Here is a 144179-nt window from a genome sequence, read left to right as displayed (position 1 = left end):
AGAATTCCACTTCTGCATACTTAACCTTGACATGCCCAGGATCCCAAGAGTGCTTTACAAACTTCATCTCATGTAGATAACATAGCAGACTAGATACTAGAATACTCATTGGTGTCACACTAAAAATACCCGGTACAACTTCCAGAGTATTACCTTTAGCAAAATTTAGACTTCTGGAAATACAAAGGAGGACACCCATGTTGTCTTGTCTTGGCATTTTTGAAAAAGTCTGTGGAAAATATCAGCAGGTTCTCTAGTGTTTCCCATTCAGTTTGGTCTGTGAAGCTGACCTGAATGCCAGAGAGAATAGAGAGTTGTCAGAAATGTGGCTGTGGTATGAAGTGGTCTGGACAGGCAGTTTATTTTCAGTGGAGATAAGAGGTCTTTCTCCTTCTGAGCATCTGTGGTCAAAGGAGTTAGGTGCCTACATACCTCGAGAGATCTAGCTATGTTTAACTAGAGAACTGTACTAGTATTTGGAAGCTGGAATGAGCTGTTGGCTTGTACAGAAGATTGTCACATATTAGGAAGGATCTGAAGAAGGTCTGTGGGCTTGATGTTGAGTACAGGACAAGTACAATGTCAGGCAGCCTAGTATTTCTAAGACTGAAGAGAGCTTCTATCCAGTAGAGTTCCAGCAATTATATGTAGGTGCTATGAATGTATTGAGGGTTTTTTATTAGGACTAAGCAAAAATTTCTGTAGTCTAATTAGATCTATAGTTTGATTTTTTCCCTGAATGTGATCGTCTCAAATATTAGTAGTCTGCTATTCTAAGGGAAAACTTGTCTATGGAGAAGGGGAGCTGGTAACCAAGTCCCAAGGTCCTTATTCAGTGACTACAGACTAACTTCCTAGTCTAGGGGGCACACTAAATGTCAGCGTGTTCTAGGCAAGCCCAGGAGTTTCACAGCACACCAGAAAGGAAAGATCAGGGAGGACAACTCTGACCCTTACAGTTCCAGCAATCCAGCCTGAAATAAATGGAAAGATAAACACAGTCATTTGAAGTCAAAGTTTAATAAAACACAGCCCTTTTTCTGGTTTTTTTTCTGTTTCTTGAGAGTGTCCTTAATCCAGTTTATAGCCTCCATCTGTCTCTGTTATCCACAGTTTGAATCTGCATTTTTTTCATGCCAAAAACCTGTTTACAACACCTCTCTTTGTAGATGGTTGTTTTGCTTGCGACTTAATTGGTTCATTTATGACTTTTGTATTCTCTTCAAATTTATTTTCATCATGTGTTTTCATTCATTCATATAAAATCATGTAATAAAATTCTATACATTAAAATTACTCTGATATAGGTAATTAGTTTCAAACAGCCTCATGAAGTAGCTATTCTTTTGTCATCCAAAAGCTGCAGTATCATCCTAGTAAAATGAACCAGCCCTTGCAGAACCACGTAGAGATATTTTTTATGGATAAAATCAACATGAAGATATGTCAAAGTATCACTCCTCTCATAAGTGAAAACGGTTATGAAAACCCAGCATAGCTGGTATTGGGAGTGGCAGTTTCCAATGCAAGCAAGATGTTTGTCATGAATAAAGAGCAGGAAAAGGATACCAACTGTTGAGAGCAGAGTTACAGTACATACCCAGTGCTTTTCCACATTGTGGTAATACAGATGTTTCTGATCTGTTCTGCTTTGGTCAGTGAGGAGGTTTTTGCCTTTCTGAGAGGACAAGCTGCAACTGAAGCTGTCCAACCATGCTGCCATGCTACAGTCTGCAGCACTGCATTTAAACATCCAGCTTAGTTCAACTCGCCAGGTTCTGACCTTGATAACATTCTATCCATGATGATCCAAATAGGCTAACACATTCTATTTGCAGACAGATTTTGCAGCATGTGTGATGTCCCTTGCTCTGAGCTGCACGTGGCTGAACTGCCTAAGAAAAACCCCAGCTATTTCCACTCATGTTGTATTTCTCAGAGTGTCTCACTCAAAGTCTAAGAGAAATAGAGGGTTAGAATCCTTTGATGAATGCCAAACATACGTGTGAAGCATGTTTTTCAATTTCATGTTTTCCAAGAAAAACTTGATTAAACAGCCATAAATCCTCTGACCTGGAAGTAGAAAGAATAAAGCTAACATGCAGGTGAAAATCAAGCATTTTTAGGGTTGAGTCTTTTGCTTGTTTTAGGGAGTTGTTTGTCCTTGTTCAATAGCATAGTGGTCAAGGGACCAAAATCTGTTTAGGAGTAAAAGTAAAGGGCCAAACCACAACCTTAAGTTTGATTTTGAATTTTTAAAAGTATTTTTTCCACCTCATTTTTTATTTAATCCGAAAAATTTTTAGATTCAAAAATCCCCCAAATATTTTGTGGTCTTAGATTCAATTTCCGTTGTTTCCCAAGATTTGTTTTTGTGGAAGAAAGAATACGATTTTCACAGAATGTATGACACTTTAATTGCAAAGTCTCATATGCAGCAATTTTCTACTAGTTCCCATTCTCATGACTTTTCTAAATCTACAGAGAGAAAAGGTGTTCATGAAGCACTTTGCTTGCTGCAAACTTGTTACCAGCTTGGGCTATCACTCACATCTACACCAAGGATGCTGCATCATCTTGTAGATGAACTGCATTGCATAAAACAGGACATAAAACAGGATGGCTGCACTGACACAGCTGACTACAGCTGGGAACTGATACAGTCTCACAGTAGCAGACACGGCCCTCTACAGTATCTGTACAACAACAGAAGTGACTAAAACAGTCAGCATAGAAGAGATGTAAATTATTCTATTTAAAAAGGTTCAAATACTTACTGTTGCCCTGTCTTTGTAGTAGATGCCACATTGTAGCAAAACAGCCCCCCTATTCAATATCTCAAATATATTTTTGTCCTGTCTTGTAAACAGGTACTTTCACATGTGGTAGGAGTGGCCAAACATGGACCTTAAAAATGGATTTACTTGTATTTCAACAAAAACCAGCTTGTATAGTTAGTTTTCTGACAAGGGGTTTGGGGATTAGTGAGAAGTAGTCTGTTGGAACTGTAAGCACATTAACACTGATAGGTTTTTTTAATTTTTTTTTTCTGTGACGCTCTTTGTTCATTCAACTTTAAATTATTGGCAACCTCACATCTGCAAGACACACTTGAGAAACAGTGCGCTTGCTTGTGTGCTTGTGAAGCAACGAAGCCCAGCAGGTGGCAATATAAGCACTTCAGCTAATTTGAAATCGTTGAACACTTGTAATCCAATAGCATTATGATTTAGTCTTTCATAGGTCTGACTTGCATGGAAAACAAGCTTCAACACTGAAGGTGATTCTATTCACTGAAATAATGCAAATTCCACGTGTGAGCGTCTGGCATTCTTTCCATTTCTGGATCCTTCTTGTGTCTTTGGAATTTACCAAGTACTGTTCCATTCGTCTCAGATTGAACAGTGTCATGTAACTGTGACCAGATTACATCTAGAAACACACCTCGGATATTTTATTTCTGTATGTTGAAAGAATGAGCTCTGACCAGAAATTTCTCCTAAAGTGCTGTTCTAAGCAGGTTTTACATATGAGTCAACATGAAGTATGTATTCTCATATGGTTAAGGTTTCAAAAGGTTTGCTCTATCTGCAATTAATCAGCTTCCTTCAAAACCATGACCTCCTTCTGCAGTATGACTTCAAGATCATGTCTCCTGGTGGCTAACACTGATTTCCAGCTCTTCTTGTACATAAATGTACTGTTTAAAGAGGAGTGAAATTACTTGAGATTGGACTAGAATGTTTTACTTCTAAAAAGACTCAAACACAGACTTTATGTGCAAAGGCATGTGAAGGGCACAAATGATATATTGAAAGATGTTTATAGCCATAAACTACTCTCTTGAAGTGTGCTGATTATCTGTGTAAGCATAGAGAAATATATTGAGAAAATGAGTTTTAGTGGACATCCAGTTCTCTTCCAGGCTTCTGGGGACTGATGTAACTGGAGAGTTCCCCAGGGTGAAGCTAAGAACCAAGAGTGCTGGAGAGCCACTAGGAACTCCACACAGATTGCTAAGGCATCTGACAGCCTTTAAGAAAAGTAATACTTTGCACTAGCACTGCACCTTCTCTTCAGGCCTCTCTAAGTGCCTTAAAACCAGCCATTAGTTCAGGCTTAGAGCCTTTGCCGGGCAAGGCTCATTACCACCACTCTACAGCTGATGAAACTGCTGGAGTGCAACATTACAGCTCAGCCCTGTTTTCCTCTGCCCACTCTAACCTCCAAGAAATGGTTCACTCTTAAGCTGACTCAATAGTTTGCTAGGAACTTGAAGCTTGCTGGAAGCCTGATCTTCTGAACTGTAGCAGACAATGTAGAAGCTAAAATTAATATTTAATATTGCAAACCAGTTCTAGAAGAAGTCAGATGCAGATAGACCAATATGACTATCTAAAATCTTTGTCATTTTCTGTAATGCTGATGAGAAACAAGTCTTTGCAAATGCATTCCCAAGCAGGGATTATGGAGAACAGAACTGGTTGCTTTTGCTCATAGCAGTACTGTTGCTTGAGAAATCTGTTGAGCAACCTGCTCAATCTCAGGTCTTTTATTCTTCATTAATATTGATCTAATAACTGCTACTCACACTTCTGTTACATGTCTGGAGTGAAAGATGCACACACTAGAGACCAGCAATGTGTGAAGGACAGTTCACTCCCAGCATTCCTCCTGACTCCCAGAGGCACTGCTCAAGAAGGAATCCTTCAGTAACTTCTCAAAGCACCCTGTGCCAGGATCCTTATGCTGTATGAGAGCAATTCAGAGGATGCTATAAACACACTCATCTGACATGCTGCACAGTATTTTCTTAATATTTAGGAACTTAGCTTTCTGGTATATTATTTGCACTTTGGGCTCTAATTATGTTTTTGGTTTTTTTGCTCTTTTGTTTTCAAAAAATAATAAAATAAGTAAATTTTTAAAAGGAAAAAATAAGGACATAAACCCTTCAAAATATGCTCTCTCAGGCCCTGTCACAGTCCTGGTCACACACACTTGGGGCTCAGGGGAGATCACTGTCTGCCTTCTAACCAGGCTGTACCTCAAGAGGACTCATGATTTTCAAGTTAAGATTTTTTCCCAGAGGCAACAACAGGAACCTCAGCAGGTTGCTTCTGCTGGCTGTGACAGGAGCTGAAGCACTGTCAGTGAGAGAGATGAAGACCATTTCCTCTCCAAGTCAGACTGTCTGACAGACTCCCATAAGAAGAGACCACAGTCTGACAAGCAAGTCTCAGCACTGTGTCACAGTGCTGCTTATGGTCTGTGACTCCCTAGCCTTGGGGCACAGCCTTCAGACACAGACCCATGTGGGAAAAAAGCACCAGGACTGTGGCACACCATCACCATCTGGGCTTGATGAAAACAACTCAGAGGCAAGGCGACCTGTTAAGCACTGGGCACTGGCACCCCCTCTCCCCAGATATTGAACATTACATGGCGCCCCGTGCCTGGGAGGAGGCATCTTGCCTGACATGCTTCGACCTGGGGAAAGAGATGTGGGAGGTGGCTGGGAGAAGGAGCACATTTGGGAGTTGCTGGGTGGAACATGGGAACTGTCAGCAGCTTCCAGCCCTTTCCCACATCACTCCTCCCTGCTGTGTACCACCCACAGGCTGCATAGAGGAGCTCATTGGCTTAGTGGCAGCTTCCCATGCCCAGAATTGCCACCACCGTGTCACCCCCCTCACTGAGTAATGCACATGGTGACAGAAGTGATTTCCATTGCCTGCTGGTCTCCCTGACAGCCCTGCCAGGTGTGCACAGTCTGCTGCAGACCTGGCACACGTGGGAGAGTCACAGTGACCAGTCACAAAGGACTGGATGAACATCTCTAAGAGATTTGGATTGCCAAGTTTTGAAATATATTGAAGGATTATAATGGTCCTTAGGTTACTTTTCCTACCAAGGGGAAGTACACATCATGCTCATCAGTGGAGCGTCAAGAGGGCTCAAGTCTCTTGCTGCCCAAGCTACATTCGTTTAAAAACCTGGGTGTCAAAAATAAAAGACATACTAGTCATGAAGGTGAAAAGGCGAGCCTTTTGGATTCTAGCATTTTATTTTCTTGAAGCCCTTCTGTTTCATCTCTTTTTTTCCCCTCTCTCCTATTTAATTTATTGTCTATATATCAGATTATGTCTATATTATCCTGCTTTAAGTTTCAGCAGATATACTTTACATGTTGCCAAATCTGGTGGGTAGAATTTCATTGTGTATGTCTGCATATGCCACAGACTCAAAATTTCTGTGGATCAGAAACTTGATGGAATATCATATTTTGGAGAGAAAAAAAAAAAAAAGAAAGAAACTGAAGCCTGAACTTTGGTCTTGTTTATATCAGAGAATGTAGTGAAATTGTTTTTGATTTCTATGCATGTAATTGAGATCAGACTTTGGCTGAAGCCATGTATTTTGTCAAAGGCAGAAGACCACGGTCACCTTTGGGATATTGATTAATTATAACCACCAGGCTGTCTTTCCGGTGCAGGTGGTGCATTGTTATATCATGTGTTTTTTCTCCCTGAGTATCTAACTTACTAGATCTGCAGACTTTCCAGCCTTTATGAAGTGTTTTGTAACAAGGAAGAAATTGATGGTCAAAATCAGCAATGAGCCACAGAAGTCAAATCTAGACTGGATCATTGTAAAAGCTGTGGCTGGGCTGGAAGGTATGGTTATAAGGTTTCATCTAATTACTGTGGAGAAGTGATGGATTGGGGGAAGGTGTTAGGCATCTGCCAATGCCTGCAGGTGCTCAGCACCCACCTAGGTAGGGTCCAGTGTGAGTGCACACAAGTGTAAAAAGAAATGGGACTATTCCCCACACGTGCATGTAGGATTACAGAGAACAGCAGGAATACCATTTACAGAATCCTCCTGACCTTGAATTCACCTCATCCTTTTTCAGTACATAAACTACTGTAAATATCTGATGTGACATACTGCAGCTTGATGCAAGTCAGTACAAAATTGCATTTAAAGAAGTACCTCCTCCTTTAGCAACTGGGTAGAATCAAAGATGACCCAATTTCAGCTGTTTCTTACATGCACCAGATATTTGCTTCTACAAGGTCTCAGTTGCTACTAGAAACACAGCACATTTTCTGCAGCAATGACAAAGAGAAAAGGCTTGCGTTGTACAGAAGAGTACAGATTTTTATCCTGGTAATATAATACACCTAAATACCTACAGGAAATCCCAAGCTGAGTATTATTTTAAAGAGTGGCAAAAGCTGCATTTAAAAGACAGCCTTTCTAATTTCTGCCCCATTTCCTTACTGATGAGAGGAGTGGAAGATGGGGTTCCTGTGGTGTATTAGAACAGGGTAGGGCCAGTGAAGGTCCCCACAGATGCTGCTTCCAAGAATATAGACTCAGATTTCTTAAAATGCTGAGCATGTACAAAGAGAACCCCTGAACCTGGTTGTGGAGAAGACCATTCTAGATCCTGGATGATTATCTACATTGAAGAAATAACTGCTAGCTGGTATGTTAGCAGTGATTCCCAACAATCCCTCTGTATTCCCTTCCTCTGCAGTATCTCAGGATGCCAGGAGGAGCAGCTGCAGCTCCTGGAGGTGGATGTGTTAACCAACTCTACTTCTGAGATCCATTCCAGTTTTCAACGGCAAGAATGGCCGGCCTCTGTCTCCGTGCCAGGGTCTCCCATAGGGAGATGATGTTTCCCCTGCTCACCAGGTGTCTGAAGAACTAACACGCTCCTTGATCTGCTGCATCAACCAGTACCTCAGTTTCAGCTGGGTTTCTTTCCTCACCAGGCTCTGTCAGGAACAATCTCCAGCAGTGACCCTCCATGTGTTCTTGGGATGGCCCAGCATGGGAATAGAGATTTTAGGTCAGGCTGAGGGGTGGAGACAAAAGAAAGGGCTATAAAATCTGAAAGTGATTTCATAAAATGCATCCTTTTCCTCCAGAAGAATTAACTATATGTGACTTAATCAGTACAAAAAACATTTGAAAACAAAACCTATCATCTAATGTGGAGAGGAATACTTCTAACTCAACTCATCAGAAGAATTCCTGAAGAAAATCACAGCTACAAATGTAAGGGGCAATGTCAGGGTTTTACAAGTGATAACCAGTTAAATATTTTACAAAGGATCAGCTGAGAGGAAGACCGGATATTAAGAAACTGAATGATGGGTTAGCTTTTGCCAAACACTTGTCTTTTATCTTTGTTTATATCACAAGCTCTGAATTCCAATCTCTGTATCTATAAATTGTTCTAGGAACAATAATAAAAAAGTGCAAGTACTGTGCATCACTAATGTAATTAATGCCTGACAGGTATATGGAAAAATTAACACTAAATACTTTGAAATTCATGCAAGTATTATTTTCTGTTCTCTAACGCAGGCCTGAAAAATATTTAAATTTTTTAGTTGTATAATTTTTAAAAAAATATTTATTTTTATTAGTTACTAAATATTTAAAGAGAAGAACAACCAACTTCCAGAATTTATAGTTATATCTCCACAAACAAGCCAATATAGAATGGTAGTGTGCCTCTGCGTGTCTGTGGAAAAAAATTAGGCAAAGAACAGGAAGAACAAAAGACTACTTCAGAAGTGATCTAAGGAGACGAAATACATATGGAAGACTTTTTGTTTCAGCATATCCAAGGCTGTTTGTTCTATAGCTAATTTACTGGATTTTCACAAAGTGTGAAATTAGTTCACAATTCTGGGTGCAATGCAAATGTGTCATTGTTTAAAAGTTGATTTGGAGTACCAGGAAACACCATAGGGATGGATTTTATCAAAAAAAGGGCTGGGCAAACCTGGCAAGTTGAAAGGCATCAGTAGCCAAAAGATTATCATTCCCTGGTGGTTTCATTTTTACAATACCAGCTCCATTTTATTTTTACTCTGTTGGAACACGAGCCAAATGCTGTTGCTGGAAGAGGATACTCTGCTTTAAAAACGAGGACAAAATCTTGTGACAAGCAGCAAAAGACTATTTGCTGATGTCTGGAGCACTGCAGAGGGTCTGATCTCAGCTCTATCACTAGTATGCCATGCACAGCCATGGAGTGCTTCAGTTTCCAAGTGGGATACTGCTACTTAGCTTTCCCAGGGCTGTTGTTTCTCTGTCTCAGGCATGCCCTTCAATGAGGGGATTGCAGAAGTTCAGTTTACAGTGCTGCTGTTGTTAGTCACAAAGCATAACAAACTAAAGACTAACTGCTTTCTTGTGCCACTGAAATGACCTTTTCCTTTCTTTAGGGCCTTGGATTTTATCTGTCTGCTGTGCCTTTGTGTAAATTTGGGCAAAGTCTTTGTAGCAAGAAGGTCCTAAAGCTAAAATCCTGACCCTGAAGCCAAAGCCAAAAAATTGCAATTGATTTTGGTGCAGGCAAAAGATTCTGGGACATTTACCTGACATAGTTCTTTAAATTAAATATTAATTGATTATCCTCTGAATGGTAGAATTTTCTGTCTTTTTATCAGAGAAGTAGCCATTATTTTCTTCTGTGGCACAGAGTTGCAAAACAGTTTTGGCTCATTAAACACACACAAAAAAAAATTATGATGTGTTAGCAATAAGTGCTTAAGTGAAGCAACTCTAGATTTTCAAAACAATACCCACAATCTGGGTGGTTTTGAAAATTCTGCTTTTTCCTGTAGATCCAAATTTCTTACCATATCTTTTCAACCTTTTTAAAAATTGCTGTAGTTATCTGACCTCTAAAAGACAATTTATTTAGATTGATGGATGGCTTGCTGTAATTTTTTTTAATCTAAGTGGATGGTAATAATAAGTTAATAATTCATTCCTTTGAGCCATGATTTCAAATCTTAGCAGCATAAATTCACCTATATTTTTCACATCAAATCAAATCAAATCAAATCAAAACAAATTTCATGCTTTTTTCTTTATTAGAAAATGATGAGTTCCATTAATTATTCTCTGGCCTTTTGTGCAAGAGGTTTTTCAGTGCCTTTGATCATTCTTCATTTCTTCTCTTTATTGCCTAATGTATTTAATGTACATCAGTTTTCTCTCCTTCATGACAAAGGAATAAAACTGGTGATGCTGCGCAGTTATAATCCCTTAAGTGCTTTGTAGGAAAACACAAAAAAAGGAGTCACTGATGTGTGAAGTAAATGTAAAGTACTGGTCTGTATAAAAATTGTTTTGTGGCACAATAAGATGCTTCAAAAAGAACATTCTTAAAAGGCAAAACAAGAAAAGAGGTGGTGAAAGATTATCTCATCATTCTCCTAATGCACAAGTGCTCCACATAACTCATGCCAGCCTTTAAAATGGAGCTCTGATTTTATCCTTTTTATTGGGTTTTTTTATATTCCTAATTTGCCAGTGCATATAGGAACTGCTTTCATCAAAGGTTTGGAAAAGAAAAGATGCTTTTTCTTTTCTTTTTGTGCTTATACAGTGTTTACACTGTCTTGGAATGTTTCTCCAAAGCATACTTGTTCCAAAGGATAATGGCATTAGGCCCTTCCCTCGGTGAAGTAGGCAAACTAATCAACATCATTTTTCTAGAAAGCAGCATCAACAAAAATAAAAATACAAACATCATGTGGAAAGTATCAGATTTCACTGTTCAGTCCTCCCGACCAAATGTTCCTTCTGATTTGAATTTATGCCCACTGAGACCTCAGTTCTGCAGTCCTCTGCATGTGTTCCCATACCAACCCACCAGCAAACATTTCCACAGCAGAACTCACAACATCCTTTTTCTCTATATGTGGTATTGTTTACCTACACTAAAGTGTCACATTTTAAACACCTAATTTACAGTGTATGAATAAAAGGTTTTGTAATTGCAACTAATGTCTGCATGTTGAAAACTTTCAATAAGAATGATATCAAAAATAATTCACAGAAATAAATTAAGGGTTTTTTCACCTCAACTTTGAAAGCAGTTCCAATACTGCTAGATGAGAATTTACATTATTGCTATGACCTTCATTAAGCTACAAAACATAGGCAGCTACCTTTATCCCAGCTACTGGCTTCTCCTTGAGAAGCAATGCCATTTTCTGTGAACAGAATCTGCTTACTGCATAAGACAGTAAAACCTGTCCTGCAGCTTCTGTGTATAAAAGTACTGACACAAAATACCTCTAAAGCTGCTATAGCTTATTAAAAAATTCTTGTCCAAAATAATAGTCAAGACTTGATCATCACAGCCTGTATACGCCTAAAATAAATAAAACTAAAAAGAGGACAAATATATATTGAGTTTTCTTGCAGTAAAACCAGCAAACAAAAACACCTTCATACTGGGCATTTAATATTTCAGAGCCTGTTTCATGCTTAAAACCAAATCAGGGCACGCGAAAACTCACACTTGTCAGAAACAATGTACTTTCATTTTGGAGTACTTTTAAAAACCAATAAAACAGGAAAAGATATGACAGGCTGAGCAAGCTGACAGCAACCCTTTTTCATGGCAATTCAGTTATGAGAAGATACACCAAGACTTGCCAATTCCAGATTCAGTCACATTGCCTTCCTTTGGGGACGTTAACAGTTCCTTTAGTGTATTCCAGTCACCATGCAATCCAATACCTGGGAAGTCTAGAAATGGGCTTGTGAACTGTTTTGTTTTAAAGTCTTCCACTTTGTATAATGAACAAAATAGTTCTTGTAAGACACAAGTTTTTCCTCCCAAGAGAATGTCAAAGGCATTCATCGATGCAAAGAGCATCTGCATCCTCCTCCACAAAAAATAAAAAGCACTTCATGCAACATGAATTATCTCTCTTAGAAGTAGAGGAACTTTGTTTGTCTAAACCTTTCTGAAGTGACCCGAAATTCAAATCTATTTGCAGCCTGAATTGTGTCAAGCTGAGCTTGTCAATCATTTCAGGATGAGCTCTATCATATTTGATGGAAAAGGATAGTACTGCTCACTTAATGCCACACCATTTATACTGTGACACTGCAACCACTGATGAAATCTTCAAAATTTGGCCTACTAGTCATTAACATCAGCAGGATGCTGGATGTTCGTCAGCAGGACAGCAAACGTTGGAAATGGGGAGTGAACAAAGGGTAGAAAAATGCTTAGCTTTTTTTTGCCTTCTGATTTTGCATGAACTCAGATACAGTTGAAAATGTCTGGTTTTTTCTTTTTAATTTTTATTATCAAATATACACTTACCAGATAAAGTGGATGTTTAAAATATTAAGGTCTGACTTGTCTTTCATTTCCTGAGGCTAGTGCTTCAGTAGGTCTGACATAAGAGCCAGAACATCAGCTTAGCGCTTCTTTCTCTCAACACAAAGGAAAATATTTAGGGTCTTGATTAAGGCCTGCCTGCCAGCCAGGCCCATCTGGGACGCTGAATCACACCACGATTAGTGGGACAGCTGAAAGCCTTGGTGACAGACACAGAGCACGGCACAGAGCTTCTGTGGACAAGGCAGGAGCCAGAGCATCAGAAAGAGCTGCGCTGTGGATCCTGAGCCCTGATTAAGATGGTAGGCCCAAGGAGCAGCTCCCACCCTTCCCTCCCTGCCAGTAACAACAGCATCTGACAGAGCCAGAGAAGCCAGAACAAGTAATCCTTGTGGCCTCCTGTACCTCGTTTTGGGAAGTAAGGGTTCTCAGGGCAAAGGAATGTCTCGGTGTACTGGCAGGAATTTGTTGCTGTTGCATGCTTCCCATACATCTGATACAGAGGGTAATTGATGTAGTTTTTCCTTAATTTTGAACACTGCACATACAATAGAAAAAGACAACTCTTACTGTCCTTGTACACCTTCCAAAATCCAAAAAGATCAATTAAATCCATAGGAAGCAAACCCTCTGCCATTGACACTTGCCTGCAGTTTCTTTGAACCTGATACATTTGGATCTGACACATCTGTGGAGCCATTAGCAGTGAGTGCCTTTTATGAGACACTGCCTCTGATATTTTTATCATACTCCCCAGACATTATATCATGAGAGCGCTCTCAGTGTGGGCTCTGATACAGTATAACATGAAGTTTTTCCATAATGTAGCTGAAACTGTCACAAGAAATAGCTTAGCATGGGTGGTACGTGAGGGCATGCAGCTTGTGTGCTGGGAGTTGTTTAAAGTAGTGAAAAACATAATTTTGTAGTAAGAACCAAGGGACTTAGACTGCATTTCTTTTATTGTTGCCAATGGCTGCTTCTTTTATCCAAAGAGATTAAAATATGCTCTTAAGTGCCTGCAAAGCCCTGGAATGTGTGGTTTACAGCAGTATTAAGAACTGACCTATAATTACAAATAGACATGGCACTAGTAATTTATTTGGTAAGCTTCTGAAAAGCTGACTGTTTCATTCCTTCTTATAGATTGAATTTAGGTTCTACAAAAGCAGGCAAAGCAGTAGGTCATGGTTTTCCCCCACGTTCCCTTTCTCCAGGAACTCAAACAAAGCATGTTATTTCTGGATGTAGTCTGGGTCTGAATGTTTTTTTTTCCTTCAGAATCCATGGCACCAAAGCATCCATGGCTTTGAGTAACCCAAGCTGAAGCTGGTCAGTTGTTTCTTATATGATTCTCTTGGTGGCAGGGGCTGTCTACTCTATAACGATGGTCTCTGCAGATAAAGCAAGAGGTCAAAAAGGAGACTTTACAGTGATTGGGAATAGCTTATGGACACCACCTGGCTATATAAACTCTATTATAGAAAGCTTTGCCACCTTTGCAAGCATCAAAGTCCAGGCACTCATTGCTTTCTCTGTGCCAAGTGAAAAGACTTTGGCAGAGACTAGTCAGCAGAAAATGGAGGCCTTTGTCTTTACAGTTCACTTGATATACTTGTTGTGTCACTCATGTAAGACTGAAATGCACCAGTCACCTATGACCAGAGGAGTAGCCCTAAAAATATGGCTTAAAGAGTGAAACTGTGAATTCTGTCTTACACAGATGAACTAGCAACTGATTTTGTGGCTATTGTCCTAAGTCAGCTCTTCAATTTTTCAAAAGAAATCAGATTTTTATTTTTGGTACTATACTGGACATTAGGAAATGAAATACACTGTTATATTCATATTGTGCATTGACCTACTTACTTAAGCAATGACATATTCTGAACTGGAATACCTGAAATTAAGTATTACAGAAATAGAAGAAAACTAAGCTAAGAGTGCAACCCTGTGTCAAGAAAGAATAATTTGAGAATTCCATGTTTAAGTGTTAAATAAGAATTCTTAACATCACTCCTAAATAATGAAATTATTTCAGGATCAACATTTTGGAAAGAGTTAGCAATAGCTAGATCAGTTGCTTGCTCTTAGGCTTTTCTGCCACTTCCTTCTTCATGGTCCTCATAATTAATGAAATTATATTAGCTGAAACTCTGACTCCTTTAAAATAATTTTGCTTTTAACATAATATCTTTAATGAATATTATGAGAGGAAACACAGTAGTCAAACTGCATGATATGTTTTAAATATTGTTCGCTGTAAAGTAAGTGTTGTGATACTGTACGCTAAAGAAGAATCTTCTAATGGTAGATGTCCCTAAAGCTTGCTGGAAGAGTGTCTTCCTTCACTGGTGCAAGTCCCACTGCCTGTTCCCACCTGGAAGTGACCTCAGTTGTGACAGTCAAATGCTGTAATTCAGTAGGACCTGCTGAGAGTTTTGCTGAAGGGCAAACGTGCTACACCAGGCCCACTGCAACGCCAAGGCATTGTAGCTTCAGCCAGCCAATAGCAGCCTCTCACACAGGCATGCTCTCAGAGTCACACTCAGAAACTGACCTCTTATTTTGCATTTCTTTTGATATATTTAAGAAATTCCAACTTATTCCACCACAGATTTTTCCCATGTATGTTTTTATAATAGGAAACTAACAGCAACAAAAAAGAGTTCAATTTGATGGTTATTTGTTATAAATAAATAATGGAGAGTATCCAGCAGCAGCAGAAGACAAACTGCATCATCTTTTCTTCATGGATATAAAGGAGGTAGCATGACAATCTTTACAGGAAAAAATCACATTAAATTTAGAGTTGTAAATGGGGAAGTAACACAAGAGATTTAACTTAAAAAGAAAACTTGTTGTCAAAGACTCCTAGAAGACAAAATATTTTGGTTCTGATATATGGAAGAGCTTTACTCATTCCAGTTACAGGCATTAAGCAGAGCGGTGGCAGAAAAAGAGAATAAATCTCCATGCCTCAGTCAAGACTTATTCCCCATGCCAAAGGGTAGCACAGAAACAGCAATGTGGATATTTTTATCTCCATACTGTCCAACCTTGATTTGAGTTCTTCTATAACACATTTCTAATTTGGTATATTTTCCTTCATTTTGCTGCCCATTTTGCCTGTGGCCTGCTTACTTTGGCTAGTTACCCCTTCAGTCTTCTCCACCATCGTGTGCACAGAGTCCTTCTTCTCTAGTCCAAAATAATATACTTGTTACTGCTTTCTCCATGGATTTCTCACTTTGAATCAAATTTCACCAAGAATATAGTGAAAGATATGAGTGACTTTTTGGAAAATGTTGCTGGATATTTATAATTTCAGAAAAGATGAATGCAAAGGACAGGTGAACTTTCCATGGTATTTTCATGGTGGTTTTGTTTTCCTGAGGTAGACCAGTTTGCTGTGATTGTTACAGCTGACCAGAAAGTATGAAAATTCTGTGCTTGCAATCCCTTAATGCACTGAGGCGTATCAATGTTTCAGGAGGGAAGCTGGAAGAGCAAGTAAGTATCTTCCTTTTGCTGTTTGTAGTCACCCCCAGTAACAACATGTGCAATGCACACCAACCATTAGGGCATTTAGGGTCTCCAAATTTTCAGCTCATCATAGAGTACAGGTGCTTGCATTTGCTCTTCTAATGTAAAAGCAAAAATCATTGCAGTAAAGAGAAGATTGGTCTGATGTATTGTCCTTTATATACCACAAAGATTCCTTTTTAAAGCAAATGAATGTACTTGCATGTTCAAACATGAGCTGGTAGGTCTAACTCCTGCCCTACTTTTTAGACTGCTAATCTCCTTGACTGAAAATCTTACGTGATAAACTTTTCATGAATTAGACTTCAAGGATTATGACTGAGAAAAACACTGACTTATAAAGGTGTTCTTTCATGCATAAGGAGAAAGGTTTATCCAGCTTAATCCTCTCTTTGCACAGCTTATACTATTACCATGGCATGGGTCCCTAATACTTCTGTAGCTAAAAATCAGTCAGCATTTCTCCAACACTCACCTCATTGAACAGCACCCACCTATTCCTTTATGCCCTCTTAAATTTCATAATGATCTGTGTTTTAAATAATTTGCCTTGGCTAAACATGGCCCACCCATAGGTATTTATAGCTCTAGTTGTCTGGGATTGTATGCTGCTTTATGTAGATTGAAAATACGCCCTAATGTCACAAACATGAAAAAAAATAAAACCAAAACCAAACCAACCGCAAAACCAAAACCAAAGCCACCACCAAAAACAAAAAAAAAACAACAGTGGTGATGAACTTATTTCTTGGTTTTTAATAATGACACATTGGTAGAATAAGTAAGTCTGCATTCCCATCAACTATCTGCATTTTTTTGTCATTAACTATCTGCATTTTTATGTCTTCCACATAATTTCCTCCATAAATTTAAAGGAAAATAAACAAGCCTAGGCTTATTCCACTCTGAAATAAAGCACTGTTTTTAAGACTATCTGGATAGCAGAATTGAGAGACCTGATACTACCAGAGTAACCTGAAATCTAACCCCATTACTGCAAACCTGAATGTATCTTATTGTAAACAGTGGAAAAAGCTTAATTTCAGAAGTATAGAACTTTATCAAATAAAACACTTTTTTTTAGCAGGTTTTGCACACAATGAATCCCTCAAAAAAAAAAAACTTTATGGGTCTGTTTCACAGGATATGCAAAAAGCAAGCACAGATTAAAGGCCAAATGAGTTGACTTTTGCAATATGGAAACATGATATCTTTCAAAATCCTGACCCCAGTGAAGCCAGTGGAAATTTTGGGTTTTTTTTTTTTCTTTTTACTAGAGCCAGAATTACATACTGTGTTGCATCCTTCAACACTTCAACAAATTACTTTGAATCCTGTATGTCTTCTTAAAATATATTATATGAGAGAGAGAAGCATGCTAAAAAGGATTATTTTAACTTAGTTAAGCCACTCCTCTTAATCATGGATTTACTGACAGTGTGCTGTTTACTCTGAAGAGCTATGTCAAAACAACAAAACAAAACAAGAACTAGCAACATAATATTACTAGTGAGAATTATTTGAGACATTGAATTGCTACTTTACATTGCAGAAGTTGGAGCTGTTACTGTATGTTTTACCCATCAAAAAAAAAAAAAAAAAAGAAATCATTATTCCATTATCTTAAAGCACAAAAAATATTCCAACAGGGCAAAGTAAAATTCTCCAACTGGCAGATGGCAGATGAAGAGAACTCAAAGAGGATATCTCTTATTTCTGTATAACATTTTTCCTTAAAAAATAGTGAGGTCTCTGTAGCCAATAACTTTGAATACAAACCTTCATCCACTCAGCTAGTGGGAGAGTTTTTCAGTGTACCATGATGTTCACAATATATGTAATACCTTCTTATTTCTGACTCCTTATTTTGGAAATCTAGTTGGACTCTAACTCTGATATACAGTGCTTTCTAATGAATGTGAATATCTAAGCATATAATGAATTTGTCTTGGCTCTCATTGATGGAGTAGTTGATGGAATAATTTTGGAATTATATCAATTGGAATAATTGAAGTTGGTTAGAAGTTAAATTAATTCTTCTGCAGGATGCCCACCAAACGCACTATGCTTCCCTAGCACATTTAGTCACAGCCATTCTGCAATCAGAATGAAGTAGAAACTCAGCTCTAAGTGGCTTGTCTACGTTGTCATTTCTTGCCAGAGTGTTTGTGATTCTGATCGTGATGGGAAATGCATGATAAATATGGAGTGAAAGTATGGAAAGGCAGGATTCCATAAATTATACATCAAAATGAAAGGAGCTAAAGTAGGAGAAGGAGATACAAGATGAGTGATAAATAGATCATGTCTATTAGGAAAATTATCAGGGAAATCAAGTGTGGCAAATAAATTTTTGTTTCATTTCAACAGCAACTATCTGCATAGTTATGTTGGGTCAGATGAGGTTATTCTGCTCATTATCTTTTTCCTGATAATAGTCTTATTGAGGTAGGGTTTTTTTAAGTTATTTATTCCATACAGGAGAATGACATAAACTAGAAAAAAAGAAGAAAATAATGCAAACAGAAGGGATATGTCAAGCCAAGGATACTAAATCTAAAATAGCAGCTGGCTGAGACAATGTTTGGCAAGGAGAAAATCAATGCCAGAGATAGGCATCTCACTGCTGGGTCAGGATTATTTCATACTCAACTGCATGAAATATTTTACCATTTCCTTTAAGTCAATAAGGCATTGAAAAATCATCCATCAATGCAGTAACATCTGCTATTTCTATGCAATGTCACAGCAGAAAATTGAGAAAAATCTGACACTGGCAACAGTTTTGGATTTTTGTGTAAAGAAGCATGTGGAAGAATTCTTCTACTCGAGGTGAGGGGCAGCCTCACCTCGAGTGCTGGGGGCAGTTCTGGGTGCCACAACACAAAAAAGACATTGAGCTGGTAGAGAGGGTCCAAAGGAGGCCATGAGGATGGTGAAGGGCCTTGGGGTGAAGCCGTGTGATGAGTGGCTGAGGTCACTTGGTCTGCTCAGGCTGGAGAAAAGGAGACTGAGGGGAGACCTCAATCCAGTTCTGCAGTACCCCCATGAGGGGAAGCAGAGAGGCAGGCACTGATCTTCTTCTTTGCGGTAACAGTGACAGGATTCAGGAGAATGGCATGAAACTCGGTCAGGGGAGGTTTAGGTTTGATATCAGGGAAAGGTTCTTCACCCAGAGGGTGGCTAGGCACTGGAACAGGCTCCTGAGAGAAGTGGTCATAGCACTAACCTGACAGAGTTTAAGAGGGTTTGGACAATGCTCTTAGGCATATGGTGTGGTTTTGGGGGTTATCCAGTGCAGGCCTAGCAGCTGGACTTGACTATCCTTATGGACTCCTTTCAACTCATGGTACTCTATAATTCTGTGAATACATTTTATAATTACTCCATATGGCCTGAAATTCCTTAAACGAATTTCTGTTGCAGTTAACACGGCTCTGACCTATTTTCTCTCTGATCTGCTGACTGTGTTCCCAAACCCTCTTACATGCCGTAATCAAATTCTTACCCAGTCACACTGGACCCAGTAAAATCTTTTCTTAAATGTTTTGTATATTTCTAATTGTGCCTTCCTTTTTCTGCTTTCAGAAATCCTTCCATTTCTTGTTTTAACCTGTGTTTGGAAAAAAATGATGAAGTCAGCCTGTAATCTTGACAGGTGCTGAGAGTGAAAATTCTACAGCTTTTCTTAAATTGTGTGGCTTCAAATGTAGATGAGGGGTTTTGGCACACATCAGTGTCAGATCACAATTGCTCTCTTTTTGTCTATTTTATCCTTGAAGTTCACAAATCCTTTTTAGCTAAGTCACAGTTACCTCCATGATCTCCAGTGCTCAAACTTCTACTTACATTTTATTTTTGCTGATATCATCCTTATGTGAAGAACTAACTTCACACCCTGAGGACCGGCTCTAAACTTTGCCTTTTCATGTTTCACTATTTAAAACAGACATCCAAAAGCAGCAGCTGGCAAAAAAAAACACCTTGGGATTTTTGCCTGGCCAGGAGACAGCCTGTTTTGACTAATGGAGGATGACCCATGACCCTGTGATCCTTCAGGCTTCATTCATAACTGCAATGTACCATCCCTGGCCCGGGATAATCTCCCAAAGACTGAGGGATGTGTTAGCCTATTGCTGTACAAATTCTGATAGTGTGATAGACACTAGTGATAGTGATAGATAGAGCATCTGACTGAGTATGATTCTGGGTTAAACTCTAATTTTTGGTGCAGATTGTCTGAGATGTTCAATTTGGTCTTGTCAATCACACAAAAGTGTGTGGGGGAAGGAGGGCTGAATAGCTTGGTCCTCATGTTGATCCAAGGCCAGCTCCCACACCATTCTAAGTGACCAAAAGGCATTTCTAAACTATGCCAGCTGATAGTAGCTCTGGAGGAAACATCTGCCAGGTTGGCATATCTCAGTGCCAACCAAACATGCCACCTTCCAGTTCTTGGACTGGGAGGACAAATTGTAAGGATCCACTTAGATGCTAATATAAGGCTTCCTTGGAAATTAGGAAATTCTGTTCTAGCTGATTATAAGTTTCAAACCCCTTGGTAATCCTCTCATATTGCTAAGAGTGTAGAAGAAAGAGATGATATGATTTCACATCTTCATTTTCCAAGCTCTCAAGAGGCTAAGTATTTTGGATTTTTTTCTCATTATGCAGGCACACCACAATAACAACCAGTATCCAGAACAATGGAGTTGTCACAAAGTGCAGAGGCTGGTACTTGCATGGTGGCCCATGAGCGGGGAACATGCTGCCAACAGAGATTCAAATAAGTCTGTTTTCTTCTGGAGAAAAAAAAATTGGAACCTGTTTCTTTGCCATTTCAAATAACAATAATATATCAAGGGAAAAGACACAAAAGAAAGAGGAGGAGAAACAGAAACAGCTGGAGAAAGAGAAGAATAACACTAGTGTAGTACACAATACTAGTAGGACAAATACAAAGAGAATAAGAATACCATGCAAGATGTGTTATCATTGGCTACTACTATCCTCCTTATGACATATTGGAAGGAAGAAAAGATCAGAGTTGGAATCTTCACGGGTGTAAATCAACATCATTCTTCTTTGCTTAGAAAAGTTATGACAATTTAGAACAGCTGTTATTTGGCCCATATTGTTTTTAGACTTTTTTTCTGGTCTTTTTTTTTGTAAATCACAGCAGTGATCACGGGACAGAGGATGGATTGACAATACGAACTGTGAATCCCATGGGGCATGACTGCTTTTTTGAGTTTTCAAAGTCTTTTGAATGCTTAATACAATGCTACTTGAATAACTAACAAAGTTTTCTTTGGCAAAAACCCTATTTGGTATAGAGCAACTAAACGATGCCTTCAAATGATAATTACCAAATTGTGGTATTGCTGATTCATAATTGCATGTGTGAGTGTTGGGAGAGGGAAAAGTTGATTCTCTGTTGAGAAGTTTTCTCCATGTGGGGAGAACTTGTATTCCAGGTTTAGAGAGTATCCTGAGTTTGGAGGGATTTAGTTTAGACTTCAGTTCTGCTTGTGCTTTGAAAATATGCCCTCTTCCTCATGAAGAACAATATGTTGTTTCTTTATTAGGTTTTGGTCTATTTTACCCAAAGTCTTTATCTTCTTGTCAAAGGTATTTACAAAGAGTACCATGGTGCAATATGCTTTTATAATTGTGATTCTTTTATGAATTATTTATTGCAGACAAATAATACTTACTAGCAATGGCAGAGTAGTACAGAAAAAAGAACATAAATAGTTTTCTCTTTAGTTCCCAATACTTGAAATAGGTATCTGTTAGATATCAAAGATGGCAAAGAGATAGGTAATTACAACAGTGGAAGAAAACAACAGTGGGACAGAACACAGAAGAGCCAAAGGAAAATTCTGTCTGAAATAAGCTTGTTTGTAACTGCCTCTATACAAGGTAAGACAAGCAGGTTTTCCCGTGGTTCTGCCCTCTGCTCTGCTCTGCTCTGCTCTGCTCTGCTCTGGTGAGACTCCCTGGCATGCTGCATCCAGCTCTGGGGTCCCCAGCACATCAGCCTGTTGGAGTGAGTCCAGTGCAGGGGCCACCAGGTTGATCAGAGGGATGCAGCACCTCTCCCACGTGGGAAGGCTGAGAGAATTGTGTTTGCTCAGCCTGAAGGGGAGAAGGCTTCAGGGTGACTGAATTGCAGAGCCTTCCCATACCTGAAGAGAGCCTAATGGAGAGGAATGTTTTCCAAGAACATGTATTGACAGGAGAAGGGATAATGGTTTCAGATTGAAAGAGAGCAGGTTTATTTTAGGTATGAAGAAAAAAATCTTTGCTGTGAGGGTGATGAGGCACTGGAACGGGTTGCTCAAAGCAGTTGTCGATGCCCTGTCCCTGGAAATGCTCAAGACTGGGCTGGATGGTCCTGAGCAACATGGTCTAGTGGGAGGTGTCACTGCCCATGGAAGAAACTAGAGGATCTTAGAGGTCCCTTCAAACCCAGTCCATTCTATGATTCTGTGATTGTACAGAAATCAGCCTGAAACCTGATTTCTAAACCTTAAAGCAGTCAGGTTAAGTCAGCTTGAAGATTAACAAGACACCTCCCCTTTTCCAGTAGGAATGTATAGTAATATATAAAAATCTTTAATTCTAAATGTTAATTATGGTAAAGGAAAGCAGAATTCTCCCATGTTTTTCTTTGTTCACAGAACTATTTCCAATCTTACAGATGGAAGCTCAGGCAGACAGGTGGTTTTAGTAAGCTCTAGTAAACACAGATTTGCCAAATAAGAAGTCATGTGAATGGGAATTTTTATTCCTTATGTGAACATTAATGTTCTGAAGCATCTTGTCACCTGAGAAGGTGGAAACTCTCAACATCTGATCACAGCAATGATCAGATGCTACAGGTGACATGGTCTTCTTCCAGGACAAAGCAACACCTTTACTAAAGGTAGCTGTATCCTTGTATTGATGCTCGCACACAAAATCCCTGTACTCAACCATCTCTGTAAATGCCACATTTTTTTGCTGTCATCTCTCTCCATATGTTGAAACTCTGTTACTATTTTTGCCCAAAATAGTGCCTTTGTTAATGAAAAACTTCTTCTTAGAGGTTAAGAAGGCATCACAATGAGAGTGGTCCATAATGGGAGTAGTGTGGCCACTGTTTGCACCTTTACTTTTTTAAGATCCAAAGCAGACCACTGTGTATTCTCATTTGTTGAGCTAACCCAGCAAAAGAACCCTCTCTTCTAAGTGAACTCAGAAGGATAAAGAACTGATATTTACTTTCCAAGGAATAATTTCAGGGCTAGTTTTAGCTGTCATTGTGTCAATGACAGTTTTAGCTGTCATTCTTTTCATGTAGGTAGACATGCAGATAGATGTGTGCGTCTGCGTGCAACTGCATGTCTGCACGTGTTGCCTGAGATTCAGAAAGACAAGAGAACAGGAAGCAGCCACCTCTCTAACTGCTTGGAAACACTTTGTTTTCCTCTGTGTCCCCCAGTTCCCTCCACAGAGAGTTATTGTAGAACTCTTCAACTCAGCAGAGAAGTAACAGGCCCCAATACACTGGTCAACCCCCAAAGTTGAAGCTTTTCTGCCCTAAGTTTATAATGGGAATTTGCCTTCCTTTTAGGCCTTTATTACAGTCAGCTGGTTTACAGATTGTTTTCTCTAGAGTGTTTTTTAATCATTATTTTAGCAATTACTTAAAGACTGTTTGAAATGTCTTGCTTTGATCTAATTCAGGAAATAGAATCTTCTGCCAAGGGATTGACAGTAAGCACAGATTTAAACTTTCTCAAAATAATGTTATTAATTGGGGCATCTTCAAAACAGTCAAATCAGTAGTGGTGTACTGGTTAAAGCTATAAAGTTTTTTATTAGTTCACAGGGTTGCTGTGACCGGAATTTGCTTCTGGCTCTTACAATAAGTTTATGGCGGTACAGATTTTGCTTGAGGCTCATGTGAAACATAATATTTGGTCTTAATCCAAGTTAATGTGTTCCCCAGTCAGGATTTCCTCTAATGACTCATTCATACCCCTAATGAATTGAAAAGGATATGTGTAAATTGACATTGAACCTAAACTCCAAGGCTTTTGACTTTTTCTCTTATCTCTGGATTGGCACCATACAACATCTTTATATTCTAGTCACATTAAAAAAAAAAACCAAACAAAAAAAACAACTCTTTTTCCTTGTTTTTCTTGCCTAATGAGGTCACATCACAGAATGTGTGTCATATATAGAGGATGGGAGAAAACTGGAGTGTAATTCTGGACAGCCAACCCTATGTATTCCCAGTACAAAACAGTAGCCAAGTAATCCCACAAAGCTCTAATGCTGTAAGATAATGCAAAAACCGGTCGGGTTCAGCTGCTTTGTGGGATCTGCTTCTGTGCGTGCTCTCATCCTCTGAAGACTGCAAATTCACCCACCCCTTAAACAGGAGCATTCCCCTAGCAAGTGATCTGACTTCAGCATGGGAGGGAGAAGGAGCTACACCAGGGCAGTTAAGAAGCAGACATGTAATCCCTTGCTACAAATTCTGTCTTGCCTTGTGGCAACTTGCTAAGGTGGCCATATTCAAAGGTGGTCTTGGTACATAAAGCAGAGGAATAATGAAAGAAAAAAAAAGAGAAAGATTTATTATTATCTGTAATTTGTTGTGAGGTTCACACTTAGAAGCTTTCCAATTTGCCAAAATTAATTTTCAGAATGAAAATCTGTGACGTTAAATATTCACAAATTCAAAGCTGTGGGCTTGTATTACTGTCAAAATATCAGGGAAGTTTTAAGAAATCCTTTATAATCTGTCCAAAAAATTTTTGGAAGGGGGCTTGAAAACATACTGTAAATACACAGATGTTGTGGTAAGAAAACCTATAAGAATGGACAGCTTCCTATTTATATTGGGCAAAGTCAGAATCTCAAAACTCAAACAAGCTGAATGAGAAGATGAACAAAACATACATAATTTAACAGTGAAGCTAATGATATATTACAACAACATTGTTAGAAGTAAAGTAATCAAGATTAGATCACTTTCTGAAAAACATTCTCTAGTTCAACCAGGAATTGTGGGGCTTTATGCCAGAAATCATAGTAGCTGATTATGGTAATTGTCCCTGACCCTTTGATACAGTAATGCCATGTACTAGCTTTCCAACCATACAATGTTCAGTTCTTCTGCACAGCTGTGCCAAATGTGTGAGCAGGACCTTGGATGTCACATTGTGAAATTCTCTGTGTGATTTATCCAGCAGAATAGATCAAATAAATAAGCATTTAATAAAGTCCAGGCTTGAGTCTCCTCTCCGCCCACGATGCTGCCAACTAAATGGCCTCTTAAGATTGCAGAAAATACTTTCTGCCCAATCCCAGAAATAAAGCTATATGCACTGAAAGACCGTTTTGAACTAATTATTTCTGGTTTTGTAAGCCTCTCTCTTCTTATGGATGAGGAACCAATCTGCATTCTTTTCAAGGCAAACTCTTGCTTTCTGAATTCTGCTGATGTGAGATTGGCCCACTGTGGGCTAACAGATCAGGTTCAGGCATTACAAGCACTGAAAACAATGCAAAAACACAGCAGAAAAACAATTATTTTATTGCAGTCCTAGCTATGTAGTCTCAATTTTCCTTCAGATGTAGCAGTTCCATGAATCTCAGATGGTCAACTTACTCATCAGCATATGTGTGTATGTGTTTGTCATAATCAAGGTGAAGCAGTAAGTCATTACTTCTAGCAGTCTATGAAATATTGTCATCATTTTCTCTGCCTAAGAGAATTGTGCCTATACCATTATTTGCTATATTCCTATATGCTTCTAAGAATTAAAATGGTTTTTCCAAATTGAGCAAAATATTTTATATATTTATGGCAGGGTAGACTGAAGGTGGGAAAAATTAAGAATGATGCTTTTAGAGAGTTAGATGCAAGGGTGACTTGATCCATGTCCTGTTTACATCCAATCAGAATCTGAAAGGTGAAGCTAGGAGCAATTCACCTGGTTTGGACTCCTTTGAAATCAGTTGATAAATTTTGTCATGCTCCAAAAACGCTCTTATTGATTCTCAAAGTTAAATGTGTTTTTAATATTTTTAATTTTTTTTTTAGAGAACTTCTAAGTGCCCTGATGACTGCCTTGAATGACTGTGAGTCATTGTGGTTCATAATTTGACTGAACTAAAGCTTGTTCTTTGTTATTTCAGGAGATACTGAATTACTCTTACACTGTAATTGCTAGGTTTTGCTAATATGATACTGTTGGTGATGTTCCTTGGTGGAGATACTATACATCAGCAGTCCTAGGTCACCATGTGCCTGTATGTATTCGTTACATAAAGTCCCTAAGGTTACCCACTGTTAAGAGTTACCTGTACAACACTGTACAATACTGATTAGCCTTTTCCAGCCTTAATGCTCGGGAAAAAATGGCAATATACTGTATGTTCCTGGGCTCATCTCTTCTAGGCTTCTGCTGCCTCCTTTCTGTTCCTGCCTACCTTTTGCTTCACAAGACTGCTGCACATACCCAGGAACAAATACAGAGACACTACCATTGGTCCTGCATAGGAATAGAAAAATCTCCTGCTGGAAATGTCTCCATGGGCTTTGTGCCTTAAGTATTATGTGGTTGTGTCTTCATGAGCAGTGTCACCAAGAACCAACTTTTAAGTCTCAAACTCATTTATTAGAAGAATTTCAAAAGTAATGGAAGGTTTTGTCTTGTGTTTATTAAAGTCAATGTATGTGATCACTGATGGATGCTGTGATTGCTGCTAACTGCCATGGGCCCTTGATGTGGGTCACAGATCAGTCTGTTCTCACGTGCATCCAGCCATACTCTGCAGCTGACACAAATACTGTCCCTGGCTTCACCGCGCCACTAAATGATCCTGCAGAGACATACTAGAAAAACAACAGGCAACATATTTTTTAATCACTTTACTCCATTTGGAATAGGATTATCAATGACAAGCATTTTACTGTTTCAGAAAATGTTTGTATCTGCACACACAGCAAGAAGAGAGCTAACATTCTGTGATTTTATTTTAGACAAAAAATAATGATGGGGCCATATAGCTGGCAGTAAAAATCCATCCTGAAGTTCTTACAAGAACTGAAGCTTACAAGAACTGAAGTGTATCATTATTTAAGGATTTTAACAGTCATACAGTCTAATCAGCACTTCTTATTGAAATACTATTTTCAGCAATGATTTCAGAAGTACATACACAAACAGGGTTATCAGTACTAATTGAGACACTGATATATATATACATATACTATATATGTATAATATATATACATATTCAAAGACACTTGGCAAGCTTTTATCTTAAAAATTGTATTTGCATATGAATGGTCTTTATAGATTCTAAATTAAAATAAGATTTTTTTTTTTGTTTTGTTTTTTCATCAACACTGTCAGGCAGGTCATACTCCTATATAACATTGTATTCTGGAGCTGACATGCATTCCTTTCAAACCATTTAATTATACACAGCTGACCAACATTCCTGGATAAAACCACCTAATCAAGTGCATTACAAATACCCCAAATGGTTACTAATCTCCATATATGTACAAGTGTGAAATGTGCAGTATCCAAATATCCTTTTCCTAAAAGTGAATTACATAAAAGCAGAAGACCTGTCCAAAGAACTCCCTTCTCCATGTTCAATATGCCCAGGTGGTTAAGATACTATTGCACCACATAGTTGTCTTTGCACATAAGCACTAGAATCCATCACTGTAATTCATATTCAATTTGTTTTCTACATATCTTAAAATGTAGTTTAAAAGAAAGAAATATAACAGCTTTCCACTTCTGGGCAAGTATGTTAAATAAGCTGAAAATGCATAATGCTGCAGCTCAAGTAATGTATAATGGAGGGCTGTATTTCCTTTCATGTCCATGTTGCTGGGTTCAGATGACAAGCTTCTCAAGGTTGTTAGTCTAATGACTTTGTCTCAGGACTAAGCAGAACTAAAAGGAGGGGAGGAGGGGAGTTTAGGCACTTTCACTAGAAATCCCTACAGGAAGAGCAGAGACCTACTTAGCTGGAGACTAGAGCATTTTCCCCGTTTCCAGAGACGGTCGTCCAGAGCAGCGCTACGTGCTGACTGATGTGGGCATGCTTGTGGCAGTGCTGAGCGTGCTCCGTGGGCAGTAGTTTTCCACAATGCCAAAAGACCATAAATTCACTTAAATTTCCTGTATGCATCTTTCGGGCTTTTGCACTCCTCAGTCGTTCGAGCAAATGAAATTTAAGATGCTCTGTGTTTGAAAGGTAAAAGCACACAAAAGCAGTGGAAGGTGGAAAGGTATATAAAGGGATACACTTTAAGACACAGGATGGAAAATGTGCCTATGAAAAGTAAGGGGGAAACAAACCAGGCTAAATTGCAAAGAGAAAAACCCAGCCAAAGGGTTCACTTTTCTGCTCTCCTCGTGCTGCCACCGGATGCCCGGGTGGCAGGGCGCTACCCGGGCTAACCTGCTTCGTGCACCCACCACCCCTGCAGTGCCTGAGGGACAGCCGGCGGGTTTCTGCCCGGCTCATCAAGCACCTGCAGCGGCGGGGTGCAGAGGCACCTTTAGCAGCCCTGTCTGAGAAAACGCTGGTTTCTTGCCGGGGCAGGAGGGACCAGCTCGATGGGAAGGCGTGCAAGGATGCCACCGCCTCTGACCTCGTGAACCTGTGAACAAGAGTGAAGCAGCGAGGCTTTCCAGGTTTTAAAGCAGATTAAAAAAAAAAATCCACCCCAACCCCACGGAGTTTTATTTTAAACAGATGCGAGCGGACTGAACTCGGCATTTTCAGGCTCGAGCTCTGCATTTCCATTATTTTTAGCGCAGCGGCGTACCACGCGCTTCGCACTGGTCACGCCGGAGCAGCGTTTTCAGACGCCGCGGGAACCCCGGGGCGGCGGAGCGGCAGCTCCGGGGCAGCTCCGGGGCAGCTCCGCGGCCGTGGGCCGGGCCCGCCGCTCCCGCCGCCTCAGCGCGGGGTCCCGCGCAGCCCCCGCCCCGCGCCGCCGGTCACGTGGCAGCGCCCCCCGCATTGTGACGCAGCAGGGCCGGGCGGAGCCGCCCCCTCCCCTCGCTGCCTCCGTCCCTCGCTCCCTCCTTCCCTCTCCCTCTCCTCCTCCTCCTCCCGCTTCTGCTGGCCGCTGCCCGGTGGCAGGGCAGGGGCGGAGGGCGGGGCGGCGGGAGCCGGGCCGCTGCCGGAGCGCTGCCTGCACCGGCGGGGAGTGGCGGGGGGCGGCAGCCGAGAGGCGGCACCTAGGTCCTGCCCCCGTCTCCATCACCCCGGCCGCCGTGGAACGGCCGCGGCCGAGCGGAGCGCAGGGGTGAGGTGAGCAGAGCGGAGCGGAGAGGAGCGAACGAGGGCTTTGTTGCCGCCGACAGCGCTGCCCCCGGAGCGGTGGGAGAGGGGGTGCGGAGCCGAACCCGGGGTGCCCCGCGGGTGGCGCTGGAGGCGCTTCCCCCGCCGAGGCGTCCCCGGGGGCGCGGAGCGGGGCTGCCGGGCGGCGGGCGGGAGCGGGGGGCGAGCCCCGGCCCCGGCCCCCGCCAGCCCGCCCCGGAGAAGTGCTTTCCGCGTGAAATCAGGGCTGAACGCGGGGGGTTTCGCTGGGGCTGAGCACGTACGTGATGTCAGCCGCGCGAAGTGCCGCCGCGAAGCCCTGGTCGCGCAGTGACACTCGCCCCCGCCGCGGATCTGCCGCTGCTCTGCTCGGAGCCGGGCGTCCGGGCGGGCACCTCGCCGTCAGCACCCTCCTGTCCCGCCGGGCACGCCGAAATCTGGAAGAAAATCAAGTAGGAGTTGCATGTTTGTAACTGTGGGGAAACAAATGCCAAGTTGTCTGGTAGAAACATGCTCCAAGGCTTATACTTGCTTGGGTCAGTCCAAAATCGTGTTTGTGCAGCAGCGGGGATCAAACCTTTTTCCTACCCGCATCAATGAGTGTTTTATGTGAGCAGATGTAGTTTATATAAAGAAGAGCTCGAGGATCAGGTTCCGATGGTACTGGATATATAAAGAAGATGGTTGGCTTAAAGCCACATCTCTTACAGCGATATTAATCAGTCACAACTGGTCCTCGGAAAGTCCCCTCACCCGAAAACCCAGGAAAAAACTGCTGGTGCCTGTGTTTTCCATGGAAAATCTTAGCATCTTAGCCTCCTTTTATACCTCAGCATTCCACCAGCAAAAGGAAGCTGAAAAAAATGTTAAAAAAATTCTGAAGCAAATCACTTGACTGTTGGACCCTTTTCTAGTATTTAATGGCTGAAGAAAGATATACAGTCATACCACTGGGAAATCAAAATAATTTTATATTTTGTGCAAGCAGCACTGATCCTGCAGCCAGAAATTACATTGAATGGTGTGCATGCATTTAGCCTTGTGTAACATGCTGTAGCAGACTTTTAATGGTGTCCTGCCCTTACTGAATTTAGGAGTTATGTGCACTGCATGTGCTTCCAGCAAGCCATAAAAAGCATGACCTGTTGCCTTACTACCACCCATAAACATGAGATTCTTCACCCTAAAATCCTCTGCAGCTCACTCATGTGTGAGCTCATGGTTGGTGAACTTGGTAAACCACTTCAGTCTCCAGACTGCTAAGCCTGCAAATATGCCGTGTGGAATACTGGAGCCATATTTTGAAGATTTGGCAGGTAAGCTGAAAAACTGGTTCCGGGAGCAGGCTTGGGGGATTGCTCAAGAGGTAGTTCAGACACAATGAGAAGCACTTTTCATCTGAATGAAACAATTAGAATTTGACCTGTTCAGTAGTCAGAGACACTTGCCTCATCACTATAGGCAATCTGTGAAAAGGCCTGTAATGAAAAGGCTCCCTTTGTAAGGGGTATGTGGTATAAAGCTTGACTTGTGCAGACTGGCCATTTTGCTCAATACAGTCACTTACACTGTCTTAAACTGGCAGTTCACTTACTTTTCAGGTGTTCGTGATTTCTGGTCTGTGTCATTGATTCAGTGGGCTGCAGAAAGCACGTGTGTGACTTGCAGCTTGTAGAAAAAGTGAGTAAAAGAAAACTACATCAGAGTATTGGCCCAGTGTAGAGTTACCTCCAAATTCAAGGAGACTGGTTAAAAAAATCTCCTTCTTTTTTGAGCAAGCAGTCCAGTGCAGGCTACTCAAAATGCTTTTAAGTGTCATTTTGGAACAAGGAGCTGGATAGTCTTTTGGGTGAGGAAGTTCTGTAGAAGATAGTAGATTACATTAGCTAGAAGCTGCTTGTCTTAGTATCTCATTCTGGAATGACAGCAACATGGAAAGTAAGTATGTCATGAGTTCTTTGGGGCCAGCTTCCAAGTTTACAAAGAGCTGCATGTAAAATTAGACTGCTTGGACAAGGTGACTGAAGGTACCCTTGAAGATTCAGTCCCTTCACGGAGTACTGTGAATCAGTGATAAGTCACTTTTTTCATAATCACAAAACCATGATCCCAAATATTAGGTATTTTGTAACTGTTTCTTGACTGGGCATCAACAGAGCTTGAAAAACGATGAAGTGTTCCTCTGCTTCCCAATTGTCTATTTTTTCTGGCAGCTGAAATCTGTTCCCATGTGGACTCCATAGGTGTATGAAGTGTTCATCCCACGCACACCTGAGCTGGAATACCACCTGCATTGGCACAGCTCTCTTTCTCACAGTGTTCTTCCAGGATGTCTCAGACCTGTACCTAATTCCTCAGGCAGCTCTGTCCTTGGACACTTGTCTGATTAGAAGCAGGAAGGGGAAAGCATGACAGCCCCACTGCAGCTGCTCTAGCTTCTCTCCTCTGAGATGGAGACACACAAGTAGTGCTGCCTCCACGTGCCGGATATGCCAGCAAGAAAGGGGGAGCAGCCAGCCACAGGCAGCCCCTTGGGGTGGCTCATCTGTCACAGACAGCAGCACAAAAGTCGTGTTGGCAGTGGTGCAGGGATGATGGTCCTTGTGACATAGTTTGGTGTCCTGAAGTGGTGATGCTGCACGCCTCATGAGCACAAAGACAGTAGTTCAGCAAGTTATGTGGGATGCAGCAAGTTATCTCCCTCATCTGGTGTTTAAATGCTTCAGCTGACTAGATAAGGTGTGTAGCAGAGCTTTATCTGCACCCTTGTCTGTCTCTGATTGTGTGCGAGAAGCTCCAGAGGCAATCCATGAATCATGCCTAAGGAGGCAGGGAACAATTATTTTTTATTTCAATTTTAGAATAAACCTGCATCTCTTTTCAGGTAGATGTCACGAGGAGAATATTCTCATCCTTCCTTATGCAGCCATGATAATTAAAATTAATGCCAAGTAGAATAAAGAAAAGTTTATATTTTTGTGCTAGTCTGTAAGTAATCTATTTGCCAGTGCTTTACTCTGTGTTGCTTAGCAAATACAGTTTTTTTTTACAGTTGAAATCTATATGATCACTGTCAAAATGAAAAATATGTTAGAAAAAGTTGAGAAACATTGGATTGTGGAAGGGCAAATAGTAATTCTTTTCAGCTCTTGTCTGAATAGTACCATAACTAAACTAAACTGAAGGAAATGGTGCTTAGATTATTGGCAAGAGGACTTGGAGTAGTGTTGTGTCTGAGCCCCCTATTTTTCTGGCAGATCTGTTGTTTCTCAAGGGAGGTGGAAAAGATAGGCTTACATGAAGCAGGTGCATAGTAAACACAAGGGAATTTCTCTTTAAATGCAAATGTGGTTCTACAATAGATTTATATGCACAGTGGAACCATTGGAAACAAGAAGATAGAACATATGCATCAGATACTTTATTGATTTAAGTCCCTAAGAGAGTTCTAAACTGAGGGGGAGAAATAATTAATTAATTTTTGTGGTAGAAATATTGTCTACTATTTACCTGTCTAAAGTGGAACTGTGATTTCATCTTCTACAATAAAGCAGCAAGTGATTCAGAGGTCTGAGGGTCTTAGAGTTATCAAAGAAAAGTACAGTTCAGCCGCCACAATTTGGCAATTGGGGAAATCCTTCATTAGGTGTGTTCTCTTGTGTGTTAAGGAGTGTTTACAAAAGCTTATTTTGAATACGAATATGGCTGATTTGCACTTCATGAAGAATTACGAAGCAGCACTTGAAAGTGTATTTTTTCTGGTTAAAACATAGCATTGGGTTTGTGAGATTTGTTGTAATCATTTCCTTTTTGGTTTAATTTCCTCCTCAGTTCTTGTTTGCAGTCAGACTGCTGGCATTATTTTTGTTTATACCAGATAAAAAAGCATTGTCTAACTTATCTTTTAAACTCAATACAGTGTACTACATGACCACTTTTATATATAAATCCTCCCCCTTCTTCCCCCTTCTGTTTTATTGTTACTGAATCAATCTGGAGCTTTCCTTTTAAAATGAAATTCTAATCAGGAACTTAGCACTTCCCTTCAACCCCCCCCTATTTTAACCAACTTGTTTACATCTGTGACTAAAAATCAGGCTGTGCTGCATTAGCTTTCTTGGAGCAGGCTGCCCAGAGAGGTTGGGAAGTCTCCTTCCTGGACCAGCCTGGACATGATCCTGTGCAGCCTGCTGTGCGTGAGCCTGCTTTATCAGGGGATTGGATTCAATGATCTCCAGAGTTCTCTTCCAACCCCTGCCATTCCGTGAATCTGTGATGTGCATGACAGGGGCATGCATGAGATTGTGATTTGGAGCTGTGGATCTCTGTGGGTTATTCATCCATGTAGTTCTTTTGCAGGATCTTGCCATACTGACTGGCCTCTTTTTCTTATAGAATTAGGAAATACCTTTAACTGCTTATATGTGCATGTACATTCCTCGTGTTCTCTTTAACTAAAATTCAGATGCAAATATTCTGCCTTTTGTATGCTATGCTGTCAGTTCCAGTTGAGTCACAGTAGTAAATTTATGAAGATCCCATGAGCTGCTTTTGTATGGGCTCAAGGTTTTGAATATTGAAGTTGTCAGCCTGTTGAGACACTTATTTGAATATATGTAAAAGCTGTCTCCAAGATGCTTTTAAAAGCAAACAAAAAAAAAAAAAGGGCCAAACAAAATGGAGCAAAATATATCTTGGAAATATACTGCACACAGAAGCAGAAGAGTGCTGGTAAGGTAAATGAGCTGTGTCATTTTCCCTGACCCACATTCTACTGTGCTAAGTATAAGTGTACTCATTTCTCCTCTTGTTACATGGAAAGAGTCTTCAGTTATGTGTCCAAATTATGTTAATGTCTAGGATATTACCATTTTGCAAACTCATATGCTGAGGTCTGGATAAAGCACAATATTTGTGGTTGTTGCTAGGACATGGCCAAAAATTTACCTTGAGTTACAGAATGGAATCACCAGGAAAGTGAGTTACACTTACATCATTAATTATTTGCTTCTCATTAACATTGAAACTCTGACAGGTTTGGTGCTGTGACCACTTCCCTAGGTAAAGAACCTTCACCCTCTGTGTGAAGAACTTTTTGCTAATATCCAGTCTAAACTTCCCCTAACACAACTTCAAGCCATTTCCTTGGGCCCTGTCAGTGAGTAGAGATCAGTGCCTGCCCCTCCTCTTCCCCTCACAAGGAAGCTGTAACTGCAGTGAGCTCTCCCCTCAGTCTCCTCTTCTCCAGCCTGAACAGACCGAGGGACCTCAGCCACTCCTCACACAGCTTCACCCCAAGGCCCTTCACCATCCTCATGGCCCTCCTTTGGACACTCTCTAACAGCTCAGTGTCTTTTTTGTGTTGTGACACCCAAAATTGCCCCCAGTACTTGAGGTGAGGCTGTCCCAGAGCAGAGCAGAGAAGGACAATCCCCTCCCTTGCCTGGCTGGTGATGCTGTGCCTGATGCACCCCAGGATGTGAGCTGTTGCACTTTTGTTGACAAGAACTGGGAGCAGTTCTTAAAAATTCACATTTATAAGGCAGAGGAATTCTTCCATGTGCTTGATGCACCCCAGGATATGGTTGGGCCTTTTGACTGCTAAAGCATACTGTTGACTCATTGTCAACTTGCTCTTGATCCAAACCACCAGATCCTCTTCCATGGGACCTTTAATTCTTTCTCCAGCCTCTCAGTCTGTCCTTACAGCCAGGAGTGCCCTGTCCCAGGTGCAGAACATGGCTCTTGCCCTTGTTATGCTTCATATGGATGGTGTTTGCCCAGCCTTAAAATTTGTCAAGGTGTCTGCAGTGCATCTCTTCAATGGAGTCAGTAGATTCTCCCAGTTTAGTGGAATCTGCTGGAATGGCGCTGCCTGGTGACTGGAGGTTTTGCTGTCTTTGAGTGCTGAGATGCTCAGGTCTAGAAAACTAATTGCAGCACAACTGTGCATGTGCTCAGGGTTTCCACAAAGAGACAGGCAGCAGAATGTTTATCCCTGCACCCAAAACTTTATGTATTTTACTAGCTTGCTTCTTCCCATGGTAAATTGGCTTGTATGTAATCCCTGCTGCTGTGATCCAATTCCTCCCAGGTCTTTAATTGTCTGAGTCAACATTAGCTCTTGTGTGTCTTTATACTCTCCCAGTAAGGCAGCAAAATATGCAGAAAAACTGCATTCCTTCTTAACTTCTGGTTGTGATTTAGTGAAATGCACACGAAATCTCCTCAGAGTGAATCATTCACTGTGCAGTCAGTTTAAGAACACGCGTGGATCCCTTTGGTCACTTGCTGGACAAAAGATAGTAAGCCATCCTTGAGAGGATGTCATGATTTGTTTTTTGTATCCAGTGGAGGCTAGAGCCAGTGGAATAGTTGTAGTGTTGCTGCCATGCAGTGAACTGCTGTTGGAGGAGAGGAGTTCCTGAATTTGAAGGATCTTATTAGCTCTGGGTTTCTGCATCACAGTAAGTTCTGCCCTTGTTGGCAGCACTAATAGATAAAGGTATTAGTGTCTTGATGTTCTTCTGAAATTACTGTCCTTGAATCAGTAGGTAGCTAATGTGCCTGCTTGGGTTAAGGGTTCAGAACCCAGCGCTGGCACTGCTTTGGAATGGAGAGGAAAGAGTGCTGTTTACATGTCACAAGGTTTCTGCCAGCTGCCTGTAGAGTGTATGGTGTCTCTTCTGTAGACAGTAAAGCTGGGTGAATTGCTGTCCTTGAAGGTTCAGGTTAATCTGGCATGACTCTCTAAATCCCCACAGGAGAGGCCAACCAACACATGGTAAGGAGTATTAAGGGAAGTTCTCCACAACTCCAGCTAACGGAATTTAGCAAAATGGACACTCTCTCCAGCATATGTTCCTCATCAGGTCCCATATGCTTTACAGTATGCTTCCAGGCTTTTCTTTTTGCAAATGCAGTTTTTAGATTAATTTATCTACAGTAGCACTGTTTCTGGACGTGTCTACACTGCAATCGAGTAGTGTGACTGCAGGACAGTTCTGTAATTGCTTTGATCACTATGTGATGTGAAGACATGCCAGCCTAGACTTAAGAGAGGGCTTTCCAAGCCTTCTGGACAGATTATTAAACCATGCTGAAGTCTGCTTTCATCTGTCTCCACTGCTATTTTTAACTGTCCTCTCTGGATTCGCACTCTTGTGGATATGCCTACACGTGCTGACATAAGCTCAGGACTGCCTGCCCACTTCATGCCTCCTGCAGCATCGCTGGAGGATGCTCTGCATCTCGGTGTGTATCCCTTATTCTTTGTACTGAGACAGTCTGGTTTTCTATAGAGTTTAACTGACTGTCTCACTATTTAATTCCCCTCTGTAAGGAATTATAGAAAGGGCAGAAGAGTGTCAGAGAGACTTCTGGCAAATTTCCACTCCAAAAGTTAATTTTATAGTCCCTATTCCAGATTTGATTGTTAAGTTCAGCCTTAAAGAACCATCATATCCAGGCCATACATTTTTGCAAGTGTTAAAATCCAAATGAGAGACCAGGTTAAAGGAGCTATGTTAGAAAGTGAGCATTTTAAAATGTTCTGTATCAAAACATTGAATCTAGAGCACAATTATGGAGGGAAAAAAAAAGTGGAATTAAATAAATGATAAGAAATATCGGCAATAACAGTAAGGTCACTATAATATATAAAACACAATCCAACTCTGTTAAAAGGATTTGGAATTTTTTTTAAGAGAAGGACTGTATGTTTTTTCAACATTTCAAGGAAGATCCTTGCACTGCTAGGAATTTCTTGTTTTGGTTTGTGAGGATTTTATTGTTGGCTGGGGTTTTTTTTTTTTTTAATTTATGTAGTGAGGGTTATTTTTGGTTTGTCAGATTAATTGTTAAGTTACTCCATCTGCTTGAAAATGAAATCAGTGAACCTTCTTATGAAGGTACTATATTGTATGAGTAAAGTTTGACAACAGGTATAGTCGTACATCAGATTTTAGTAATTTTTTAATGCAGAAATTGATTTTCTTTCTGCATTAAGAACCAATCAACCAACCAACCAAAAAAAACCCCAAAAACCTGATCTGTATCTAAGGATATAGTCTGAAAACATCTGTCAAGTGTCTAATTCTTGCACTGTGCACTTTCCGTGCTATTTAACAAAGATAAGGGAAAAAACATGGCTTAAAAATTAGATCATAAAAGAATTAGTTAGTGCAATTTTTTTTCATGCCAAAAAAAATATTTCATATAAAATCAGTACTGTCAGACAAAGAGGAATACAAAATAGACTCTCGTTTGTTACTGTGACATGAGATATGCTGTAGAGGAGTAAGGTGAAACTGAGCTTTTCAGCCTGGTAGAATGCTACAGCTTACATGTCTGCCAAGAAAATATTTAGTTCCTAGATAAATGGTTAAACTGAAATAAATAAAATATTCTTTTATCTTTCATCAAACAATTCTTTAAAAGAAGTGTTTCTTACTCCTGTCCTTGACACCTTTCTAAGGGAAGAAGAACAGCCTTAGTTCACTGGATGCTGCACAAGAATGCAAGCTAAGCCTGGTTTCTGCCTCATGTGGTCTTGAATAAATTATCTGATTCTTTTCACTTATGAGAAGAAAATATAGTAGAGAACTTCAAATTGACAGTAGCAACATCTTTTTGTAATATGGCAATCAAACAGTGCCTAATATTTTTGTTATGAAAAGAATAATTCTTTATGTTAAACAGCTCCAGCACCTTCAAGCTCTGAGGTTCAGAGTGTGGGACAGAGAATGGGACATGCATCACTTCTCTGGACAACCCATTCCAGTGCCTCATCAGTCCCCCAAATTAGGATTTGTTCCTAATACCCAAACTAAACTGGCTGTTTTTTAGTTTGAAACTATTGCCTCTGGTTTTATTTCCACAAATCATGGTATAAAATGCCTCTCCAGCTTTGCTGTAGGCCTTCTTCAATGAGGTTTCCTCAGAGCCTTCTCCAAGCTGAACCATCCCAATTCTCTCAGGAGACATGTTCTACCCCTTTTATCATCTTCATGGCCCCCTTCTGGGCTTGATACAGAAGGTCCATGTCCTTCCTGTGGTGGGACCCCAGAGCTGGACACTGCAATGGGCTCTCACCAGTGCAGAGCAGAGGGGCAGAATCCCCTCCCTCACCCTGCTGCCCACCCTGCTTTGGTTGCAGCCCAGGACACGTCTGGCTTTGTGGGCTGTGAGTGCCCATGGCTGGGTCATGTCCAGCCTCTCACCCACCAGCACCCTCAAGTCCTTCTCCTTGGGGCTGCTTTCAATCCCTTCATTCTCCAGCCTGGATTGATACTGGGAATTGCCCCAATCCAGGTGTAGCACCTTGTGCTTTATCTTGTTGGACCTCATCTCGAGCCCGTGTGCCCTCATCTTGAGCCTGTCCAGCTCCCTTTGGATGACACCCCACCCTTCAGGAGTGTCAGCTGCGCTGTCAGCTTGATGTCATCCTCAGCCTTGCTGAGGAAACAGTTTGTCACGGTGGCCAAGAGCTGGCACAGGTTTCTCAGAGGTGGTGGAGTCTCTCTCCATCCTTGGAGATACACGACAGCCACATGGATGCCGTCCTGGGCAGCAGGCTCTAGCTGAGGCATGGGCAAGGGGTTGGACTGGATGATCTCCAGAACTCCTTTCCATCCTCATCTGTTTTGTGGTTCTGTGAAGCACTGTGAAAAGAAGAAACATTGTTATAATTAATACACAGGCTATTCCCTGTAGCCTTGTGTGTATCTGGCTCAGTGATGCTGGCTTTGCACGTAGCTAAGCACAACCCAAAATATGGCATGGCTGTAGCCAGGAAAGATGTGTGCTTTCTTATTTAGGTTCCATTTATTGAGCCTTTTGGTGTCGGGTATATGGGGTAAGTGAACTGCAGTGAGAGCCACCTCCCACTTCTGGCAGGGATCAGTACAGTTTGGGGATGTGGACAGATACACAGGAACACCTGTGTGCTCCCATGCATCTTCCTGGCCTTTCTGCTGTGGTTTTTTTTGGCTTCCTGTAAGCCCCTTTGTTTCCAGCCTCTGGATGGGGATAATAATGCTTTCTATCCTGTAATACTGGAAGACTGTGAATGAATTGAAGAGTTTGTGAAACACTTGGGCATTATTGATGAGTATCTATAAAAAAAGCTACAAGGATATCTTCTGCTTGCTATAGGGCTATGGCCGTCTAAAATTTTAAATAAATTTAGACTAGTTAAATGCTGGATGGGGGAACACAGGAAATGAAAATGCACACCTGATATTTCTGAGTAGTTCAGGTGTGCTCTGTGTAAGGCAGATCACCTTTTGCAAAGCATTGAAGTGGGATCCTTCAGTTAGTCCCTGCATCAAAATCAGTACAAGCAAGAAATGTGCTCATGCCTAAATTTTGTAACATTGTGGGGTTTGATGTAGTGAGTTAGTGAGGTTCATTTCTTTAACAAAGTTTCATTTTTTTTAAATGAAGGGTTTTAGGAATCTCTGAAGATACTACAAAATTTCAGTTTAAAATAATAGTACTACTTCTAATTGGCATTTCTGCCCCCTCATCCCGCAATTTATTACAGCACTAATAGCTGCACAGCTGAACACTAGTGCTGGTTGTATCTGCTGCCCATAACATTTTAAACAAATAATATTGGACAGCAGTATTCCACATAGAATAGCATTATATAGCTGCAGAGCTGCAGTTGCAGTCTATTTCTCAAATGAGAAAATAATGACAGTTTCAGAAGACAGCATTCTGGTTTCAGGGGCATAGATGTCTCTCGGGAATAATTTAGTTGTTTTTCATTGAATATTCCAATTTCCACCAAGCTATAATGGAAATAAAATGTTCATTTTTGACGGTGCTTAAATTTACAGTAGTTTGCACTGTTTAATTTTTAAGAAGTTTTGCAAACAACATCATAGTCTATGTCTATGGAATAAAGTATGAAAAACTCTACAGTTTCTCTATTGTCCTAATTTTAATTTTATCAAAATTAAAATATTTGCATAGATGTTAGTGGTCAAGTGTCATTTCTAAGTCAGAGGAAAGTTGATGTTCATAGTAGAAATGATAATATTTTTTTAAATTATTTTCAATGCTTTTTTGCTTTAAAAGTAAATATAGTAAAAGTAAAACCTACAATACATGCATATAGTACTTGTCAAATTTATTTTATTCATCATGTAGTGTAAAATGAAAGTGGGCTGGTCTGAGTGACAAGGAGTGTGAGTTCTGAGTTTTTTCAGTTCAAAGTTTGTTTTTTTGAGTATGAGGTTTGGTTCTTTTGGTCCATGGGCACCATGTGCACCGATATATGCGCTGTGTGACATGCCCTGTGTAAGGCTGGCTCACATCCCAAATTGAAGTGTAATGCTGGTTACCCACTGCTGCCCCTCAGCCCTGACTGCTAATGGAATTCACCTTGTGTCAATGGAAAATTCAGCTTTGGAATTTGGAGTGTCAGAATTTGCTAGAGTGTAGCTCTTACATATTCTAGCCAGTTTCAGGGCATAAAGGATAGGATAGCGGAATTGACAGCCCAAAAATAAAAAAGGAGAAAATAAAAAAGGGTGTAGTTGGAAGACTGGAACCACAGGAAAGTGGTTGCAGAGAAAACAGGCCTCCCACAAGAGAGCAGGACAGTGCAGAGGCTTCACACAAATGGTGGATACACTTGGCATATTCTGACCCTTGAAGCAGAGAATCTACTTACGTAGGAGTTTTCTCTTGACTTTATAATTAAAGCTCACTTGAAGCAAAAAATCATCATGGGACTGAATGCAGGATTTTAGCAGGGAAATGTAAATGAGGCAAGTTCTAAATTTCTAACTTCAAGCACAGCATTTGAATGTTGCAAACTTAAGAGCAGTGTTTGGCATTAATTCTTTTCCAGGATATTTCTAGAAATTATTTAGCAGGCCACTATGGGGCTACAAGGTGTTGAAATTCGACGGGACTATTATTGAATTTAGGCTGAATAATTTAAATGGAACAAAGAAAGATGCAAGGAAGTGCTTGAAAAATTCCTTTTACTCATCTGTGTAAAAATAGTAATAATTAAAATTACTTCAAACCCTAACATGACCTAACACATGCTTTCAACATTAAAAGTGTATTAAACAAAGATATTTTCAATTGCTTGGTTTTATTGAAACAAAACTTATAAATTAAATGTGTTCTTCAGCAAAAAGAAAATGCAGCATAGGAAGATTTATGGGGATGATATACTGATTAAATTGGTTCCATATTTTTGTATGATCAGTACCTGAAGAAGATAAGGTGAATAAAGATGCAAAGTAGTAAGGAGAGAAACTAAAGTCAGGATTTGTGTAGCAAAACTTAAGTATCAAATAATATAATTTACTTTAAATTATTGTACTGAGCAAAAACTTCTGTAGGATTGCTGCCCCAGTGCTACTGCCCCCAGTGCTGCTGCCACTAATTCAGAGAAAGAAGAGAAACCTCAGTTTATGGTTTGAAACGAGTGCAGTGAGTCACATCTGCTTTATTAAAGATGTTGACACAGAATCCTCCACCTCCCCCTAAACTAAGGCATGATTTGGAAAGGCTGAGCTCTGCTATGCTTGATTTCATCCTAACATAAGTGCTGGAGCCTACATTAGCAGTGGTAGTTGCCATAAGCTCTATGTTGCTCTGTCTTACTTTGGGGCCAAGTATCTGGTTCCTTGTGGATGTGGTTACTAGGGTATATTATTTTTGGATTTTTACATAAGAACTAGGCTACCAAAAGAAGGCATATTTTTTATTTCTGTAGTTCATGAACTCACAACAGCCCTGCAGATGTTCAATATTCATTGCCTTTGCCAAAAGACTAGAAGTTGTGAGTGCTTTGACAGCACAGTACTTTTCAAATTGTACCTGGAGTAAAAAGTTGTTAAATCAAAATATCGTGGATATTTTTATGTATCGGTTTCTTCTTGAGTTGATTTGGAACCATATTGAACCATTAATTTCTTGAATGTTCTGCTTAATTCTCCTCAAATGCACATCTCCAAAGTCTTGCTCAAGTAAGTATGAGGGCAGTGTACACGCACATTTTCTTCTATGCTGTTTATTTACTTTAACATGTAAAAGCAGTTACAGTATTGTAGTAAATGTCAGTAAAGTATTGTGCTGCTTTGAGTGGTTCTAGGTGACACATGTGCTTTACGCTTCAGCCAACATTTAGGATGGTTGAATTTTCACTTTTTCTGTGTATTTCCGTGCAAGACATGTTGTGATTGATGTCTTGAGAAGTTGCATATGGTATGTTACAAAGCCTGATAGGGATTGTAGAGATGCAGAGCAAGACATTATCAGTATTCACAAGTTAATTCCTTCTTATTTGACGATGTTACTGAAAGTTAGTTACAGGTCTGTGTTGTCTGTGTGTATGTTAGCAGTGTTCTGGTTATGTAAAATAACTCAGGACACGGGTCAGCTGATTTCCCAGTCCTTTTTTAGCAGTTGCCTCCTGAATTTAAGAGCATAAGCACTGGCTTTATTGTGGAATGCACTGTATTTGTCACTAATATTCTTTGAAATAATGAATAGAGCTGCAAATAATCTTGACATGAAGTAACACAGCATTTTATGTCTCTCAGTGTTCCAACTGACCATGACTTGATCCATGTAAGTCTTTGGTTCAGTCTCAAATCTAGGTTTAATGAAGGATTTACAGAAATGCTGAATAACACTTGTACTTTCACATGATTGATGCAGTGTTCTATATGTATTTTACAGTTCTGCATTGTAAATTATTTGATGTTTAAGTATAAAAAACAGATGAAAACCTATAGCTTTAATATTATGTATGCAGAGAAGATGGATATATACACATGATTACTCTCTGTACTTGTGATTGTTGAACCTCTGCATATTAAAATGTATTATTCATTTCTGCCAACAGTCATGAGTCAGTGGAAAATAATGGGCGCAATCATTTGAAAAATGCGCATTCACTATTTGCTTGTATTCATCTCAAAGTTCAGACTGCAGATGTGTAACCATTCATTTTACTGTTCTCAGTGATGCGTGTAAGCCTCCTGAGGATTCACATTTATGAACTTCCTGCATTGGCATTGGCAGAACAGAGAGGTAACATGAAATAAAATTTATTTCTGCCATAGAATTTAGTGATATAAGAGGCAGTTATTAAAAAGAATCAACACTCAACCTGATTTTGTTAGTTCAGCTGCTGAATTTCCACTAGTAAAGTAATAAATTCAATTTGCAGTGGACTTTTCCTAGTAATTGCAAACATTGTGTATACATTTTCTCCAGGGAGTCACACTTTGGAATAGTAGTGGGGTTTTTTTCCTGAAATTTTGCAGGAAGTAGAGAAAAAAGATGAATGTCTTTTAAGATTAGTTTGTAAAGAAAGCTTTTCTGGTCCGATTTCACTTCTAAAATGACTGAAGAACAGATTTGTTAAATTCCTGATGTTCTGCTCAATCATAATTTTCTATGGAAAATTATGTCATACATAATCTCCAGATCTGTATGTGAATGTATTATTTTAACCTGGGTTTGGTGTTAGCATTGAATTACCAGTACTCAAAACAAATGTATTTGAAGACTCTTTGGCTAGTTCTGCTTAAGAAAATATTTTTAAAGCTCAGAGGAAGTACAATGAACTAGTTACTAGCTGCACAATTTATACTTGAGCCTTTGTACATTCAGTGCTACAAAATATATCAATGGCAGGTTTCCCAGTGTTGTGTATGTTCTGTTTTATTACTGGTTTCTCCAGATTCTGCTTTTGGTCTAATTTAACGTTATTACTGGCTTGATAGGATATGTAATTTTTTCCCTTTGTTTCAGTTGCTTTTGTTTTGGTTTAGTCCACTCATTGATATGATATCCTTTATGGTTTTCATGATTCAAAAACAAAGGAAAAAGCCCTTTCATAGACCCTGACAGAACTGCTTTTTACATGTTGCTGCGATCTTGCAGTTTCAGAGGTTGTGTTGATTATGGGGAAGTACAGTGTGATAAATCATAAATTCAATCCTTTTTATGGAACCTCCATAAGAAAGTACTGCACTATCAATTCATTGCTGTAATATTGGCTCTTGAAACAGTTTTGAATTCAAATTTAGAAAGAAAAAAAAAGCCTTTTTTTTCTTATTTTATTAATATTTTAAAACATGTTAAGGCTCATGGTTGTGATGGGGAAGAAAGCAAAACCAATATTTTAATTACAGGTATAGGATAATAAAATGTTCCCTAACTGAATTTTAGATCTCCAACTGCAACATGGAAAATACAAATTTCACCAGGACCAACAGAAATAAATATTCTTTTCCCATAAATGGAGTGGTTTAAACCAATCAGATCCTTGAAAAATTACAGCACTTGCAAAATATTTTAAAAAATTTAAAAATTACAATTTTCTAGACATGGGCTTGCAGAATGGCAAAGTAATATATAAATTGCTTTAAGAGAGATGGCTTTCATAAAATTGAGAATGTAAAAAAATCTCCAATGGTGGTGTTTACATCATTGTAATTCTGCAGAGCAAATGAAGTAATTCTCTTTCTTGCTTTGTAAACTAAATCTAGTGTACATTAAAAAAAAAGATTTAGTAATAATTGTTTTGCATCCCTCAAACCCTCTGGCATACTTTAAGGTTCCCTGTCCAGGTTGATGGAAGTGGTGATGGTTTGGAGTCAGCACAGCTGCTTATAGAACTTCTATATCATTCACTGGTGAAAGTGGAAGAGTAGTCAGTGCTTGCTCTTTTCTAGGCTCAAAGGGAGCTTTTCAAATATCTGAATTGGAAAGTACGTATATGTTACAAGTTCACATAAGTTCATTTTTGGAGACTGGCTGATGCAGCAACTCTGGATTTCAGGTGGGTGATGAATCTTTTACATTAAGAGCAATTCCTGCCTTCTTCTTCAGTATAAATCTGAATTTTAGGTTCTGTGGTAGATTAGGTAGAGTGGGATATTCTGTAGAATTGCTTGTTATATTCAGTCCTGGTTTCTATATGTACAGAAGTATGCAGCAGTGTATTTTCTGTCCCAGTGAGACTCCCAGCTGATTCTGAAAGATTTTACTTATACCTGGCTTTCCTTAAGGAAAGAGCCACTCTCCTCAGCATTAAAGGATTAAGCATTTCTTGCTTAAAAGGTCCTGCTAGGGCTTTAAAGAATTTGTACAAGCATTAAATAACTCACAGGCAAAAGGAAGGTGCTGTGATCTTGCAGGGAAGAATGTAGCTTCCTAAGTATTTTGGTGATAGGCTCTTTGGATCTATCAGTTAAGGGAGAGATTAGTGTCTTTATCGCTTGCAGCTCTACAGATGTGCCTGATCTCTTGTGGAAACTCTTTCATAAGCTGCTTAGTAGTTTCTTTGTGTGACTCTCTAGCACTTTATGGCTCTGCATGCATTTCTGCAAATCCTCAAAGAACGGCACTGCTACAAACTCAGTTTTCCTGGTCTGCATTTGTGAGAGTGCTGGATCTGTGAGTGTTTGAACAGCCAAAGAGGGTGAAATTCTTCATTAATGGTCAGAACTTTGAGAACTTGGCTCTGAGGGCTGGAAACAGTTGGTTTTGGGATTTCAGATGGATTGGACTCTGACAGCTGCAGACAATATACTCTTTTCTTTGCCCAGCATGGTTCTGCTGGAATTGTAAGGCATCATCTCTTATCTCCTAAGAGCATTTGTAAGAGTAACTACTGACTTTTGAATAGCAAGACTATAGCTTTTCAAAGACAGATTTGCTAGATAACAAGGAGCATAAGATCATATTCTTCAGTAGCAGCTAACTGCTTAACTGACATAGCTATCCAAAGTTCCTTTTCAGACTGTATGGCTATGATAAATATCAGTGAATCATCTGTGTAATTGAAACACCATATGAACATCCTGGACCACAAAAGGTTCATAATTTTGTCAGTATTCCAAAATTCAATTTCTGGTATTGGCAATGCTTTCTTCTGTGTAGTAGGATATACAAAGCAGGAAATCCTTGTTCCTCTTTCTCACCAGATGTAATGCCCCTTTACCTTGCAACAAGTGAATGGAAAGGATTGGAGCTTTTTAAAAGGAATAATCTCTTAAACAGTTGCAACTGGCGCTGATTTGCTCTAAGTAGTGTTAAAGCTGTTTTCCCTTCCCGAAACTGGGAGAGATCCTAACTGGTTGCTTGTTTCAGTGTATATGTGCATGAAAAAGAGACAGTAAAAGTACTCCTCTGTTGGGAAAAAATGGAATAACAGTCTTAGAACACTGCCTAGCCAACTGCATTTATTCCCAGTGAAGCGACTACACTTGTACCTTGGTCACATGCCAAGACTAATGATTTGTTTTATAGATGCTGAAAGTTATATTAATAAAACTACAAATTATAGTGTAGCATAGTAATCCACGAGCACAAGCTTTCCTATGACAATATTGTTTACTGGAGAACTAAACATTCTAACATTGATTCTTAGTTGTTTGCGTAGATTTTTGAACCAAGTCTAGCCAATCAGTGTTTCTGCTTACTTCTCAGTTGCAGACAACCAAATACTTACTTGTCATGCTAAGCTGCTGTTTGACAAATACTGTCAATTTGGGATGGGGGGGGTTTCTTCTATTCCTAGTTTTTATTTTTTTACATCCTCCTAGAACTAGGAGTAGAAATGTTGGTTGGCATAATATTTGAGTGAAAAAAATAAGAGAGTGTGGTATTTGGCCATACATTCTTTCAAATCCCTGTCCAGAGATTGTGCTACATGTAACAGCTGTTCTTGGTGGGCCCAAGAGTCATGACTAGAAAAGAGTTTGTGAGTGTAGTTCAGGCCATTACAGTGGAGGTGAAGGACTTGAGAGGGTCTGGAAATGAGGATGATAGTTCAGTGGTGAAAGATCAGTTCTTCACTATGTATGATAAGCAGTTTAGGTGTGCAGCTTATCTATTTTAAATTGCAGACCTTCCCAGAGGTCATCCTAAGCTATATGTTTGTTTCACTTATGAAAGCCAGCAGCTAGAAACCGGAATGGGGTATTAGTTAAAATAAACAGAAATCAGAATCACCTGGTTTTGGCATGCTTTTCTTGTTGCTGTGAACAGAAATGTAGTTGATGTGGATCAAAAATGAGGCTACCACAGAGGAAAAAGCTTAATTTCAAATCAGTCAGTAAATAAGTGTGTCTCTGTTACTCCCTACCGGTTTACTGCAGGGGCCTATCTGATCATCTTTAGCCATTAAATATCCTAATTCACTCTTTATAGCTGAATACATGTTTTGGTAGGTTTGCAAATGACTACAGGTTTAGTGAAGTTTGAGTAGGACATATAGAAGAAAACAAAATATGTTTTAATTTGCATAGACTGTGTAAAAAGTAAATAAAATTTCTTCTAACAGTTGTGATAGGCTCATCCTTATAATGTCTTGAGGGGTTTGGATACATTTGTAATTTTGAGGTCATTGCCCCATTTTTCCATTTATTGGCAGCTAAATTTTGTTCATTCAGCTTCATATGCTTTAAAATGAGGCTCTAATTAAACTGTTTCAGTAAGCTGCAAACATTTCCTGTTATCCAGCTCTGATTTTTCCTACCGTTGTAACCCGTGTCCATGTATTCTGAGGTTTTTCCAGACAACAAGGCTGCTTTTTGGCTCCTTCATTTCCTTTCCATGTGTCATTGATTAACAGTGACACCCACAGAAGTAGCTAGAGTACTCTAGGCAGAGCAGTTAAAACCTTGGGCTTTAAAGAGTAACATGTAACACAGGGGAAAGGAGAGGGAGAGGGAGAAGGAGAGGAGTCTGAATAGTTTCTGGAGATTAGAGTCCTGGATGGAAAGTAACAGAAGTGCAAATGAAAAGTTTTCCTGTTTATTTTAGTAATTTATAGTGTGGAGTCAAAACCAAGAGATAGATTTAAACTTTAGTGGTAGAACATTTGTGGTCTGGTTTCCAACTGTAGTAGCAAGTCATTGTGGCCAACTAACATCCAGAAAGTTAAAAATACTAGTGCAATATTTTTGCATGTGGTAAAGGAAAGCACAGTCATTTAAAAATTAATCTTACCGTCTGTGATATTTCAATGTAGAGGACATTGGTTGTAAGTTTCTGTATGTTCATTAAAGGTCTGACTTTTTTCTTTCCCTCCTGCATTTTCTGCAGCTATTTCTACAAATGCAGCCTAAGTGTGAGCATTATTCTGGTAAATCAGAATAGAGGGGTTGTAAATCCACTTTTTACAGATTTAGTAAATTACACAGATCAGAAGTGTACCACCCCCTTTCTTATCCATACTGTCTTTTGAACACAATTTCAAGTTGCACAAATTGTAAAGGTCAGTTTTGTTCCAGTGAGAAGAAGACAATGAGGCATGACTGTTCATCTCTCTGGTAAACAATTCCTGAAAAAACAGCTGTCGAAAAAGAAGATGAGACAACACAGTAGTCCTAGCAGACTTCTCATTGCGACTGATTCTGGTTTTGATAAAAATAGATAATTACAGTAGGTGATACTGGATCACAGAGCTTTTCAGAAAGACTAATTGCTAGGTTTCTGATTTGAAATATCAAAGAAACTATATTTAAAATAAAAAGCCCCAAATACTTCTTGAATTTTTCTCTGGTTTCACTGAGAATTTTTCCATGTCTATAATGTGGTCTCGTTTTCTCTAACTGAATTGACTTGTTTGATGCAAGAGGGCAAGCTTCAGTTAAGAAGTAGTGAAGAAAAAATAGTTGAAAAAACCATTCTGGTTTTTTTTTTAGATTGTGAAGAGTGATCTACATTTTTCAAATGGTGAAGTTTATTAAAATTTTCATCAATGTTAGTGTTCCTCATCCAGAAATTTGTGACTTTTATATGTCCCTAATGGCTTATAGGTATTTAGCTGAATGACAATTAGTAAGGGAGCTGTATTGGTCTCTTTGTGTTCTTTTTGACATATCAGTCAATAGTAACAAAAAAAAAAATAGAAAAAGAAAAAAGTGAGTTCAATTTCAAAACCTCTTAGCAACCATATAAAAAATAACTACTGTATTGATTTTCAAAACGTCTTAGCAACCGCATAAAAAATAGCAACTCTGTTGATTTCTCTGATAATTGCCCTGGAAGAATGGTTGGAGCTTGGTGGTACAAACGTAATGAAATGCATTTATCAATAGTTGGTATGTTGGTTAGGCTGCATAAGAAGCCGACAGTAAGACACTGTCAATAGGAGGTCTAGTTGTAAACTTTCACAGCCTCTTTTACAGATTCATGGTAGTGCAGAAACTGTGAAAATAGGAGAGAAAATAAATATTACAGAATACCTGTTGCAAGAGGTAGACAATTGGAAGGAAAAGCAAGACAATGTCCTCTTCATTAATCTTGCAAGTTCCTTAAAAGGATGTGAAGCACAGTCAGCTCTACATATGTTGTAGATTTTATGTAAGAGACTTTGTGAGAAATATTTTCAGAGCCTGCTGGGATATAGTCAGGATTATGGCAATTTCCCATAAGAACATGTGTTTACCAGCTACAGCTTCCTTCTGAAACACTATTAAAGAATTGCTTTCATGAAGCGTTGCATTTTTTTCTGTTTGAACAGGCAGAACAAACAGGATATCTTGGTCATAATGAGCAGCATAATGAAATTATAAGTACAGTCTAATTGCAGCTTGTTTATGTCATGATTATGCAAACAATTCTTTTGATAGGTATTTCTGTTTCTGCATATGCTAAAAAGCCTTTAAACAGCATTATCTCTTTTTTGTTCTTATCTCTGCTAAATACTTCAATATATAAAAAGGATATGAGAATGACAAAGTATTGAAACCCTGCCAAGCTGAAAAAATGCAAAATTAGTCCTCATTTCTGCCTTGGATTTAGTTCTCAGTGTTGTGTATCTTACATTACTCGTGTTATGATATCCTGTGTTTGAAATATAAATTTTCTATTACTGAGTTTCACACACATTTACAAACTAACAAAATAATAGGAAATAAATGCTTAGAGGAAGCATTTAGTCATTGTTAGTGTAAAAGCCACCAATACTGTTCCCTACATAACCTCAGAGACCTGCTTGAAAGAATCCCATGGGTACAGCCCTGGAAAGAAGAGTTGGAAGGCACTTGTTGATCATAGAATCATAGAAAGGTCTGGGTTGGGAGGGACCTTAAGGAATATGGGCTGTGGTGGGATACACCCCAGAATAATGAGGGAACTGGGAAAAGAACTTGCCAAATCACTCTCAATCATTTAACAGCAGTCCTGTTTTAGTGGAGAAGTTCCAGCTGACTGGAAATTAGCAAATATAGTGCCCATTTGCAAGATAATCCAGAGAACTATAGCCCTGTCAGCCTCTCATGGGTGAGAGTGGGATCTTCAGATGAAGTTTATTAGAGAAGCTGTCCCATTGAAACATGAGGTAGAGAAAGGACCTTCTAGGTTTCTAAACTCCTCATTAGAGGGGCCTGAGTGCAGCTGAATCCAATCTTAGCCCCAGTCTTTTGTCAACAGTTCAAATAATTTTGTCTCACAGAATAAAAGGTGGCACATCAGATGTATATGTATAAAATGTATTATTTTGATGACAAATAATCAGACAAAATATCTTATTCAGAATCACTTAGTATGCAGTATAAAATCTAAAACTACTAGTAGCATATAGTGTAAGATAGGATACTACACCATATCAAAGGAATTACATTAAAATTAGCAAAAAGAAACAATTATTAAGTAGAGATTGAAGTAACTCACCATACCAATGCTTGTGGGCAGATCTCTTTCAGCCTCGAGGAGTATCTTTGAAGGGGCATTCCCACTTTAGAGGAGGAAACTTCATACATACTGCAAGAAGGAATATGTTAGAAGAACCTAACCACATGAGAGTGGACTGGACTTTTATAGTATCAAGTGATTGATTGCCAGTCACATGTCTCCAGTTGTCTCAGTAATCAGGATGTTAATTTGGGTTTAGTGAACCAGACTGGTTTTAGCATAATTCAACACCAAAAACAGCACATGATTCCCCCTCTCAATCCGCTACTGAGAGCTTTGCAAAAAGGATATTGTCCAGTGGCTGAACCACATTCCAGGGCAGAGCATCGTGCTACACATCCTAACTTTGGTCCTGGGTAAGGTCATGGAAGAGATCATCCTGAGTGCTCTTGCATGGCACATGCAGGACAAGCAGGGAATCAAGCCCAGCCAGCATGGAGTTAAGAAATGAAGCTACTGCTTGGCCAACCTGATTCACCTTCTATGACAAAGTTGAAGGGAAAGATGTGGATGTCGTCTATCTAGACTTCAGTAAAGTGTTCTCCATCTCCCACTGTATCCTCCTAGAAAAGCTGGCTTGGATGGGTGTATTCTTCAATGACTAAAAAACAGGCTGGATGGCTGGGCCCAGAGAGCTGTGGTGAATGGAGCAAATCCAGTAGTCACTTTGTCCCTAGCAGTGTTCCCCAGGGCTCAGTTTTAGGGCCAGTCCTGTTTAACATCTTTATTGATGACCTGGATGTGGGGATTGAGAGTATTCTCAGTGAATTTGCAGATGGCACCAAGTTGTGTGGGTGTGTTGATCTGCTGGAGGCTTGGAAAGCTCTGCAGGGAGACCTGAACAGGCCTGGTCAGTGGGCTGAGGATACTGCAGGATGTTCAGCTGCAACCCCAATGCCAGATTCTGCATTGGGGTTGCAATAATCCCCTGTAGAACCACAGACTTGTGCAGAAGAGTCTTGAAAGCTGCTCAGCAGAAGGGGACCTTGGGTGCTGTTTGATCAGTCAGGCTCATCTCCTGTACTCAGTGGTGGTGAGGCCACACCTGGAGTTAATTTCTGGGCCCCTCACTTTAAAAAGGACATGGAGGTGCTGGAGCACATCCAGTGACAGGCAGTGAGGATCTTGGAAGGTGAAAAGAAAACATGTCTTATGAGGAACTCCTGAGGGAGATGGGTTTGTTTAGTCTTGAGGAGAGAGGGAAACCTCATGGGTCTCTACAACTCCCTGGAGGTTGTGGTGAGGTGGGCCTGGTCCGTTCCCATGCGTCCAGTGACAGAACCAGAGGAAATGGCCTTAAACTGAGACAAAGGAGATTTAGCTTAGATATTAGAAATTTCTTTCCTTTTTAGCAGGGTCAGGCATTGGGATAAGTTGCCCATGGACGTGGTGCAGTCGTCATCCCTGGAGGTGTTTAGGAGGGATCTGGATTAGGCACAGGATCATGTGGTTTAGTGGTTTAGGAATTACTGTAGTGGTGCTGGGTTGATGGTTGTACTTGAAGATCTTAAAGGTCTCTTCCGCCTTGATGGTTTTCTGCCCCCCAGTGATGGGGAGGGACAGCTTTCACTACCTGAGATTCTTCCCATACAACTAGGCCTTGAGCATTCCAGGGATGGGGCATCCACCCCTTCTTTTCTCAACCCGTTCTAGTGCTTCACCACCCTCACATTAAAGAATTTCTTCCTAATATCTAATCTAAACCTACCCTCTTTCAGTTTGAAATCATTGCTCTTCTCCTGTCACTAACTTAATAATAGTTCCTCTCCATCATTCTTGTAGGCTCCCTTCAGGAACTAGAAGGCCACAATAAGGTAATCCCTAAGCCTTCTCTCTTCCAGGCTGAGATAGAGTGAAGAAGAGTGAGGCTCTTCTCCATGAAGACTTCTGCAGTGCACACTGACAGAATAAGAGGCCATTGGCACCAAGTGAAGCACATGAAATACCATCTAAACACAAGGAAATGCTTTTTCACTGTGAGGCTGGTCACACACTAGACCAGGCTGCCCAGGGAAATTTTGGAGTGTCCATTCTTAGAGATATTCAGAAACCAGGTTGCAGTCCTGGATTTAAACCTGACCTTGTGTGAGCAGAGGGGGTTGAACTAAATGAACTCAGGCAAACCCTTTCAGCCTATTTCATGCTGCTGTTTTGGGTGATAATGTTGATCTATCTGCTGGCTATTTTTGAGGATATATAAAGCTATTAAAAATGTCTTTGCTAATTTTAAATTTTTTTTCTTTGAGAAAATTAATTTTCTCTTTTATAAAAATTGATTTTTGTTGATGGAAAATAATTTTTAATTGAGTTTTTGCTGTTACAGTTTTTTCTTGTAAATGCAATGTTTACCCCAAGTGTCCTTTTTGATATTACAGGAACATTTCATTTGAGAACTAAATTATATTTCATGGAGATGATGCTGGTCTTTTTTGTGGGAAGTGGCCATTTCATACATGAATGATAAAAATTTCACACTTTAAGCAGATTGCTTTATTTGCAACTATTTCTTATGCCTCTGGGTGACAGGTTTTTGAATTTACAAGTAGTTAATTTAAAATGGACATTATTATTTTTCTTGTAATAAAGATTTGAGAATTGTTATTTTCTGTGCTAAGCAGAAACACTTTGTTATTTTAGAGTCATGCTGTCACAAAAATGTTTAATGGGAAGACTGAACAAATCCAATTTGAGAACAAATAGTAACTGAAGATAGCATGACAATAAATACATATTCACAGGGCAGTATAAAGGAAGAAGCAGAAGTTCATTACCATTTAAAGACCATTTTTAAACAAATGAAGAGAGCAGCCCTCAAGTCCAAGTAGGGTCAGTGGCTGGCAGGAAGTAGTACTCCACATCTTAGGTAAGTATCATGAAAGCAGCAGTAGAAATAAGTAGAACTACAGGCTATTTTCCATTATTGACTAGTTTAATGGCCGTTAACAAAAAAATGGCTAAGAATGAATAGTGCATTGTTTCATTTAATCTCTCCTCACAGGTAGAGCCTCTTTTTTAATATGGAAAATTACTAAAAAAGAAATTACATTAACAGTTAAAGTTACTCTCTGGTCCCTGTGTGCAAATATAACAGCATGTCACAGTGAAGAGGAGAGCGTGCTACTGCAGCACACTCAGCAGAAGCTGTACCTCTCTGTGTGGTACCTGAATAAAGCAATGCTTTTCTACTGGCATCAGTTGACAACTGGAAAGTGGCAAAGCCAGACCCGATTCCACTTCCAGTGCAAAAGTTAAGACAATAGAAATTGAAGTAAATCCCACCACCTGCTTTTCTTACAGTTTGTCTGGGCCTACATCCGAGGCAGCAGCTGTGTGTTGCATTCCAAACACAGGGTGTCCAGTGTGGCCACTATCCCACTGGAGATCATTACCAACAGTGGTATTGTAGAAACAAGTTACAATAATGGAGTAGCATTTATTCTTGCTCTGTCTTCTACTGAGGTTTTGCCCTGTCTTTCCCTGCTTTTACACATATATGTATATACATTATTTACAAAGGGTTTGATCTGGATTTGATCTGCATGTCAGTAAATCCTAAAGCATATAGAAGGAGTTAGCTGGCCTGAAATAACTGAAACAGTTGCCATGTTAGCAAGATTGCAATGAGATAAGCATATTAATTTTGCATGACTGTGGGATATTTCATATTAAGAACAAAGAACCATGTAGTACTTCAAAGGGAATAAAACCATAAATTAATCAACTACAGCCAATTAAATATTCTTGAACAGATCAGTTGACCTCTTATTTGTTTTGATCCTGTCATCAAAGTTAAGCAGACAATGTATTAGCCTTTTTACAGTGCTTGAATCATATGCTGTGGTAGTTTGGAAATAAAAGCTATTAGTTTTCAACTCCTAAGGTTTCTCTTTCAAGGCTAAGTGAAACAAACAACTTTATTTTTCTAAGCCTCACTCCAAAATGCTGAAGTGCATATTTCTGGCTGAATGCTTAGAGTCCCCATTTCTTTATGCTTGAATATTGAAGGAATATAAAACTATTGAGTGGGAAGAATGGTTTTTTAATAAGACATCTGAGGTGGTTTGCAGTGAACAGATGCCTTTCTAGATGGGTTACAGTAAAAACAACTCTTCGGTTTGTCAGATCACTCAGTAGCCTGAGTATTAGTTTCTTCTTGCTATGTTGCTGCATTATTTCGGAAATGAAGGAGTAGAATCACTCTCTTTTAATACTAATGTAATGGTTGTTGATGAGACAACTAAATGGACCAGAATTAAAAAAGCCAGGAGATGCTTCCAGCAGACAGATAGACACTCCTTGTGCTAAGGTGGGTAGTGTCTTAGACACACAGATATCAATGGCAAAGCTTGCTTGTATGTTACTGCAGCTCAGATGTCATCCTTAGGGTAATACTTGCAGGAAGTTATCTGAAGTATTATTCAATGTGCTAAAAAACACCCAAAAGCATGAGGAACTCTATCTTAATAAGCATGCTTTATCTTCACTCTGTGTATGCTGATGCACACCTTACAGATGTCAGTCTTTGTAGAAGTTAAATATGTTTGATGTTAAAGTGCCTGGAGTTGTGATGAATTTTCCATTCATTTCATGGAAGTAGAAGAGTAGGTGATCCATATATTATTACCTACTTCCATGATTTCTTCAAAATCATAGAATCATAGGGATTTTGAAAGGTCATCTAGTCTAAATCCCTTGCAATAAGCAGGGACATCTTCAACCAGATCTATATTTGCTACCAGATCTATATTTTCAACCAGATCTGTATTTGCTGAGAGCCCAGTCCAACCTGACCTTGAATGTTGGCAGGAGTAGTTGGCAGATGACAAGTTGTCAACTTGCTCCAGTGTTTCACCACCCACATTGCAAAAAAATTATTCCCTATTCTAGTTTAACCAACTGTTACGTTTTGTTCAATATCTGTAGTCCCTACTAAAAATCTGTACCCATCTTTCTTGTAAGCCTCCTCTGAAGTATTGAAAAGCTGCAGTAAGGTCTCCTTGGACCTTCTCTTCTTCAGATTGAACACCCCTGACTCTCTTAGCCTTCCCTTGTAAGAAAGTTTTCCCCTCCCTCTAGTTATTTTCGTGGCCCTCCTGTAGACCCTCTCCAATGGGTCCTTTCCTGTCCTGAGGATCCTAGAACTGGTCACACTATTTGAGCTGAAATCTCATGAGAGCAGAGTAGAGGGGCAGAATCTCCTCCCTTGACCTGGTGGTCACTCTGCTTTTGGTTTGGACATGTTTGGCTTTCTGGGCTGGCAGAAATTGTGCAAACTGTGCATCTCTCTTAAGCCTCCATGGGATTGAATAATAGAATCATAGAAGTGTAGAAAAATCCCAAGTCAGTAGATAAGCATGAGAATCATCAAAATCCAGCTCCAGGCCTTGCACAGGACTGCTCCAAGAATTGCAGCCTGTAGCTGAGAGCACTGTCCTCTGACCATGTTCACAGGGGTCTTAGGATGAGGGAAGAGACGAGGATCTGACTCCATTTCAGGCTTTATTTGTTATTTTATGATATATATTATATTAAAACTATACTAAAAGAATAGAAGAAAGGATTTCATCAGAAGGCTAGCTAAGAATAGAAAAAGAAAGAATGATAACGAAGGCTTGTGGCTCAGACTCTCTGTCTGAGCCATCTCACTGTGATTGGCCATTAATTAGAAACAACCACATGAGACCAATCACAGATCCACCTGTTGCATTCCACAGCAGCAGATAACCACTGTTTACATTTTGTTCCTGAGGCCTCTTAGGAACAAAATGTAAACAATTTTTCCTCCTTTTTCTAAAGGAAAAGGAAAGGATTTTTCATAAAAGATGTCTGTGACACTGTCCAAACAATTCTTGAGCTCTGTCAGGCTTGGTGCTGTGACCATTTCTCTGGGGAGCCTGTTCAGTGCCTAACCACCCTCTGGGTGAAAAACCTTTTCCTGATATTGAACCTAAACCCCGGGAGGAGTTTCATGCCATTCTCTCGAGTCTTGTCACTGGTCACCTCAGAGTGATCAGTGCCTGCCCCTGCTTCCCCTCACAGGGAAACTGCACAACTGAAAAGAAGTCTTCTCTCAGTCTCCTCTTCTCCAGCCTGAACAGACCAAGTGACCTCAGCTGCACCTCCTATGGCTTCCTTTCAAGGCCCTTGACCATCTTTATACCTCTCCTTTGAATGCTTTCTAATAGCTTTAGATCCTTCTTATATTGTGGTGCCCAAAAGTGCACAGAGGCCTCAAGGTGAGGTTGCCCCAGTGCTGAGCAGGGTAGGACAGACCTGCCCTTTATATGCAACCAATATGGAAGAGCACGTGTTCTCAAGGTCTGGGTATATATGTCCAGGAGAAGTTCAGCTACATTTGGCCAGGAATAAATACATTTGTTCTTATCTCAAACCAGTTCTCTGTTGTAACAGTTCTGTTCCTAATGAAGCCTCTGCTGGCTTCATTAGGAACAGAACTGGGCTTAGTGTTTGGGACTGTTCAGGGCTGTAGGTGGATAGTTTCTGTATGTCTGGAATACAGAATTTTTCTGAAGTAAAATTTTGCAACGACATCTTTTGGTATTGGGAAATTTGCTGACTTCTCTCTTCCTGTTCTATCTGTCTAGCTTGTGTGCTGATAGTACTTGAATGGTGATTAAAAGCAGTGCTTTTATTTTTACTTGCCTTAGAGGTATCATACTATTATGAATTTCTGTTGTGAACTTTTAAACTCAGGACTATTCCTGAATAAATGTGATAAGGGATTAGGTAATCTTATTTGCAGAATACATTCCTTCACTGAAATAAATCACATAACTTTTCAGCTTTGCTGTTACTTCTTTTTTTTTTCCAATAAATTGTTATTTAAAATTCATCTTAACTCTTTAATATCTCCTACCACTCCTATTGAGCCTTCCTTAAACATATTTTTATGTTTAAGATCTGACTTGATATGTAATTTCAATGACAAGTTGTAGAAAAAATGTTACCTTGTATAATCAGAAAAAATACTTCGGGAAATCTAGGGGGTAACAAAAATGGTTGCAAATGCAGTTCAGAGTACATTAAATTATCACAAACCCTTATATGACTTTAAAATACTGACGTAGTCTAACCATTTATCATGTTACCATTTTATTTGAATGCATGAAGTTAAAGTAGTATGCTTGCAAAGGAAATCAATCTCCATTTGAGCTTTATTGTCACTCTTTATTTTATTTCTAAAATCACTGCTTAAAAAATTATTGATTGTATCCATATAATTTCCCCTTTAGAGATGATGGAGATAATAGAAATATGAGTTGGAAGCTGGGGTCTTCTAAGAGTGCATGTATGTATAGTATGTATAGTGTTAAATTTAAACAATTACTCATACCTGAATGATCATGGTAGTTCCCTTCCAACTAAACTATTCTTTTCTATTCTAATGAAACTGTATGCTTCCCATGTGTTTGGTGTTTTCACGTGTTTGACGACTTTTGCATTTATCACCTGCAAAGGCACCGTCTGTATTTAGTGAATAAAATATTGCATGTTGTCTACAAAGCTTCAAATGTGCCCTCTTTCAGGGCCCACTCCAGTGTATTTGCATTATGTTTATATTTAGCTGGATTACTCTTGCACCACAAAGCTCTGTTAATAGACAAGGACACCAGCTATAGGAAAAACCAGACAAAGGTAGAGTGACCTTGCGATCCCTGTCTCAAAGAGCATGTAATTTTTAATAGGAGACAACAGACAGCCAGGTACCAGGGAGCATAAGAAATGATGGGATAGCTAGAGAGGTGGTAGTGTAGCCCAGAGCAGCTAAGCTTTCTTGCCTTCATTCAGCAGTCCAGTTCTCACATTCCCCAGCTGTGGCAGTGCTCATGGACTTACTGTACTGCTTTCTGCACATTGTGTATTAAATAGAGGTGGAAGGCCAAATTAATTTTTTGGTAGAACTTGCATGTTACAGTAGAATATGAGGATGGAGGAACAGAATTCAGTTTTAGGCATTTCTTAGTGCTGACGTCCCTTCCTCAACAGTAGATTTTAATTGTTTGCTGGGCTTTTCATTGTATGCTGAATAGATTTAACATAATGTAATGTTACACTGTTGTGTTTGTTTGAAAGTGAAAAAATTTGGAGTTATGATCTTGGTATTTCTTAATGGTAGGGAACAAAAGTCAGACACTTACCATAGTTCAAGCATTAGTTGAAACGCATACTGTGTGCTTAAATTAAAGATGTAGTGTCTTTCATTTCAGCCCACAGATTTTGTTCATCTTGAGCTACTATAGCTCCTGATGCTTAGGAAATGACCATATGTTTATTTTGTTATCTTAGACCTATAATTGAAAAATGTAACCGTATCCCCTAATTAAAAAGCAACTGTCATGGCATTCTGGCATTTAAAGCCTAAATCTTTAATATTAACTGTGCTAAAGGAAACTTAAAAGTATTTTACATCTGATACACTTTGTATTTGCTTGAAAGTTTAAGTAAATCCCCAAATATTTTGTTAAAGTAGTTCTGACTTGTGGAAAATAAAATCCCATGTGGCATTTAGCAGGATTTCTTTGAGTTACAACTGAAATAAAGATTTAATTGACAGCAGATCTTTTATTGTTATGTATTCTTGGTTTTTATGTATCCATAAGTAACTAAAATTATGTATTTTCAATTACATGTTTTATTTTGGCTCAGTAAACGACATTTTCCCTATACTCCCTCTTGGATTTAGCCTTTCACATGCTGCACAGAGACTGTTTTTGTCTGAAAGGATCGGTTTGCTCTCAAAGCTACTGGATTCACTATAGGCTTGTGGCAAAGGCGTCTCTACAAATCAGTTGTGCTGTTTTGTTCCACAGTTTTGCATTGAGCAGTCAGAACAAGAGCCGAACCTGATGTTTGCACATATCCTGCCTCCAATGTCAGTCTCCTCATTCACTCAGTTAATTGCCTGACAGCAGATGCTCACCTGTACGGCCTTGTTCTTGCCCACAAGCACTAGCGTGGGTTATGTGATGGGGCTGATCTGACTCTTAAAGCATTCCTGCCATTCCTGCATTGAGTCTACTTCATCCTCAAAAGGCACACCAGGCCCTAGGGATTGCTGGTGGCGTGACTGTTTGTTTGAGACTGCATGGAGAGAAAAATCCAAGGCTTGATCTACCTTAGAAACTAAATCTGTGAACAACTGTAAACATTACATCTTGGCAATATGTACCATCAGCCCAGAGCGGGTTTTTAGTGATTGTAGGAGTTGATGGATTCATTCGCTGCATCTAATACTTCATTGCTACTACTATTAGTAACATTAGTATTATTCTAGAATTGCCCCCTTTTGTCCCCTTTTTTCCTAATTCATCTGATTGTACTGAATGTTAGCAACAGGATTTGTGCTCAGGTGTCTAGTTTTAGCTGTGAAGAAAAACAGCAGAGGAAATCTGTTTTATAAAAACAGTGTTTGAAAAGGAAAAGGATGAGTTTGGTTCCAAATACTAGTAATATCTGTTGCAATACAACATATGCAATATGTTATTGTACTGATAATCCTAGTATTTCCCCATTTCTTTGTAGTAGTTTTTAGCTTGTTTTCTCCTGGTGAACTGGATCACAAAGTTGTAACAAGATGTTTTTTTCCCCAAGTACATATGCGTGATGTTTATGTGGTTTTCTTCTTTTAACTGTGAATTCTGTGAGCCAATCAAATTACATTAACCTGTATAAAACATACATGTGTGTGCATATGACACTCTACAAGTCAAATTGCCAGAAAGGAAATGCCCTTTTTGGGGTTAAAATTTTGTGGAATATTAAATTACTAGCTTCCAAAATACAGCTAGGAACATTTATAGGTTAAATGTCAGACATTTCTGCTGACAAGCTAGAGACAGTCATCTGTATTGCTTTGATGTTGGTACTGGAAGCACATTATTCTTCTCATGTCAGCCTCTGCTAGCAGCTGTAATTTTGGTTGCAATTATTTCTACCTTGAATTTGACCAGTTGTGCTTATGATCCTCCTGTGAATCTTATTCAGATTCTTTCTGCTTCTTGTGATGTGCTGGATTCAGCCATCACAAAGCTCTCAGAATAGTCACAGTTCTGAGTACCATCCTTACCATATGGTTTGGATTATGCATGGTGGAGTTTTACTGTGTTAAATTGTATCCAAAAAGTCACCTTTTGCATAAAACTCCAAGTATAGTCATGAGAAATCTTATTTAGTCATAATAATTGAATTGACATGCTGTTCAATTTTACTTTGTTAAGAAAAAAATGAAAATCTTGTAGCAAAGTGAATTCATTAATCTCTTGCCCTTTCTTTTCATATAACTGAATACTATTTTCAGAAAGCATTCCATAGAGAAAATGTCTTTGTTTTGGTTATTAACTTCCTCTTCAGCCATTGCATGTTTCATAGTCTTTAAGTTTTGAAGACAGAAGATAACATTTTGGGGAAATAATGATGCGGGATTGTGGACTGACTTCATGGGTTCTGTACATCACTAGGTGGAATGAAGCCCTTTTGTCAGCTGAGCATGGATACAGTGCATTTCTTTGCTTCAATGGCTTCTTCCAATTTGGAATGAAAAAATAAGTTTGAAAGGTTGAGACCTTTCTGCTCTAAATCTTGAGATATATGGTAACCAGGAATAATAGTTATATTACTAAGGCTGTGAAGTTTTTTTTTACTGGAGTTTTTAATTAATCATTTTTAAAGTGACTACTTAATTTTACTTTTAAAAAACTATTTCAACATTTTATTTTAAAAAAATTGTAATGTAATTTTAATGGAATTACTTCAGTCTTAGTAGAAAATAAAAACTCTGGATCACTTCTTGATTCTTCTTTACGTGACATGTTTAAAGTAGCTTTATTTATCTCTTCTGTTGACTTTTAAATATAGTGAGTGGGCAGATTTTAATCCATTTAATTCCAGTGAAAAACAGAAACTCATTGGAGCTTTGGTTTGATTTCAGACTATTTCGATGTTATATGGCCCATATATTTTTCAACCCTCAAACTTATGTTTTAATGCTCATTCCTTCTTCATACATTTATCAACTTATGTAGTAACACAGTCCTTTCACTTGTCTAGGACAGTACGTAGAGAATCATGCAAATATTCTGAGTTGGAAGGGAACCAAAAAAGGATCATAGAACCCAGCTTTCTACACAGAAAGCCCCAAGAGTCACACCGTGTGTCTGAGCACATTGTCCAAATAAAGCTTGAACTCTGTCAGGCTTGGTGCTGTGACCACTTCCCTGGGAAGCCTGTTCCAGTGCCCAGCCACCCCCTGGTAGCTGGCATATAGAGCTAAAATTTGTCAAATACATTTGGCATAGACAGTCAGCCTTTGTCTTGCTTCAAAAACTAATAATAATTTGGTTTGAGCTGGTGTCAGTAGTCACAGTGATAAAGACCCCGCTCCAGCATGGACTTTCTGTGGGATCACAGCCTCCTTTGGGCTTCCAACTGCTCTGATTTGGGGACTTCCACAGGCTCCTCCGTGGGCTGCAGGCATACAGCTGCCCTGCCATGGCCTTCATCACAGGCTACAGGGGAATTCCAGCTCTGGCACCCGGACCACCTTGTCCCACTCCTTCACTGACCTTGGTGTCTGCAGGGCCATTGCTCTTGTATTCTTACTCCCCTCTCCTGGCTGTTGTTGCACAGTGACTTTTTCCCTCTCCTAAAACTGTTATCCCAGAAGTGCCACCACAGAGGCTCAGGTCTGATCAGCAATGGAACTGTGTTGGAGTGCTCTGTCTGGAACCGGCTCCATCAGACACAGCAGAAACTTCTAGCATCTTCTCTCAGAAGCCAACCCTGTAACTCTCCCACTACCAAAACCTTGCTTTGCCAATCACTGCAATATATTACCAGTGCACAATTTAGCTGAAATGTCTATGAGATACATAAATCTTTAAAAAATATACCGACACTTTGTGTTTCTGTAAAGGAAAATCTGAAGTGCAGAAATTTGTAGACTTGAATGTGTCATGCCTTTTTACAATAGCTATTTCCTTTCATTGTCAGGCTTTTGCCTGATTTTAGTGGGTCCCTCTGAGCATAAACTTAGCATTTGCAAAATAAAAAGCTTCTGATTAGTTTCACAATAGAGATACTTCCGGTTTTACTTTCTGTGGCCTTTTCCCACTGCTTCACTCAAGTCTAACAGTCACAGTGAGAGAAAATTGTAGGTAGTTGAGGTTGTTCTTACATGCTGCTCTTCTCCACAGTGTCACCACACAGTTGCTTGGAGAGTAGAAGTGAGAAAAACCTTGAGTCGAGATCAAGACAGTTTAGTAGGGAAGGGCAAAAGGTGTGCATGCAAGCAGAGCAACAAAAGGAATTCATTCACCATTTTATGTGAGCAGGCCAGCCATCTCCAGGAGAGCAGGGCCCTATCATGCATATTGCTGACCTGGAAGACACAAAATCACTCCAAACACCCTCCTTTTTCTTTCATCCAGCTTTCTATGCAGATCATGATGTCATCTGCTGTGGAATACCTCATTGAGTTAGTTGGGATCATCTGTCCTGGCTGTCCCAACTCCTTTAGCATCCGCAGCCTGCTCACAGGTGGGGAGGGATAGGGAGCAGAAGTGTCTTTAGCTCTATGTAAGCCCTGCTCAGCAGTAATGAAAGCATCCCGGAATTATCAACTCTGTTTCCAGCACAAGTCCCATTCCCAGCCCCATACTATCTGCTGTGAAGAAAATTAACTCCACCCCAGCCAAAACTGGAACATTCACTTAATGAGAAAATGATGCTGATAGAGCTTCAGTGAGAAACAAAAATTTGCTTTTCTGTCTGTTTTAGGGTATTACTGGAGTTTTGCCTACTGGTTCTCTTTCTAATAGCTTCTCAAGAACAGGTGTATTAAGGTCAGCTTTGTGCTTGGATAGTGTGTTATTAGGGAGATAAATTACTGAGGTTTTGTCTGACACTTACAGAAAAGCTTTTTTTTTCAGACCCCATATCCTAGGACATTTTTAAATGCATGTGGAAGTTTCACACAGTGATTTTATTTAGGCCTACAGAGCTGATTTCATTATTCATAAACATATTTCTTGGTAGTTGTCATAGGAATAAATTGGGTTTGTGTCTTTTTTTTTTCCTTAGGGTGTTTCCTTTGCTATGTACAAGTACTGGAGGATTTAATTTTCTCCTATAATAATACTTAATCCTTATGTGGTGACTCACATTATTGAAAAATGCATTGTGCTTTTGTTTTTCTGCTTCCTTTAAAATACCTTCCTTTTCTACTTTTCTGTGGCACTTGTCTGTAGTGATAATACACACCTTCATTGTAGTTAGGATTGACAATGAGGGGTTTATTGTCTTTGGTCTTCTGACTGTTGACGCTTCAATTTATTCAGATCTAATACTGATTTTTCCAGACAAATTTCTTGCTTTGCAAGAGAATTTGCTCTTCTTTTCCTCTTGCTGTAAGAAAATGGTTAATGCCCCTGATAATTAATGCACATGATATAATTCTGGTATTGAATTTGTTGATGTGCAATCAGAGCCTGAGGGGTGGTAAACCATTAATCTGTAAAGCACTGGCTGCATTGTGTGTTAGTCTGCTTGTAAGCAGAGATAAGGTGTGATAGGACTTTGCTGTCTGTGCGCAGCAGGAATCTCAGTTTTTTTCTGCCATCTTGGGAAGAGGAAAACTACAGTAACAGGAGTTGCTGTGAGTAAATGTCTTATTCTCATGAGAAGGCACATCATTAACACAGCTATGGTTGCAAGGTCATGAGGGTGTTCAACAGCTTAGGTCTTTATACCTGTATTGAACTTCTGGAGGGACTGAGTGATGCTAAACCAAGTATTTTTTACTTCTACTTCAAGTAGCACTTAGCTGTTCTCCCAGAAAATTGGAATGTCTGCTTTACAATATGCAGAGTAGAGGTGGCAAATTGTATTTATATTCTAAGATTAAGTTAGTACTTTATTAGTACTTTACTATTCAAGTTAAATGTTTCAGTATTGTAGCAACTATATGAAAACTCTTCTGTGTGATTTTGGCTCTCTAAAGACATTTTCTTTTCTTAATTAGGTCTTTACTAATGTGCTGACTCACCCAAAATGTTCATAAGAGAATAATGGAAGCTCCTGAATACCTTGATTTGGATGAAATAGATTTTAGCGATGATATATCGGTAAGTACACATCTTATTTTTTTTGTTCAAGTTGAGACAACCTTAGATATCTCAGTCCTGATATAAAAGGCAATACTCCTGTCATAAGCCACACTTCTTTTTATTTCATTTAAGGGAATGTTTAGATAGGTTGAATCTAGAATAAAAATCAGATGTTTTGTAAAGGAAATCTCTCTAAAAAGCTTAGAATGAAAACTTGATTCCTCTCCTTCAGGCAGTAAAAATTACTAGTAGACAAAATTAATAAATTAGTTTCATTTCTGGGTTGCTTCTCTCCTGTTTTGTCCTGAATGAGCTATATGTGCTGTAGTGCTAGCCTTAGACACCAACATTTTAAGTTTACTTTTTTAATTAAATGTATTTCAGTTGTTGAAAACCTGTTTCTCTCACCTTTGACTTTTTGATGAGGAGCCATTTCCCAGGACAGCTTGATTTTTATCCTTGATTTTATCCTTAGGTGTGATGTGGTAGTGTACAGTAAGAGATAGAAAGACTTCTAGGGATTCATAGGCAGCAGTGATCCTTAGTGTCACAAATAAATCAGCCTGATTACAAACAAAAATACTTTCTCATTTTTAGTGTTTTTATAGGAGGCACTGGTACTGTGTATTTCTCTATTACTCATAACACTGCTCCTACTGCCAGTGTTTCTGCTTTTTGTGCAATGGAGTTGTTCATATGTTCAATGTTTGAGAAAAAAATAGACTTGAATACATAAATTAAATCTCCTGTAAGAGATTTTATTAATTCAATTTTCAGATTAAAGTATGCCACCATCTCCTCCCATGTTTCATAGTTTTATAGTTTTTTTTCCACAAAGGTCCTGGTTTTCCTGTTAGCATTTGGGACTCCTGATTCATTTTAAAACATTCCAGATGCTTTATTCACTGACAAATTCCTTTTGAAGAGAATTTTTTTTTCTACCTATTGTACTGTTGAATTTTTATTAAAGCAGAATATGGCAAATGCCCAAAATATTACAAGACAATAAGCCAATCTTGAGTGAATACCTTATTATGGGCAACTTTATATTACTGTTATATGCCAGATTATGTCCTGGTATCTGTTTCTATACTCAGTTTAGTAAAACTGTAAAACATAATAGATGTAACCTTTCCATGTCCCTCCCCTTGTGGCTGTTGCTGCATACTGGTGGGTTAGGTTACTCACTGCTGAACAGCTCAGGCTGCCTGCTTTCATAGGCTGTTCTTTCAGGGGATGCTGAACATTAAATAAAAAATCATCACAAGTGATTGAGGTAGCAGGTTTACTCCTTGCTTTAACAACTAAGAGGACAAAGGATTTGTTGCCAGAACCCAGATCAACCAGACAATTCATGGTTACTCTAGTGCTCTGCTCATATCTCATCATACACAGTTTAAAAATACCTGACCTTCACCTTTTATCATTAGCCTGCTCCGGTAAGAGCAGCTGCACAGCATCTGTATTAGCAAATTATATTATTCATGTTAGCCCTCTGGTTCTAATCCAGTGCAGAAAAGTGACTAATAATAATGGCAGCAAGAAGGCTGTTAAAATGATGCACTTACAAATGTACCTCATTTAGAAAGCCACTGTTTGTAGTCCAGACCCTTCTCATCCATTTCAGCAAAATTGACCAAAATGTAATAATCAAAAAAAAGATAGACAGAAAGACAGGAATTTGATTTAAAAGGCAAATATATAAGTAAGTAAGGGAAAGGGGGTGGGGAAAGTGTGTTTGGGTTCTTACTTTATTTTTGTTTGTTTGGTTTGGTTTTGGTTGGTTGGTTTTTTGGTTTTTTGGGGGTTTTTTGTTGGTTTGTTGGTTTGTTTTTATGTTACATTTGTACATGAGAAAAAGAAACCATATTTCTCCAATATCATGGAATCCTAGAAGGTTTTGGTTGGAAGAGAGATTGGAAGGTCATTGAGTTCCAGTCTCCCTGTCATAGGTAGGGATACCTTCTACTAGATCAGGTTGTTCCAAGGCTCATTGTGATGGGTTGACATTGACTGGTTATCAGGTACCCACCAAGCCACTCCCTGCTCCATCAAGAAACTTGTGGTTTAGGGAGAGGGACACCACTCAGCAATTAGTGTAATTGCAAAAAAAGACTCTTCTTGGTGATATTAATTTACTGCCAATCAAAAAGCACAGGATGATGAGAAACAAGGACAAATCTAAAAGCACCTTTTCCCCTCTCCTCCCTCTCCGCAGTCTCAACTTCACTCCTGAGTGCTTTGCTTTACCACCTGGATAAGCACAGGGGGATGGGGGATGATGGGGTTTGCATTCAGGTACTAGTTTGAAGGCAAACCAGTGGGAGATCCCAAGTCAGAAGTACAATTTAATAGGAAAATTAAAGTAAGTGCAATATTACAGAAACACTGACACTGACAGAGTCTGAATGCGACCTGACACCCTGTGCATCAGGGTGTTGGTATTATCTGATTAAATGGTGGCTGCAGTCCTCTTGAAGTGATAGATGTAGTTCTGTGAAGCAGTGATCCTGTAGAAGGGCTTGATCTTCCTCCAAAGATCCAGTGGTGGTTGTGGAGCTCTTGTCCTCTGGGAATTCAGTGGATAAAGCTGCCTGTTATGTTCCAAACTTCCGATCATATCCAGGTAGGAATCCTTGGATCCTCCTGCTGGGTGGAGCATCTCACAATGGATGATGTAATTTTATCAGTCTTGCAGTGAGACTCAATGGCCCATTAGCAGAAGATATCCCCACGAGTTATCAGGGATGAGTCATGAAGTAGATAAGGAGCACTGCCCTACCTGGTTTTAACAGCTTATGAAGATGGTGATAGAATACATACTTCTGGGTGCATCTTACATTGTAACCTAAGACAGGTTATCACAGAATGTCTCCGCTGTTCCCTCCTCATCCTCTTCATGCTTGCACCAGCGTGGGGTCCTACCCATGGAAGGCAGTCCTCTGTGAACTTCTCCAGTGTGAATTCTTCCCAAGGACCAGCATTCTTCATGGACTGCACCAGCATGCATCCTTTCCATGAGACAGAATCCTTTAGGAGCAGACTGCTCCAGCATGGGTCTCACAAACTGTGACAAAGGGTCACAGTTCCTGCTAGAAAACCTGCTACAATGTGGTCTCCTCTGCACAAGTATTAGTTCCTGCCAGGACCCTGTTCCAGCACTGTCTTTCTGCAAGCTGCAGGTTTCTTCAGGGCACTCCACACACTCCAGTGTGAGGTCCTCTGTGGGCTGAAGGCTGGATGTCTGTGATATGGGCTCCATTATGGTATTCTCCTGTGACTGCAGGGGAATGTCTGCCACAGCATCTGGAACTCTGCCTTCCTTCCCCTACTTCTTCACTGACCTTGGTATCTCACATTTTATTGTTCCTCTCTCCCAGCTTTTATGCAGTACTTCTTACCCTTTCTTAAGTCTGTTATCCCAGAGGTGCTGTCAACATTTCTGATGGGCTCAGCCTTTGCCAGCAGCCCCTCCTACATGGAGGCAGCCTCCGCTCTTAGTTTGCCACATAAACCAAATACAATCGTGTGGGGTGGGCATCCACAACTTCTCTGGGCAGCCTGTTGCAGTGTCTCACTACCCTCATTGTAAAAAATGTCCTTGTTGTATCCAATCTAAATTGATGTTTTCTCATTTGCCCCTTGTCCTGTCACTACAGGCCCTGGAAAACAATCTGCATTTTTCTTATAAGCCTCCTGTATGTATTGGAAGGCTGTAAGAAAGTCTCCCTGCAGCCACCTGTTCTCTAGGATGAAGAATCCAAACTCTCTCTCAGCCTTACTTCACAGAAGAGGGTGGCCCAGGCCCCTGGCTATTTTCATGATCTTTTTCTGGACACACTGAGCAGGTCCATGTCATTTTTGTCCCAGTGGAGACAGTACTCCAGGTGGATTCTCCCAAGAACGAAGTCCGTGGGAGGATCGCCTCCCTTACTCTGCTGGCCAGACTTTTTGTGCAGCCCAGGATATGACTGATTTTCTGGTCTGCAAGTGAGCATTTCCAGTTTATGTCAAATTGTTTATCCTCCAGTATGCCAAGTCCTTCTCTGCAGAGCTGCTCTCAATATCTAAGTCTGTATGGATACTGGGCATAGCTCTGACACACAGGCACAGGATCTTGACATTGTTGAACTTTATGGTGTTCATGTGGGCCCACACCACAACGTGTCCCAAGGTCCCTCTGGATGGCATTCCATCTCTCCAGCAAATTAACCACTCAGCTTGGTGTCATGTGAAAACTTGCACCTGATCCCATCATCTATGTCCTTGACAAAGATATTAAATGCTTCTGGTTGCAGTATGCATCCTTGAGGGACACCACTCATTGCTGAGTTTCACTTGGAGACTGAGCTGCTGATTATAACTCATTGGACATGGCCAATTCCTTGTCCATCTATCCGTCAAACTCGTGTCTCTCTAAATTAGAGGCAAGGAAGTTGTACTTGGATACCGTGTGCCAAAGACATTACAGAAGCTGAGGCTCTCTCTGTAGCTCTCTCACTCCATTGTAGGAGACTACTATCTTAGTCAGGCACAATTTTCCCTTTGTGAAGCCACGCTGGCTGTCTCTAATCACCCCTCTGCCATCCATATGTTTCAGCATAAGTTCCAAGAGGATCTGTTCCATGCTTTTACTGGGCACTGAGGCATGGCTGACCTACTAGTAGTTCCTGGAGGCCTTCTTTTCATCCTTTTTAAAGGAGAATGTGATGCCACTTTTATCCAGTCATTGGAGACTGACTGCTATGACTGTTAAAATATTATTGAGCATGGCTTAGCAGCTACATCTACCAACTCCATCAAGGTTCTGGAATGTAAATGTGGTGCTCATTTTATAAACTAAGATGGTTCCATTCCTGATCTAAATGGTATAGTATATTTGACTGTAATTCAGATAGCAGAATAGGTTTCTGGGGCTCTTGTTTATGTTAAACAAAAATAATAATCTGTATGCAATAACATTAAGCAACCCAGCTGAATATTTTCATTTATTTCTCATTAATAACTGCTTACAGAAAGGAAAGGGGAAATAAAAGACCTTTAGGTTGCAGTAAATGATAGATACATTGTCAAATTTATGTTTTATGCTTTCACCTTTTTGCTATTTCTTGTGATTTTGAATATAAATTTATTCCTGCTCTGAAGTTTTATGCTTGGTATGCTTGGTATGGTTACCTGAAGGTTTCCTAACCCTTTGGTTGGAATGCAGGATTTATATTGCACTGGCAAATTGAGGAAATGGAAACAATTTTATTTTTTGGTTTACAGAAATAGTACAAGATAACCTCATCATAACCAGAGTTCCTCATGCTAAGATACTTGTAAACTCTTAGAGATTGAGTGTATAGACAATTGCTCTGATCATTTTCTTAGCTCTGTATGAATGAAAGACAGGCTCAGTGGTGCCAGTGTGAGACTGCTCCTGATTTAAAGGTTTGTGAAATGAAAGTGCAGTAATTGAGTTCCAATCTAAGTAAACAGCTGTTGAATCATCAAGAATTTTGGGACAGCTTAAAAAACTTCTTGTGAATCCTTGCCTGGCAGGGAAGACTCAGATGTGCATTTTCCTATGTGTGGTCAGGAGTATGCCAAGCTGCTAGCCTCCCATTTACTCGACAGAGGGCCCCTCCTGAGCCTGCTGCACCCTTCCTTGGCCACAGGAAGAGCTGGATCACCCCTCAGGCTCACACACAGCCAGACTTTGCCTACCCAGCCACCAATCCTGCTGGGCTCAGTGTGCAGGGTCCTACATCACCGTGCAGGCACGATCATTAGCTGCAGCATTGATTCATTTACCATCCAGCTGAAGCTCTCTCTTACATCTCTCTTTTCTTCCTGTCTCCCATTTCAGAATGAAGCAAAATGCAGATGTCCACTGGGTAGAAGTGTTAGTTTCAGACAGACATTTTGTACCCCTAATTGTGTAAGTAGTGTCTATATAGGTCCCCTTTTAAGCTAAAGGGAAGAATAATATATCAAGTGTCTATATAAAATGCACAACACATAGCCCAAATAACCTAACTAGTGCTCCAAAGATGTTCTTCACAGCTGTAAGAAAGACACTTAGTTTGAGGAAGTGATATTTCCCACATGCACCATACCAGTCTAATCTCTTTCCTTCTCTGTTTTTTGTTTGGAAGCTGCTTAAATTGACACTACTATTGAGAAAAATCTTCCTGCAACATCAGGCCAAATATTGTTCCTTTACTTTTTCTCAATATATCTTGCTATTCCCAAATAAATGTCTCAGAAATACAATGACATTGCACAGTTAAATGATTAAGAAGATGCATTGTAAAGTGGCTAATTTAATAGGTTTTTAATATCAATGAAACTTTTTTTTTACCACTACCACAAATAAACTGAAATGAGACTATTTACATGGACACACTTGAGAAAAGCTGCTGTAATGGAGGACAGTGTCTCTTTTCAGTACCAAAATGAAAACAGAACTCTGCATTTAGGATCAGGACAGAGTCACCGGTGGCAGTAAATTATTTGAGTTCTGATACTGCAAACAGTTGGATGTGGTCCTTCATGCTTTGTGGGTTGTCATGGTTGTGACAATGTGGTCTGAGAGTCACACTATGCAGACAACTTTGCACTTTGACTCCATTTAGGATTCAGCAGAATGTGGAAAAGTAACTTTTGATTCTTAATTTACTTGGGCTTTTTACTATTTTCTGTAATATTTCTCTGCTACTACCTATGATCAGTTGATACTTCTGGAACATAAGTGTGTGTGCAAGTGGTGGACAAGTGGCACAGAGCAGGACAGTCCTATTAAAGATATTTTTTTTCTTATGTGTTTTGTTTGAAATTCATTGCATTAAAATTTGAAAACCATGTGAAATTTGAAAGGTTAATCTTGGCATTAATTCAGATTCTGTAGTGCAGTGTTACATAATGAACAAATGTATTGTATTATAAGGGAAGTCCCATTTTTCCTTGAATTACCAGTGTCCATTGGAAAAGTATGTGGGACTATCTTGCATTTGCATGGAATGCTTGCTACTGCTTCTTGTCTCATTTGCTGTTGATACTGCCCTTCCATCTTACAAAGTCACACTATGCATACAACATAGTATTCTGCATACAACATAGTATTCTGCATGCATACATTGCATTCTTTAGAGGCTTATTAGAATTCACTATTTCGGCAGGCCTTAAATGCTGAAAAGGAACTCAGACCTCAAACAGTGATCAAAAATTCCATTACATATGTTATCTTAGGAACAAGCTCTTAGTTTGTTACTGAATGTCACCATCAACCACAACAGACTTTAATTAAATACCAAAGATCACAGTAAGCATTGGCTGAGGAAGTAACAGGATGTGCTCAGCTCTGAAATTGTCAGTTCTGCCCTTGGGCATGGTCCTCAGCTCTGGCTGAAGTGGTTACTCCAATAGTGAAACGTGAGAAGTTGTGTTTAATTTTGCATGCAAAAAAAATTGAAATTATTAGATGAAGAGTTGAAAGTTATTAATTTTAAATGCAGTTGAATACGTATTAAGTCTTAAATTCTGTTCCAAGGAAGGATTGCAGTCTCAACTTCTTTTGATGTCCTGTTTAACCTTGAAATTTGCAGTTGAAGAAAAGCTAGAAGACATTACTGATTATTAGAACTGGAGCTTAGATATGTGCGAAATCGATTGTTTTTATGGTTGGGAAAGGTCCTCTTGAAAAAGTAATTTTATTTTTTTCATGAACCAAAAGCTGGTTCTTTACATTTTAACCACAAAATACAGAAGGCAAAAATGTAAATTTTTAGAAGTATCTTTGAGAACAGAGGTAAGTAGGAGGAAATCTGTTAATGAAATCAAACCAATATTATAAAAATGAATAACAAATTTATAAACATTCGATAGATTTTTGGTGGTGGGATTACTAACTGAATACATTTTAGAGCAATGCTGAAACAGAAAAAAAATCTGGTTTTCCAAGAAAGAGCAGGAAAAAGACAAAAAGAAAGACAGCTTTCTGTTTTTGAAGTTGTCTGACAAAATACATAGCAATAGAATACAAAAGGCCTCTTTCTAATTGAATTACAAACTGTGTAATAGTTTAAACTGCAACAGCTGGTCTTATGAAGCTACCATATTCCTTGGAGACATCCTCTTGGATTCTTTTGAGAGTCTTACTAGACCAGTTCAACATTGCATTCTAAGTCTTTGTGCTGAAATAGCAAGATGTATAGCTTAACAGCTCAGGCTTTATTAAACAATAACTAAAGTGAAGGACAGCACATGGTGTTTGTCCATGTATTAATTTGTCTTTAGTAGCATCCTTCTCACTGTCTCAGCTCTGTTCTTTTTTGCTTTAGGCTGTCATATCCTGAAACAGTCACAGCCTTATACACAGCCCCTTGTTTAGTGGGGATTGGAATCACTGGGTAGTTCTGGAGTGCTGCTTCACATTTTAATTAATAAGTTCAGTGTTGATCCTGGGAATACTTACGAGGGTTTCTTCTTGTGGTTGAGGTTTCTCAATACATCCCTGAATTAGGTCGGCAAGGGAAAAAGTAGGGCCTGGGAGGTTTTCTAGGCTTAATGAAGTAACTACAGTTATTTGAGTAACAGTCTTAAACTTGCACCAGAAAAGTACATTACTCTGCAATTGGTCACATGAGCTTGAATTTAGATTATTTTGAATGAGATTGCCAGCTGTGCTTTAGAAACATGTCAAACACCGAATGACTAACTGTCAGCAAAACCCAAGACAATGTATCACTATTTCTTTTTTTTGCGTGGAAAGTTTATATGGTTTCATATGTAGTTGTTTTGCTTCATTGGTCAACAGCACACCAACTAAAATGTCTGTTTCTTTGAAAACATATGGTGTTTATGTATTCTTAGAAAAATTTCAGTTGTGCTAATCCTAAATGCTTTTTTTTTCTATTTAAGTTTCCAAAATACTGTTTTATAGGGTCTTTTTTAGTATAAGCAAAGTAATTGATATTTCTTTCATTTCTTTCAAATGAAAATCTTAATGATTTTCATTTGTTTAAATGGAGATTCCTATAACATTTAAGCATTTGATTAAGAAAGACTTGCTATAAAGCAACTATATCAGAATGTATGGTTTTATAACTCTGGATTCTATGTCTTTCTAAAGGTATTCCACAAGTATATAAACTAAAAAATTCTTTTTAGTAAAATACCTATGCACCTCTGGGTTTTTTATTTTCCATTTTTGAATGGTTAATGTGGAGAATAACATGCTGATTCATATTAGATGTGTTTTATTTTGTAAATATTTTACTTACATCAAAATACTAGTACAAGTTTGCTTTAATAAAGCCCAGGTTAGAGAAATGAGCCTGTTGTCTGATATGTTTGGGTACACACCCTCCTCTCTGGAATAAAATCTCTGCAGTGCAGATATTCTGCATCCCTTTTACGTATCAGATTGTGACAGCTTGAATTGTAATTTTTGAGCATGGTAATTGTTGCACTGCAGCACCATAAAGGTGCACAGGTGGGCAAAGTGAGACCCTTGAAGCCCGCATATGGTCTGATCTCCGATGTATCTCACATTGTGTTTGTGCCTTGAGTAGTGGTGACCTGCAGGAAGGAGAAATCTGAGGTGAGGAGATGATTTGCTCTGGCTTTGAAAGTCTGTTTCGGATGTCTCCGGGTGGGAAACAAAAGCAGGTGCCTTTTGCTTTTCTCATGCAACCTTAGACCATCAGGCTGCCAGAAGCAGCCTTGGTTTGTAGATTTAGTTAGTGTCCATGACATTTGAATCTCTTGGAAATCTTACTTTTTGTCTTTTTTTAATTATTACCTCTATACATTTTGTTTTCCTTTTTTACAGTATTCAGTAACTTCTCTCAAGACCATCCCAGAATTATGTAGAAGGTGTGATTCACAAAATGAAGACAGATCAGGTATGATGCCCATTTTTGTCCACCCATACTATTCTAGGCTTTGTTTAAATCATGTACAGTTTGGCAACAATAACTTCTTGGCAGTGTCCTGTTGTTTTGTTTTTTCTCATTTATGTACAGTGTTCTGGAAACATGAGTTTCTTTTTTTTCAACAGATGTTAGTTCATTAGAAGGAAAGAAAGTTCCAAAAAAGGATTTGGCTGTATACAGATAAATGTAGGGCTTCATCTCAGCAGCTCCAAACCACAGTATGTGCAACAATTTACTTGAAAACCCGAGAAACCATTGGTGACAAGACGTAATAATGTAGGCGCCAATGAAAAAATGTTGGATACATTTACTACCCATATGGCCACGACCAGTCTGAGGGATGATGTTTTGCCAGAGTCTGAAACTGTATCAAGGATGCTACATGATAGAATCTACTCTAAGGCATACTGTAATAGTTAAGATTAAAGCAGAGTTTTTTAGTTTAATAGTGTAAACTAAATGAAGAATCATGGCATATAGATGAGAACCAGCTGGAGACCTTCCCCCTGCCCCCTGACAAAAAGTGCATTCAGCGTTGTTTTTCACTCTGTAAATCAGATTAATCTGCTTTTATTTTTCTCTTCCTGATGGAGGAGAAATGAATTGGTAAGAGAAGCATTTTTGTTGAGCTATGAAAAGTTTATTGTGCTTTTTTGATCTTTTAATTGAACTTTTGTTAATATTGTTTCATCAAGTACTTTTATAACAGAGGCAGGAGATCTGGAATTGATGGGATGATGGGATGATACAAGGGCTTAAGAACCATGCTATATTTCAGCAACTTTTATTTCTATATTTTCTTTCAGACTTTTAAAAATTTCTACTGTGTTTAACTTAAATGAAAACTTTCTGATTGCTACTTCTTCTAACAGAGTTATTAGAGGCCAGGTCACCACATGCCACTGTCCTTGGCAATAAAGAGAAGCAAACCTCTCCTTACAATACTTACTTGAATATTACTTTCACAATACTTACTTGTCTGCACAGGGCACAGCAGTGGTTGCGCACATAGTATTACTTGTTGCAAGCAAGAGCAGGGCAGAAGTGTAATGGGTGAAGACTCTTGATGCACCCCTCTCAAATTACCCTATCTCCTTCTACCCCAGTCTCACCCCATTCTCCCCTCCATCCTCCCTTGCATATTCCCCTCTTTCTTCCCATCCTACCCCTTTACACCCTTCTATCCTTCCCCTATCCCTGTCTCATCCCTATCCCTTTTCTTCTGTCTTCTTCCTTCCTTCTTGCTGGTACTTCCCTGCTTCCTCATCCCTTGCATCCTGACACCTTTCCCCTTTCTTCCAATTACTTCCCACTTCTTCTCCTTTCTTACCCATTCTTACTTCCACTCTCCCTGTTTTCCTGTTGTCACACTGTTGCTCCACACTGTTCTTCTCCCACTCTTCTCTCATTCCTCCTGCCTCCTTCTCTCCCCCTTCCTTGTTTTCACCCACTTCTTCCCCCTTCTGCTCATCCTTCTTCCCTGCCATACTCTATAGCAATCCCTCATTGCTCCCCACATGCTCCCACCATTCTCTCCCATATTCCTCCTCCCTTCTTCTTTCTCCATTTAAAATTAAGGTAGTAGTCATAAAGTGAAATGTAATCCAATAGTAAGGATGAAATATTGGTTATGAGCTCTTCCTTTAGATTGTGGGATGCTGACAGCATCCCGTGTATCTCTCTTGTTCCGTGGTTGCCTCTGCAGATGGACATTTTTTTATTACGGTTTTAATTAAATCAGTACTCATCTATTCCCTTAAAAAGGGGTTGACAGAAGCAAATACAGGGTTTGCTGGAAGACAGTAGTAGCTCTGGGGAGTCCACCAGTAGAAGTTAGTTGCAGATTGGTTAAAAGTACAGAGTAAAAAAGAGGTCTTTTGTACTGATAGTAGTATTGGAAAAGTGGAAATAGTACTAAAAGCTGAGTTTTCTTGCTAGTCAACACTTATTTTGGTGAATTGGAGATAGTACTGAAATATTTTTATTTTTACTCTGTTTATTTACTGAGTAATAATATAGTGCTGAACAGGAGTGTATCACTTTACATGTCTGTACAGATTTGAATATCTCAAGTATCTTGAAATATCAACATAGCTGGATTAGTCAACATTATATAAGGCTCCATTTGATAACTTTTCATAGTTGCTTTTGACACAGTCTTTTGCCTTCCCTATACTGTAGATCATTGAAATAATGATGCCAAAGTATTGATGATGTCTGCTATTTTTAATGAAAATGGATTATATAATAAATCTTTCATACTACAGCATGAAGCATTCATACTAATTTATATCTGCATTCCACTGTTAATTCAAGTAGTTACAAATAGAAAAACTCAGAGGTTTTACAAAGTGCTGATCTAGCTTTTTACCTCTTACTGACTCCTGCTTACTTAGATGTTGCATTTCTCCTTTAAAACAGAGAGGACTATGAAAGTAGCTGTCCAATAATTCTTTTTTCAGAAGAACTAAAAGTTAAGCAAATGTCAACCATAGATAAGACATGTCATAATCTAAAAAAAATTTGTCTGTCATCTTTCTCTTAGGAAAATATTTAGTTCACTGATACAGTTAAGAAAAGATTGTGGAGAAAGTAAGATTCGAATTCCAATACTTGAAAAAATAATTATATATATGTATATATACATATATACATAGGCAACAATTTTCACCAGCAGGATTGTTGGAACAGATATAAACCAGACCCATTTCTTATTATGGAATTACATTTCTTAACTATATGTCTAACAATATGGAAGTGTTACTATTCATTGTTTGCAGATAAGTTTGGTAAATAGCCCTGTCATTCCGATTTTCTTTCCCCCTTTCATGTAAACACTGAATAATAAGTTAGTAACATATGAAAGTATTTGGTTACATTGTTTTCAAATTACTCCAAGCACTTTTAATCCTAGTCAAGTACTGTGTTTAGAAGTCAGTGTGTCTTCTCTAGTATTTCACATAATTCCTTCAGCAGACTTTTTGGGTTTTTTTAACTATTTCTGATGGCCTGTAACTTTTGCTCAGATTACTTGTTCCTTTGGAAAGGGAGGTGTTAGAAAGTTTTCCCAATGTGTAGTTTTTCCTCCCTGAAATGCCACCATTTCCTCCCTTTATTGGAGGGCACTGGCAAGTGGAGTGTATTGTTGGGAAGGTCCTGTTCCTGCCTTGCTCTTCTGCAAGATGTGCATGACAGCCATGAAGCAGCAGAGTCTCCATCCTGTCTCAGAATCAAAGAATCACAAAATATTCTGACTTGGAGGGTGCCCACAAGGATCATCAAAGTCCAACTCCTGGCCCTGTACGGGACACCCCAAGAGTCACCCCACGTGCCTGAGAGCATTGCCCAAACAGTTCTTGAGCTCTGTCAGGTTAGTGCTATGACCACTTCCCTGGGGAGCTGTTCCAGTGCCCAGCCAGCCTCTGGGTGAAGAACTTTTCCTGATATCAAACCTAAACCTCCCCTGACCGAGTTTCATGCCATTCTCCTGAAACCAGTCACTGTCACCACAGAGAAGATCAGTGCCTGCCTCTCTGCTTCCCCTCATGGGGGTACTGCAGAACTGGATTGAGGTCTCTCCTCAGTCTCCTTTTCTCCAGGCTGAGCAGACCAAGTGACCTCAGCCACTCCTCACACGGCTTCACCCCAAGGCCCTTCACCATCCTTGTTACCCTCCTTTGGACCCTCTCTAACAGCTCAGTGTCTTTTTTGTGTTGTGGCACCCAGAACTGCCCCTGGCACTCGAGGCGAGGCTGTCCCAGAGCAGAGCAGAGAAGGACAATCCCCTCCCTTGGGGACTGTCCCTTGCATCAGGCACAGCTGGCCTTGCTGTGCCTGATGCCCCCCAGGACACGGGGCCCTCCTGGCTGCCAGGGGACTGCTGGCTCATGTTCAGCTTGCCATTGACCAGGACCCCCAGGTCCTTTTCCATGGCTCTGCTCTCCAGCCTCTCAGTCTGTCCATTCATCCAGGGTTTCGCCATCTGAGGAGCAGAATGCATCACTTTCCTTTCTTAAGCTTCATACAGTTGGTGATTGCCCAGGCCTCTGATCTGTCAAGGTGTCTCTGCAGGGCCTCTTGTCTTCAGAGAGAGTAACCAGCTACTCCAAATTTGGTATCATCTGCAAACTTCCTTAGTATTCCTTCAAGTTGTGCATCCAAGTCCCTTAAGACTTCTCAGAGTCCTTCTTGGATTTAGGGAATTCTGACTCAGGAAAGTTCCAAGGGATCCTTGGACCCAGTATATGTGTCAGTACCCCCAGATTACAAGGAAAGAGATATAGTATTGGCAAAAAATTGCAGGGAAAATCGTGGTTTATTCACAATAAAGTGATTAAGGGTAATTGTTTTTTCTACAATTGTGCATCAAGATAATGATCTTTTAGGTAGCATAATAACCACTAAGGTGGCCATTATCTCAGCTGTTTAGAGCATGGTGCTAATTAACTCCAAGACTGTGGGTTTAAACCCTGTACAGGCCATTCACTTAAGAACTGGACTCAATGATCCATGTGGATCCCTTCCAATTCAGAATATTCTGTGATTCTGTAATTTTTTTATCTTCAAAGATAAAAAATTAAAGAGTGTGGTTTAGAAATAGACCAAGCTAGCACATTTTTCCTGAAATGAAGTGTTAGCCTGAGTGCCTGTTGATTTCCAGCATTGTTTAATATAGACTGATGAACTGAAACAGAAATCAGTCCTTTATGCTTTTGTTACTAAGCATGAAATTCGTTGTATTCTTTCTGGGCAAATTTTCTAAGGACACTTGAACAATGGTTCAAGACAACAGTGTTAAACAAGCTTCACTGAACCATGTCATTGTTGTAGTATATTCTGTCATCTTTGATGACTTTCAGTTGTCATTAAATGGCTGTTTCAAATGAAGGCAATATACTACTCTAGATCTTTATTCACTGATTGGTAAAAACAAATTCACTTTTAATGTCCAGCAGTTATCTTTCTGCACTGCTTGATTCATTCCCAAAGAAACTGTCATTTGAAAAATTATTCAAAATATTAGTTTTCTAATTGACAAAGATAAATCAATGAGCAGAAAATTTCTGTCTCAATTTCTGTCTCATGCTCTTGGTAATTTTTAGTTGTATGAGAAAATAAAGTAAAATTTGATTTGGAAGCAGTGTTAAAACCATCAATTTCACAGACTTGTATTCTATATTCTATATTCTATATTCGAGACTATACTCCCCAAATATCTCCCAGGTAAATACATCTGAAACAATAAAATACTGATTGGATCATTCCTTGGTAGAATACTGAAGAATTTTCTTAGTAAAAAACAATTGTGCTAGCTGCATATAAGTTATTTTCCTACCAAATTTTTGCATCCCCCCTCTTCTTTTTTCACACATTGTGTGCCAGAATGACCTCTTCTGATTTTTCATTAGAACTTTGTTTGCTGTCTTCCTTTTACGTCCATAGATCACTCTATACAAGAGTAAATCAAATTTATAAATTTCAAAATTTTCTTCGCTTTTTCTTTATTATCTCTTCAAGAATGACAGCTTTTGTGTTATTCTTCCTCAAGCCAAGATAAGAAAAAATATTCATTCATTGAGCCACAAATTGTTTCAATTACCTGGAAAAGATGCACTGTTATTTAAAAGCATTAATTATTATTTACCCTGTATACCCTTCCTTTTTTCTTTAGAGTGACTTGAAATTCCACTTAAATGGGAGCAAACACTCTCCATTTTTATCTGTGCAGGGTTGTTCTTTAATTGAGGTTCTCATGCTATAAGAGTTTATGTTAAAGAACTCCAGTATGTATTCCTGGTACAGGTAATTGATATATTAAAACTGTAAAACAGTGCCACCTTCAGTCAAAATGAATTCAGTTAAATATGAATTTTGTGATATTAATAAAGGAGTAAATAGATCTTTGGATCTGGCTCTGATTATCCACTGATTTGTAAGAGACACCCGTTCCTCTATCACTTGGAGCCCACATTGGTGATTACAAAAATGAGTTTTTGGAAAGTTTTCCTAGTGTAGTCAACACCTCAGCACCTGTATACAAAGTCAGAATCACAATGCTTTATCTTACCTGAATTAATGTGGGTCTTATTTGATTCAAGTCTCTGCTGAAGGCATATCACAAGGAAGAAGCTCAGGCATTTCTTTCAGATGACAGTAAAACTCCAAATATGAAACTTTGTGTAGATTTGCTGCAGGTCCCCTCCTAATATTGTATGAGCATTAAGTTGAAATACTGCATTTTAAAAAGTATGAGCAGTTGACATGCTATTCATAAGCTTTCTTAAAGTAAAACATGATACTGATATTTTCATTAAACTCAGGACAATTTAGAGGCATTTTGGTGTTTGCCATTAGACTGTAAGTATCACAGAAACTGCCTGTCACAAGTGTAAAATTTCATCTGTGCAGGAGGTTATCTTGATGATTGGAGAAAACTCAATTACCCTGTAGTTCTACAGATGGTTGTATACCAGATACTCCACCTCTCACCATGCTCTAGATACAGAGGTGATTGAAAAATACTCTGAAGTCAACAGATGCTTCCTACTGGAAACATGTTATAAGCATCAATTTTGATTCCTGAAAATAGAATCAGGTGGGGATTAAATTAAAATATAAGTTGCTTCCTAGTTGCCCCCTTTTCTGCTTATTTGCCTGCAGTAGTTCTAGGACATCTGTAAGTAAATAAATATATAAGAAAACCTATAAATAAGCCTGCAGGCCTCTAGACTCATTTGCATTTTGTCTTCCTCAGAAAAAAAAATAGAGCACAATGTATGGTGAGGAACTATATCTGCAAATTTGGCCCTTGGGCCCTTGCAGGTTTTTTGCCAGATAAAGTTTTTTTTTTGTGACAAAGAAATACTTTGACATCTCAGGTCTATCAGGCAGCTAACACTTCTTTACCAACGCAAAAGAAGTCTGCAGTTTCTGTATTGCTCGCTCTTTTTGCCTCAGTAATACAACAGTAGAATTATCCAAGTCTCTTTTATTAATGAGTAAAAGTTTGGGAAATAATTTTGACACATAGTTGGGGGAAAAAGATTTTCATCACTTTTTAGGAGTATACCAGAATTATTTGTCAGATTCTGGAATCAAACTAGCTGCTCCACATTCTAGCCCTCTGCCTTAAACTCAGGCCATCTTTTACTGTTGTTTATAAAACAATCAAACAGTATTTATTTGACCCAGACTTTTAATGGCCCCTGTCTGAGTTCATAAGTATGGAGGGATGAGCAAGAGGCTTTTCCTCTGGAGCAGCTGTTTAAGACTACTCAGCATAACTCCTGCTGTGCTGATGCTTTGGGAGCTATAGGCAACATTTGCTTTTGCTTCTTCGGGGAACAAGCATCTGAAAGCAGAAAGAAAGAGATTCAAGCCATGTCCCAGTCCACTCCAGGCTATGGCTGCAGTGTCATGGAGAGGGAAATCATGCTCTAACAGCCTAAGGACTGATGCAGCTCCCAAGGAGTAAATGGCACAAAGAAATACTATGTCTGCTAGTCTGACTTTGTTTCATCCCTTCAGCTATATGATTAAATGCTATGTTCTAATCCTTTATTAAAAATAGTGGAAATTCATCATCTCAGTTAAGTGAAGAGGATGATTTTAAGTCAGTAAAAATATTGCTAACTGGTTTTGGTGTTCCAGTTTAGTTCTTTTTCCCTGGAAAAGCTGTGTTTGTAAGGAGATGTTGATAAAAAATACAATGAAAAATGGAAGTACCATACTCTGCTCTAACTTTAATGAAAGAAAGGAGAAGTACATGACTTCACAATTGTCTGAGGCAGATTTGTAACAAACATCATTGCTTCTTCTCAGTGCCTGATTTTACAGTTTGGTCACCAGTGGTTTATGTAAATGCATGTTATTAAAGTAAAAAGCAGAGAAAGTGAAGCAGCAAAATAAATGTAAACTTAAATAAAGTGACGACAAACAAAATGCTGATGCCTTTTCCTCTGTCTAGACCCCTGTGTTGAAAGCAGTGTTTTCATAAAACTCAGACAGAATTGATTTCCATACTGAGTGCTTAATAGTTCCTGTCAGAACAAAACAGCTGGGAAACATATGGTATCCATTTCCCAGTATCACTTGGAAAAAATTTCACATGTAAATAAAACCAACATAAAAGTGTAGGCCTTTGAACCTAGAATCTTATACAATACATAAATAAGTCAGTACAGTGCATTCTTTGTATTGGCCCACTAAGTTACATGCCTTTTGATTATTATTATTTTTATTTCTTCTTCAGAAATGTTTTCTTAAGCACTTCCAAAAGTATTACTGTAATTTTCAGACATCCATAACTACTAAGCCATACTAATCTTTTGCTTCAGATATTAATGTTGCACTGAAAGTGTATATATCTGTTTCCTTAGGAAGGTGTACATGGCAAATTGTGTGTTTTGACCACAAATTAGATCCCACTGATATGCAGTTAGCACATGTTATAAATCTACTTTGTTTAAACAGTGTTCTTGACTTTCAGACTGCATTAACTCTTAGTGTACATTGAAAGGGGCATAGTAACTGCCTAAATGCTTTTGTGGTTTTAGTGCTGTCCCTCAACTGAAAATACCAAGAGAAAGAAAACCATTTGCCAGAATTCCACTTACTATGAAGATCATCCATATTACAGATGGGACTATTTCTGAAAGAGTACAAATTCAGTAGGATTGAGTTCAAGTTCAGTAGAATTAAGAGTTCAGTTGACTTGAGCTCCTTCCCTTTTCTCAAGTCAGATTCACTACTCAAACTCTCCTGCAGTGCACTGAAATAATTGCCTGGAAAGGTCCAGAGCTATAGATATGAATGTGGATGTGGGTGTGAGTGTACACAGGTTATAGATATAAGGGATGGAAAGTTTGACAGAGAAGCCAACATAGAGAGGAGAAGTTCAGAAGGAACATCACATCTCAATAAGTAGGCTTGATTTTTAGATCAGAGAATCACAGAATTGTTTAGGTTGGCTAGAGCAGGTTAAGCCAGGTCTGTGTCCAGTTGAGCTCTATCTCTAATGATGGAGCTTTCAAAAATCTCTGGACAGCTATGCCAGTATTTGACCAGCCACACAATTTAAAAAGTGTTTTCTTGTGCTCAGATAGAATTTCTTATATTTCACTTGGTGCTGGCTGCCTCTTGTCCTGTCATGGAAAAGAGCCTTGTTACCTCTTCTTAATAATGAGATTCCTTCTGACCCTTTCCTTTCCCAAGCTGAACAGTCCCTGCTCTCAGTCGATGTTCATGAATTTCTAGTTCTTGTAAGAAAAATGTATCTTCCAGAGGAAACAGGCCTTAAAAACTGAGTTGTTGTTATTGGTGCTAAAACAAATCCACTAAAAAGCTTTGGCTAACTCTTTTGTTGCCCTCTCAGAAAATCATCCTACTCTTATGATGCCTCTCAGTGCAGAGCAGAGTACAAACTAACATAGTTGGACCAGACCCCTGTAAATGCCACTAGGTTGTTACTCGCAGAATGGGTCAGGTTGGAAGGGACCACAGCAGGTCATGTGGTCCAATCTCCCTGCTCAAGCAGGGCCATCCCAGGGCATGTGGCACAGGATTGTGTCCAGGTAGTTCTTGAATATCTACAGTGAAGGAGATTCCAGAACCTCTCTGGGTAACCAATTCCAGTACTCAGTCACCTGCACAGTAAAGGAGCTCTTCCTTGAGTTTGGGTGGCACAGCCTCAGTGTCTGCCCATTGCCTCTCCTGCTATTGCTGGGCACCCCTGAGCAGAGCCTGGTCCCTCCTTGTGAATGCCTCCCTTCAGATACTCATAGACATTCATGAGGTCCTGCCCCAGTTGTCTCTTCTCAAGGCTGAGCAGGCACAGCTCCCTCAGCCTTTCCTGTGAAGAGAGGTGGTCCCTTGCTAACAGGGACAGCCTGGACCCACTCCAGGAGCTCCATGTCTCTCTTGTACTGAGGAGCCCAGAACTGGACACAGCACTCCAGATAAGGGCCAAGTAAAGGGTGAGGAACACTTCTAGATCATTGCTGGGAATACTTCTCCTGATGCACCCCAGAATGCTATTGGCCTTCTTGGGTACCTGCACACATCATTGGCTCACAGACAACTTATTTTCTTGGTTAGAACTTGATTAGAACTAACTATTTGTAATTATTACATTATATATCCTTGAGAAAAGTTTGTTTTAGGAATGTAAAATTCTTCAGATAGAGTTGCCATTAAATCTGTTTAGATATGAATCTGGCATGTTATCATATAATTCTTGTTTCTGGTATTTGGCCAGGTGTGTATTTAAAAGCATGCTATCATGTCACATGTCAGGTAGCACTCACTGCTAAAACAAATTCCTTTATTTCTCTAGTTTCCAGCAGCAGCTGGAACTGTGGGGTCTCAACTCTTCTTGGAAATGCACAGAAACCAACAGGAATTGCAGATGTGTGCAATAAATTCAGACCAGTGAAGAGGGTTTCTCCATTAAAGCACCAGCCAGAAAGCTCTGAGAACAATGAAAGTGATGACCAGAAGAACCAGAAGGGAGACTACCAGAAAGGCAGTGATTCTCAGTCTGCACCTCCAAATGATGACCAGAGTCCAGGAGAAGGAGAGAGCCTTAAAAGCAAAGGCACTGAGCCTGCTGTTCTGCTTGGGGAGCTGGAGCACTATGACCTGGATATGGATGAAATTTTGGATGTGCCTTATATTAAATCAAGTCAGCAACCTGTTCCTTTTACAAAGGTAGCTCCTGAGAAAAAACTTTTAAGTGTGTGTTCAACTGTGAACGGTCTAAGTGTCAAGACCTGTCCTGCAGGGAGCACAGAGAGCTCGCCTGCTGGCGGGACACAGTTCTGTGTGCTGTCTCCTGTGAAAGGCACTCAGCTGAGAAAAACACAGCCCATTGTCCTTGATCAGCACAAGCATTCAGCAGAAGAATTAGAGCTTTCTCAGCCTTTAGTTAAGTGTAGCTCAGCCCATGAATCTGAAGCCCAAGGCAAGGGCTTCTTCAGCAGGACACTTGCTGATCCTCTTGGTCACAAAGCTGAGAAGACCATGCCGAACTGCCACCGGAGGACTTTCCACCTGCAGACAGCAGTGGCAGAAAGCAAGCAGCTAGAGGAGCTGAGTATGAACTGGAGCAGTGCAGGGGGCCCAGAAGAGAGGAGTGAAGAGGTGAAAAAAATTAAGAGCATTTTAAACATTGTAAAGGAAGGCCAAATATCTTTACTGGTAAGTATCATCTTTTTCGTAACAAACGTAGGATAAAAGTGATCTATGATGTTGTTTATTAGGCTAGCTAAGCTGATGTTCATATTTTGAATCACTGCCCTTTTTATCTTGTAGACTCCTTACTCCTTAGAAATTAAGCTTATGGGCTTCCAAATTGAAAGTATTAATATTTGAATAAAATATGTAGCAAAACCAAGATACTAGGTTTATGTATGCATGGCCAAGATTGCTGTTTTATGCAGTACACTGAAATTATAAAGAAGGCAGACATTTTAACTAATAGGATCATTTAAATATCAAATTTAAATCCTAACTGAGTTTTGCCTTTCACATTTGTGGGTCACTTTGCTCAGTTACTGCTGGTTTACCATTATTGTTATGTAGAAGTTGATGATGGGAACAGAGAGGCTTCTGTTGTATTCTGATTATTATTCAGGAGTGTTTATGCTGTCTTGTTGCAGCAGCATTCTCAGGGAGGAGCTTTCTGTAAAGCTTTGTTGGCCTCTGACCCATATGAAGGTTTTTTTAGTAAATTCTAGCACTGTGATCAGGCACTGTCAATGATGGTTTCCAAAGTAACTGGCTGCAACTTAGCACAATGATGCAGAGCATGTGATCTCCACATGGAACAGCTGGTGAAGGCACAGTGTATGTATAAAAACTGTTTTTGTTAGATTTTTGTTTAGCTTCTCTGTTTAGCAGTCTAACTCAAGCACAAAGGCATGCCATTAACATAGAAACAAGGACAAAGGAAGATATTCAAAACTAGACAGAGGCAGAAGAGAATATTAGATTACTCATTAAGAAATAAAAGCAAGATAAATTTGTCCTGAAATAGGAATTGGGGGGAAAAAAGAGGACATCATAGGTAAGAAAATATGTATTTTTTCCAAAATGGTTGAAACCCCTTCATGAAGTACACTCATGGAACAACACTCTGGCAAGACTGTAGAACTCTAGGAACTTTGTTATTGCTACTTCTTGATTCTGTCTTCAATCATCTGTTTTTCTTTTGGAGTTTCTCAATCCAATTATTTTGTCTTTAAATTAGAATTGGGCAGAAATAATGTATTACATCATAGTGTTGTTGAACTTTGAGTAAATATCTCGACAGTTTTTTTCATGGAAAAAGCTATCACACAAAAGTCTTATGTCATGTGCTTTAACTATGTTTTAAATGGTGCTTAGCATAAGCTGTCACTTTTGTGATGAGCAAAATTAATCAGGAATGTCTTTCAGAAGTCATGAATATTTTCTCTTCAATTATGTATCTATATAATGCCAAAAAAATTTAAAAGGAAAGAAACTCAAAATAGACAGAAATTATTAATATATGGGTATTTTTGCTGTTACCTTATTGACTACGCTAGTGCAAAGAATTGAAGGCACTTAAGATCTTGCACTGTTGCATGACATTTACATGAAAAGGAGAGAAACTTCACAGTTAATCAAGCCACTGAACATCCCACCTCTGTCCTTATGCTAATAGTATCCAGGTTCTGTACAGTGAAATGAAAAGCTGTGGATTTTTACTTGTGAAAGAGCATGCCTATTGGGAAACCTCCTTGTGTTTAGCTTGTGTCTGGGGCTGTGAGGATAAATGTATCTTTTTATCCTTAGTTGTAACTAACATAGGGCTTTTTTTAACAGCCACATTTAGCAGCAGATAATCTGGATAAGATCCATGATGAATGTGACAACAATCTGTTGCATGTAGCAGCATCAAAGGGACATGCAGAATGCCTGCAGCATCTCACTTCTTTGATGGGTGAAGACTGTTTGAACGAACGAAACATTGAGCAGCTAACTCCAGCTGGGCTAGCAATAAAGGTAACAGGCCCTTTCTCTACTGTAAGTGACATAAAGGTCGTTTAGTGTCCTCCTGTGATGGCAGTAAGAAATGCATCCAGCAGCATGTTATTTTTCAGGCTTTATAAGTGAGAGGAAAAAAACCCCTGTTGGCTGGTACTACATAAGCAAAGTAAAATGGATTACTACACAAGATGTAATATCCACTGTATAATAGTGACAGTTTTTACATTGTTATCAGTGCATATGCATTAATTTTTAAATCAGTCTACTGAATCTAGAGACTATTTGTTATATTTCAATCAGCTTTCACTTAACTTGGATTCAGTTGCTTCTTTAGGGAGCATAACAGTTTCTTGTTTTTTTACAAGTACTGGTATAATCTTGTAAGACAAGTGTGAGAACAAGTTTAAAAAGCATAAAAGCACCTTGAGGTGAAAATTCCCAGTTGTCCAAAGCAGTTGATGATTTAACCATAGTGGTTCGGGTTCTTTAGTGAGAGTGAATGGTTAAATGTCATTCCTTTTATCCTCTAAACATCTTAGGGACAAAGAAGGGAAGGAGTGAAACATAATAAAAGAGTTTCTGTTTCTTTGAGGGGGTTTATTGTTACTTGCTTCCTGGGAAAGGTTTGGAAGCTGAGAAGACTGGTGGATTCCAACCTGTAGTTTTGCATATTTAAAGCATCATTTCAATGACCTAGGGCCCTAGTGCAGTTGTCAGGGTTGGGGTTTTTTATTTTTCTGGGCCAAGCTATATGATTAGAAAATTAAACTGATCCTAGTTGTACTAATGAAATGCTCTGAAATCTTGGCCTGTATCAAACTGTATATTTACGGACTGCCAGTTTAAAGTCTCAGAAAATTTTTGCAATTTTCTTTCTTGTTTATTCAAGGTAGGTATATAATGTGTTTGTAAGCCAGTAAATTCTGATACTTACTGCTTTTGTGGAAAAGAAGTGCACACCCAACATAGTACAAGATTATGGGAGTTACAGTGGTATAAAGGAAGAGCAAGAAAAATAAATATCATTGTACCAGTGTTGAAGACCACTCTGGAAGTAAGAATAAGGAGCCACAAGGTTTAGTTAAGCCAGATGACTTAAAGGCTCTTACAGAACTTTGCAATGACCCAGGACATGTCCAGTTATGTAAGTCATCAGTAGAAATACTTGTGCTGGGGCATCTTCACTTGCAGGAAGAACTCCAACACATTCATACTGTTTTCTGTGAATGACAAAGAATGTTCAAGTATTATTGGAAGTAAAGGAACCAATTGTTAAATAAACCAGCCTTTCTGCAGAAAAAGACAAAAGGTGTTATTGGCTTATTCTTTAAATTCTTAAACAAACTGGAAAGTTCTAATAATTCTGATAAACTTTTTGCTCTCTAGCAAATGTATTTAGAATGGAAACAGCTGGACTTTAGAATGGAATCTAGACTGGGTTTTTTTTTGCTTGTTTAGAATGGTCAGCTGGAGTGTGTTCGGTGGATGGTGAGCGAAACAGAAGCTATTGCGGAACTCAGTTGCTCGAAAGACCACCCAAGCCTTATTCATTATGCAGGTTGCTATGGCCAGGTATGACTTTCTTTTTCTTCTTCAAATAGATTATTTAGATGCTTGTACAAGAATTTGAATTATAGTGTGTATGTCATTTTGTGGCTTTTAATTAAGGTGTTCTGAATTAGTTGAAGTATAGCAAAATCTTTCCTAACTTAACTGCATAATTTTTTCAGCATTTTCCCCTGTAAAGTTGTTTGTTTGTTTGTTTGTTTGTTTTTTGGTTGTTTGGGTTTCGTTTCTTGGTTCTTTGGGTTTTGTTTTATAAGGTTTGAATAATGGCAAGGAGAAGATTAGCTGGCATATTAGGTCAACCAGTAAATCCTAAGAATGTCTACAGAAATTAGCTGTTGTTTAGAGGACTCATAGGATACATCAGAAGAGCAACAAAATTCTGCAATTTAAGAATTCATTGTATTGGCAGTGAAGTATGGTAGAACTTGAACATCATCTGTCTAGCTTTAGCCTCTTTAGTTGAAAACTGCATACAAAAGTAGGTAGTAGATTCTGTAGATTCACAGAATATCTGTAGATTCACAGAATATTCTGATTTGGAAGGGACCCACAAGGATCATCTAGTCGAGCTCTTAAATAAATGGCCCATACAGGGCTTGATCCCATAAGCTTGCTCTAATCAGCTGAACTAATTGTAAATCAATCCTGTTTCACATCTAACTTGGCTATTAATATTACAGTGAGACAGCACAGAAGTATAGCATTCTAGTGCTTTGCTAATATCTGGAGGAACATATATGCCACTTACTTACACTACATTCTCTTCCCACAATGTCTGTTTTCTCCTAAGTAGATCTTGCAATAACCCATGTTCAAGGGACCTTCTCCAGGATCTACTGTGAAAGAAATAGTGATCAGTTATTCTTCTCTAACCTCTTTGGCAGATGGATCATTTTATCCCACAGTTTCTTTGACAGACATTTAAGATAAATAATGGAATCATAGAATCATAGTCTGGTTTGGATTGGGACCTTAAAGATCATCCAGTTCCAACTCCCCAGACATTGGCACAGACACCAAACCTTACTGATTTTGTGCTAATGCTTTTTACTCTTCTTAAGAGACAACAAACAAAATATAACCACCAAGAAAATCAGTCTTTGCTGTGTGTGGTTGTCTCATTAAATGCCATACAATTATTGTGGCATATTTCTGCTGCTAACTGCTTCTGTCCAAGCATGAATTTATTGTAAGGGTAGGGAAGGAGAGGAGGCAGGTTTGGACAGCTATGGAGCTGGGAGTCTACTTTTTCTCCTGCTGTTTCCATAGGCACAGAGATGCCTTTGTTTTCATGCTGTGCAAAGATCTCCTTTTTTCTGCACTTTCCTACTATACAGATGTTACTGGTGTGAGACAGGACCCTGCTGGATATATAGATTGCTGGTGTTAGCAAGCTTGCTGTAAACCCAGCACTGAGGATAGAGAATATGTGAGCCAGATCAGAACTGGAACAGAGAAAAGAGTACTTTCTACTAGGAAGAAAAAGTTTGGAAGAGAAAGTTGCATGTGAACTTAAATTCATATCTTCACTTGATTAATATGATTTTGTCCTCATCTCTAAAGATATTTATATAAACTAAAGCCAATGAAGTTTTGGAGTTTTTTCTGTGAGCTATGCTATCTACTGCCAGAAACAGATCTGGCACACTTTATCTAGATTCTTTTCAAAGCAGAACGGAAGCTCTACCACTTAAGAAACACCAGCCACAGTCAGCCACCCATGAAATTTGAAAAGGTGATATATAAATTGCTGCCAAATTTTCTTAGTTAGCTGAATGCCAAGCAAAGTTCATATGTAATGCCGATTATCTTTTTTTTTAATAATCCATAAACAACCTTCAAACATGAGGGAATATGGAGGCTGAAGAGGTGCCAGACTATCTTACCTAATTGTGTTAAGAAAAAAAAAAACCTTTGAGAAATTTAAATGCTTACTTGGCACTGTCCTGGAAGCTTTAATTTATTTTACCATTACTTACACGAGAGATAATCCATGTAAACACTGGTCTTGGCAGAATTACAAGAGTAATATTTTTACAAGGAAGACTTGTTATTGAATCCTTACTAAAAGAGTCAGTCCATCCATTGTTTCTCCAGGCATTAAACATGCACGCCATGTTTTTCTTCAAGAATTATAATTTAGAATGGGCAGCAGAAAGGAGTTCATAGCAAAGTTCCTATGTTAAAGGTCATCAAACTACAGTCATGGTCTGCCTCCAAGGACATGTCAACAACATTTTATTTTTCAAGTGGGAGAGGGGACCGCATAAGGTAATCTGATTGAAGAGAACAAAAGCTCAAAGTCAACCTGTAGCCTGGTCAGCATAGCTCCTAGCAAGGGTTTCTTTAAGCATGATATTATGCAAGAGAAACCATGCTGGCTGGCAGGCCTTTTCACACTGGGCATAAGTCATGAATACAGGGCTGCTAGCTGTGTCTAGTCACCAGTCACAGGAAGGTGGTGGTGCAGTCCTGGATGCACATTGTCCTAGTCCTGACTTAGAGCTTCATGGGGCTGGCATATCTTTCTGTCAGGGATGTTGTGGTAGTATGGACTGCACAGGTGGGTGCAGAGGGTGGGGAATGTCAAGGATTTGTGGTTTCTGAACTTTGGAGAATCTAGAGAGACTGGTCAACCAGCCTGAAGCATGCAGGTTATCTAGAGGGGATCCTGTGCACGCCTTGATGGTGGTACAGTTCTAGAGAGCACAGTGGGAAGGGTGTATGACATTCAGATATGCAGATAGCTAACAAAACACCTGTGTTTTACACCTCAGGATATTTGCCTTCCTGTCTAATGTCATTATTACAAAGGCAATGTGTTGTTTTCATGCACTCCTACTCCTCTACTGTGAAGGGATACTGGGAAGGCCAGCTTATTTAATTAATATCAAGTGATGGATCTAGGATTAGCTGTAGAGTCAGTACTCTTCAGCATGCTAACTCTTCCTTTTGTAGACCATGTAATCATTTAAGTGGTCCATGTTAGTTGTACTTTCTTCCCTAAAAGTCATCTGATGGAACCAAAGTCAGCAACCTGTCCCAAATTTTCCTGAAATCTTCTTATAGAGAGATTTGAATTATTGTAGATCTAGAATATGCCCGGGAGGTGATAATAACTGCTAGAGCATAAGCATTGTAGGTCTTAAAGGTAACAGATATACTGAATAATTTATCAGCATTTATCAGTTTCTATTACTTCACAAAAAAAGTGATTATTTTTCATTGCCTTCATCTGATGAATTTTCTTGCTATCTTTCCTTTGTTTCTGAATAAATTGAAGACTATAAATCTATTCCTGAATACATTTTTCCTTTAAATATGTATTATGAGTGTTAATAAACAGAAATGTGGCTTATTTTGATATATGATGGTTTTGTTTTCCCTAGTTTTAAGTGAAAAAAAAAACTTGTTTTCTTGGGTTTTTTGATCAAGGATAAATTTGTTGAAACACAAACTGTTTGAGTAGAACTATGATGTTGTGCCTGTGATCACTCAGTGCACAGGTAGTCCTAAGTAGAGAGGACTGAATAGGGCCACCCAGCCACTTGATTTCCTCGTCGATAAGATAAATGACTAGAAAGCATCATTTGCTCCATGCTGATTGTGATCATAAAATTACAGAACATGCTTAACATTCTGGTCCCTAATATGTTCCAAAGAAATATATGATTTCAAAGCTATAGTTGTCTTCCAATTCTGCAGATAAGTTTTGCTAAAATATTTTTCTTTTAATTATCAAAACATAGGGGCAATTCATAGGAGTACTATAATCCTTCTTCCTTGCTGGCCAACACCACTGGCATATTGAGAAATGCTCAAAAGTATTTTTAAAGGGATATGTGATCTGTAGTCATCTCTCCATGCTGGCTGTCGGCTGTGTTGGGCATTCAGCCAAGGAGAAGTCAAAATACCTATGCCTTCACCCTGTAGTAAGAACAAAATTGCTGCTAAAGTGAAGATATGAAGAAGATAAGCATCATACAGAGCAGCCCTCTGAAGCAGTAAGCAGAGACCCAGACACATGAATGGGCAGAATCATCCTGGAGTAGCTCTAGAAGGGTCCTCTTCTTTTCATTGAGATTAAAATTTCTGTTGTACTTTTACACAAAAAAATGCAGGTTTATATTCAACCTTTTTAGACTTTTCTTTCTTAGTTTTTACTCTTTCTCTTTTCTACTAATTACTGGTCACAGTCCTATATGTGCTCTTGGTACTTTTTTATTTAGGTCTACTTTAGTTTTCCACATTTCTAATTTTGGATGATTATGTATTTATGTGTCACTGAAGCTACTGAGGTGCTGCAGGTCAAGTCTGTGGATCAGCTTTTGCCTCAGCAACACTAGAATCCACAAAGCCCCTTTGAACTGGAGCTCTGAGCCAGTATAACATGATAGGTATCAACACAAGGTATTAAAAAATACACATTTAAATAAAAAACTGTATGCTAGGAAGTAATTTAGTCTTTTCACCTTTTCAGATAGAAAAACTGGGAAAGCAGCTGTAGTCAGCTTTCATGGACCCCACTTTTCTATACAATCTATAGATTTATTCTAGATTTTCAATATGTATCATATTCATTATGACGAAATGAAATTTAATCTGGAGTGGCATTGGAAGTTCCTAGAGAGAAGAATTTTTTTCCAAATAAACTCCCTGGGGAAAATAAGAAGTCAAAAAAGCTTAGTGCACATATGTAGCTCTCCATTGTTAGAAAAGAATACCCAAAAAAGTTTACATTGCACCTACATACACACAAGAAAAGGTGATGTTGAAAAAAAAAGCTTCTGCTTCAGTTTTGGCTTCCAGACCTCCAGTGACAAGTTTTCGCAGTCCAAGTCTCCCCCTCCTTCCCAACATGCAGGGCATACAAATGGTCCATGAGTCAATGTATTGAGTTCTTAGGGTAGCTTTATTTTCTGCTTTTAGTTGTGTTGCTTTGTCTTTAGCACAACCACACAGAGATGGGGAATGATTATAGATTTGAAGAATCTAACTGCTCAGCTCTGTCATCTGAGCATAATCCTATTTTGATTTTCCAGAGAGGCTTTTGTGAAGTCTGACCAAATTTCTCAACCTGATTTTCAGCTTTATATATGGGTTATTCTTCTTCAGGTTTCATCACCAACCCAGAGGCTCGCACAATCTTCATGTACAATTTCTCAGAATGTGTTACAGTACTCATATTTTTTATTTCTTTTTATAAAATAAAGTATTTCAGCTTTTTTCCTTGGGGGGAAAAAAGAAACCCAAAACCCCCAAAAAGACAAACCAGAGTTCCATGGTATACTAAGCCTACAAAGTTAAGAAAGACTGAAAACAAGGAATTATTGGATAGTATTAGTAATAGATGACAGCACCAGTATTCCTTTTCATTATTTCTTATCTTTTGTGACATTTCTTTGTCCTTAGGAGAAAATCCTTCTGTGGCTTCTTCAGTTTATGCAAGAACAAGGGATTTCGCTGGATGAAGTTGACCAGGATGGAAATACTGCTGTTCACATAGCTGCTCAACATGGCTATCTGGGATGCATACAGGTAGAGTGATAGCAATAGCAGAAACCTCTAAACTTTAAGCTTGAATGACCAAAAAAAATATTAGAAATCTAAGTGGGAAAAATTATTGATACATTAAAATATATCAGAAGGAAGAACTTTTTAAACCAGTAGGAGTCAGACTGAAATACTGAAAATCTCTGGGTTTTGATTCTATTCTCGAGTATGCTGTTGTAAGCCTAAACTAACTTGTATTGCAAGATGAAAGCATGATTATATTGTTTACATATAAGCAGCTAGTGTGTATGTTTTTGTGTTACAAAAGGGCAGCCAGTGCAGATATGCATACTTTTCTCATTACTCTGATATTTTCCTTCTGTTTCTTTTTCCATTGAAAAAGGATCTTTGTAGCTATCCAGCTCAGGGGAAGTATAAAATATAGGTTTGTTGCACAATTTACACTTGAAAAAACAATCCTTCTGAGACTTACCATCCTGAAATGAATCTGTGCTATACAATGAAGAGTGATGCTGACTTCTAAGTTTCAGTAAATCATCTTGGCCACTGAAAACAATATAGTTCTGTTTATAGAGGTGCTAAAAATGGTAATTTGTCCAGCTGAGAAGGCTTACACATCTACAGTACTTACAGGAGCCAGAATAAACCAGTTTGGATACCTCCATCCAATACCTGTGTTCAGTAAGATATACCAAAAAAGTCATGGAGTTGAACTGGATGGCTGGTCACAGAGTCATAGAACCATTGGACCATTAAGGCTGGAAATGACCACAAAGATCATCAAGTCTGATCAAACTAGCACTACCATCATGTTCACCATTAAAGCATATGTCTTCAAATGCCACATCCACACTGTTTTTTTTTGTCCACTTCCAGGGACAATGACTCCACCACTTCAATGGTCAGTCTGTTCCAGTGCTTAAAAACCCTTTCTGTGAAAATTTTTTTCCTAATAACTGTTCTAAACTTCTCCTGGCACAACTTGAGGCTATTTCCTTTCATCCTGTTAACTTTTACCTGTGAGAAGAGGCCAATTCCTACATGTCTACAATCTCTCATCAGGCAATTGTAGAGAGCAATGTCCCTCCTCAGTGTCCTTTTCTCCAGGCTAAACAACCCCAGCTCCCTCAGCCTCACAGGACTTTTGTCCCACACCCTTTCCCAGCTCTGCTGCCCTTCCCTGGATTTGCTCCAGCATCTCAATGTCTTTTTTGTTGTGAGGGGCCCAGAACTGGTCACAGGGCTTGAGGTGTGGCTTCACCAGTGCCCAGTACAGGGGTACGGTCACTGCCCTGGTCCTGCTGGCCACACTATGGACACAAGCCAGGATGCCCTGGGCCTTCAAGTGCAGTTGAATCTCATCCAGTTGGCCTCAGCCTTTTGATCCAGTCTGTGCAGATCCCTCTGCAGAGCTTTCCTGCCCTCCAGCAGATCAACTTTCCTGCCCGACTTGATATATCTGTGAATTTACTGATGATGCACTTGATCCCCTTGTCCATATTGTTGATTACATTAAACAGGACTGGCCCCAGCCCTGAGCCCTGGGGAGCACCACCACTGACCAGCCACAATCTGGAGGTAAATACACTCACCACTGCTCTCAGAGCTCTGCCATCCAGCCAGTATTTTTTCTCAGTGAACAGCATAGGCAGCCAGAGTCTCCAGGAGAATACTGTGGGAAACCATATCATAGGCTTTGTTAAAATCCAAGTAAACACATCCACAACCTTTTCCTCATCCGTTAGGCAGATCACTTTGTCATAGAATGAGGTCAGGTTGGTCAAGCAGAACCCGCCTTTCATAAACCCATGCTATAGGTGAGATTGTCCTGTTGTCCTGTTTGATCCCTGGTTGTCCTGTACTAGTTGCATGAGGATGGTCAAGATAATCTGCTCTATGAGCCTGCCTGGCACTGAGATCAGGCTGACAGGCCTGTTCTTCCCTAAATCCTTCCTTCTTCAAGCCCTTGTTATACATGGGTGCCAAGTCTGGCAGCTTCCAGTCACTGGAGCCTCCCTGGTTGATCAGCACTTCTGGTAAATTATTGAAGGTGAAGCAACTAACGTTGTGTTAATTGCAGATGTACCCTCTGTCCATTGAATTTGCTAGAACCATTAGTCATAGGAGTACATTTCAGTGTTTGTGTTGTCGGCACTTTGAGCAAAAGCTTTTTGGAGAAGAAAAAATAATAGTAAAATTATTCCAGGAAATTGCAGAGAGATATTTGATAAATAAACAAGTCATTGCAGAAGAACAGATAAAAAAATAAATAATCTCTTGGCAGAAAGACAAGAAATAAAAATTAAAGTTATTAAGTCAAGTTAGGGAGGAAAGTCTAAGAAGGAGCAGTAATTCTCCGAGCACTCAGATATGTATCAGTAATCAGTAAACATGTTAGTCCTGCAACCACACATGAACCAATCCACTCTTCAGGCCACTGAAAATACAGAACATTTGCATTACTCCAACCCTAAAAGAAATAGGAGAGTTAATTTTCATTAGCTAACCTCTCCAGAGAGCTAAGTGTATTTGTGCACACTGTTATGTTGGATCTACAGCTGCAGAGCTGCTGCTGCTGCTATTATTATTATTATTATTATTATTATTGTTGTTGTTGTTGTTGTTGTTGTTGTTGTTGTTACAGTCTATTTATATATTTGGTCACCCAGAATACATACTTCTGTAAAAAAGCCAGTTTGAGAGTATCGCATAATAAAAAAACAAAAACAGGTTGACCTGAGTGAATAGACTTGAAAAGAAGACAGTCAAATAGATTTGGAGGACATGACCATCTCTGCATTTTCTTGCTGAGGGAACATGTCTTTTTTCTTAAAGAATTGAGGAATGGATCCTGTAAAAACTCATATGAGAATAAAATAAACAAACCATCACATCCATGCTGAATCTGGTGGTTTTACTATTGTATTGTAGCCAATTGCTATGATCAGTTGGAAAAAATGGATAGAAGAAATGTTTATGATTTGTTGGTGGGGGGCACTGTTGTGGTAGAGGGTGTGCTTAGGGTTCCTATGGAGTGTGTGTTTAGGGTTGCTATCTCAACAGTGCCTCATCAAGATGTGCAGTGCATTTGAAGGAGAAATGGGTATGGATTACTTTGAACAGAGTGCTGACATCTGCAGGCTGTTTTCATGGATAAAACTAAACAAAGAAGAGACTAGCCCTGCTTTCCCTGTTAAGAACAAACCTTACTAAATGGCTTAGAATTTTAAAGATTATTTTATTTTAGGTAAATATGCAATTCAACAAGTGCTTTTTGTTGAAGTGAGGCCATGAGAAATAAGTTACGAAAATATCTAGTGGTGATAAAAATACGCAATGTCAGTAATGTCACTTCACTAACACCTCACAGTCTTACATGTAGTTGATCTTTTGGGCTGTGAAACAAAATAAGCTCTGTGCCCAGTAAGTTGGAGTCTAATTTAAAATAATGTACTATGAATAATCTGGTAAGAAGAAAGAAGTGATAAAGAAAGCAGAGAAATTATAGGCAGCAGCATAAAAAATGAAGAATCACAGGCTGTCAGTGATTCCCTGGCCCGCTTACTCACTGTGTTTATGAGCATATGATGCTCCTATTATGTTTCAAACTATATGATTACTTTCTGCAAGGTTATAACTCTCCTTTGTTTTCTTTCTTGACAAATTAAGCCCAACCTATTGATATGAGATGCAGTGCAAGAGTTTGTAACTTTCCTTTCTGTATGGTTTTAGCAGATCAGACAGACCACACATTCCACTTCTCTCCCAGCAGAAGCTGAGCTCTCTGTATGTGTTGTTTGTCGTCAGCCAAGTCACTCCAGCCCTCAGTGGTTTACCAGCTCTGCTTGCAATTCCTCTTCTGCATGTGTATGCATAAAGTTAATGATGCTGTAGTTTCTGGCTGTACAGGATCACAGGTTTTCCTAGGGGTTGGTATCAATGCGTATCAAAGCATTGCTGAGAATATTTAGGTCCTATTTTACCTACTCCATCAATGCAAATAGCTCCTAACTCTGATTATGACAAACAGATCATAAAGAGGGAAGACTTGGTCTCAAATCTTGCTTCAGTTATTGGATGTCTTGAAGTCAGCCAGACAGAGCTTTTTTTGCACATAGAACACTCTTTATTCTAGTCTCAGAATAACTCAAATGTCATGCTTACAACATGGATAGTTCTCCAGCAGCAAGCTAGGGTTCTCTGCTGGTGCCGTGAGTAACACAGGGATATGCATCAGAGTCTAAGATCTTATTTTTCTTGAAGATTAAAAGCTGACACATATTTCAGTATGTCTTCAAAAGAAAATAGTGCAAAGCAATGAGATTCTCTCAGCATTAAAAAGCCACAGTGACCTAACCCCCCCACCAAAATTCCAACTAGATTGGTATAGTCATTGTACAGTTCTTTGTGTGCAATAAGAAATTTGTGCCTATCTGACCTAAAGCATCTGCCCTGTCTTTCATATCTAAGCATTACTTAGTTAAGGAGTCAGGACACTGAGACTTCCCTAAGGAGTGTTTTAAACATAGGGATTCTGCTGTGGTAGAAAATGGAGAATTAAACAACAAAAGGAGTCAGCAAATATTGTAGCAAAGACATAAAATGAGATTCTAAGGGTGTGTTACCATACCTTGCACTGTGGAGATCCTAAGAAAAGACCTGGTAAGCTATTACAGCTCATCACTACCCACTATAAACTGGCTAGCAATGTGTTCATTCTGCTGCTGCTCTGGACCCAGATGCCATCTAGAACAGGTGTCCTGTGTCTTCTTTTCTAGGTCTGCCATGTGTAAAGTTATCACAATGTTCTGTAATGCATAGATAGGTGCATCTGCAAAAGTTTGTTACTGTGGTGCAGGAGAGAATCAATAGGTGGCCAAACAAAAGTCCTCTGTTCTCATTTGGTAGTCCCACTCACCTGTATGAATGCTACAAGTACATTCAGGATGAAATGAATGAACATGAAAATGAATGAACAGAAAAAAATTCATTTAGTAGAACTTCGAGGGGAGAGGAAGGAAGAACATATAAAATGTAGTCTCTTTATAGCTCTTCGGAACTGCAGCTCTCACTCTTCTATGTTACTGTTGCACCTGAGTGGTAGATTTTACTGGTATGTGGTTTGAATTCAAGCTGCAAACAGATTTGTCAGTGACTGAATTTTAAAAATTACTAGCTTAGACTAATGTTTTTCAAACATTTTATTCAGGAGTGCTTTTTGTCCAACCATTCTTGTGCTGATCAGAAGTCACAGCAGAGATTTGCACTTACAGATGTCACTGTTCCCTTTTATGTTTTTACAGACATTGGTTGAATATGGAGCAAATGTCACCATGCAAAACCATGTGGGAGAGAAACCCTCTCAAAGTGCTGAGCGACATGGGCACACCATGTGTTCCCGCTACTTAGTTGTTGTGGAGACATGTATGTCACTGGCCTCTCAGGTTGTCAAGCTGACTAAGCAGCTGAAGGAGTAAGTGTTTCATTTTTAGCAAGAGGGGTTATCTCAAAACAATACTCTAATTTGCCTTCAGTTTATTAGCAGTGTCTATTTTCTTCTTCTTATATATGACATTTTAAAGTTGGATTTCTACCTTATTTCTCCACTCTTTTCTGCTCTCGAGTATTTGTCCCTTCACCTTTAGCACCTTAGTTTTTCAGCTGTTCTTTTTGTGGCAGTTTGCTGTGGACATACATTAAAAGAGTGGAAGCTAAAAAGGGTATGTATGAAGAAATCCAGTCCCTTTTCCCTTTACATATCTGGCAATCACATCATTACAGATCATCGTTTCTGCTCATATAGCATGCTTTTATCTACAGGTTACAGTGCTGGGTGTTGATGTTGGGAGGAACAGTAGAGACAATAAATGCAAGGATTTTTTTTTGGTCTTGAAAAGTCACCAAAACTTAAAATAGCTACTCAGGAACTATCTTCTGTTCTATATTTCTTCATATGAACTCGTTTTAATATTTTGGTATGTTTTTTATTAAATATTCTGTAACGAGCCTATTATTTTGAAACACAAACAATTCTAGTTGCTTGATTTAATTGTGGGTACAGTTACTGTGGCTTAACATGTCAGTATCCTCATAAGACTCTTAGAAACCATCAGCACTGATGTGACATTGTTCCAGCACAGATATGTGATCAAGATGTCAGCTATCACAGTCCATGAAAATGACTTCTAATAACCCCATGTTTCAAGGAGACCATATAATTCTGTGGTGATAAATGTGTAGCTAATTGCATTGGGTATGAATTACAATACTCTGCTAGCAGGGGAGCTGCAGAGTGGCATCAGTGAGAATGAGTGAGGGTTTTCCCTTTGGTAGACAGAACTCTCTGAAACAGACCCAATGCAGGACACAGCTAAGCCCCACCGGTCATAAACATACCTAAAAAAGAGTAGAAAATGCCAGAGAGATGAAGGAAACAGAAGAGTGACAATCAGAGGGAACAGCAAGGCCAGAGGAGCTGGAGTGGAGAAGGCATACCCCCAAGTGGTCCCTGGAGTACCTCTGATAGAACAGGTAGAAAGGGCTGCAGCCCATGGACAAGCCCAGAGCCAGCGATATCCTGATTGGAATGCAACCTGTCAAAGACCTACACTAGAGAACAGGAAAGGGTGGGAGGAAGGGAGTAACAGAGAGAAAGTGCTGCACATGAACCCTGACTGGTGCTGCATGTTGGTTTACTGAAAAGACTGGGGGTAACCTTCAGCAATGACAAGAGGGGAAGAGAGATGTCTGGAGTAAAGCCTGGGAATGGTGAAGAGGAGCTAGATATGCAGGTGAATCTGGGAGAGAAGTTGAGCTTGGAAAAGGGGAGGATAGATGTTTTAAATGTCTTCCTTCTTTGTTTCCTAATACCTGAACCAGTAGTGAAATATTTATGCTAATAAACCATGAATTAAGTTAAATCCCCCATGTTGAATCTCTTTTGTCCATGACAGTAACAGGGAAGTGAACTCTGTCTTTATGTTTACATTTTCCCTTTGCAATATTTTCATGCTATTACATTTATACTGTCAAAAATACAAACACTGATCTGAGGATCATTATAATATTTACCATTTCCATCATTTTGTAGCCTGACAATGTCCCCTGGATATTTCAATGTACCTGGTTGCACTTGGTCCATTTGCTGAAAAATACTATCATCTAACATAAAGGAAAAAAATAAACATAAGACATTTCTCTAGAAGACAGAATTAGCAGCCGACTCCTGTCACGAGTAATATGATGGAATATATTTTCTCCATAATTCAGTAGGAAAAAAAAAAACCACACAAACACACACATACCAGGAAGTAGAGGTGGCAGCCACAGAATACCCATGTCTCTGTTCTCACCCAGTCCTTGATAAAAGTTTTGCCTCTCGTTTGGAAGGAAACGAGTTGTTATGTGAGTCAGCAGGCTGCTTACTCCCACAGAAATACTCTAGTTGTGACTTTCATGATAAAAGCATTAATACTTTACCAAGTATCCCTGTTGTCTCACAGACTGCATCCCTAGGAAGTAATTGAAATTATTCTTATCTGGGTCCTGAGGAGTTTCTTTGCTTGTTTCAGCTGGAGTTAAATCTCCTTCCCTAAAGCAGCCTATTTTTCAGGCTTCAGATTAGTTTCAGTAAGTGCAGCAGCAGCCTTTTCTCCCTCTTCTACAGAGATATTTCTCTTGTGGAACCCTGTTGCAGTTTACTGAGGCAGTGAAATAATCTGTTTTCTGCTTGAAGGAGCAGCTTCTGCATGGCTATTTGGGCTGCAGGCCTTAGGCCACAGGAGGTTTTGATAAATGCAATGGACCATGTTCAGAGGCTCATGCTCAGGAGCCAGAAAGGATGATGGAAGAAGACACTTGCCCTGTTTTGCAGTTGTCATCCTTCTGAAAAATCCAAGGACAGTACAAAGTGTATCCATGGAGCACCTTGACAAGGGGATCTTATTCATAGCAGGATAATTCACTGTCTGCAACACCTCTGAAGATCCTGAAAGAAGTTAAGAATATCCTGAAGACATTAGATGTCAACAGATGGGAGTCAAGTTTGCTATCTCATTCTTTGAAATGTACGTAACATAGCTGTTACGTAGGAATAACTGCAACCTGAGCTGGCTTTCCTGGATTTTCACCAGTACTTCTCCCAGGGTTAATGAAAACACTGCTCTAGAGACAGAAGAGGTATGACTGTATCATGATGGAATACCTGAAGGGTCAAAACACTGAGGGCTCCTATGTGTTTCCCAGCCTTCCCTCAGCTTCCATAAGCATGAGCTATCATGCAATCTTCTTTTTTTTGAGTGCTTTATTGATGAAATAAAGGAGCCTCATCTGGTAATACTATTTCCCCAACCTAAGAAAGGTTCTTGATGTTTTTCTTGATATATCTTCTTGATATTCTGCAAGAAGAAAAACAATGCAGAAACTCTCTTAGACAAGTACTTATCAAGACCTAAATCTTCAAAGGTTTTAACCCAAAGAATGACGTGTCATCTTCCATTCTCTTGTTATGAATTCTTCCAGTCATCAGACAACAAAGAGGAGTTTTAGGGAGAGTTATTCCAAACCATTGGAGCCATTTATTAACAGAAGACATAAAATCCAATGGTTATTCCAAACCATTGGAGCCATTTATTAACAGAAGACATAAAATCAAAATAATAACATCATTTTTTTTTCCAGTTTTCACATCTTGCAGGTCTTTGAACCAAAGCAGCTCAGATGACAAATTCAGAGGAGTAAAGAAAAATATTCTGAGCTGAGTCTAATTCTCCATTCAGAGGCAAAAGCCTTTATATTTTTGGAAGAACGAAATAAGTGGAAATTACAAATGTTCCATCAAATCTTCACAAGAGGATTAGCTGAGGGTTTCCCCTAAAAGGGAAAAAACCAAGCAATTCTTTCCATAGGTAGAGAGGAAAGTGGCCCACAAAGACCTGGTGTTACTGGCTTCAAAATGCAAGTTTTGCTTTAAATCTCTTGCTAATTACAGATTTTTTTTCAATCCAGTATGACTTTCTGAGCTAAACACAATACTTAGGACAGTCACAAAAGTTTCCTGTAGAGGCTCTACAAAGTAATTTGCTTTCATTTTACTTCCTGAGGTCTTCACAGGTCTTACAATATTAGTTATTCTCTCACCGACTTCACCTGCCCAAAAAAATCCGTAGTTGCAATGTAGAAAATTCCTACTTGCAGTATAACTTGTATTATTTGGGCTTTCCTGGTCTGAAGACCATGTCAGAATTAATGACATAAAGTGAGTGCTTCTATAGACTTCTTTTGCAATGCTGCCTGAAAATGGACCTGCATTTCCAGATGGTACTGTCCTACATTTATGGACCTGCATGGGCTAGTCAATTAATGAGTGAGACACCTACGGATTCTTCTAATATGCTGTCAAGCAAAAGATCAAAACAAACCATGAGTCAAAAGATGAAGTTGAGAGGATAATTTAATATTCTCTGTTGTAGGCACTTTTCTGTGTTGTATGAAAGAAATCCATTATTTTCTGGAACATCTTAGGAGCAGCTGTGAAAATAACTGAATAAAAAATTTCCATAGTGGTATGGTAAAGTGTGTGCAGGTTGGTGTTTCATTGGTGGTTGGTTTTTCATTGTGTGGGTTTTTTTCTGGGGTAGATCATGGTATCTAGACATATAGTAAGAAACCCAATATAAACTTTGAAATGTTCATCTTTTTCACTTAGTTAAGCCATTTTGTGTTCTGCTTTGTAGCATAGTCATTCTTGTGTTATTTGAAAAAAACCCAAAAAACTAAAAACTGAGAAATAAAAAGAAATTAAAAAAAAACATGCTATGAGAGATACTCTTGCAGAGCCCAGTGCCTCAGCCTATTCCCTCTGCAGTTACTGAGCTCTCTGATTCCCTAAGGACCTATCTGGGGTCCCCAGATGTCTAACTTGACACTGAAGAGTCCTTACATATTACTCACTGGGAGCATTGGCTAAGCTAAGATCCCCAGAATTTGGCCATCAATTATAATAAAATGAGTATATCCTCTTACCTCTGAAGCTACAGTGGTCTTGTCTCCTAAATCAGTCTGGCTTTAATACCTTGCACTATTGCTATTCCAAAAAGTTGTGATCTCCTTTCCATTGTTACCTTGGAATATATATGTGCATGTTATTTATCTTTAGGGATAGTGCTGGCAAGAAGTGTGGGTGTCTGTGACTTATGTACTAACTAGTTAAACTGTGAAAATGGAGTAAACTTCAACTCTTTTAGCACAATATTTTGTTAAAGGGGAATGAGCATTACCTCAAGAGGTAGACATGTCATAGATCTCCACTGAAACTAAAAACATAAAAAACTGTTAGCTGCATTATTTAGAAAAAGAAATTGAAGGAATGATAAAAGGAAAAGAAAACAGATGAATTGCATCACAACCTAAAAAGAATTTCACTGGCTCTTGTAGGAGAGTATCTGGCGATCTGCAATATAAGCTAATGTTGACAGATGGTAGAAGTAATTTTAAAATAGTCTAAGGAAGTGTGTAGGCCAGAGGAAGAAAGATGGAAAATTAAAGGAAGAAAGGATCTACATAAAGCATGGCTGTGTTGTAAAATGCAAGGCAGTATGTCAAGATCACACCTTTATTTCTATTTCACTTTTCAAATTCACTTTGATATATTAAAAGTAAAACATATTTTTTTTCTGCCAGCCCTGTAAGTACAACCTCTAAAAAGTGATCTGGATTCTTTCTGGCCTTGACATGGCCAGTTATAGGGACTGCATTTGGAACACAGCTAAATCTTTTGCTGATGGCATGTGAGCTAGGAAAGGGTCTAGCTCATTGGTAGAGAACTGCCTTAGTTCTGCAAATCCAATAAGAATAAAAGTACTAAAAACATAGACAGGAACAGAAGCAGAGCCTGGGGGAACATGATAAAAAGTGATTTTCCCATGGTTATTTGGTCAGGACCATGGAATACAAACCTCCAAATCTCTAATTTTCTATAAGTTTTCAAATAATTCTCTCTGTGCAGTGTTTAGATGCATTGTAAATTAGAGACCACTAAACAGATGTTAACTGTGGTGGTCAACAAAAAGGGGTATTCTGATGTAAGAATGGAAAGTCTGAATTGTATGGAAGCAGGAAAAAGATTATCTTTTTGTGCAAATTAATCTGCCATTCTTGTACTTGAGGGTTTGCAGGTTATAATGCTCAACTGAGACCATCCAAGAAAAATAGGTATGTTGCAGGACAAACAGATGTGATTACAGGTAACAAATGGAAAATGGAGTTTGTACTGTGGATATCACTCTCATTAACAATTTTTAGGTACTATTGCAATTTTTAAGTGCTGGTCTCTAAGTTATCTGAAAAACAGTGTAGATCAGAACACCACACTGAAAGTGATACACTTGGGTAGGTATAGTACAGGGAATAAGGTGGATGCAGAGCCCAGGTAGGACCTTTGAAAAGGTTGCACAACAAGCTGATGTGTTACAAACATCAAACAGCCAACTCCATCCTGCAGCTGTAGTTTGGACCAATCCTTTCCAGTGGGCAGAAACTTTTCTCTGAGCTCATTTGCAAAGAGGAAGGGAGAGAGCAGTTTCCTGAGCTGTTGCTCAGATGATGAAGGCCATCCACCAAACATATGAAGTGACTGCTTAATCTGTGTGCTTTCTGTTCTTTTCCATAAACAAGTAAGAAACAAATGCCCTAAGTTTACCATATTTTTGTGTCTGTGAGTCAGTTTAAATTCACTGGTGCTTATAATCATACACTTGTCCTTATATGAAGTATAATAATTTGATCTGACAAATAAGTTTTTCTCAGTTGTTCTTTTACAGTGATCCCAAAATGTCAGCAGAAATTCAGACAGAAGCACAAACTCTCTATGTTCTTATTCATAAGTTCTCTATTTATTATATAAAGTACAGGTGAAGGGGACTTCTTTCTTTAATTCAAAGGGTAGTATAAGTTTTCCTGTAACTTACTTATGTAAGTTAGTCAGTTTTACAATTTGAGGTAAACAGTCTTACATTTTCTTGCAGGCAGACTGTGGAACGTGTGACATTACAGAACCAGCTCCAGCAGCTTTTAGAAGCCCAGCGGTCAGAGGGCAAGTCACTGCCCACATCCCCAAGGTAAGGTGACTGGAACTGTACTGCAGCCTGGATTTGCATATTTTCATAATATACCAGATATCAGGAGAAGCTGTGATCTGGCTAAATAGTAGATGTGTTCTGTTAAGAAAATGTGGGGCCACCTCGTGGACTTGAAGCTGAGCTTCTAGAGTTTGACAGTAAGTAATACTGATAAATATTGGAAATTTCTGAGTATAAACTAAATAGTCCCTGCTTTCCAATAGAGAGAAAGCCAATTTTACAGTGGAATGTTGTATGTTTTAAATTAGATGAACAGCAGAAGATCCTAGAAACTCTAGGAAAGATGTAAAGGTTGATGTTTTGTTGGTCTATCATACATTACTTTTAGCAGTAAGTTATAAAAAGTTACCAAAAAAACCTGCTTTCTTATTAATACAGTTCCTTATACTCATTAAATCTTTTACCTGCTCTAGATTGTGTAAAAAGTAAATCTCTGGAAGCTATTGTTTATGTATCCAGTCAGAAGTTACAGAAAGAAACACAAGTTTCAGACATTAAAGAGGGAGACAGAGGACTGTGTCTCTCTGACAGTGAGAGGTCTGCATGGAAGCACATGAAGCAAGCATGACTTCACTCTCACAGCAATCTGAAGATGATTTTGAAAGAAATAAAATAACTCACATGCAAATAGAGCTTGGTTTATCCTTATTTTTTAGTGTATTTTCCTCTCTGGAAGCCATTTATAGTGCTTTCCCTATTTCAGAGTTGTTAGGGGGCTACCTGTATGTGAAAATGTAAAGCTGGCATAAAAGCTTCTGCAGCCATTGACAATCAGAACTGTGGTCATCAAGTATGAACTTGTAGAGTCAATGACTGCTTTTTTTTTCAATTCTCATAGAATCTTGAGCATTTTCCTGTACCAATGCTCCATGGTCCTGTATTTCATGTGTCACTATTTCAGACAATGTGCAAACAATTGCAGTTGTAGATAACAAAGACATTAGGATTGGAGATGCACTTGTGTAAAGGAACTTCAGCTAGGAAAGGGCTGTAAGCTCCGAACTCCTGCTGAAGTAGAAAACTACACTGGAAAAAGGGGGGTTTGCCTTTTTTTAGGAATCTTTGTCTTCCCTGTGTGCCAGCTCAACAGGGACAATGGGACCAAAAGCTATTTTCTGGCTCATTTGGTTTCTGTGATTTTTGCTGCCTGATCTCTCCAAGTGGTCTCTCATCTGAGTTCTAGTGCGCACTAGGACTGTTTTACTTTCAGCACCAGATAAGATCAAGTGAAAGCAAATCCCTCATCATTCATTATTCCTGTAAAAGGGTAGGCTTCAGCTTCATTTTGGTTAAGTCACCAAGTCTGAAAATTACACTCTATTTATTTTATTTCATAGTTGGCTACTACTTTTCCTTCTAGTTGGAACTCACTTGTAGATATTTTCATCATCCAAGGAGGCAGTAGCAGATCTAAGATAACATATTCCTTTTATTAGGAATGTGCACTGTAGATAAATGCATGTTCTTCAGAGTGTGTAGGTTTGCCTTAAGAAAAAAAAAAGGCATAAAATTAATTGAAAATTAGGTGTTTAGTATAGGCATGTGAATTTTTTACATTGTGAGAACTACGGACTCATCAAAGAAGGATGTGCTTACCAACCTCACAAGACCTAAATTTTGTCACCTTATCCTTGCTTAGAAGAAAAGTGGTTTAAAGTAAGAATGTGAAGTGTTATGAGCTCTAGCATATGTCACGGGAAAAGAAAAGGTCTCTGCAATTTACATTCTTCACAAATCAGGCATTGTTGAAATTGCTGTTTCTTTCTGTAAAAGAGTTGAAGTTCTAAATTTAATTTATTATTCTATTAGTATGAAATACATTCATGTCACCTTTCTCTTGCTTTTCAATATTTCATATCTGAAAAGGTTTTCAGTGCAAATTGCCCTGATTTTTTATGAGGTCTTGAATGGTTGTTATTATTAATACCAGATGCAGTTTAGATTTATGAAATCAATGCTATGCAGAGAGGTGGTACTTAAACAGGACCTAAAATAAGCTAGTTTTATATTATGATGTGACTTGAATAGTAGGCATTTGGCCTTGTGGAGATTTTTTGCATGTCAACTCTCACAAATAGGAGTAATTTCTCTAGGGTTTTCCTCAAAGTCCTATTTGATGTTTGATTAGCCATTCTAAGTTTTAATTTTAAGGAGGTTTGGTTTTTGGGTTTTGTTTTTTTTTTTATTAGAGAAAATGAAGGCACTCAAACTCTTCATAGGAGTAAAAACAATATTACATCCTTCTCTATGGAATCTTTGCTGTGGCATCATAGTAATGAATTCCATATGAGTAGCAATGAAAAGGATAAGTAACAATAAACTGAGACAGACACATATATTGGAAATGCCACTTTCACATTTTAGATATGCCTTAATTTTGCTGTGACATTTCCTCTTTTTTTTCTTTAAGCTTGCCGTCATCTCCTGCTTCTGGCAAACCCCAGTGGAAACCATCTGAAGCAGATGAATTGTCTCCCCCAAAAAGTAAATTGAACACCCAAGATGGGATTCAGATTCTTGGCAGCTTGGGAACAAGCACATCTAGTCGTGCTCGAGCTAAGATAAAAGATGAGGACTCTGATAAAATCTTGCGCCAGTTGCTGGGGAAGGAAATCTCTGAAAATGTCTGTATGCAGGAAAAGCTGACTTTAGAATTTCAGGATGCTCATGCATCCTCCAAGAACGTGAAGAAGATTTTGCCAGAGAAAAGGGAGTTGAAGTTAGCCCGACTGAGGCAGCTGATGCAGCGGTCTCTCAGCGAGTCTGATACAGATTCAGCTAATTCTGAGGACCACAAGAACACCCCTGTGAAAAGAACTGACAAACCAAGGCCTCAGCCTATAGTGGAGAGTGTTGAGAGTGCAGAGAGTTTGAACATGATGCTTAAGAAGCACACTTCCACAGCAGGACGGCGTTTTCCTTTTGGCATCAGGGTCTCTAAGTCTGTGGACGGCCACAGTCCTTCCCCTACTTCAGAGAGCAGCGATGCGGATAATGAAGCCCCATATCAGTCTGGTACCGTCCCTCAGAACCAGTTCTGTGCAGACAGCTCTCCATCTAGCATCGACAGTGCTGCTGCCCAGAAGGTTGCCACCAGCCCAAAGAGTGCTCTCAAGTCTCCATCCTCAAAGCGCAGAACCTCTCAAAATTTGAAACTTCGAGTAACTTTCGAGGAGCCTGTGGTGCAGGTGGAGCTAGCAGAATCAGAACTGAATGAGGAAAAGGATAAAGACCGGAGCAAAGGAGTCGTGCGGGCTCCAGCCAGCTCTGGGGAGCATGCAGGGGAGCAGCTGAAAAGGCCTTTTGGAGCCTTTCGGTCCATAATGGAGACACTGAGTGGCAACCAAAATAACAACAACAACTGTCAAACAGCTAACCTCATCAAAACCTCCTCAACGCTACCTTTTACCTCACTAGGAAGGAAGACAACAGAAAGCAAGGGAAATCCAGCAGTTGTCTCAAAAGGAAGAAACAAGCCAGTGAGTACACTGAAAGAAGGAGGGGCCTTTTTTTTTCATGTCTCATTAAGTAATGCATAAGTGTCTCATTTTCTTGTCTCATTAAGTAATGCTTCTTCCTTCTGCCTTTCTATTGCAAAACAATACACACAAATACTTTTTTGTATTTGACCTACAGAAAGCCCATCCACTTTTCAGTTTTGGAATAATTTTCCAAGGAGTGGCAGGTATTGCTTATGTATAGAGTCTATGCTCTTAGGGCACATGATTCCCATATTCTGTGTTGAAAGCTTTCCACAGAGATGTGATTCACATGGAAATGATGTTTGATGCTTCAGTGAGTGACAAAACATACAATGAGAATGCCAGTCTTGAAACCATGCATTTTCTTAGGAGTAAATAATGAAGGACTAGCCCTGTCCTGTCCTGTAAAGACTGATGAGGCCAACCAAATAAGAAAAATAACAGAAAATATTGCAGAAATGGTCCTTCATGCTTCTGTGGGAGCTACAGCCAACCCTAGGTGTTGAAGCTGTCGGCAGCAAGTCTTCCTTGGCCACCTTCTTCTCATAGCACAGAGTGTTCTTGTGTCAGAACATATGGTTGGCCTGTCAGAAAATATACTGGTTCAGATCTTTCCCTCTCTACAGCGAACAGAGTGCCTTTTCTGGGAACCTAAAGGAAAGAGGGATGTGTGCACTTTAAAGACTGGTCCACTAGTTTAAAAGATAGGAGAAAATACTTGGAGCAAATGCATCTTTCAAGGTTTTAGGTCATAGGTTGAACTCGATGATCTCAAAGATCTTTTCCAGCCTAGTTACTTCTGTGATTCTGTGATTTTGTACTGAATAGAAGAGACAGATGTAGGAAATACTGTGGGTGCAGTATGTTTTTGGAGTGCAGTGCGAGCATCCGGAGATACAATAGAGATGAGTGAGAGGGAATTGTAGATGACTTAATCCACTGTGGAAGACAAGCAGGGAGGGAAGCAGTAGATAGAAAGACATCAGGCGAAACAATAATTTCAAAATAAAAAAATACATAAAGCAGGCTAATAGGAGGAGGGGCAGTAGTGAATTATATACTGTAAAATGTATGGCAAGTTAATGGGGGAAAAATGCAGGGAAATCTTAGGCAAAGAGGAGGCAAAAGAAAGAATGGAAAGAGAGAAGTGGGAAATAGTGAATAGTCCATATTAGTGGGTGCTATTAGACCATTCATAGCTATTGCTATTGCAAACTGAAATGAAATTAAATGAAACTGAATGAAAAATTCAAAGGAGACCTAAAGGGCTTAATAGAAGTGGGGCTGCATTTCTTAGTCTACTTAGAATCACAGTATGAACTACTGATTTGAGTCTTTAAAGACATCCACTATCTCGTTGAACAGCCAGTTTAACAAAGTAGTTTTACAACACAATGCCTTTTTTTAATGGGTGATTCAGATTTCATAGTGACAGGAGAAAAGACAGTCTGTTTTCAAAGATGTTCTGATAGGTTGCAGGTCTATGAGCATTTTTTGTAGTTCCCTAAGAAATTTGAAGGATTGTATGAGGTAATTGTAACAGTATTGATGCTTGCAATATAAAATGCTTGTTCTGTGAAGAGAGCATGTTTGCATGTTACTGCTGCCAGCATCAGAACTGTTGAAAGAATAAATTTTCATACCAACCCAAAGAGCCACAGCACATATCTCAAAGAGGTAACAGATTCAGGTGCAAAAAAAAATCTGTTAAATTGTTACTGTGGCTATCTGACTGCATGTTTTAGTTGATTTCCATGTTATGCATGTGGGAAGCTCTGTGCATGCTCTTAATTGTTATGATGTTATACTTCTTTAGGATCCTTACTTCAGCTACACCAGTCTTTCTTCTAGCACGTTGAATGAAGAGCTGGGTAATTATGCTTGGTATGTGCTTTTGCGTGGTAATGTTTAGCATCTCTGTTGCCTTCTTTTCTCAAATTGTATGTGTTTTTTAACATTGTAACTGAAGCACTCAACTGATTGATTCACAAGAGAGGAAGTAGACGAACATATAAATTCCTAGAAAAGCAAAAATTTATGATGGATTTCTGCTGATGTCACCATTGAACTGGCTACAGGATTTCAGTTCCAAGCAAGTACAGAAAGTATTCATGCTCATAAATCCAGCAGGGTATATAGCAGACTTTGGCTGAGTATTCCACCTCTGTTGAATAAAAGTCAAGTACCAGATGAGAATGGAAATTAAATTTCCCCTCGTGAGAAGAGCAAAAAGACCACAGTTCATCTCTAAAGAGAATACAGAGAACATGAAGCAGAATGCTTTACTGTAAGAATAAGTGCTCTTCTATTTTCACACATTTTCCTTACTTTCCCTTAGACTTTGAAGTTAAATCTGTTTTTTAACTCTTTTTAATATCAGATTAACTCTGACTGTATTCAAACTCCTTAATTTAGTTCCGTTCCCTCAAGATTATTCGGGCAGATAGAAACCAGTCCCTCAATTACATAAAGATATGTTGGAAGAAACAACACTTGATAAAATGTTTATTTTATAAGCAAATGCTCTCTAAAAATGACCTGTCATTTTCACTTAACTCTTAACACTCACAAATTCCTTTTTTCTTTTTCTGTTAAACTGAGATGTAAAGTTAGTTTGATATTAGTTATTCTGCAGTTCAAGACCCTAAGTTTCCTAACTTTCAAGTTAGTGTTTTCTAAATATCTAATACATGGAGGAAGGGGGGTCCATTCACTAGTTTTCTATTGCCAGGACCTTCCCATACTTAAAAACTCAGTTTCTGTAATGGAAATGTGAGTCTTGTTCAGAAGCCACTGGCACAGTGTATATGAAACCAGAAACTGTAAGATTTCCAAGAGGTTTCATTCTCTCCTGAAAACAAAGAGGGAAACTTTTGTGCAGAAAACTGGATAGCAGCAGTCTGAGGGAGCATCAATGTGAAGCTTCCAGCCAAAACATCCAGCTGCTTGTAGAGGAATACAAAATTATTAATCTCGTTCTTATGTTAGAGCCATCTCCTAGGTGTAGGCAGTTGTTGTAATTTGTCACTTTCCTTGTGTACTGCTCTTGTGAGAATGGCAATGTGGCATTTTCCCAGAAATGAGAGACAGGGAATGTCTGGCTGCCACTGCAGGGCTGTGGAGTCACTTGCTGGGAGGGTGATGGTTGGGCACGAACTCCTGGCTATCGCTCCAGGCACTGCTGGTCCAGGCAGCATGTCCTAAAGCCCCCGTTACCACAGACACTTGGAGAACCAGGGAGTGGGAAGCAGGGAGCAGAATGCACGACTGGCACAGCCTGAGGAGTTGTTACAGTGCCCAGAAATCAGGAGGTGGGCAAACTGTGTGCCCAAGTCTGTGGCATGAGATTTCCAAACATCACAAAAGAATGGGAGTTGTATTTGGCTTTTCAGAAATCGGAACACAGACTGAAGGTTCTCAGAACTTCTAAATTAACCTTTGTAATGACCTATAGCATATGTTGTGATTTTTGAATAGCAAAATGGGTGCCTGTCATATGTCAGCTACATGATGCCCAGTAGTTGTGACATTTAAATCTTAAAAAAAATCACCATTTTATGCATTACAACCTCCTGGACACTATGTGAATTTTCCCTGGATAGTCTGGGCACACTACATAATTATCATTTCAGAACTATTTTGAAAAAAATAAAGAACTTTTTTTGAAAACAGGACAGTCTTTGGTGGTTAAAAACTTTACAGATTTTTACATTGGGAAGTTATATTTCTAAACACTGTCCCAAGCCCATTGTGACACTGCACCCTTATAATAGGGGATTTCATTAGCATTTTCTGAAATCTGAAGTTATTATACAAAGTCTGCTTTCAGTGAGATTGCATTCCTGCCAGCTAGTTTCCAGCACTTTTTCTTCAGCTTCTGTTCTTTTGATTTGTTTTTTTATTTTTGTTTTCATTCAAAATACCCCAAAGTACATTAAGGGCTTGTAGTTTACTTTTTCAAGTTGGTCACAGCTTAATAGTAGAAGACTGTGCTAAATTTTTAGTGGCCTATTTAAATTTGGCACACCCTATTTTTCTTAAAGTCTTGGAGGAAATTTTGGATGTGCAAGATGGTTTGGAATATTTTTTCCTCTTTTGGAAGGATTATTTTTGCGTATTACAACTCCAAGCAAATATTTGTAGTCTTTTTCCATCTTACCTGTATGCCAATGAACAGTTCCTTCCCACACTTTGAGTCAACTGAGATCTGCATTACATTAAAATAAACAGTAACTCACCATATCAATATAAAACCCTGTACAGAGGTACAGCTATGAACAGCAAAAATTGCTTCCTACATGGGGGCACTCAGCAGAATCCATCATCATGTCTGTCAGATAGTAAAATGGGCATGCTTCTAAAACAGCAAGTGGGTCTAACCTAATACATATCCCACTGCTAGGCCTAATATGGATAAATTACAACTTCAAATATATTCTCCAGGAAAAGAATGCTTATCTCTGTGTCCAACAAAATAGTAACCATTAACTAATTACTAACCAGTAGCTAGTAACTATACTAGAAGAGTGTAACATGAATGTGAAAGTAACTTTGTCACAGAAGATTTACATTTGTTCTCTGGTGATCTGTTGTGATCATGTGTCACTGCTTGTTGCATGAGAGGATGTATTAGTGGCGATACAGGCACTAGAATCTGTTAGAAATTTAATTAGAAATTTGGTTACTAATTAGCAATATTAGTTATACATTTTTTCCAGTTGTAAAAAGCATATCTGTTCAGTATTGTCGCCTAGAGACATCTGCATTAGCCAAAAATTTTCTTTGAGGTCACACTGCAACTGTAGAGCTGCCAAAGGGCTCTTTGGTGTGCCTAGTGAGCCTCTACATGGGGAACTCACCCACAGGGTCTTTCAACCCTGCAAGCCTGGGCCAATGCAGCAGGTTAGTCTTAGCATTATAAAGCATCCTTCAATAAAGGTACACAAGTAATGCTATGATAACAGCAATGCACCTGAAATGCCAACATGTAGGTATGGCAAAGAGTTAAGCTCCTCTTTTATCTCCTCAGACTCAGTTCTGCAAAATCTGTCTGGTCTGGCTCAATTCTGTGCCTTTTGATCTTGCCTTGGGTATGTGACAGCTGTAATTTAGATGAATAAAGAGGGGTTTAAAATAGAATGATCCCTCATGCGTTTCTTATTAGGACCCAAAACCATGAGCTCAGCTTCTTAAACCCTGAAGTAACCACCAGGTTAACTAACCATCCTAAGTGTAAGTTTATTGGGAATATTGATTCTTTGTGATGGTTGTAGATTGAAATAAAGCTATTCTAGCTTACAAGAGTCAGGCTTATGAGTTAAAGGCAAACTCCTTCATGCACACTCTTGGTCTCACTCTAGTGTCTGTCCTTTGCTGCAGCAAACCAGCTAGTCTTGGTTGTATTGTAGGAGTTTCGCTCTTCAGTACTAATAACTAAAAGTGAGGGTCTTAACAGGTTTGAAAATTGCTGTGGATTAGATGCTTAGTGAACAATCAGTTAGAAGGATTAATTGATGAGAAGGTGAACATACTGGGAATTCAGAGCAAGAGCATATGAAAGGAAGTGAAGAAAATGAGTGCTACAGATATGTTGTGCTTAATTTTTCTACTCTTATTGGCAAGCTTCATTCAAATCTCCTACACAATAGGTAGAGAGGTTCATTTCTCTCTGATGATTATTAACAGTGATAAGATAATTCTATTTCAGGCAGAGTCAGAAACCAATAGGATATGTCTAATGTTGATTGTGGTGGATCCTTCTGTCACTGTGATACCATCCTCTAAAGTACAAGGAATTTTTTTTTATATTCTTTGCATTATTACCAGAACATGACAACAGCACACTAGTTAGTGCTGTGACTTAAAAAGCTTCTCATCATCCCATTGGTTTTCAGGTTTGATTTCAGAATGAAGTTATAACTCAGAAAAAATCCACAATGTTTAGCATGTGTCTAGAAAATGAGCACAGACAGAAAGATTAATTCAGATTTGAATACATACAAGTGGAACAAAACAGGGTAAATAAACACACTGCCAACACCTTTATATTTTTAATGTTACCACTGAGTAATTTTCTCCGTTTTTTTCTCCAGGCATGATGACATCAACTGGAAAATCCAGAAATCTGACAGTCAAAAGAGTATTGAAGAGCCAGAGCTGCAGGAATTCTTCCTCTAAAACATGTCATGATGTCTCACTTTGTTTGAAATACCTGAAATATAGCCTTTTGAAACACTTTTATGAGACATACCCCTCACCAGCAAAACAGCAGCTGTTAGGATGCCTTAATTTGTATCAGTTATACCATATACAAATCTTTTTTATTATATATGTGTATATGTAACTTGTTTGTAAGCTGTGCTGTGTAAAGGCATGGGTGAGCAGAAGTAACAATTTGAAAATTGTTATGACACTTGCAACCTCCAAAATGTTTGTTAGGCCACGGAACACGTTTTGTACTTTGTGTCTTGCATAGATATATTGTCATATATCTTTATTTCCCTTTGTCAACAGCATATACTGTCAAAGTTTCATCCAGGACTCTGCCTGAGCAGCTCCTCAGTGAGATCAAGGCAAAAGCATTGATTTTTCTTTTTAGTATGTTTTGTCTGTTGGTATTTCTATTTTTTGTAAAAAGGAAATAAAGACGGTGTTAATAGGATACACTGAGTGCAGATATTCCTGTAATTCATTTCCTCTTTTGAGCGGTAAGGTTTTTTTGTTCTTTTTGATGTTCATTTGATAATTAGACAACATCCAGTTTCTGGATTCAGTCAATTAGTTGTGTCAAAAGTTGCTTTAATATTTAGTAGTCTTTTATCAGCTTTAAAACATGTAGAAATAAAAAAAAAAGTGTAAATGCAGTTTTAAGTTACCAATTACTGCTACTTGCCAAGCACTGGCAGTGTGCTCAGCTTTGCTGAAGTTACTGCATAATCTGCTGAAACTCTCATCCACATTTCTCAAAGCTGTCATGATCCCTTTATTGAATGTTCTTTTAACTTTTCAGAGAAAATGAATTAATTCACTTTATTTCTGGTAAACTATGAGTACATTCTTCAAATGCATCCTACAGCACAACATCCAAAACCTGACTGCTAGGCAATCTTTCCTTGTCACATTTATTTATAGCAAATATGTGTGTATACATTTGCTTTATTTTGTTTTGATTATGTTGATTTATTTCCATTTGAAGACTGCTACAATTTTCTGAGAAAGATTCAAAGTCATGAGGGTTTGTTTTGCTGACTGTTCTAATATAACACAGGGAAGTCCAAAAAAGTTTGCCAAGGAAATTTTTTCTTTGTCACAAAGACAGTCATAGAATCATGAAGTGGTTTGGGCTGGACAGGACTTTTATAGATCATTGAGCTCCAATCTCCCAGTAGTGGGCAGGGACATAAAAATTATGATCTTGTGATAATTAAATTCCTGCAAATGCAGAACTAGTAACTAAAAAAATGTGGGCATGTGAGGATTTTGATTAAGTACAATGCAGTTGATTTCTGTGCAGTTTCTCTTGCCTTTTTTTGGTGTTTTTCTTGACTATTGGGCTTCATTTATGGTCAGTGAGGAGAGAAAAACTTCCTGATTAGGATTCATTCTGCCTATTAGATATGTCGTATTTGCCCGGAGAATTAGCTAATCCCTTCCTACTTACTACAGGGGAGCTGCGATAGTAAAGCTACAGGAATAATATTGGATGCCTTTAATTAGGTGTGATAAATGTCTTTTTTTGTGTCAGTCTTCAGGGCAATGTCACATTTGGCCACACAGCTTGCATGGGCCAGGATGCCTGAATGCCCCAGGCACCTTGGGTAAGCACAGAACACTACTGGATAAATACAGGAAATACAGGGCCTGAGACATCAGGAAAACAAACAAACAACCCCCCCCCCAAACATAACCAAAACAAACAAAAAAACCACACTACACACAAAAAACCCACCCCAAAGCCCACACAATATTAAAAAATAAAAGCCTGTACTTGCAGAAATGAAACTCGGAAATTCTTTCCACAGTTCTTATCTGCCACTTGGCAGCACTCTGATTTTTTAGCTAAAGTGATAAACCTCGCACGCTAGCTGACCTGTTTAAAGAAACAACCAAACCTCCAAAAATATCTGTGAGTCAGGAACAGCAATACCTCTAACTGGGCCTCCTGTCATCTGTGTGCATATGAAAAATCTGAAAGCAGAATAAGAAGAGACATATGTGCTACAATTGCCAGAGAGGTGAAAGAGAGTTAAAAAGGAGAAATTCTGTGTCTGGTAGAGGGGCTTAAAACAAACTGGCAGTGTGCATTTTTGAGAATGTGAAGAGAGCTGACCGTGTTCATGTGAATGGCAGAAGCAGCAGTCCTGCTGAATGATCTTGACTGACTGGAGATGTGTGAAGTCTGCCACAGTCTGTTGTTCCTAGCTGAAGCAGGGGATAAAACTGAATTTCAGTGAAAGGACTTGAAGCAGATCAAGATGTAAATATTGTCAAATCCTGGAAATAAGAAACTGCTTACTCTAGAGTCTTGAGGATTTAAAAGTTATCTGCTCTCTGCAATGTAGCAATTTACAAAGTGTATTCTTATACAGCATGTGGAGAATCTGCTGTATAATGCAAGTATGCTAGGGCAATGCAGATTACTACAAGAGATAATATGATGCCAGGAGCTGTTTGGGATGTGTGGTTAAAGATATCCATGGCTCCTGAGCACATTGCAACAGAAAGATATTTTGGGGCAAGCTGGTGCAGAAGAGAGGCCAGCTTGATGTAAGCATGAAAAGTAGTGTCTGGAAGGCTTAAGGTGAACTTGTGTTGTATAAACTGCTGATTTTATTGTTCCTTTTTTGTAGTCTCTTTCCTACCCAGGGCCCCAAAGCCTGCACATGGTACATCTGATGTCATGCCTTATAGAGAAATGCTTATTCTGTGATCTTCAACTGGCTGATGCCTGTGTGCTTTGTGTATTTGTATCCTCAGTAGCTATAAAACCTAGGTGCTGTTACTTCTCCTGTTTAGTTTATAATCCTCTAAGCATATCCCTTCTGGCATGAGTCTAAGTCAGGTTTCTGTCAGCAGAGCATAAGCATTTCCTAGAGGCAGAAGAGATGATCAGGGAATTTCCATCAAACATCTTCAGAAAATATCACCTATCCAAAGCTTTTAGCAGGAACATAAACCCCCTTATGATTACAACTCTTACATAAAAGATCCTCCTCCACCCACTCAGAAGTTTTTGAACCAAGAAGTCAGTGATTTGCTAATGAACCAATGTGTGTCCTAGTAAAACTGTACCTGTGGACACCACAGATACAAAGAATAACTTCACCCAGAAGACGTCAAAATAAACCTCCTGGTGCTTATCCTGCAGTTCTGTACCAAAGGTGATAAACAGAGTGCCAGAGAGCTGTAGTGAATTCCCAATTTCAGGTAATCTCTGACTCCTTTTTTGAAAAATGAACATAATTTGCTAAGAGCCTTGTGATTTTTTCATGGTTGACTGATTTCTTTGATTCTGGTATTTGAGACAAGCAGCATATGGACACACATGCAGCATCAAACTGCAGGAATGGTGCTTTAATTTCATCAACAGAATGGTAGGCTGTGCTTTGTTCTGCATTAGCAAAGGAGCATTTTCATAATATTCCATTTGTCTGCCTTTCAGTGTCCAATTGAGAGGTCAAATATATTGGTTTAGTAAGGTATTAATAAATAAACTATAGTCAGCATAGTTGTATGAAGTGGATGGAAGGGATTAGTTAGACAGTTCAGATTTAATGTTTGCTTCACTGTAACTGTCACTCAGAAACCTTTTTGTAACATCAAGCTGGCAAAAGATCAATGGCATAACAAAATATGACTGACAGCATAACAGTAAAAAAAGCACTCCAACATCCATTTATTATAACAAGATGGTAACTGTCTCAGAAATATGCTGAGAGCTGATTTGTTGCATGTTTCATCACCTACCATCACAAGAAACATCAGAATATGATCATGCAACACAATCAAAACTAAAGTAAAAATGTCAGCACATCATATGCCAGGTATGAATTAATGGATTAGTGAAGGGATCTCAAAGGTGAGACAACTTTGAATGTAGACTAAAATTCACCTCCTCATAGGCTTGAAATATTTCTTAGCCTTTTAAAAACCTACTTAATAAAAAATCAACAGAAAGATTTGTTTTAAAAGTAGTCCCTGCATTTGTAGCATCAAACTACAAGGCTTAACTGTCTGTCATGAAATGGTTTTTCAATGACATAGTAGGAATAATTTCTCAAAATATATTTCATTTCCTATTCTATGTTCTGAAATGTCTTTCCCACTGTACAGCTGTGCCCAAGTATGGGCTGTTACTTAGTTAGCTTTTGTATAACTTTTTTATCTCTGCATTTTGAGGTTGCAAGTAAGCAAACAGTTCTGCAGGAAAAGTACAGCACATGCTCTGCAACCAAAATATCTTTCAGACATAGAACTATGGTGAGCACTCCATGCCTAAGTGTAAAAGCCCATGCAGGGGATTACCCTCAGTCCATCCTCTGCCTCTGTAGAATATCACTGCCCTATCACCTTTTTGCATACACCAGACTTACTATTCACTCTTTGTACCCATCTTTTCTTCATTATAATGGCTATTCAATATGTAACTTTGATCCAAGTATCAGAGACTTTAGACAGGAGAAAGCAGGTAGGTTCTTAATATGCCACACAACCTCTTTCAAGTAAAGAAGGGTGGTGCTGCATACACAGCACCAACCACCCATCCTCTTTGCACCACATTTAGTAATGCATCACCACTTTTCCAGATACTCCAGATTTTGTAATGTGGACAGCTTTTGTCTAACATATATGGTCAGCTGTAAATAATAGCTCTAGCCATCTGTTTCCTGGAGAACATTTTTTGACAGCTGCAGAGTCACTTCCTTTCCCACTCTAACAGTTAGGTGTTTTGCCAGTGTGCTTACTGGCAAGCAGCGTACAGGAAGAAGGAAAATAATTATTCAGGGTATATTTGGGAAACTGATAAGAAATCCTGATGCTGTTAGAACACAGAGCTTGCTTTTTATCTCTGTTTTCAGAAGGCAATACTGCTCCAAGAAAATAAAATCATATGGGTCTGGAAGTGAAGGGAAAAGGCCCAAAAGGAGTTTGCCCTCTTTCCTGTTCAAACATGAGTGTAGCCTTACATTTAGATAGGGTATGAAAAAACTACAGCTTAGGGACAAATTTCAGGGACTTTGCAGTTCAAAAAGCTGTGGCCTGGCCATATACCTATGTGCTTGCATATGCATGAAAATATTAAGACCACTGTCTTCCAGTACAGAGCTAAAAAGGAGAATGGAAATAATGCTCCTCCTTCTTGGTCTGCACATTGTCTACTAGGGGCAGAAAAAGAAGCAGTAAATATAGAACTGTAGCAAATGATATGGAGGTCATGTGTTAGTAAAATTTTCCACTAATAATGATAGCACTGGAAACAATAGCCAGGGGGAAGATGGGAGAGAGTCGTAATCGGAGGATTTTAAGAACAGGTGGGAGAAGCAACTGTCTGAAATGACATGCCAGCAACAACCATCAGAAATGCCATGAGGCAGGCAGCTGGACCTGGATGACCTCCTGAGATCCCTTTTAGGCAGGCCTCCTTTAATGGGTCTGTAATTCTACTGCAATTTTCCTCTTTAAGAATCAACTTAAAAGGGAAAACTGTGAGGTGTCCACACTTTGTGACTTTTATAGCACTGTCAAGATAACCAACAATTCTGCCTGTGGTCCATGATATGGCATTTATTTACTGAGAGCACTGGTCAGGTAAGATTCACCTATAGGTTTGCTAAGGAATCAAATAAGTGACTTCACTTTAAGCTTTCTTGAAAATGTCTACCCAAATGTAACAGCTTCTAAAATATTCCTCTGGTCTTTTTAAGATGAAATCCTTTTGTTCAGTGCAATGCCTACTTTTCACCGGGCACCAGGAGCTATAAGCAAAGGGTTTTTCACAGGAGTCTCATTGTCCACATGTTACACTGTACATGAACTGTCTGCTTCCCTAGCAATGGGAGCAAGGCCTGTGCAGAAGAGAGCTGCACCATGAAAGTGCGTGTGTAAAACAGGCTGTTCACAGTTTTTTTCCTGTTTTTCAGAGGGAATTGTTTGTAATATGTCACTTGTTGAACTTGCCACAGGTGCTACTAGCTCTCTTGGGTACCTCAGGCAGCAGTGCACTTACATGCTGCAGTGCTCACTGTTTCCTGCTGGTGTCAGGGGGTAATTCACTGATGTTGCTCAAGAAGAACTCACTTGGCAATACACAGTAGGATGCTGATTAGATCTATGTTATTCCAGGTCCTTTATTTACCAAGTAAAAAAGTAAATAAATCAGCCAATTCTTTTATTTCCTGGAGCATGACATCTGACAGTTGACCTAGAGGAGACAATAAACTTCCTCTTACCATGAAGACTTAAATCCCAAAACCATGTCTGAGGCAGCTGCATTTGTGTGAACTACTTTCTGAGACACTTGATAATGAGAAAATTTTGGGTACCCCTTACAGATGATATTACAGATCACAATTGTCCTTGGATTTCCTAAAATCTTAACAGAAGAAAGAGATACCTCAAAATCTATAGGCTATAATTTCTGGTTCCACTGGGAATGCATTTGCAATGAATAAATTTACATGCATTGCTTTTCAAATAGTACAAACAGCCCTGTGGCAAAAGTGCTGACTGGTCTCACCTAAAAGTCACTTGGATACCTCAGTGTCTTGAATGCGTTTGTCTGATATGTTCCTGGGCATACTCTCCTAAGTGGCTTTTCTGAAACTGTTTTCACTCTACAGTACAGAGTAGAAAACAAACATATTCTGAGCAACTCTAACTTTGTGGTAGAAAACTGCCATCCAGTGACATCCAGTGTCAGCATTGAGGATAATTTTTGCCAGTTTTTAGTAGAATAGCAATATGTCTTCACAAATCTTTTGATACTGAAGGTAAGTGCTTTAAAGCATTAAAAGGAGTACTTCAAAGCATTAAAATAAGTTAAGAACAAAGATTACTACAAAGAAATCCCATTGCAAATATTCACCTTGAGGCCTTTTCTGTCTTCATATAAGCAAGGTAAGCATATGCTGAAACAGGGAGAAAATCCTTTCTATGCCATAGCAATTAAAAACCCCAGACCTTCTCCTAATTTGCCTTTTGTTATACTTTTAAAACTAACATTAAATAGGCGTGTATTTCATTAGGCAGTGTTAAAAAGACAAAATATTCACCCGGACATCAAATGAATGTGTATGTTTCAATTTAATTTGAGGTTGTGTTTGTGAAAATCCTCTACTGGAAAAGTAGTGAACTCGCTCTTTTGGAATTTCTGGTTTTGTTGGGCACAGAAATTTGCCACATTACAAATAGTAGGCATCCATACTATAGGGAGATATTTCAATGCCTATTTCAGCCTTTCTCCTGAAAGACAGGAGAGACTTGCACTTCCAAATGAACATTTTAGACCAGATTCTGTGTGTTTAACATGTCAGTTACCTGTTCTGAGCAGCATTTAAGACAAAGACTGGACTATATCCAGCAGAGACCAAGGAAAAGAGAGTTTGGACTTGATTAAAACCAAAGTAGCTGAGCCACATGGAGATTTACATTGCTGTCTCCCAGGTAAGTGCTTGGCAGTCAAGAAGCCCCTCACGCTTCTCCTGTAACTTCACTTTTTGAAGCAGATGGAAGCCACAAACTTTAGCACTATTAAGTCAGGTAGGGGAAAAGAATGAATTTGTTCTGCCAGTAAGGACAGTACAGAATTCCAGAAACAGGAGAAATCCATTTCTACAGAGATTGATTTTTCATTTCTGTCCTTGTCCTCCAAGTATGTGAATAGATATACACTCTTTTATATGTATATTTATATGTAAATATATAGATACACATCAGAAGAATTTAAGATGTCACACAGGTATAACATAAAATATAACTTGGCAACCACTGTTAAACTAACAAGTTTTCTCTGGCATTTTATGATCTTCATCTAGATTTATGGAGCAGAACATATGTTAGTCAAACACTGCCTATTAAGAATAACAGTAACTTCGAAGAACTGAAAGTATGTTGTGCCCGGCAAAGGGAGCTCCTTAAGAAATATTTCACATAAAAGTCTCTTTAGGGGCCACAGTTCTCCTAATGATATATTTAGAACTTGATTCAACATGGCTTGGAACGATTTTAGATACAAACTTTTCAGGAGAGAAGTTCAAACCATTTGCACTGGAATTCTATTTGAAACTCAGTAACTGCAAAATCATGTGTCATTAGTATGATTATCCAATTAGTAGCTATCCTCAGAGTATTGTTTTCTGTATTCCAGATGCTTTTTTTATGCAACACTGAGTGAAGCATGCTCCAGGTTTTAAAGCATAAATCTAACATTTTCTCTAGCTTCAGGCACTAAAGTATTACAGGAACACTTTTCAGCGAACTGTCGGCAAAATGCAGGAACAAATAGAAGGTATGTGAGTAAGGTATGTTAAAATAGAAGGTATGTGGGTAAGAATGCAGATATTATTTGCATGCAATAGCTTGGATTTTGAGTGGCAAATGAACAGTGTCCTGTGTGCAGACGACAGAAACACATCATGGGGATGCTGGCTGCCCTGTGGCCTCGCTGATCACCAGAGGGAGACAGAGCGTGTAACATTTCCAGATTGTGCTGAAAGTGGCAAGCAGTGCTCAAGGTAAAGGCAGCATGAGATTATGCAAGTTTCCAAAACAGTGACTGATGAGAATAATAATGAGACCTCACTCTGTGCTCTGTGTTCTTTTGGACAGACAGGCATATGACAGATGAGCAACTTCATAATACCTCAGGACAAAATATTTCTGAATATAGGCAGACTTACTAGTAATCATTTTGTTTTATTCTAAATTAATGAAATACATATGTAAACACAAATGGTTTAATGAAATCAGCACAGAAGCATGTGCATATGTGCATTTTGGGGTGCTGCCTTGTTGAGAGAGAACAAGAGGAATGTTTGAGACCCCATTTTCACACCAGAGGGAACCTGTTGTTGTTAAAATGGACGTGTCTACAATAATATTTAATTATTTCAAAACTTCTTAATGTGTTGTAAGTTTTGGTGGCGAGAATACTGAGAAGTACATTCTCTTTTATAGCCACATTTCTTGTAATTAACCTGTGTTACAACAAGACAGCAGAGATGATCTCTGCCTGACACCTGCAGAACAGTGAGATCATCCTGTGGATGATGAACTCAAGCCTTTACCGTTTCATCAGCCAAAATAATGATTTAGAAGTCTACAGTGACTGTAGCAATGACTGTTGGAAAAAATCTAGCAGCCAAAAATCATAGCACTGCTCCAGGCAATAGACCAGCAGGTCTCAGAGGCCTCATAATTACCTGGATGAGATGGCTTCTCACAGGTCCCATAGCTAATCAACATCCTCTGCTCTCAAGAACTTGCATTTGCTAACTGCCTATGTGGCTAAATTACTTCGTTCTTCTTTCTATCTTACTTTATTGATAGGAAAGAAAAAAATGGCAACTTAATGATTTGCAAGTGGTTGGGCTGTCAGACAGTTTTTCCCTGAAAGCCCATTCAGTGTCATTTCCCTGACATGTGTTGGAGCAAAACCATTCTGTAATGGTCTAGGATAATGTGGGCTCTCAAGTATTCTGTCTTTCAAAACACACACAGAAAATCTATCATTTCTTCTGTGCACCACCCATGATTGCTGCAGGAATGGATTGCTTACACAGCACTCATTTTAAGTTATCAAGTACAAACAGCTTTTATCTGTTCAAACACAGTGATATGAAAAGTTATTTGAAGAATAGGGGAGAAGAAGGAAAGACACTGAAGCTTCCAAAACACAGCAAGCAAAAATAATTTTTTAAAATCAGATAGCTCATGTTATAGTGCTTTCATGTATGGCTGTGGCCTTGGCTAATTTTGGCTATTGCAACTGTCTTAAATTTAGTGTGGAAAGTGTCCCACTTGCCAGTTCTATGAACCATTTCTTTTGTAGCACTGAAATAATGACATTTCTTGATCAGTCAGGCCAATGGGATTACCTGGTTGTTAATTTCTGGCATTTGGCTTTACTGGAAGTTTTTTACATTTAAAAATAAGCTGAAATAGATAAGCAGACACATACTGTTCTCTTGTTCTGTTTCCTCTCAGATATGTCAAGTTTGTGCTGGTTCTCACTAGCAGAATGAATTCTACAGTGGCCAGAGAAAAGAAGCCACATATACTTCTACACGTAGGACACGCACTCACATGAATATTACCTGACTGGAATTTACTCTCCTAGTGCATGGTTTGCTTTAGGAAATCTCTGTTCTTGCAAACAGAAACTTAAAATGGGGGAAAGACTTTTTTACAAAAGCAAAGCCTAGAATTACATCTATTTTGAGCACCCATTTTAAGATCACTTTAGAAAATATATACTACTATTGTTTTTATTTCATTATGTCTTTTCCTCCTTTATTTAGTCATTTACACAGTATCCATCATGATAAAATTTAACCATCTGTACTATGTCACATAAGCCAAATATTCTTTCTAATGAAGTTCCTTGGGAATATTGTCATTAATTTCCAGCTATACTGGGAATTTTTCCCAGTGTTTAAAATTAAGTAATGTCTTTCATCTCCAGAGATCTTCGGAGTTTCTCACATGCTGTGGACCTGCCCCCAGTCATACTTAATTCTTCAAAGAATTTGTCTCCGGTGAGGTGATTTAGGTTTTAGTTCAGCACATGCAGTGTTGGGTGTGTATATATAGTGTTTTTACGTCAAAAGCAAACACATTTGGTGTGAGCGCTTGAGTCTGCACACGGACAAAGGCAGGTTGTGTGTTTTAAAGGGCCATTGTTTCATTTACTGGCACAGCGTAACACGGGAGAGGCTGACGGGAGGCAGCGGAAATATTAACTATTTTGGCACAGGAGTCAGGAAGATAGCTGAGAGATCCAAAGAAGCAATTTGATGCTTTTTCACCATCTGCAAAAGAATTTTTCTCAGCTGGTTGGTACAAGCAGCTACAGACCGTGAGTGAGCTCATGCCTGTGTCTGTCTCGCAGAGCTTCCTGCCGCAGTTGCTGGAAAGCCCATTTTCTCTCTCTGCAGTTTCAGGCAACTTTGCAAAGGAAGAACCATGACAGCATGAAAGTGGAACATATAAGAGCTTCCTGTGAGAGGCCAACTTCCAAAAACTAGTAGCATTTCTTTCATTTGGTCCTTTGACTTAGAAAATAGGTTACAATTTAATTGTAATAGGAGATTACTTATAACCTCTCTTCCATATCCACAATTCTTGTTGGAATCTAAACCTCACCAGACATATATAGCTGTTCAAACTGTACTTTACTTTTGTCTGTGTTCTTTCTCCATTCTTCTTCTGGAGAGAAGGAAGGGTTAAGTCCACAACCTCACAGAGGAGTAATAGTTCTGCCCAAAAGACAAGTCACAACCAAACTATTTAATTGTAAACGTCTCACTGAAGAATTGGTACACGAATGAGACATGACTTCATCCTTTAACCTACATGCTTCACTGGTCTAGGGAACCCTGGTGGGTTTGGCCCATTTTAGTCATAGTTGTCATGGGAGATCCATAATGACTTGGTAAAGTAGCTTAAAAAAATCTCCATGCAGAAACCAGCATATGGTATATTTATTGGCAAATGTTAATCCCCCTAGGAACAAGTTCTGCAGTAACAAATGATGAATTATGTGGCTTCATAAGCACTCATGTCGTCAAATGCACCACTGACCTTTTTACATTTTCTGGGGGATTTTCTGCTGTGTGCAGTTTCTCTAGTTTGGAACTGAAGCAGTTTAACACTGTGTCCTAAAGGAAACAGGTAATCAATAATTTCAGTTTTGGTTACTGTAAAAGGTAAATGAAGCCTGTGTATTTGTTGGGTAAGTAAGCAATACAGGGTTTAACAAAGCTTAAACAGGGCCTAAGAGAGAACTTGAACACTCACAGTACAAGGACACAAAGTAGACTTCCTTTACAGGAGAAAAGAAGTTAGGAGTAGGCCAAAAAGGCCAGTGTTAAAACATGCTGTGTTTAACACAAAGAGTACCAGAGTAAAAAAAAAAAAAAAAAAAAAAAAAAAAAAAAAAAAATATATATATATATATATAATTTCAAGCAAGATAATTTCAAGCATTTTTTCTGAGGGCAGGAAGCTAAACTGGGAAAATACTTCACTCCACCGAACAAGTCTGATATGAATTTTCACAGAAGATGGCCATAAGGTAGCAACGAAGAGGATGAACTCCCATTGCAGTTAACCTGAGAGATTATCTGAATCTGTTGCCTGGATCCCATGGTTATAATTTTGGTCTTGTTGGAGGGGGAAACTCTAGGAGATGTACTGAGAGCAGAGAAGGCCTGCCTGAAATTACCAGATTGAGAAAGGGAGCTGAAGATCAAGATGCAGTCACATCTGGCCAATCCCATAATTTGAGACTAGTCTGCCCACAAGAGCAGTGTCTGAACCACCATTTCAACAAAGATTGCTGCTGAAAAAACCAGAGCACCTTTTCCAGCAGAATGGTTTTCCAAAACTTAAATTTTAGGATCTGATAGAAAGAAGCAGCTATTACAGCGAGTGTGGAACACACACAGATCTGTGTATACAGCATACAGTCGGTGCTGCACACAGGTACCCACTGGCTGCAGCACGAGCAGAGATTTGACAACCAATGCTTTCTTTTTCTTATTGGTCATAGACCATGTTAAATTCAAACCTAACTCTTTGTTGAGCCAGCTGATGAATTTGAGTTCTTCTGTTCTTGACTTAATCACTACTAAACTCTGCTTCACCCAGCAAGAGCTGGTATCAGGCAAGGCAGTACCCATGGGAGAAACTGAAACTATATTTGGCAAGGTGCATCAGCTGCCGAGTAAATCAAAGGAATCCATAGCTGCAGTGGTAATGCAGTTGGTTTTGGTCCTGGCTTCTCCCTGTTGCTCTGCCTGACAGCTGAGATGAACTATCAGAGTTGCATGCACTCAGCTGTGGACAGACGCCTAGCTGTTGGAAACACTGTTTATCCTTGTATCTGTAGAAGGCATGTAAGTAAAGATATAGTTGAGTTATCTTGATTGTAAGTTACTTGTGTAGTAGGAATGACTATTGTTAGTTTATCATGTGTTGCACTACATGCCAGTAAAATCTGTGCTAGGAATTGTGTAAGAGTAAGTTGCTGGCTGGACCGCTACCACTGTTACTTTCTTCTATTGTAAATTCTATGGGGCTTTTCTCCATGGCTTGTCTGGGCTGCACTGTAGAAGCTGAACAGACTGCAAGTGGAGCGGAGCTGGAAGTGCCACCTTCTCCATTTTTGCAAAGACTGACCATAACCACAGAAAGCAGTGCAGAAAGCTGTGCACTTCTGCAGCTCCAGTGCTATCTTATGCCTCAGGAAGCCCTTACAGAGCCACAGAGAATATTCACCAGAGATCTGTCAACCATCTCTCTTACCCTCAGGCCCCAAGGTAAGTAGATGCTTTGTCAGCACCACAGAAACAATCCTTGAGGTATCACTAACCCGAGAAGCATGAGGCAAACAAAGTCGACCAGCACAGGCACACTGGAAAACACAGTAATTTAAGTGGACTGAATTGCTTGGGGCTGGGGTTGCCAAGAGAATTTTTGGGCCATGAGAACATTTATACACGCTGGGCCTGGGCTGCCTTCTCCATCCCATCATGACTTCCAGCCCTAATTGATTGGAACTGCCAAGCCTGGCTGCCAAGCAGAATATTTTTACAATCCTGGTTCTATTTATGCACTGACAAATACAAAACTTGGTGTCAGAAAAGAAACTGTGAAGCAGAACTGCAGAAAAAAGAGAGGAGTTGGCAGAGAGGACTATGAAATGATGAACAGGGCACTGAGGAGTAGTGCCACATGTTAGTACTGTGCCTGGTGCAAGCGAGTGCTGAGAGCACTTCAAAAAACATGCCTGTACAGGTCTCTGAAACACACTTTGGCAAAATGCTTTATTTTGAAATGTGCACTGGCCTCTGCTGGAGATGAACTTGCTTTTCTGCTTTCAATCTGGTTCAGAGACAAGTGACACCCAAATTTATCACCTTTATCAGAGCATTTTAAAGCATGGAACCAAACCTATTACAAAATGAAAACCACAAAGGATCTCAGTAGAAGCAGAATGTTTTTATGACTGAAAAGGAAAAAAAACCTTCTCTTTCTCAGGCAGGAAAACAACCTTCTTAGCCATGGAGGAAAAAGAAGTGTTCTGGTTTGATTTCTTCTCCTAGCCAGAAGAATTGGTGCATGTCCACAAGCTATAGGGGAATCAGTTTGGAGGACTGCAATTTTCTTAAGGCTGTTTTTTGCACCCGTAGCTGACAACTCATGTATTTATTACAGCTGACCCAATCTAAAACATCTTTTCTCTTTCATTGCTACCTAAAAAAGACATGAGAATAGTAACAACTTCTCTCACAACATATTCTCAGCTCTGTTTCTGCTTATGCAATGACCACAAGACTTCACAAGCTTGTTTGTCATACTTTTAGTCAGATGGGGCTGTGTCTCCAGTTATGCTTGCTGCACTTTTATGAATGCATCAGGCTTAAGTAGCACACTTGGTAAAACCCAGAGACTATCTAGAGTGGCACCTAGGAGATAGAGAGGTGAGGGTATTCCGTAATGTGATGGTTTTTCTTTACCTGAGTTCGGATCCTCTCTGCTTTTGCTCATTTGCTGTGTGGTGTGATGAACTTTTAATTCCTGTCCACGTCTGAGATTCCTACAGCAATGACTGTCTGCAGCTGCCAATCAAAGAGTAAAAGTGAGAAGTGGGTGCATTTCCATATATATTTGGTAAGACCTTATGTGAACCCTTCCTGTGGGTTTCCTAACTGTAGTCATGAGCAATGAGATGCTCCCGCAGAGACTGAAAGCAGATAAACTTATCAAAAGGGCAGTAACAAAGCAAGGAGATTCATTAAGAAGCTGTGTGGCTCCTTGAGTAAATACAGCTGCCATCAGAACACTGAAGGTAGACTGGCCCAGAACTGGTTTAGTGTGGTAAGATCAGTGTCCCTTCTCATGCATTAAGTAGGTGACTTGATCTTTTATGTGATCCACCAGGAGTGCTTTATGAGCAGAACTGCCACATAGTCATTCGTCACTTCAGCACTGGGAAGATGACTGCTAAGTCCTGCCCTTCTGTCTGCCTCCAGTTATGAAAATTGATTGTGTATTGATTGTATGGTATATTGACTTACTGCTAACACCATAAATAAGGACTGCAAAACTGTCTGCTTTTACATAGCTGAGAAAAGGGATTGCCTACACATGAAGAGTGCCCTATGTGTTTTCACATTCAGGCTTTCGTAGCAGCAGCTACGAAGGGGGAGAAAAAGTGCCCAGCCGCCTCATATGGCCGGGCATCAGACTGAGGCACGGCCAGCTGCGGGTACAGGAGGTGAAAGTATCCTGTGAGGTGACCTAATCACCTCTTTATTCCCTCTCAGCCGCGCGGGAAAGAAGAGATGCCAAACCTTCCTTCGGGCATCCCCCAGCAGGCGAGAGAGGCGAGTCTCCAGCCGCTGTCCTGAAGCAGCGCCGCCGGCCGTGTGCGGAAGCGCTCCTTTCCCTGGAAGCTCGCTGTTTCCTGCAGGAAGGCAGCAGAGGGGGCCCTCGGCCCGCGGAGAGGCGATGCGGGCGGCTCGGGGCTGTCCCGACCTCGGGAGCCGCGGGACCCCTCGCCCGCCGCCCTCCTTGGGGACCGGGCACAGCGGAGGATGGAAACAGGATTTCCAAGCGCTGTCCCTGAGTTAAAGGCTGCGCTGGAACGCTTCTGCCGTTCGAGGTGGCGTGCTTGTCCTCTGCAAAAATAAAATTAGGCTGAGCAACCCAGGGGACGCGTTACTGGGAGCAGCTGAGTTTTTCTGGGTCTCCCCTCCATCTTCCTTCCCTGTAACAGGCAAGCTGAGGAAAACCTTTCCCCATCACACCCACTTGCAAGAACATCTGGTGGTTCCACCACGTTTTTTGTAAGGCACAGTTGGGTCTTGCATATTGTTGGAATTGGCAGGCCTCAAAGAGAAAGTAAGAGAAATGCAGTGAAATTTAATTGCTTCCTGTGTATCTAGGAAAACCACCCTCAAAAGGTGTGATTTTTTAAGTTTTAGTATGATTTTCCAGGAAAATAATTTGTTTGCAACATCAGAAATTGAGAGTTAGAAATGAGGACTCTCCAGAATATTTGTCCTTTGCAATCAAGTGTATTGTATGAAAATGATTAAAAGGATACAGGAAGAGCTTTCTCTAAAAAGACAACATTTTTTAAATCATACATAGAATCAAAGGAAAGGCAGTAAGGAATTGATTTATTACTCATCACTAGAATTCATTTTATCTCTGATTCCACAGCACAGCATTAATGCCAACAGGATGGTGCACAGAAGCATTCTAGAGGAAGCCACTGTAATACCTACATAGTACCTACAAAGTATGATCGTGATTACAGCCACGACTGCAGAACAGTTTGTTTCAGTAATTATAATTTCCTGAGATTTCATGTTCTCTACAGGAATAAAAGAGTGAAGAGTTGTTATGTATAGTTCAAACTTGTTCCATTTGTATCTAATAAGCAAGTACTATGTACCTGATCATAAAATAAAACCAATTCCTGATGAAACGGCCCCACTACTCAGAGACAAGACAGATACAGAAAGGGAAGGAATAATGAATGGCAAACCCCCCATTTTTATTTACTTGTGATGTTTAACATTTCCCCGGGGTTCTACCTTGTGCAATGATCTCATTTTTGGGGGCTCTCTTCAGGTGCAATATTTGATTCCTCAAATGAGCCAAAAGTTTCGTGATGACCTGGAAAAAATTTTTGTGGAAACTGTAAACTTCTTCCTTTTTTCCTTTTTTAAAACCATCAGGGTAATAAATAGACTGCAAGAAAAAAGAGATAGGAGTACCAGGACATACATAATCCTATTCTAATAATATTTTTTATGCATAAAGGAGCTAATATTGGTTTTGAGAGTTTTGAAGTAGTCACTGGGTTATTTAAAATCTATGTAGAGTGTGGATTTTTTGAGAATTTTTCTCCATAGGAAAATGTACAGAAATGCCAACATTAGTGTACAGCTGATCTTTATCGAGTATGTATTTTTAAGTATAAGGGAAATATCTGTATATTTAAAAAAATTTTGTGTGTGAATAATTTTATCATCTTTCTATTCTGGGGATTGGAAAGTTTTGGTTTCTTTGCCAAATACAGGGAGGACAGAGAGAATGATGCTGACTTTATGCTAATGATTCAAATGGAGTCCTCAAACTGTCAGAATTGTTGTTTTGTCAGCACAACCTGCTTTGGATAAACAGGGAGAATCCAGCCAATAGATGACTGCTAGGGAGGTAAAAATGAGGAAAAATACAACTCAAGAATTTGAGATAAAAGTTACCTATCTTCTCCAGGGCTATGAGGCAAATCCATCTCTGGGAAAGCACAGGAAGATATCACCAAGTTTAACTTGCTTATGACTAGCTGGGCCACCAGTGTGCTGCCTGCCACAGCCCAGCATGGGTATAGCCATGTGCCTCTAGAACATAAACTCCACAGAGATTAGGATCTAAAACTGGGTTTGTGGCTCCTTGCAGCTCAGGAACCCTTGCAGACCCCTTGGTTTTTTTGCATGGTCTGCTATCTACTGTCAGCTCCTTCTGTAAGCATGTTTGTCCACCTTCCTCTCCTTAGGCACAGGGTGTCTCAGCAGTCGTGGCAGAAGTGGAGTCAGGAGGAGATAGAGCAGCCAGGGAGGAGGGAATGAACTACTTTTGGAAGAGCCATGCAAGCAGACTGTGAACATGGAGAGTGAAAGGTTCTCTCTCTGGCTGGAAAGACAACAGGTGAAAGTGAGGAAAAGCCAGAAACCTAGACAATTTACCTGTACCCACATGTCTCTCCGCTCTTTGGGTGACATCATGTCATCCATCTGTCATCCTGGAGCCATGGAAGCATTTGATGTGCCCACGTGTCAGTGGATAGCCAAAAAGCACAAGGAGGCTGGGATTAGGCTGGCAATTATGACCTAGTGATGCTGAACACTGAAAAATTTTCTAAAGGCCTTCATGCTCAAACTTACACTCAAACCAGTCAATGTTTCTAATGCTTGTCTAAACTGAGTAAAGAAGCAAAGCACTGCTGCTTTGAGTTTTCTGATTAAAGTACAGTGGCAGAGAAGGTATTTGAATCTGACAGCCCTGAAGCATCACATCAGCAATGTTCCTCCTCCCATCTCTGTGCTCAGTGCTGTACCAAGGTGTCACTTCTGTCACTTTCCCATGGGCTGAACACTAGAGATGCTATGGCACTCTAACAGTGCACATCTACCTGGAAAGGGCTAAACCTTCTTTGATATTTTATGTGTAATCCGTATAATCATGCTTTAGGGTTTTTACTTTTCAATGGGTCCTGATTTTACAATAAGCCCTGTATGGGAGGAAAAGGGTTGGAATAATAAATAAGCATGAATAGGGTGCTTGAATAATGATCTGAAGTCTGGTCTTTCACAGCATTCAAGGAAGCCATCCTTTTCTGCCTTGCATTATGCTGCTGAGATGCTGCTGCTAACCTGATACAATTTCTTGTCCATCTTGACTAAAAAGGTAGCATTTGATTTGGAAATAGTACATTTTTTATTTTAAATGGAATAGAAAAAAATTGATTTTAAGCCCTAATTGCATACATGTCAAATAACATGTCACATTTAAAGGCTGTTGTGGGAGCCAACTGGTGTAATTGTGTATGGACAGTGTTATCTAATTTACCCTGCTTTGTATGATTTACTGGTATGTTTTGCTGTGGGTTGCATTATTTAGTTGTTTGATAATCTCTTTTCTTTCTGTTGTGATTTATGACACGGCATTTCTGCTTGTTTTATATCAGTGTGTTATTTTGTCAATCAAATTCTCTTTGTGCAGTGGCAATATACAAAAAAGATAGTGGGGAACAGCCCATATAGTTTATCTAATGTTTACTTTAAACAGATTATTTATGGCAAAATATATCAGAGGAACCAATTTGCAAAGCAATGGTTAGTTATATGTAAAGAACAAATGCTGCAATCAGCACTCTATGGGTTTGCTTGTGTATGTGTTGTGGACCTGTACAGTTGTCTAAATGATTAATGGGCACAAAATGAAAACTCTTTTTTTCCCTTTTGAGCCTTTGTACTTTTCCCCTCTTTTTCCTGATGGTGGAGTCATATCCTCTGTCTTTGCTGCATCACATCTCATCTTTCTAGCCTTCTCTGGGATAGAAGGAGTACATCCAGGGCCTGGCTGTTGCGTTTCCCTGCTGGAGGCTGGGGATGCTCAGAGGGTTTTGTCTGGTCTGGTGGCTGTGTGCCCCTGAGGCACAGATGATGAGCAAAAAGAGGATGGAATGTGTCCCAAAGGCTCGAGGCTGTGTGCTCAAGAGGCCATGTAAGGAAGCCAAAAGCAAGATGTAGAATACGTTTACTGTAGTCCTCAACACCTCCTAGTGATATGAGAATGCTAGTGCTCCATTTGATTGATTTCTACACAATTATCAAACTTTGCAGTTCATAATATTTTAGATTTTACAAGCTCTTTACCAATCACTTACTGAGTTCCTAATTTATGAGAAGGAAATGCAAGAATTTACTGAAGTGAAATGAACTTTGGACTTGTGAAACACCTGATTTTCTATGAGCTCTCCACCAAATATGGCAGTGGAGTGACAGTGTATGATACTAATACTATCATAAAAAATTGAAAGAGCAATCTGTAAGTTAAGGCTTAAAAGAAATTTTCAATTATAGTGTTTTCAATTTTACTAGAACCAATTCTACTAAGACAGGCACTCATTCAGAAAACCAGCTTGAGTACTAAGCAGTTGAATGATGATGCGCAGTACATGCAAGCAGCCTTATTAGATAGCTGCAGAGGCCATAAAGTGTTAAATTAGTGCTGCTCAAGTTTGTACCAGTATGAGTTCATGACACTGTTCCTAGGAAAAACAAAAATCAGATTGGCTTCTGAAGACTCATATTCACCCATGATATTAATTTACCAGTTTTTAAGCATTCGATTTTTGACAGTGACCTCAGCTATTTACATATGATTTAGAAGTCAGCATGGTATAATAAGGACTTTAGATGGTTACAAAGAAAACAAAAATAAATTGTATTAAGTGAGAAGAAGCAAACATGCCTGAAGTAGCTTAGGAAGGTGGAGTCTCTTTGTTGATTTCAAAGAGAATGTAAAAGAGTGAAAGGCTGAATGAAGTGTACTTGTATCTTTAATACCTCTCACGTATTTGTCATGGGGAAAAAGTGAATCTGTTTTTAGAAAGAAACCTTGCCCAAAAAAAAAAAAAAAAGGGATCATGAGAAAGTGCAGTCCCCAGCTCAGCTGTGAATTGGTATTTCCGGGTTAAGTGACCAGAAGGCTTTATGGCCCTTCTTAGAATTACAGGTCTACATGCCTTCTTTCTCTGTCTTTATCTCTGCATTCACAGGCTCAGTGGATGCTAGGTATTTAACAAAAAGATGACAATTTATTCACTTGAAACAAGAAAACTTGACAGGTCCAGATGACTTTAAAATTTACAACATAAACAAAAGTGAGACAGAAAATAAATAAATACTTCACATCAAAGCTGCTGCTGAGAGTATCCTTATTTTAATAAAATATCTAGAAAGGGCATTTTTTAGGGAAATGAGAAGATAAGATGAGTGCTGGTTTAGATGGAGGAAATAAACAGGTACTGTCTTTGGTTATCTTTCCAACAAAATGCAAAAATTCAAAAAATTAACTGTGGAGGCAGTGTTCAGACTGTGTAGAAATCAAAGGCTTTCCTTTAATCTTTTGCTAATCCATTACTTATCTTGCCTACTGTACATGCATTGTTAAAAAAGATACAAGCAGAGAAAAGACACACAGATATGCTAAAGGAGTTAAATTACAGTATTTCAAATACAAAATGCAGATTGCCCACCACTGAAAAAGTCTTTCATTTGACCCAGGCATATTTAGTTTTCAAGATTAATAAAAAATTCTCACAGTCATTAGCAGCTCATGTATTTCAGAATTATTGAATCACTTCTCCTTTTTTAAATTATGATAAATACAAAAGATTTGTAAGAGAAGGTATTGATCACCTTTGGGTTATACCAAGCACTAAATTCTCATTATAATTTAGGAATAAGTAACAGTAATGTAATTCAAATTTATTTATTTTTATGTGTATTTTATGAGAGAAATTTGGCTAATACATTTATCTTTTGTTATAAAAATACTTCTAATATAAGAACAGAAGTTGGTCCCTATTCCAGTCCTTTTTTGAAACTTAGTTCAAGATGAAGGTTGTTGAAAATAATATAAATTACTAGCAGTGATACTGCTTGTATCTGAAGAACAGAACTCTTCTACTCTTGGTGATAATGAATTTGACATTTGAGTGTTTCAGAAACATGCAGTATTTTCTTAAAGCATACAATGAAACTGGAATTTGCAATCTGCTGTGTTTCAGACAATTCAAAAGAGACATGACTACAGAACTGAAGCACAATTTTACTTAGCTTAACCTTGTGTTATGTTTTATTTTATGAATTACCCCAATCTTTTTGATTTTAAAATGGGAGAGGAAAACCTTTCCAGATATGACTTTTATAATCAAGTGTTGTTGATTCCACATCCTTTAGTGCATATTTTAATGCCTAAATGTGAAGGATTATCAAGTCACCAAGTACAGAGCACACAGTATCTGTGACTGTATTATTTCATCCTAGATATTTTTCTGAAAACTCTACACCACTGCTCATTGTGTGTATGATGGTGCTGCTGGAGGAGGTATGAAGCAAAGTTACAAAACAAACTAAAAAAACCCAAAAACAATACCAAAAACCAAATAACCAAAAACCCCAACCAAAAGAACCACAACTCTTTAGAGACTGGATAAATAGTAAGAAGCATGTTTAATACAACTAATTTATAGATGAATGTGGTGCCAAGCTAGAATACATTAACAAGGTAAGGCTGCAGGGCCTCTAGGTAAGATAATATATTGCTTTCATTAAAAAGCAATCTGCATGGACCATATCCACTAACACTGGAAACTCTGCAGCTGTCACCTTTATCAGGGGAACAAGAGCAAGCCACTACATTTTAATCACTGGAGTTTGTCAGGAACGAAAAACAGCCAGCTTCCCACAAATCAACAGACATGTATCCTGATAAGGAGAGTGAATTGGAAAAGGACAGCTACACCCCACACTACACCACCTATTCTGGAGTGATCAAAGCACTGTAATTGTAGCAGATAAATCTACTGAATTAGGCTCTGGGATGAAACGCTCTTCTTTTCACAAAACAAATGCAGGTTTACTTGAGTCATCTGAAACATATTTCATTATTTAGTTTGAGTATTCCCAGTACTTGCCACAAAGGCAACAAGAAAGAAAAATGGGATATCTGTATCCAAAATCTAGTGGCATTTTTTCCAGAATCTCTTTTCTGGTCATTAAACAGTAATTAATATCAGAAGCGCTATTCCTGGGGTATCCTTTTGTATAACTCTGACAATAAAATTAAACATGGCTATTTATTAATACTTACAGCCTTTGAATTTTTCATATCTGATATGCATGAGGGCAGATACTGTTTTTCTATGGTAGATAATTATTCTTCAAAGAGAAAGCACTAAGGAATTGAAAAAGACAAGGCTTGGGACAAGAAGAACTTGAAAATTCTTGTGGGAGACATAGTATGAGAGTCAAATTTTAACTTCAAATGCAATCATAGTTATATGACAGTTTTATTTTAGGCACTGATAGCAGATGTGACCCCTGTAATGGACAATACAACAAAGATTTCCTGTAATGAAGGAAGCATTAAATAAGGACTTTAATGGAAAATGTTTTTGTCCAAAGGAAATGAAAAAATCTGCTTGTTTGTGGAGGAAAGACTGCAATTTTTTAAGGCAAGGAGCGACTGATAGACAAGATTTTAATTTTTTAATTTTTTTTTTTTTAATATGAACAAACACTGTAAAAGGAAATTACTTTTTTAGGGAGAGTTGTTTTGATTTCCAAGAGCTTGGGAGTACTGATTAAAATCAGTTTAATGTGACAGAGGGGTGTTTTAAAAAGGAGTTATTCTACTACTGTGCAAGCAAGGCTTGGAGGGAACGAGATATATTCATTTCATAGGATTTGCAGTTCTGAACTCCCCACCATGTACTAAATTTGGTAGAATTGCCGTTTTCTTACTATTTGTACCTGAAGTTTGAGATCTTAATCAGCAGTGAGACGGAAATAAAATAAATACTGTCTCAGTAGTAAGGTACCAGTATCAGTACTAATCTTGAAAGTACAATGCACCAAAAATCATTACTGCGAACTGTTATTTGCTGTTCATGTTACATGTCTTCATATTTATAGTACTTCAAAACTTTCCAGCACTCATAAAATATTCCAAATAAATTAATTAAATTGGTATTATTGGAGCCCTCCGAGGCAGTTTCATGGATGATATCCATGCTCTTGTTGCATATTTACCTGCAGTTAACAATCACCAAATGTCAAAGCCGCAGGTGTCAGAAATGAAACTGAGTTCATAACTGGAAAAGTTACTGTGAGACTGTCCTAAGAGCTAAGTTTCAGAGGGGTCCTCCTGTGGTGTATTCTCCAGAGAATGTGAGGATACACATCCCATCTGCGGGAATTTAGGAGGGATGTGGAGGCAGGCACTAGCAGACATGTCACCACGGAGACTGCGGGAAGCGCCTGAGCAGATGAGGGACATGCATCCAAGCCTTGGGCATGGGCAGTCTGCCTTCCCCAGGCTCTGAGACAAGGCAGGAGGTCTGTGCCTGTGGGTTTGCTGCTCCCCATGCCCCAGCAGGACGTGGCCACGCCGGTGCAATAAACCAGATTTCACAGGCCTATCGGCCGTATCTCAGCACTGCTTGTAGGCCTGGCTGGCTATCCATGAGAACAGCGAGGGCTGATTACAGCACTCACTGCCCAGCAGGTAGCTAAGAAAACCAGCCCCTGCCACTTTCTCTCTGTTTTTGTTCACGCTGAAAGCTGTGGTATCCAGGCATTGCCCCCAGCACTCACACATGCAGAGAGAGCTACATGCACAAAAACTGCTCCTGTGCACTCAGCTGCTCTGTGGAATCCATTCACAAACACGTGATTTTCACAGAGATATTTCACAGAAATAATTAAGTAATTTCAATATCACAGTGGTTATATACATCTTACTGTCACAGAGATGGGAATATAAGAATCTGTTGCAACAGGAGAATGAAGTAGACAGCGAAGACGCACCTACCTCTGTTTTCAGGGAGTTTAATTCTATAACTGATCTCAAAGTATGAGAATGGTGTTGATGAACACTTCTGAAAAATAATAGGGAATTGTGCTCACATTTTCTAAATTCTGCACATGTTTAGGTATGAGAGAGAAACAAAAAAATCCAAGCTGCATTGTTTTATATGCTTGAAACCCGTTGGTTAGCTAAAAACCAGAAAAGCAAACATTAAATCAGTTTATTCTGATGTTTCACCTCTCAAAATCAATTATTTTTATCTTCTCTGCATTTCAACAGCCCTTCTAGATGCAAAATAATATCCAGAATGGCAAGAGACTCAAGGGTTTCTTTTTTGCTCTCATTTGCTTCTGGAATAAAATTTGGGTCATCCATCATCTGGAGAGCTACTAAAATAAAATCACCAATATTCTGTCAACTTTATGAAGGAAGTCCCATTGTCTTTCTGTTTTCTTGTACTTTACAAGAGAAGATCTGAGTATTTCATGTTGATTGCTTGATTGGCTGCACTGGGACTCTTTAAAAATACTAAAAAATCAACAGTCCGGTACAAATCAAACACAGGCTTCTATCAATCATGAGCCTGGGGTATTATCTGAGGTTTTTACCCAGAAACATGTCATTAAAAGTTGCAGAAATTAATTGGTGCCATTGGCTGTAATGGCTTTCCTGACACAGTTTCTCAAATGTAAAGAAAAATTATGGATAAGGCAAATTCCTCATGGGATTTTTATAGATGTCTGCTTTGTTCTGTTATTGTTTATTGCAAATGTTATTACTGTGATCTATTGCCCCATCATGCTTTGTCTATACTGCTTATACCATTTTGCAGCCCGCAACACAACTGAGGGCTTCTGTCACTGACCAAGATAGCACTTATTTTTAAATTCTACGTTTTATATATTCCTATAGTGATCTCAAGGCGTTGATTTTGTGTGTTTAAAATTTCATACTTACTCAGATCTTGTTGTGATTGAATAAATGTTGCCAATGATCTGCCTAGAAGAATTGTGAATCTTGTCTCAGTGTGAGCTTCTGTTGCTCTTAGTTGGTAGCTGTACAAAGCTGCAGGAGTTACCCATTTATTTCAATTGTTGTGATTTGCATATCTACAAAGCAGGTCTGTTAGATGACAGCTTTCACTCCTTTTTTTAATTAAATTTATTGTTTATTTATTACTTATTACCATCTTCTTGATTACAAGTTATTTTACCTTGCAAGCTAACCTTGCAGAAAGGTAAATATTTTAGGAGCAGAAAACTAAGAAATTGCCTGCACTTACAGCAGGGCAAAAATAGTAGTAAATTAATTCCCCCAAATTAGATTGGGGATTCAAGAAAGATTTCATACTTAATACCAACAGGTCATCTTACCATCATCTCTGAAGCAAGATTATACAATTACATGCATTTCCAATTATGCAATTATATTGTGTTTTCCGTTCTGGGACTTGAATGATCTGTTTATAGGCCTTTGGGACCATAAGTCTCTCTTAAAAAAAGGAAAACAAACAAACAAATGAACTAACTGCTGTGAATTAAACTTTAAAGTATATTTTTCTTCATTAAACCCTCTCAGAATAATCTATGTAAAACTTATTGGACCTTTAGGTTAACATGTACAGTGCTTTCTGTAAAATGCTAATAGGTTGTACATGGTACACTCTAGCAACACGACCAAAACCCAACATACATGGGCAAAAAGGAAAACTCACTACTATATTACCATCTCAGCAATGTAGGGCTGTTTCTTTTTTTCCCCAAGGCTTCAGGCATGTGGGAAGTGGTGTAAAAGGATCAGCGTCATTAGCCATCTGCACAGCCTCCAGTCTGTAAAACAGTGATGTTTAGCCTGTCATCTTGCAGTTTTAATCTCTTTCTGCTGTGCACATTAGTAGGCTGTCTCCTGCCCATACATTTTGATTCTACCTGGCGGCGCAGTGCCACTCCACTCACTGGTTCAGGTAATGTCAGTGTGCAGCTCCCAAGCACACGCTTCATCTCTTTGTCACTGTCAGCTTGGTTTTGATTGGATAGTTTCAGAGCTGTGCTGTCAGAGTATTTGAATTGATTATCCTGCGCTAAAGTTGTAAATCCTTGCAGGGCCCCAGCAAGAGTTCAGTGCAGACAGAAACAATGGGCTCTGTGGTCTCATGGGATCAATAACACAAACACAGATTTTCTTTCATAAGGGTTTTTTGCTCTGTGCCTTCTCTTGCCACTGATAGCCTTATTCTACAAGATCAAGGTTTATGCAGTGATATGTACCAAAGGAGTAAGTTTTGGGTGACCTATTTTACATGTCATTATAATAACATTGTCATAGTCAATCATCCCTATAGCAAAAACATGACCATTTTTATTTGGACTTTTGCTATAATTTTCAGGAAAATTACGTCTCAATTTTTATAGGTCTACAGATTATGGCTTTTCTTACAAAGGTTGTTTCTTCAGGGCAGTATTGTTAGCCTGGAGACATTGAAAAGTACACTTCTATGATTCTTGGATCAAGGGGAAAGGCAAGGGGAAACCCTTCTTCCAAGACTACTACTCCACCTTCTTTTTTCCCCTCATGTTTATTGTTCCATCCTCATCTCTCCCCTCTGGGTCATACATCCCATATCATTTAATGACACTTACTGGGGGACTGCTAAGAACAGTGTGTTCTGTGCTTAGTGTCACACCGTGTCTTCAGAAGATCACATCAAAGGGGTCTGAGCTGGAGCTCCCAGTGACACTGTTTCCACCTGAAATTATTCCTTTTAGGACCACAAACATCACCATCACCTTAGCTAGGTACTTGTGGCACAGCATCTTTAAAGACTAAAGCACCCAGGGCACATGCATTTTTGCAGTGCCTGGAAGTTAAAGCAGTGCTTAAGTCAAGAGGTCTTGCTCTTTTCTGATCACCTCCCAGCTCCTTGTGATGTTTTACGTGCTTATGATGAGTATGATGCTGAAGCCATTCAGTGAAGGTGTCACACAGCATGTCAAGTGATACGACGTTTACAGCAAAACCTGTAAGCAGGCAACATGTACCTTTATTTTAAATCAACTAAATTAACTATTCACCACCAAATTTAGACTACTCATTATTTTGCAAAACTGTAATAGATCCTTAAAAATCTCACATAAAGCCTACATTTGTTTGATTGTTTTCAACAGTCAGTTAAATTCTCTGTAATTCTCACCTAGAAATCTAAACTTATGTCTGAGGTCTCATAATCACTGTGTGTCTTTGTA

General features: G+C 39.1%; 1 protein-coding gene across 2 annotated transcripts; it reads left to right on the top strand.

The window, feature by feature from the left end:
* Positions 1-30301: 30301 nt before the first annotated feature.
* Positions 30302-117202, top strand: SNCAIP (synuclein alpha interacting protein). 2 transcript variants are annotated; one of them, XM_066569577.1, is made up of 12 exons: positions 30302-30408; positions 64824-64926; positions 74726-74798; positions 85162-86024; positions 87675-87854; positions 89298-89411; positions 94821-94946; positions 100226-100395; positions 106946-107038; positions 109470-110538; positions 112358-112425; positions 116634-117202. In XM_066569577.1, exons 2-12 carry the CDS (start codon positions 64870-64872, stop codon positions 116716-116718), a joined length of 2898 nt encoding a protein of 965 aa, XP_066425674.1. In that variant the 5' UTR covers positions 30302-30408; positions 64824-64869; the 3' UTR covers positions 116719-117202. The 2 variants fall into 2 exon arrangements, with proteins under 2 accessions (XP_066425674.1, XP_066425675.1); XM_066569578.1 differs by lacking the exon at positions 112358-112425.
* The last annotated feature ends 26977 nt before the right edge of the window (positions 117203-144179 follow it).

The sequence above is a fragment of the Molothrus aeneus genome, chromosome Z, assembly GCF_037042795.1.
Source record: "Molothrus aeneus isolate 106 chromosome Z, BPBGC_Maene_1.0, whole genome shotgun sequence".
Lineage (NCBI taxonomy): Eukaryota > Metazoa > Chordata > Aves > Passeriformes > Icteridae > Molothrus > Molothrus aeneus.
The sequence above is the reverse complement of the archived record's forward strand: the minus strand, read 5'-3'. Positions and strand labels throughout refer to the sequence as shown.

Bases quoted from the DNA above. Each gene is read 5' to 3' on its own strand.
- SNCAIP (XM_066569577.1), top strand. From the start codon at position 64,870: ATGGAAGCTCCTGAATACCTTGATTTGGATGAAATAGATTTTAGCGAT. The intron at 64,927-74,725 runs GTAAGTACACAT...CCTTTTTTACAG, and splicing joins ATTTTAGCGATGATATATCG to TATTCAGTAACTTCTCTCAA. The intron at 107,039-109,469 runs GTAAGGTGACTG...TTTTTCTTTAAG, and splicing joins TCACTGCCCACATCCCCAAG to CTTGCCGTCATCTCCTGCTT.